Consider the following 144179-nt stretch of genomic DNA (forward strand, 5'->3'; position numbering starts at 1 on the left):
TAAATAATTAATTAATTAATTAATAAATAAAAGGTGATTTTAAATACTTAGCTGCTACACAACTAAAAGTAAACTAAACTTATCTTTTACGTGGGTTATTATCAAATCTTCTACTCTCAATGCTTAATTGCACTAAATGGAGCACGGTTAGTTTCCACCCTAGTTCCCTAGCATGGATTGTTTTCTAAGTCTAACTAGTCGCTCTTAAGTCAATGAGAGCTTTCTGAAATATTATACTACGATACTTAATTAAGATGATTACTAGAAATTAACTACAAATGCTATGGAAATACTATTGTTTGACTCTAGATAAGGAATTAGAGGGGGAATTGAATCCACCTCGAATCTAACTTAATGACCTAGCATAGATTGTGGTATCTCGATTCCCCACGTTTTTCACGGCAAGAATTTCGAAGTCTAATCCCTAGTTTTCATGGCATTTCTACCAAGTAATTAACTAGCATGTGAGGTTAGCCCACCCATTCTCATGGCTTAAACACTCGACCTTCTAGAGTGGAATAGATTCTACAACGTTTCTATACTAAACAGCTAAGTTTTCATCAAGGCTTCATCAACCCTCTAATGGAGGTTTAGCCTTGAGTCATCAATCTAACATTTTACCATTGAATCTAAACTAAACATAATGTGAGAAATTGAGAATTACTTAATTTAGCAATAATGAATCTAATTTAATGGCTGGAATGAAACAAGAACAAGAATTGAAATTAGATCTAGAATGGAAATGACAAATTCGAAATTGACAAACTAACTATTTTATTTATCTAATCAATCAAGAACAATGATTCAGAGATTTAATCTAAAACAAGAATTTAAATGGAACTAAAACTTAATTTAATTAAATAAACTAGATCTATAATTCTATATCTTAATTTAGGTCTAACTAGCTACCATTAACAAAGAGCTAAGCTTTTGTTTTATACATCCAGATCCAAAATTCGTGCATGGGCTTGGAGCCATGGGTTGGGAGGAGAATCAGGCCCAAAACCCAATTCTTTCAAATCCAAAAGGCCTCTTCAGCTGCAGTTGGCTTCCACAGACTTTTCGTCCACTTCTGCTCCTCTGATTGGGTCAAGGCTTGGACCATTGGAAAGCTCTTCCCTGAGCCGGTCGTTTTGACATAAGGTAGGTCTCAATCCGATGTCTGAGTCCAAAGATATGGCATTGGAAGTTTCTCATGACTTTGCTCCTTATCTCGCTAATGTGGCACATTTTTGCACATAATGGACTTTGAAGCTGAAATGCATAAAAACACGTAATCAAGATTAACTCTTACTTATTATTCACATAATTGGTCTAACAAGATGATTATTAAGGGGTTAAAACTACAGTTTTGGGCTCTTATCAAACCACCCCCAAAGCAAAGATTTTGCTTGTCCTCAAGCAAATATGAGAAATTAGGAATAAGTGACCAAAATGGAGTTCTAACTACTCGTTTCTGAGAAGGCGATTGCATTGACCATATGCAACAAGGCCTTAAACCACTAGGAATTCCCTAGTGGACGAGTTATAGCCTCTCGGAGAGTTTTTTCCATGAAGGTACTCTCACAAACTTTATCTATACTACAACGACTAAGAAATAAAACTATTGTTTTCCCTTCATGCTCAACTATTCATACATCTCTATAGCAATTACATAAGAATAACAGTAAAACCTAAGTTAATATATGCATAATAATCAATCATCTACAATAAACATATAACAATGAGTAATACTATGAAATGTTTAGCGTGTTGTTTTTGAGAACTTCGAATAAGCGTCCTAAGTAGTCCTCACATAAATGTCAAGACAAAACCTCTCTGATTTTTCCACTCCAAGTTTAGCTACTCCGATGTCACAAGGGCACACTTTACCTTACAATCTCAATGACATCAAGGAAGCGGGGGTCGATCAAAACACATCGCCCACTTACTATCACACTAACCTATTCCTAATTGAGCTAGAGGGTCTTTATTAGGTGTCAGGGGATTAGGAGATGGTTTAAGAAGGAAGGAAATGGATATTCAAAAGGACAAGTCCGAAAGATAATAGAGTCTTCATATTATGTAACTTGGAGAAAACCTTGTTAATTACTTTGCTTCTACACTTTGTTTCCATCCTTAGCCATTATTTTTTTTTTTTTTTTTTTTTTTTTTTTTTCTTTGGCCTTTGACTCCCTTTTATTCTATTTTTTTGGAGTTTTTATTTATTTCTATATATATATTTTTTTTTTTTTTTTTTTTTTTTTTTTCTTTTTGGATGGAAACTTTTTTCTTTATTTTTCTCAAGCAACTAACTAATTTTTGTTTATAATGTGTTTTTCTCTTCTTTCTTCCTCATTCTATTTCGGACTTATTCTAAATCGGGTAGGTTGATTTTTTTTTTTTATTTTGTTTTGTTTTGTAACAGTGGTAAAGGAATTGTGGTTTATGGAAGGCTAAAGAAAGGGCTCGAGTGGCTACTAGCGGAAAATAATTCATAGGTTTGAATTTCACGGCTATATCGATCCAAAGAATGCCTAAATTCTCGCTTAGGATATGGTTTTAGTGATCAAGCAAGTGGATCGTGTGATTTCTCTATCCGGATTTAACTTCTCCTTTGTGTCATTTCTCACATGTTTCGGCTTCATATAAGACTTTTAGGCTATATTCTCACGTGATTTGTAGAATAAGTACTCTAGCCTAGATTTCAGAAACTTATCGCTAACAATCATAGATACTCATGTAATAAATTTATAGATAGATGCAAAGATTATTACCTACATATTAACCTAAGTTTCTAACAATTATTCTCGATGCAAAGCCTCACGCGAGACTTCTAGATTGTTAAGAGCATGGAGAAAGAAAACAATACCAATATTCCTAAGTGTATAGCATATATATATATTTTTTTTTTATTTATTTATATTTTTGAATTTTCGAAATTTTAACTAGAAAACAAGTGCACATTATACATATCTCTATCCTAACAGATGTCTTAATTACACGTGTTTCTATGCCCCCCCCAAACAAAAAGCATGCTTTGTCCTCAAAGCGTTTAAATAAAGAGGGTAGGAAAAAATACCATTGAAACGCGGGAAATTCAGAAACATCTGCAAAACAATGTTAGAACGTACTAATATAGGAAATAAAACCGACGTATGAAACACTATAAGAGTTCCACCCATTATGGGGTTAACAGAATTAAATTGCTTGGGACATAAGCGGGACACTAACTTAACTAAAAACTTACCCGCGACCCCAGCATTTACCGCCATCCTCCTCTTCTATATGAGGTTCTTTCAGATCCCCGCCATGCCATAACAACTTGCCACGCCCACGTCATGTATCATCAACTATTGCTAACCTCTCTAGTGTTATTTGGTCTGATGGGGTGTAAGGAGCAACCAAATGTGGTCAAGACCGCCATCCCGCCAGGTCATGGCTCGAATGATCTTACCACACCATTGGTAGGTCTCATGATTTCAACCTTTTCCAACTGTGGTAATCGCGGTACGTTGCAGAATACGGGTAGGCAAGCCGCAAGATAAGGCAAACCAAGACAGGCATAAGAAGGTACTTATGCCTCAAGGTATGGGCTCGCCTTCGAGTAGCAACTAAAACTTCGGGAATGTCATACCCACGACGCCCCCGCCTAAAGCAAGGAAAACGCCACCACCGGTATATTATTGGCGTATAAACCGCCGTTCCCCTAGAATGTTCATCATGATGAACAACATGGTTGTGCCTACATTCAGTGATAGGCTACCCGTACATGTTATATTGGTCTTGGTCCATGATAATTAAATACCCCCCCCCATAATACTCATGGAAATAGGCATATTCATATAGGTATGAGTTATCCGGTCATATATCCCCACGTGGTGCATGGGGTCGTAATGGCAACCCCAAACCAAAGCTATCAAGTGTTTATTGAATTCCATAGTCGCATATCATCAATAGTAAGGGAAAATTTTTGTTCTCCTTCTTGGGTACAAAAAAGGTAATATTATTATAGAAGAATTCAGTTAGCTTAGGTGAAAAGAATCATCATCACTCACCGTAAGATGCCGCCATCCTAATTGCACGACCGGCCAGCTTGAACGATGTCCATAGGTATAGGTTCCCATCAAGTCTTCAAAAGACCTGCTCGGGAATCACTATAGGTGGTGTCATCTCAACACTACTTGTAGAATAGCCGCGAAAACTGGAAGAACCCTCGGAAAATCGAAAATTTTGCGGATTATCGAGAGGCGGCTGGCCAGATAGAGCGAAGTCGCATCTTTGGTTTTTGAAATTTGATGTTTTATTTTGGTCGGTCGCGAAGCGCGAGGCGCTGGGGCCGCTGATTTTTGATTTTCGGTGTTTGAGCGCTGGTCGCGCTCTATGCTGGCGCCTTCTAGTGAATTTTCGATTTCTGAAAAAAGGCGAAGTCGCTTTCTGCTTTGGCGCTGGGCGCTTCTAGTGAATTTTCGATTTACAAGAAGTAGGGCGAAGTCGCGTCAGCTTTGGGATGCCAGAGGTGCGTAAAGTGAGTTTCTAAGAAAAACAAGAAAAACTAGAAAAAGGGCTGGAGTGAAAAGTGAAAGATGATTGTGGGGTGTAGTGTGGGTTATGAGTGTAGTATGATGGAAGTTTAAATAGGTTCGGTTTCCAAAACGAATCGGCAAGTTACCAATTTGTTTTAAGGCAATTTCCGAAATAGAAAACTGCTAAACCCAAACCGAAACTAACCATAGTTTTGATTTCCTAACAACCCCGGTATCTAAACTCTCCTACATATCCCGCTACCACTATTTTCAACTTTTTACCCAAGACAACCTTTATTTAAAGATGATCAAAATAAATTATATTAAAATACTATGAAATCCAAGCAATCTAAAACAAACAACTTACTACTCAAATCTACCTACTAAAATAAAATTCCACTAACTAAACAATAAAACGATAAGATAACAGACACGACCGATGGTGAACACCTAGGCGCAGGAAGAAGATGGTCCCCGAGATGGAGATCGGTTCGTGGTGAAGAATGGTTGAGCCATCTGGCCTCAAGGGCGACGACGCCATGCCTCTCGGACTCACCGAGACAGACTCATCCACGAGTGGCATACGTCAGAGCATCTCTATCCCGAACAAGCTACTGCGGCTTCCATCTCAGCCTTGAGTATCGATACCGGGCTTGGTGATTCTTGTGGATAACCTCCAAGTTAAACAATATATCTTGTCGACCCTTCGAAAGCATTTCAACTCTCGCCCGAAAGTTCGCTTTGCTTATTTCGAATTACAATTTGTCTATGTCTAATGTCTTCACAGATACGATAACCAAGATCGCGAAACCGGTTTTAAAGATTATCATTCGCTTCTAAATTAGAAGTATGACTATCAAAATTATCCTCAACCAACCATATCATATCTTCCCCTACATTATCCGACTCAACTTCCTTCTCTCGCAGATTAACGCCAAGTCTTTTGAATGCATTCCTTATAAATACTTGGATTAGAAGGCAATTTGATCTTAATAGGAGCAGATCTAGCGGCGGCTCTAAATGAGAGCATAATCTTAGTGATCAATACGGGAAGAGGCTTCGTGCTCTTTCCCACTCCTCTAATCACATTCAAAAATTAAATCAAGGATGCAGAAATTATACTCCTTCGCTTGCAAATTCCAGAGAACGCGCGCATTAATCGAAGTCCGATGTCGCCGACTTTGTCTTTCCCGAGGGACGTTCTTACCAATCCACCGAAATTTAACAGTTTGATTGGTTCTCGTGGTCGTCCCGGCTTAACGAATGAGATATCGTATTGTATTCACCCTCTATGACCAGATTTTCATCAAAACAGAACTGCAAAGATATGGGATTCCCGCTTTGGTCGATCTAGGTTGGTTCTGTGGGTGATTCCTAATAGTTCACCAACAACCGGCCTCAGAACTTCCCTCCGTTCGCTATCCTAATGAAAAATCCTATTTTCCACTTCTCGTTTCTTATAAAACTGTTCTACCAAATCAAAGTGATAGAAATCCTCTGGTCGTCGAATACCACAGTCCGCTCCAATTTCTCTTAAACATCTCCGCTTCATAAAATGGCTGAACTGTCGGGCGAAACGCGTTTTCCGCAGAATTCTACGCCGCCATTGAAGTTTGAACCGATTTGGGGTTTGTAGATGGTGGTGGATCGAAGTTTGATGAACTCTAACTAAACCAACAGTGGTGGTTATGGTAGGTACGACGGTGGGTATGAAAACTTGAATTGGTGGATGGTTTAATGGTGGAAACGGTTGGATTGTGTGGAAGATTGGTGTTTCACAATGGGCGGGTGTGTCGATTATTGGATGTATTCTATTTTTATTATATATATATATATATTTTTTTTATTTTGGTTGATAGGGTTTGGATTAAAATTTGTGTAAAGCGCTGGAGAAGAAGAAGATCGCGATTTGGTTTTTGGAAAGTATGGGCTACCGGTAGTGAGCTGAAGTCGCCCAAGCCCAATTGATTGTTTCGACTTTCGTCACGATTTTAAGCATAATTTCAAACTAGATTTCCCGCCGTTATCGGTCCGGATTCTTTTTTAATGAGATATGGAAATGATCAGGAGAGAATTTCCAATCCAATGATCCATAAAACACTCGATTCCAACCGGGGTGACGAATAAGATAGTGGAAAACGCCTCAGAGTGCGTGCATGACGTAAGTTATGCTTAACTAATGAACACTAAATTAGATGACGCCAACCCCAATGAACTATACTAATGGACCTAAACAACCCAACTAGAAGGTTCGAACAATCCGATGGAAAGATCGACTTCCTTGACCCCAAACAAATTTTAAACACAAAATTTGTTTACAACGGGTCGATTTAAAAGTCGATTCCCCTGCACTTGTTGGATTGCTATGTCTATGATTTTTAAGAATCTTAATTTATTTTATTTGTTTATTATAAGGAAGACGAAAAACAATAAATACATAATTCACTTCATAGAGGAACATGACTCAAAAAACGAAAACAACGCGAAAAGTGGAAAACGGAATTATGTGAACTGTGGACTTAGGATCCGTACTTACAGCCACACACTCCATAGGGAGGGCCGGTTACATCTGAATGGTGTACTTATCGCGATATGGAAATGAAAGTAAGTACACCAATGACAAGGTCGATCCTCATAGACGTGGTCCCAAAAAGGACTTCCTCCACATCGGGGGACAAAAAGTTCGTGGAAAATGTTTTAACCGTTGACCATTAACTTGAAAGGTAATTGTTGTCTTGGGGATTTACCAAGGTAATTGCCCCGTAGTGGGTGACTTCAAGAACAGAAAAGGACCGCATCAACGGGTTTTAGTTTCCCGGGAAAATATGTAGACGGAGTTGTAAAAGCAAAACCTTTTGTCCCGACCACAAACTCTTTACGCAAGATATGCTTATCATGAACACGTTTTTATGTTGGTTTTATAATCCTTCGCGAGATCGTAAGAATCGCCACGGATTTCTTCAAGCTCATTTAATTGTAACTTTCATTTTTGACGCCTCATCAATATTGAAGTTAAGGCTTTTTATAGCCCACTGAGCACGGTGCTCTAATTCAACGGGCAAATGACATGGTTTCTCGGAATACAAGTCTAAAGGGAGACATACCTATAGGAGTTTTGAAAGCAGTTCTATATGCCCATAAGGCATCCGATAGACGCCGACCGATCTTTCCTATCGGGTTTCTCGTTGTTTCTAAAATCTTTTTGATTTCCCTATTAGAAACTTCTACTTGTCCGCTAGTTTGTGGATGATAAGGAGTTGCTATTTTGGTGTAACTCCCGCATTTTTAACTAGGGATGCAATAACTCATTTGCAAAAATGTGTTCCACCATCACTAATGATGGCTTTAGGAATGCCAAACCGACAAAAATGTATTCTTTAATAAAAAAATACAACGGTCTTATGGTCATTGCTATGCGCAAGCTAGGGCCTCTATCCATTTAGACACATAGTCCACGCAACTAGAATATAAATATAACCGTGGGAAAAGGGGAAAGGGCCCATGAAATCAATACCCCAAACATCAAAAATTTCTACTATTAAGATTGGATTTAATGGCATCATATTACGCTGCGGATTAAGCCAAGTTGTTGGCAACTAATACACATCTTGCAATGCACTTCGGGCATCCTTAAAAAGGGTAGGCCAATAAAATCCACATTGAAGAACTTTAGCGGCTGTTTTCATTCCACTAAAGTGGCCACCACACTCTTTGTCATGGCGAACGATAGAACTTCATTATATTCCCGGGGAATGCAAACAATTTAATAATCTGATCCGCGACAATACTTAAAAGGTAGGGCTCATCCCAATAGTATAACTTGACTCGCCAAGAACTTCTTACGTTCATTTCTTGACCAATTATAAGGCATAACATCAGCCGCTAAATAATTTACGATGTCCGCATACCATGGTGATGAAAAATAGCATACGATGCTCAGGAAAAAGAGTCCGTATGGACTCGTAATCACTACTATCGCCATTTGTAAGTCTAGATAAGTGGTCGGCAAACCACGTTTTTCCTTTATTTCTAATGTGAACTCTTGCAGGAGAAGAATCCATCGGATTAATCTCGCTTAGCATCCTTCTTTGCAAGAAGGTACCTAATGGGCTGCATGGTCCGTGTAAACTAAAGTTTTAGAACCAACCAAATAAGGATTTAAACTTATCTAAAGCATAAATGACAGCTAAGAATTCTTTTTTCAGTAGTTGTGTAATTCCGTTGAGCGTCGTTTAATGTTTTACTAGCATAATAAATAACAGTGGACTTATTATCTATTTTCTGTCCCAAGACAAAGACCAACCGCATAGTCACTAGCATCACACATGAGTTCGAAGGTTTTGACCAATCGAGGTCAGTATAATAGGTGCGATGGTTAGCGGCTTTTAAGGTGTCAAAAGCCTGTTTACGTTAAAATTAAAATCAAAGATTGCATCCTTCAAAAGCAAGTTAGTTAAAGGCCTAGCTATTTTCGAAAAATCTTTAATGAACCTATATAAAACCGCGATGGCCTAGAAAGGCTCTAATCTCACGGGACTGATCCGTGGTTTAGGTAGAGGTCGCTATCTTCTCTAGTTTGGCTTTATCTACTTCGATGCCATCACTAGATACAATATGACCTAATACTATGCCCTTTTGACCATGAAATGACACTTTTCCCAATTTAAAACGAGGCTTTTTCTTCACACCGTGTCAAAACCTTAGACAAGTTAGACAAACAATCTGTGAAGGAGTCTCCATAGATAGAAAAATCATCCATGAAAACTTCCATAAAGCTCTACCATGTCACTAAATATATGAAGCATACACCATGGAAGGTACGGGGGAGCATTACAAAGGCCAAAGGGCATTCGTTTATAGGCATATGTTCGAAGGGACATGTGAATGTTGTCTTTTCTTGGTCATCAATATCAATAATAATCTGAAAATAGCCGAGTAGCCATCCAGAAACAATAAAAGGCATGACCAGACTAGACGTTCTAGCATCCGATCTATAAATGGTAAGGGAAAGTGATCCTTTCGTGTCATAGCATTTAAACGTCGTAATCAATACTGATTCTCCATTTCATAGGACCTTAAGTGACAACATAGTCACCCTTCCCGTTACGCATACCATGGTAATTCCCGACTTCTTAGGAACTACATGAATGGGACTTACCCATTCGCTATCGGAGATTGGGTATATAATACCCAAGATCCGAATCGCAAGACTTCTTCCCTAACCACCTCTTTCATGGCGAGGGTTCAAGCCGCGGCCGAGGTTAGCGAGAAGTCTTAGCGTTATCCTCCAAATGTATACGATGAGTGCAGACATTAGGGTCAATGCCCTTAATGTCGGCTAAGGACCAACCAATCGCAGACCGATGTTCCCTAATCACCCTTATTAACGATGTCTCTTCATCTTTAGTTAACAGAGAAGATATAATTATCGGGTGACTACCATCCGGATCAAGTTGAATATATTTTAACTCCGGGGGAAGAGGTTTAAGCACGTGTGGGCGGAATGTCCGGTGATGTTTCATACGTGTCCTTATCTTGCGTAATGAATACTTGCTCCGGTAGCAAGTCTTCGTACTCAGTATATGGAGCAACCGACGGGTCTACAATTGGTGTGGATTCCAGGATAGTGTTGACCTCTAAGTAGGAGTCATTCACAAAATCAGAAGTTCCAAAAGAAAGGAATTTGTACATATTGTTTTCAGGAAACGTGTTGTTAAAATAATCTTGAGCTAAACTCTCGATCATGCTAACCTCCCCATCTATAGCCGAATCTGGTAACTGTTTTATCATTTTAAAACATTTACCTCGACGTAAAGATGGCCAAAAGATAAGGACATCTTTCCATCGCGACAATTTATAAAGCGCATTGGCGGTTGCCAAGAAGGGGCCCTAAGATGATCGGTACGGAGTCATTAGCGACTTCAGATCGAGGATAACAAAATCAGCCAGAGGATAGTAGAAACCGAACCTTAACAAGCACGTTTTCCACTACACCTTTAGGATACTTAATTGACCGGTCCGGTCCGCTAATTGCAACGTTATTTTTGTAGGTTGCATTTCTCGTAGACCTATTTGTTTATACAAGTAATACGGGAGTAAGTTAACACCGCCCCGTGTCTAATAAAGCGGTCGTCGTGTAGGAATCTCCTAAGGTGCATTTTCTGATGGGATCGACCGGTGGTCCTTGTACTTAACAATTCCATTATTTTCGGATAAAGTTGGGAACCGTTCGGTTAAAAAGCGCCTTTGGGTATGTTCGTCTTCGCCTAGTAGTGCACAACTCTTTAAGAAACTTAGCGTGGTTAGAAGCTTTTAATAGCTTCGAGAAAAGGGAGGTTTATCGTTAGATTCTTGAAAACGTTCCTAATTTCCTCAAAGTTTGTATCCCTAGTTAGCATGGCTAATTTTTTGGGGAACGGTGGTTTCGCTCTATATTTTTCGCGATATGGCTCTACTTGTTGTGTAACCTTGGCTTTCTGTTTCTTTGGTTGTGATTTAACCGGGTACCTCTACCGTGGTAGGCTCCTCGATTTCTATTTCGTATCTAGTTCGATATCCGGTGTAGGAATCGATGGGGTAACTATAGGTATGATTACTTTGTTATCAACCACTCTTCCGTAAGCGGAGAGTGGTGATGGCATTTAGGTCACCTACGATTGTAGTTTCGTACTAGAATTACCGTTGACCTCAAAAGTGTGCGGTTTGCCGTTTTAGGGTTTGGTATAGCTTGACCGGAAACACGCCTTTTTTGGTTGGGCTTTCTCTTGGGCTAACCGTTGTATGCCCCGATTTATTGATTGTAAGATCTGTTCGTTTGATTTAGTCATTGATTGGAAAAGTTGTTGGGTAACTCCGTATAAAGGCGTCGATCACGATCGGTTGTGTAGGTGTAGTAGTCACGGTGGTGCGACTAGAACTATCTCGTTGATTATTTATGGGTGGGTTGTGATAGTTAGTATTATTAACCGAACGATACCTCTATTGGTATTATAATTATTATAATTATTCTGACCTTGTGCTTGACCTTGCCTAGGGTGGCGCTTTGGTTGTTATAATTATTATAATTCCCTTGACTTTGTCCTTGTCCTTGCCTAAGTGGAGCTTGGTTATAATTGTTTGCTTGCCTAACGTTTTGATTATTGTACCACGGAGGTGTTACTTGTTGATTATTTCTCCAACCTGAAGTTGGGATGTTGTCTCAAGGGGGTTAGGAATAGGATAGTTATTAATAGAGTAAACATTATCTTGCTCGTGGTTGTTGTTCAGTAAGCTAGAGGACAATAATTGTCGTGGTGCTCTGGACTCAAACAGAAATTACATGGGTTGGAGTTTACATTCATGACGGGATAGGCTTTTGTTGAACAGAAATAGCCTCTACTTTTTAGTTAGAGATTCGAGTAAATTTTAAGTTCTGGATCGGTTTTATTCTCAAACATACCGGGCGCCTTTACCGTTGAAGAAGAACTAGCGGATGGGGATATCATCACTCCCCAATTATTATTCCGTTTAGTTTGGTCTTCTAAAAATTTGTAAGCCTCGAGGCTCCTTTACTTAGGAAACTACCCCCATTCATTATGTCAAGGACTTCTTTATGGTGATGTTGAAGTCCTTTGAAAAAGGCAACGAACTAAGCGTGTCTTTTGCTAGGTTATGGTGTGGACACTCTATAAGGAGATCGGTGAAAGCGATTCCATGCCTCGAGAAAATGATTCATGAGGGGGTTCGGTCGGAAGAAATGAATCTTGGAAAGCATTTCATCCGTCTTTAGGGGTGGGTAAAATGTTCCATAAACATTTGAACAAGTTTAGCCCACGAGTCCACAGAATTAGGCTTTGGGCGGTTAACCAAGGCGCCGCCTTTATCGGGCTAATGTGAAAGGAAATACCCTTAGTTTAATCATTTTCCGCACCAACCGTAGGGTGGTGGAATGTTGTAAGGACTTGTTCAATCCCTACGATGTGCTGATAGGTTTTTCATGGTCTAACCCATGAAAAGCGGGTAACAATTAAATATATTTGGGGGATTCAAAATCCCCGTTGGTCTACTAGAAGCGATGCAAGACTTAGGGCTATCGCTCAAAGCTTTGTAGAAGTCGGAGAGAGGAGTCTCTCTTTCTTCACCCATTATGTCAGGTATGGTGTGTGTGATATTAGCTAGAGGTGTCGTGGGTGGTGTACTAGATAGACTTGTTTGTTGCCGTGTAATTACGTTTTGTTGTTTTGTTCGACCGGACCTTAATCTCATGCAAGACTAAGTTAAGCTTTTAACTAAACATGCAACACTCCAAACAATTCTGATATACTAGTAGAAAACCTCTAACTGGAAAATGCGAGGTATGGAAGAAAGGAATACCTGATAGCGTCCTTGCTTCGCTTATGAATAGCGTCTTGTGTACGCGTGTTCAGTGTATATAAGAGATTAGAACACTGAAAAGCTTGACAACTCGAAGTTCGAATCAAACCGTGGAAATCCCGAAATTTCAGAGTGAAGTAGGCTGGCCAAGATTGCGGTATTCTAGGCAAAGTCGACCTCCGATAAGATACGCTGGTCGCTCTCGCGCTCTTTTGTCTTGGCCTTTCGGTTATGTCGAATTCCAAGAAGATCGCTGGTCGCTCTCTTTGAATGTCGCGCATTTGTTAATCGAGAATTTCGAAGAAGATCGCTGGTCGCTCTCTTTGAGGCTGAGCTTCGGTGTATTTTCTCAGCGGAATTTTTCCAAAACTAAAGCGGCAACCACAAGTATGAATCAAACAAGGGTGGGTGGGTTTAATGGGACTTAAAAATAACTACTTCTACAAAGAAAACAATGCTAAAGTGCAACTAAGATATAAAATGGCCATTTGATAACTGTAAAATTGAATAGTCTACCTACGAAATGAAACGATGAATCCAAACGTAAGTAAACTAAACTTATCTTTTACGTGGTTATTATCAAATCTTCTACTCTCAATGCGAATTGCACTAAATGGAGTACGAAGTTCGTTCCACTCCTAGTTCCCTAGCATGGATTGTTTTCTAAGTCTAACTAGTCGCTCTTAAGTCAATGAGAGCTTTACGAAATATTATACTACGATACTTAATTAAGATGATTACTAGAAATTAACTACAAATGCTATGGAAATACTATTGTTTGACTCTAGATAAGGAATTAGAGGGAATTGAATCCACCTCGAATCTAACTTAATGACCTAGCATAGATTGTGGTATCTCGATTCTTACGTTTTCACGGCAAGAATTTCGAGTCTAATCCCTAGTTTTCATGGCATTTCTACCAAGTACTAACTAGCATGTGAGGTCGCCCACCCATTCTCATGGCGAAACACGACCTTCTAGAGTGGAATAGATTCTACAACGTTTCTATACTAAACAGCTAAGTTTTCATCAAGGCTTCATCAACCCCTCTAATGGAGGTTTAGCCTTGAGTCATCAATCTAACATTTACCATTGAATCTAAACTAAACATAATGTGAGAAATTCAGAATTACTTAATTTAGCAATAATGAATCTAATTTAATGGCTGGAATGAAACAAGAACAAGAATTGAAATTAGATCTAGAATGGAAATGACAAATTCGAAATTGACAAACTAACTATTTTATTTATCTAATCAATCAAGAACAATGATTCAGAGATTTAATCTAAAACAAGAATTTAAATGGAACTAAAACTTAATTTAATTAAATAAACTAGATCTATAATTCTATATCTTAATTTAGGTCTAACTAGCTACTATTAACAAAGAGCTAAGCTTTTGTTTTTATACATCCAGATCCAAAATTCGTGCATGGGCTTGGAGCCATGGGTTGGGCCAGAGAATCAGGCCCAAAACCCAATTCTTTCAGTCCAAAAAGGCCTCTTCAGCTGCAGTTGGCTTCCACAGACTTTTCGTCCACTTCTGCTCCTCTGATTGGGTCAAGGCTTGGACCATTGGAAAGCTCTTTCCGAGCCGGTCGTTTTGACATAAGGTAGGCCTCAATCCGATGTCTGAGTCCAAAGATATGGCATTCGGAAGTTCTGCTGACTTTTGCTCCTTATCTCGCTAATGTGGCACATTTCTGCACATAATGGACTTTGAAGCCTGAAATGCATAAAAACACGTAATCAGTATTAACTCTTACTTATTATTCACATAATTGGTCTAACAGTATGATTATTAAGGGGTTAAAACTACAGTTTTGGGCTCTTATCAGTCAAGTAAGAGATCATTCATACCTTATGACTAGGCAAGGTTCACAACTGGATTTATTACCTTAAAGGATTAGTGAGTAAGATTTTAGTTTGTTGCGTAATTAAAACTTGGAATGCCAGTATCGTAAAATTACGACGATTGATTTCTAAATAAAGAGAGAGATACAGGAAAGGTTAATCATAATCATGCAAGGTCAATTTCAAAAGTTAGAGTACCATATCACTATAGCTCTAAGTGAGATGCACTAGACAAAGCCAAAACGGTATCGAGTATCGATCCCTAATGAGATGCACTCAGCTCTGAGTTCATTTCACTAGCATGAGGAGTTGAATTAACATTCCATCTCTGGAATATCTTTTCAGCTCCTGGTTTTATTTTATATCAGCTAGACAAACCAGAAGGCTGACGGCCACCATAGAGTCTCACACGAGACTGGACCTACTATTAATTGGGTCTCGCATGAGACTGGTCTGGAGCACCAGCACTCCAAATTTGGTTAGACTCAATCATTTCGGGACTGGATGTATAATCTAAACCTATTTCCTAAGTAGTGAATCTGGAACACTAAATTGCAGCCTGATCCTCACATGAGCATCATTAACCCTCCCCTTGGGAGGATTTTTGCTCATGGTCCTTGGATGGATTGATTGTTCTTGACATATGCAATGAATAAGTAAAAAGAAGTGAATGAAGAACAGGAATTTAACTTGAAGAAAATAGATTTTATTGAAGTGAATACTTCCTGTACAAACCTAATACAAGCTTCAAAAGAAAGGAAACTACTACTGTATGAAAGTGTAAAACAACGAAAAGAAAATGCAAGAATGAAGTATTCCCTTTCTCTAGCCTCCCAACAAATATATATGCCCTATTGGAATCTCACGTGAAGACTTAACATTTAAAAGTTTTGTATTTTCCTTATTTGTAAAAATCCAAACTTATTATTAACAAAGTTTGTCTTTTTCTTGTTTCACCAATCTAGTCATGTATTTATGGTTTTGTCTCACTTGTCACTTGTATATGTATGATGATTCATCATTTCTTGTGGGCCCACAGAGTGGGTCCACATGTCGCGGTCCGATGGCGGCCGGATTTTGGCATTTTTACAACTTTCTATCTTTGCATAGAGCTCGTCGCCCTGGTCATTCTGGCAGTTCACTTGCCAAAATTGGCATCCAGGTTTGAAAGATGTGAGCTTCGGACATTTACTGCACCATTACACGTGGACCCATTCTACACTGGTTTTGTCCCTTTGGAATCTTCGGCTCTAGTCAGGCTTTGTTGGGCTTCACTGGGGCTGAGTGGGAAGACTTCAAGTATACTTAGTATTCCCATACTTTGATGCAAGTTTTATCATTATATTCACGTTAACTGCGAAAACCTGCAAAACTACGAAAATATAATTATTTCATGATTATTAAATACATAATTAACCAAAATGCTATGTCTCTATGGGGTTTAGTATTATAGTTTTGGGTGTTTATCATTGGAATAAGCCTTTAATAAAGGCACGAACTAGTGTGTCTTTACCCAGATTATGATGTGGACATTCTACTAGAAGATCAGTGAAATGATTCCAAGCCTTAGAAAAGGATTCTTGAAGCTTTTGGTGAAAGAAATGAATATTTTGTAGCATCTCATCAGTTTTCTATGGCAGGTAAAATTGTTCCATAAATAATTCTACTTGTTTTCCTTTGTGTCGACAGAGTTCGGTTTTTGTGCTGTTAGCCAAGCAGCCGCTTTGTCAGCTAAGGTGAAAGGAAACACCCTGAGCTTTATTTGTTCAGGTCTTATGTAAGGATGATGAAATGTAGTAAGAACTTGTTGTATCCTACATAAGTGTTAATAAGGTTTCTCATGGTCTAAGCTATGGAAAACTGGTAGCATATTAAATATATTGGAGGGATTCAAAAATCTCCCGTAATATCTGCAAGAATTATGGAGGACTCAGGTCCATCGTTTTAAGCCTTATAGAAATCAGAGAGGGGTCTCTCTGCTATTTATTCACCCATTGCTACAAATGTAGTGTTGGTGGGTGTAAATGATGTGTGTGTGGTGATTGGTGAATTTCTAGATAGGCGATTATTTCTGCATCTACGATAAACAAATATAGCAGGTTTATGCGTACTAGATCTTAATCTCATGCAAGTTTTAAATCTAATAGGCAAGTCCAAACGAGCATGCAAAAATAGCCTAATTATTATTTGAAATATAATCCTCTTACAGGAGATTCGAGGATGTATAGAGGTGTTACCTAGAGCATCCTTGCTACGTGTATAAATAGCGTCTTCAACAGCCTTAAAGCACATCTACGCTACTTGAACAATTATACGAGTACTGGTCCTGGTACACGGTGTGAATTGTGAAATCCTGTAAAAGGATTTACCTTATTAATTTTTAAAGTTTTAAGTATTAGGAAAGGCTTTTTATTATTGGCTTCGTGGTGGGCCGGATGTCAGGCCTATGAAAATGGGCTTTTGGTAGTGGGTGGGATTTCTAATTGATATTTAATTAATTAATTAATTTTTTTGTATTTTTAATCAAACCAATGGCCAGGTCACTTACGAATTTGAGGGAGGTTGTCCGCGCGTGAACGTTCCTTAATTAGATAACACCAAATTATTTTAGTTTGCTAGACACCGTTTAGAATGAAGAAAAATAATTTTTAAAATTTAGTAATTTTTAGCATACGAGTATTGTACTGTACTCTTGAGATAAGATTGCAATTAATATTAAAAAATTTATTTAAGCTAATTAACCTAGGGCGCGTGAGCGCTTAGAATCTAGTTATACTGGGCACGTGTCGCACTAGATATGTCAAAGGCGGGTCGCGCTCAGTGAAAGCAATTTTAGGGTGCGCGTGCTCATGAGTGAAAACTTATGTTTCAAATTTTTAGGGTCACCGCAGGGCAAGGAGTTGACTGAGCAACTCATATGCTCTTTTACAGTAGCAGAAAATTTCGAAGAAACTACGAACAGTGTTTTAGTGTGTATTTTGTGAATAGTGAAAATAATGTTTTGTAATATAAACACGTGTAATGTAAACAAACTAGATGGCAAGCGGCACCATTGATAATAAATAATTATCAATTGAATGATGAACAGTAGATATATGATGTCGTGAATAGTAAATTATGGTGGAAAAACAATAGATAAATCATGTGATAAAGAGGAGAGTAGTCGTATTTGCCAAACTCTAATTCGTTCACTACCTGGATGCGAATCTAGATTGCAAATATGCTTACTAATAAGAGTCAAAACAGTTGATAGGAGGTGAAAACAGTAGATTTAATTGATGAATAAAGGAATTAGAAGGGGTTTAATCTACCACGTGATTCGATTAACTATTAGTTAGTATCGAATCGCTTGTATTGATCCCTAGTGAAGACCAAGTCCTCTCGGATCGAGGTTTCACTAGCAAGAGAGTATAGCTCCACCACAAATCTCTTTGGTGGTGGCTATATACTCTAGTTTTCTGTTATGAACTCTATCTCTAGTTACTCATAATGAAGAACTTGAAGTTTTTATTTGCAAATAATAAATCCTAAAGATTAATCATCCTAATATGGCTTCATAAACCTCCTCTAATGGAAGTTTAGCCTAGTGTCATAGGAATCATTACATAAAGGCAATAATAATAAGATATAATGTAAGGAGAATTGAATTGAATATTAAATAACTAAGTTTTTTATTGATAGGTTCTAATGGAGGCTACAATGCTAACCTTAATAAAAGTAAACTAATTAAAACTAAACTAAACTAATTATTAAGAGGCTAAGCTAGAAGAGGTAAAGAAGGGGTGTTGTAGTGTTTAGCCTTAACTCTCTTTATATAGGAGAGGGTTAGGAATATTTTTTTTCATGCATGGGCGAAAAAGGGGACTTTGGGCCTCTAAAGTGAGCCCAAAATCTATTAGGTTAAGTCTAAAAGGGCCACAGTTGCTGAAAATTACTTCTATACTTTTTTTGTCCACTTTTATAGGTTTTATTAGGGCAAGGCTGGGTCTATTGGAAAGCTAATTCTGAGCCGGTCGTTTTGACATAAAGTAGGCCCAATTCAAGCCAGGAGTCTAAAGATATGGCCTGTTGAAGTTCTATTGACTTTTCTCGTCCTTTTTCTATCTGGATTGACTTTGACTTCCCAGCTTTTGATTTGGGCTTGAAAAAGGCTTTTCTCCATGATTCTTGGGCTTTAAATGTAGAACTTTCTTGGCAATCATCTTGACTTATTTTCCATGCAAAAGTGGTTCTTTTACTCACCTAATCAACTTCAAGTTTTGAAATGCACAAAAACACGTAAACATTAATAACTTTTATTTATTATAAACATAATTGGCCTAAATAGAGTACTATTAAGGAAACTACACTTTTTGGTGCTTATCAGTGGGCTTAGAAAAAGTTCTAGTGTTAATTTCTTCAAGAAATCGAACCAGAGATGGCGCCAACATAAATGGTAAAAACTTTCCTTCTACCATTACACCAAGAAAATATATTTGAATAGAAGTGATAGTTGTACTCCGTTCGATTGGAGCTGCCTACATATTGAGTTCTTTTTCTGACTAGAACTTGAATCAAACCATACATAGTTCACATTCATGGAGATGCATTTTTGAGATCGAATGGAAGATGGAGAAGATGGAGCAGATGGCTCCGTTCCTCCCCTTTGTTTCGTAACCACCTTCTCCTTTATTGATTCTTTTAGTGCTCATATTAATAACTACATTAAGTGCTATTAATTGGTAAATTGATGAGGTGACTTTTGGTGCTCCATACGTAACCGCTAGTATAAATCTTATCTCTTGGGTTGCTTGGTTGACCAGGAACTAAGTGTAACATAACAATTTAATCAGTTATGGCTCTGGTAGATCATTTTAGCATCTTTGGAGATTGTGACTCTAGTTCGTTTTAGTAGTTAGTACGAGCTAATCGTCATGGTGATGGACACATGTCTGATATTCATTGGACATGAATATTAGAAGTATTTACAAATGCCTTCTGCATAAAATAAGGTTGCACATTGGTTTTCAATTGTGATGGAATTGTGTTGGAATCTATCCATATTTTGTAAACATGCAACTTGTACCAAATATGTGAAAAAAATGTGTAAAAAGGGAGTACTTGCTAAACAAACTTGTTTATTGGGTGTTCATCAAATTAGTTGAAATCATTTGTTAAATGAAGTGTATAGTGTTTGTATTACTTTCTAGGAGTATGAGAGACTTAGTATATCATTCAATTCACACAATTATCATATGGAACATTAGAAATTGGAAATAATATATGTAAAGTGATATTTATTGAGAGCATATAGTTGAAAGCATAATAATGGAGTGACTGTTACATTTTTAAAATATCATTAAAACCAAAGAAAATTGTCAAACATCGAGTTGTTAATTAGCAAGCTCTTATGGGTTAGATTGAATGTCATATATTTTTCTCACTTCAGGGTATAACATGTGCCTTTCTTTGCTAAGGCGCTTTTTTCAAATCTTTGTTCTATTCCAAAAGTTTATGGTATTCATCTTGAAGAGCAAGATGTTCTTCACGTAGTTTGTGAAAGGTGTCTTCAATTCGTCGGTAACATAAGATAATTTTTTATTCTCCTCATAGTTGAAGTCTTCTATTTCACAATCGTTTTCTTCTTGTAAAAATGTTATTGCCTTTCTGGCAGCATCTTATTCTACGTCTTTTAAAGCTTATGTTAGCTTTCCCAACAAAAGCTTTATCTTTTTTATTGTAGATATATGAAGTTCTAGCTAGTGATGCCTCGTATAGATCTTCAATTTGTTTCCATCCATATTTTGTAGGTCGTATATTAAAATGTATGAGCATATTATGGAGCATGGTTTTGAAAGAAACTGTATAACGCAATGCAGACATCTCCGTTTGTTGTGAGACATGTCAAAAAAGTATAAGAAGTTTGGCTATATAGGTTAACTTAAATTAGGCACAAATTACATCACAATATATATAAATTAGGTACAAAACAAATGATAGTGTACAAATTAGATTACAGAAAATGAAGAGGAAGTGGATAGAGTACCTATTGATGTTGTTTTGGTTGGATGAGTCTGGCTTCTATGGCTAGGAATGGGAAAAATGTTACTGAGTTTTGTTTGTCGGAGGGAAATGATGTTCAATATTTATAGGGGATGTAATTAATCTAGTAAGCTAGAGAACTGATGCAGTTTAGGGTTACATATATAGTCGTGGTACGCACATGGGTGTTGATGTGGGTATTGGTTGGAACATTTTTTGTTGGCAATGGTTGGTTGTTGCAATGTTAGAATAATAACAGTTGGTCCTATACTCACGTGGGTGCTCATATGGGTATTGTTTGGGAATTTATTTTTTGTTTGTATGTATTGGTATTAAACAGGAAAAGTGTTGAAGTGATTCTCTCATGCTTCTTATCTCACTAAAATTGAGGTTTTGGTTGTGAAGTAGGTGTTAGATGAAGCTCAAGTAATTACACATGAATATGACACTAATAGGATGACACCTTCTCCCATTACATTATAACTCCATGAAGTTGGAAAACTTGATTATATACGAAGAGCTATAAAAGAAAATGGATTATGGCCCACATTAGCTTTTTAGTCATATAAACTTTGTATGTTAAGTTCTAACTTTTTCTTTGTTTTTTTGGGTGGGAAAACATGCAGGGTCCACTTTGTTCTAAATCTCTACAACAAAAAAGAATGTTAAGATTGCACGTGTGCTTCATTCCATCGGCAATAAGCTACCTGATAAACATAAAAATAGTTAAACACTAATATTAATGCTAAATAACACTAACACATAATGTTACCATTCTTATGTTATCAATTATATTTCCTTACTCTCAATATATCATCATATAATATACTATAAGTAACAAGTTCATTCCACTCTTAACTATCAAGAAAAAATATGACTTCAACTAGATTAAATCTAAGGGAAGAACATTGAGAGTAATGATTATAATGTGAAATCTACTAATATGATTATTCTATGAATTTAATCTTAATACTAAATTAACTAACAATATAATTATGTGAATCAAATATGATGAAAATTAGCTAGAGAGAGTAATAAAATCCACTTTATGATTCCTTAATATTGAAAGCATATATGTTGAGAAACCTTAATCTTTATATTCTCACTAAAAGCTTAAATATAAATCTTAGACTTTTATGATTCCTAATTCAATTATACCATCTCTAGTCATAATCAAATTAGCATGAGAGGAAGGTTTGTTTTCCATTCTCATGACAAAACTCACAATCATCTAGTTTAGATTTTTCTCTTCTTATCTCTAAATCAAGAAAAATCCAAACTTTAAACGCTAATCAACAAATCTATGCTAAACAAATCAAGTCCTCTTAAAGCTTCATTAACCTCCCTCTAATGGGAGTTTAGCTTTGATTCATTAGACTATCATAAGTTATATCTAAAGAAAAAGACATAATAATAAAGAGCTTAAATTGAATTGAAAAACTAAGCTTTTATTGAAAGGTTCTAATGGAGGCTACAAACCCTAACCCTAAAACTATACTACACTAAAGAAAAGGGAAAGAGGGACCTAATTAAAACTAAACTAATGCGGGAGTAGCCAAGTTAGGTTTAGCTTTAATCCTTTTTATATAGGAGAGGATTAGGGTTATATTTTCGTGCATAGGCCTGGAGGCTAGACTTTGGGCCTCTAATGTGAGCCCAAAGTCCATTAGGTTAAGTCTAAAAGGGCTAATTCTGCTGGAAATTACTTCAGTGGCCATTTCGTCCACTTTTACAGTTTTGATTGGGGCAAGGTCTAATCTATTGGAAAGCGTATTCCAAGCCGGTCGTTTTGACATAAAGTAGGCCCAAGTACGAGGTCCGAGTCCAAAAATACACCCTTTTGAAGTTCTGATGGCTTTTTATCCTTTTTCTACCCAAATTGACTTTGACTTTCCAGCTTTGACTAGGCTTGAAAAGGCTTTTTCCTCTTGATTCTTGAGCTTTAAACATAGAACTCTTCTAGAAATCATCTTAACTCATTTTCCATACAAAATTGCATTTTTAAGCATATAAACAGCTTCAAAACCTGAAATACACAAAAACACGTAAGCAATACTAACTCTTATTTATTATAAACATAATTGGCCTAAATGTAATACTATTAAGGAGTTTAAACTACACTTTTGGGTATTTATTACTACTTGCAGCCTAAATAAGACCACTAATTTTGATTAAAGATAAGGGTTGAATTGATACTTTCATATCATTTCGTATCATTGCTTGAAGAAAAAAATTTAGTCTACTAAGAAGTTGACAGAGCTTTTTCTTTATCGGTCTTCCAAAAAAAATCGATGACTCCTTGAGAAAAACAATGTTATTCAAGTTATTTTTGCCAATGAAGTGAAAAAAGAGGTCTCGAAAACAAAAAAAAATTGATGATTGATTGACTAAAATCTCTCACTATAATGTGTTATTCTGAAATTATTCGATTATGCAATACTTATTGAATAAAAAGTAATGGGAGATTTCAATGCTTAAGGATTTTAGAGGAAATTAAGTGAATTATTCCGGATACAAAGTATGGAAAGGTGTTTAATATAGTTGCGTGAGAAATGTATGCTATGTGGCAATTGATTACAATTTGTACTTGGATTATTTTTGTATAAGCCGAATGCAGTATTCCTAGCGAGAGTTTGTGAGAGATATAAGGTTGATGTTTTGCTTATTGTGGGCTATGGTGTAGAATATGATTTCACTAGGAAGTCGAGAACAAATCATGGTTGGGATATGTTAAGATATATTGTTTTTCTTGGTAATGGTTGTGTGTGTGTACCTGGGAGTTGGTGAAGGAATAGGGTAAGTTGGAAATGAAGATTGTGGAAAGTCAGTGTGACTGTAGGTTTTTATTGTTGCATCCCTCCGCTTGTTTTTGTTCATTCTTTTTCGTCTTCCCCATTTTTTATTTTTTATTTTTTAAACAAGAGGAAATTTTATTGATAATGAGTTTTACAAATAATTAAGACAAGCGTGCAACAAGCTGCACCAAAAGTCCTCTCTGAATGGCAAATCATATCCTCTTAAATACAAACTCGTTAGAACGTAGTTTTTTTTTACTTAAACCCTACGTGACGAAAGAGGAAAAAAGACAATACTTCTACTTCATAATATATTTTTCTTTCTCATTGTTTGTAAATTACACGTGGCGTTAGGAGGGGCACTTTAAAATATTAAAATACCAAACATGTCCCCAAATATCGTCCTCAGGCATACCCCAACTTTAAAAAGTTAAAATACCAAGAATTGCAATTTTTGTCTTTTTACTCCCAAGTAACTTTCCTTAAACCCACACTCTTCTCATTCCTCTCATTTTCCAATCCATTAAACTCAACCCACACTTCTCTTCTTTCTCTACACATATTCATCTTCTTTTTCAAAGTCTTTTGTTCTATTTTATTTCTATTTACAACCCGAAAACCCCAATGTTAATTTTCTTTTTTTTTTTTTTTTTTTTTTTTTTTTTTTTTTCTAGTAAAATGGAATGGGCATATGATGCTTTCAATGTGTAAAATAAATTTTTAACGAAGAGAATTCACAATCAAGCGATCAAGACGAGGTTAACCCATACCCAACTATTGTTCGTAATGATTGTTCATAATAATTCCAATATCAATCATTATGAAGATGACTTTTATAAAATGTGATTATAAAGTATTTCTGCAAATTCAATCTGTGAGGGCGACCTATTCCGTTTATGGTTGATTTTAATGGTGAGTGTTGGGAAATGGGAATAACCTTATGTCCTAGACGTCCCAGGCCAACTAACTTCTTGACCCTGCTTAGAACATTAGACAGTCTAATCTGGCTGTCGCTTAATTACTTTGATATGCATTTTTCTTGTGACAAACTTTTTGCTAACATCATAATTCATTGTACATGTTGTAGGATCCTATATACAGTCATGATGAGGTACCAATTGATCCATTTCAGACTTCACAAAACTCAAATGCATTTTTGGAGGGGGCACTACGTAGATCAAACTGAACATTTTAACACCAACATGGTATGTGTGGACGAATATATGCTTTGAAACTTACTTATTTGATTTAATATCTTCTTAACTATGTCTTAATGAATACTTAAATTGATTTATAGGTATTTGATAGTCGTCAAGATTTGGTTTATTGGGCACAATATAAAGGAAAGGAAGTCGGAGCTATTATTGTCATTGAAAAATCTCAAAATGCAATTGGTGGGAATCCTCCTAGACTGATTTTAATATGTGAGTGTGGTGGTGCATTTCAATCTCATAAAAAGGTATAAGCAAATGAGAAGGCAACGAGAAAGACCGAAACAAGAAAGATAGATTGTCCTTCTAAATAAAAAGTGTGCTTTATTTGAACGTGGTAGCTTGGATAGATGGATACTAAGAGTTGATTGTGGCCGTCACAATCATAGGTTAATTGGCAAATACTATGGAGGGTCACTCTTATATATATTTGAGGACAAAGCATATTTTTGTTTGGGGGTGGTATAGTAATATTTTGCAAAAACTAGGCATTTCATATATTAGGTATATTAATATATTTTGTTCTTTCTTAAAAAAAAATTTGAAAAGACCAAAAAGATTTTTCTGTTTAGTACTAAAAGTCTTGTTTCCTTTTTCTATGATGAATAAATAGTCTAGAAGTCTCATTATAGCAATAGAGTAACAGTGAGTTTCTTTTTTCTGTTTAGATTAATATACGTACAATAGTTTCTGCATCTTTTCATGAATGTCATGCATAAACATCATTGATTGTATATAGCAGTGAGTTTCCGAGACTAGGGTTAGAATAATTAAGTTCCATATCTCGTAAGAATCTAGCCAAATGCCTCATTTGAATGATTATTGAGTGATGACACAAATGATGTCCAGATAGAAAGACCACACGTCCACTTGCTTGATCAACACGCAAAAAAATAGTAAAAAGAGAATTTAGGCCTTTTTTGGATCGATATAGCCAAATAAACGTTAAAAACCCAAAAAAATATTTTTCCTCTAGTTACCCCTTTTTTAGCCTTCAAAAAATTCTACAAGCCATTTTATTTTTCAAAATTAATCCCTCACCTTTTACAACACACATTAAAAAGCTTACCCAGCTGACGAGTTGAGAATTGGATGAATAGTAAAAAGAGAAGAGAAGACCTTGTACAAAAACAGATCAGTTAGTGCTTCGAAAAGAAAGAAAAGAAAAGAAAGACCCTTCAAAAACCAAAAAGGTTTTTTGGACTTTAGTCCTACGCATAGTTGGTTTATTAGACTTTGGTCCAGAAATGCTTGAATATTAGACTTTAGTCCTAGTTATGTTTGTTCACCGTTAGTCAACTCAGTTGACTAACAATCAACGTGGTCAATCTGAGTTGACTAACGGTGAACAACCATAACTAGGACTAAAGTCTAATATTCAAGCTTTTCTAGACCAAAGTCTAATAAACCAACTATGCATAGGACCAAAGTCTAAAAAGCCCAAACCAAAACTCCAAAAAAATCAAATGAGTCAAAAATCAAATCTCCCAAAAGTTCAAAATCAACAGGAATCGATATCAATAGAAACAAAAGCGAAAAGAAACAAAAGCAAAGTTAGAATTTCCAAAAGTCAAAATCATATGGAGCCACAAAGCCAAAGGGCTAAATAATGAATCACAATTCGGTAGCAAAGAACAAAACGAGGTTTTTCTCTAGTTACAAGTATCTTAAAGACCCAATTTCTCAACTTATTAGATTTTGTTTTCCCTTCCATTTTCTTCCTAAACCATCACCCTGGCCCCGTAATTCCTAATAAAAGACCTCTAACTCGATTAGCAATAGGATGGTGTGATAGTAAGTGACAATTGTGATCAATCAACCCCGGTTTTCTTTAGACGTCATTCGAGTATGTGAGGAATATAAATGCCCACTGCATTTGAGAGAACGAAACTTGAGTGAATCTTTTAGATAGTTTGTGTTTCCACACATCCCTGTGAGAACCCAACTTAAGGACGCTCTCCAAAAGTTTCGGAAATGACTCTACTTTTGCATTTCATTGCTCATGTTTGCGCATTTATCTTTAAATACTTTAATTACTGTACATATGTTACCCTAAGTTCAAAAAAGCTTGTCATTATTCCCTGCTAATGAGATGTATAGACTTCTGAGAATAAATAAGAAGACAAGACCGTTTGTCCTATATAGAGGAAGTTTGTGAGTACCTTCTCTGAAAAACTCTTACTAGGCTTAAGCTTGTCCACTAGGGAATTCCTAGTGGTTTAAGGCCTTGTTGCATATGGTAAATGTAATCATACTCCGCAAAATGAGATTTGGATAATAAATCACACATTTGTGATCTTAGTTTTTCTCTCTCATCTTTGCTTGGGGACTAGCAAAATGCTATTTGGGGGTTGTTCATCAGACCCCAAATGTGCATATTTATCTCTTTACATTACTGTATTACATCCTTTCTTAAGCATAATAAACAGACAACTCATAGCTTTTACTGCCATTTGCAGGTTACAGATCATTACAGACTACTTATCGTAAAAGAAGCACTTTAGCGCCAAAAAGTGTTTTCTTAACACTTGTTATAAAGACTCGAGCTTATATGAGAAAGTGCTGAAAAGTCAAAGTCAAAGTCAACGATCAATGACTCAAACCCAAAAGACTGAAGATTATGTCCTTGGCTCAAAAGACTGGAGATGATGGCCTTGTCTTAAAAGTAGCCTTGTTTAAGCCTAGCTTGCTCAAGAAGAAAGAAAAAAGCAAAAAACATAAAACATAAAACAAAAAGGAAAAGTTAAAAGCAAATATGTGAGGTGTCTTAAATATAGAGGAAGAGGGCAAATCTGTAATTGTAAAAGTAGGAGTATATAAGAAAAAAGTGTAGAGAGAAAGCATTATCCAATTTTTTGCTTGACAAACCAAGAATTGAGATCATTTTATCATGCTTTCTTAGATAGATTTATTTTATTGTAATTTATTTTCTTGTCTTGTTATTTTCTTTTATTCAAACTTATTGTTTTCCATTATTTTCAAGTCTTTTATTGCATTCAATACTTGTTTTCAATCTTGTCATTTATCAAACTTATTGCTAAACTTTCCTTGTCATTTAAATCAAAAGAAAACAAGTTACACTCATTTGATCCATTAGTTGTTTCTAAATTTCCTAAAGACGCTAGTAGAATATGAAAAAGGGGAAAGCTTGTGTAGAAATGAAAACTCTAGAATGCAAATTACCATATATGATCAAATTTAATTTAAGATAAAAGCGTGAATGAAGTATACCTGGGGTGCAAAAATGGGGTGTCTACAATACATATTCTCTTGAATTTCTCTCTCATTTATTCTCTCTATTTCCAATCTCGTAGTTCAGTTAATTAGTTTAACTCCCAATCTCTCAAATAATAGTTTTTAATCCTTTGACAACCATTTCCCTCTCATCCTTCACAAGTGATACAAGTCATAAGCGGATTGATACTTTATTCATCATTTACTCCTTGAGGGATAATAGGTTCTGATCTGTATATATTTTGTTCAACGACACACATCCATCATCTATTCTCACTCATCCTATCTCATCATCCATCACTCTTTCAACACAACTGAATACAACTATTTCACTGTGATGGCTAAACTAGGCTTCTTTGAAAAATGGACTAGACTTATCAACTTATGTATCACCATAGTGAAATATAATATCCTTTTGAATGGCTCTCCTCTCAGAACCATTACACACAAAAGAAGATTAAGACAAGGAGACCTAATGTCCCCTTACGCTTTCACCATTATCACTGAAACCTTATCAAGGCTTATAACACAGGCTGCCATGGAAAATAAGATTACTAGGTTCAAGATTGCTAGGAATGCTCCAACCATTATTGAAACAAATGGCTGAAATGATGGAAATGGTGGAGATGGTCAAGATATAATAGTGGAAACGGTTGAGATGATGAAAATGGTGAAGATGGTACGTGGTGAAAATAGTGGAGGTGGCCAAGATAATGGTGGAGATAGCATGGACATTGACACAACAAGGTTAAAAACACGACAAATTGCAATGAGGCAGAAGTGAAAGAAATGATGGTGTTAATGGAACATGTACTAGCTTTTTAGGCAACTCTACGGGGGTATGTTTTCTAATTTGCATTGTTATTTGCACAACATGATTTAGTATGAGAATTGTTTGGGGTATTTGTTCATGCATGTTGTCTTGATTTTTGTGCTCATGTAGGTTATAACTAAAGCTAAAAACGTTAGCCCAGTGGAACATCATGTCATTTTAGGTTAGTTCATTTAAGTCGTTCTTAATGCAGGACTAACACAATCTCATATCTATGTAAGACGGTCCAGTCGAACCATCTACACCAAAAAATGATAGCGTAATCAGAATGTCTTTACTTTTTAAGTTAGTTCATTTATGTCGTTCTTATTGCAGGAGAAACACAATCTTTTGGAATTATATTGGCCAATCATCTTCTAAATCTAGCTCAATGTAATGGTTACTATTAACAAAAAATCGCAAGCACACCAACATTGTTTAGATCCACTGGGGATCTCATAGGGAGAAATATATATTAATAGTCGTTTAAGAGCATATATATATATATGCTCGGCTCTTAAACAGACGTCCGTTTACAGACTTCTTATATAGTGTCTTGCGCAGCTTATATAATGTCTTGCTCAGCTTATATAGTGTCATATATAAGCATAAATTAAAAAGTTAATAAGTGTAAATTAAAAAAGTTGTTCAAGACACTATATAAGTTGTTCACGACACTATATAAGCTGTTCAAAACACAAGTCCGTAAACGGTTCTCACAATATATATATTCTAAGACAATTAATATGCAAATGAAACTCTAATTATAAATTTCTAGATAGGCGTGTGTGTTGACGTTGACGATTGATTACGTTAGACGTTTTTCTTCGACCTGACCTTAATCTCATGCAAGGCTAAGACCAATCTTAACTAAACATGACAACACTCAAAACAATCCTGATATGCTAGTATAAACCTCTAACAGGAGATGCGAGGAGTGGAAGAAAGAAGTACCTGAATGCGTCCTTGCTTTGCTTATGAATAGTGTCTTGTATACGCGAGCTCAGTGTGTGTAACAAGTTAGAAACAATGAATAACTTTAAGTAATGGAAGTTTGTACTAACCAGTGAAAATTGGCTTTTTCATAAGAGGGCATGTGTCACACCTTGAATTTCGACAGAATTTGGAAAAACATTATTTTATTCCCGACTCTTCGATCTCTGAGGTGTGACGCACTCTCAACTTCCAAAACCCATAAACAGTTCAAATATGCGGATAAATAAAAACCAATAAAAATTTTAAACTGAAAAAAAAGTCATCTTCATTACAAAAATTTACAAAATGAAAATGCAAATAACCTTATCTCAACTGAAAATTTATATCACCTCAAAGGAAAACAAAGCCTATCTTGAAATGCAACGCTTAACGCAAACCACAAGCAGCAACCAATCTTCTTCAACACTAAACATGTCAAGACTTATCAACTGTGTTCATTTAATGAACACACCCGATAAGCAAACATGCAAATCGGATCAGCATTATAAAAATGCTGGTGTGAGTAGCTCTAAAATACAACATATTCTTATACAAATATATACACAATCTATAAGGCACTTAGTTCCTCCACCGAGGTGCCTTAACTTTCAACGACTAATACAACATCCTTAAGTACACTAATTAAGGCAGGTAGTTCCTCCACTGAGGCGCCTTAACTTCCCACTAACCACACAACAAACTATACGCATAATAAAAAGGCATTTAGTTCCTCCACGAGGCGCCCGAAAGCCATTCAGATTCACTGAAACGCCAGAAGGGCCAATCAAATTACACACGCCCACACAGGGCAAATCACATGAGTTGTGGTAGCTAGGTTCTAGGATTTTCGTTACGTAATTTATTCAGGTGTCATACATCTATGACTCATAATAATTCCACTATATCACGTGCATGTCAAATACATTATTGCACTAGGCCACAATATTTAGAAATATCTCAAGTATATCTCATAACCACTTTCATTCTTTCACGTGCCAATATATTATTGCACTAAGACATAATCCCGTGGGAAAATATCTACACCTACTATACTACCTCATAGATAAAATAATAGAGTGTCTATACATTTATTTCTCCAAAACTATTGCCTTTAATATATATATCCCAACATATTATATAATGTCATAATATCAACGTCAAATCTTAATTAGATAATGACAACCAAATTCATACAAGCTTCCACAAATTTTTTAGCATTTGATTTGTCTATACAATTTACAACATAAATGTAGCACAATTAAAATCCCATATCCCACAATCAAAGCCCAATTATATATATGCTTTTACACACTACTCACGTCAAATCTTAATTAGATAATGACAAACAACGTTATATAATGTTCGACAACATTTTATTACTACATTTGTCCATATTCTTAAATATGTGAAAAACTGGAAAAAGTCAACATTTCACAGTCAACGGTCAAAGGTCAAAGTCAAAGTCAATGGTCAAAGTCAAACTATCGTTTCCATGTTCAACAGGTTCAGAGTCATAGCCATGGTCATGGCTAAGGTCAATGTGCATGGCTCAAGGGCTCATGACTAAGGAAATGGTTCGGACCCAACTGGCCAAGCCCAAACCTTAGAACCCGAAAGTCTAAAACCAACTCATTTATTCTACCTGAACCAATTGGGGACATAAGGACCAGCCCACATAAAATTAGAAACCGGCCCAAAGAAAACTAATTAGTTTTGGCCCAAAACTGAAATAGAACTCGGCCCACAACTAACACTAAAACTGGTCCCAAAACTTAATGAAATCGGGCCCAAACAAAACAATCTAATTGGAAAAGGCCCAACCAAACTAACACATTTCGGCCCAACTAACAAACCTAAACCCAAGAGAAACCGACCCAGGCCCAAGCCCAACCGGTCATCTTCTCCAATAGCCACCACCAAAACCGGCCACCACCAATTCCGATCGCCCACCCATTTCAACCAACCGATTTTGATCCCCATAACAACCCCTACAACTTTAACAAAGTCAAAAATCTCAAATCCTTAAATTAAAATCCTCAACCAAAACTGGATCTGGACTCTTCATGCCGCCATTAACGATTTCTCCAAGCTCCAGCAGCACCTCCGTCCAGCCCACAACCACCACCAAACAATCCCTTCAAGCCGACACATTAAAAACAAAACATCAAGAATTCAACCAACATCCTAACAGGCGACGCCATTGATGAACACTGCAAGCTTTACAGCTACACCCGATATCCATCCCGACATTTTAACCACCGATTTCAAACAACCCATCCCAATCACAGTTTAACAGTTTCAACCGCATATACCCAACACAACACATACTAGTTCATAATAAACATGCAGGACTGATTTCTAATGGGGCTCGCCTCCATTAACGACTTCTCCGAGTCTTCCAATAGCCCCGACACCAATCAACACATAACACAACACCAAAGTTCAAAAAAAAAAAAAACCACACCACCAGAGTATCACAGTTCGACCGGATAAAGAGACTATTTCTCTGTTCCTTGTGCCACCATTACCGAACTCTTCCGAGTTCCAACAGTCTAAGACTATAACCGGTTTTTCCCAATACAAAGCAGAAGAATCCCGGACGAGGAAAAGCAGGGAAAATAACAGAAACATTGTACCCCCGTAAAACTGTTATCTCAGTATAGACTATATATGCTATACACGTGAAATGGAAAAAGAAAACTAAACTACTCACCTTAACTAACAGCTCGACGAATTCCTCCTAGTTCGAACCGTCGCGCTCCACCATCCAACAATCCAACTTTTATCTCTGCCTCCATTTTTATTATTTTTTTATTCTCCAAGAACCCTATTCTCTAGAACAATGTGATTATATACTTGGGTTTGAAACCCAAGCCCAACACAGACTTGGGCCCAAAAAATCAGGCCCGCGTATCCCAAATCCAATCCAACCGATTTTTAAATAAATAATTAATTAATTAATTAATAAATAGAAAAATAAGTATTTTAAATACGAGCGTTACACAACTAGCCGAGCCCAAACCCCAAACCTTAGAACCCAAAAGTCTACATATTGAAAGACCCATTTGGATCTCTATTAAGTCCTATGGACTGGCCCCGAACAATATTAGAAACTGGCCCCAAAACAGTTAAGTGGTCCGGTCCAAAACAACTTAAACTAAAAGAGCCCAAACAAAACAAATAAAAGGTTGGCCCAAACAACTTAAAACAAACCGGGCCCAAAAACCAACTAAGGCCCAAGACCAAATAATAGAACTTTGGCCCAACCCAACTAACACATTTCGGCCCAACTAACAAACCTAAACCCAAGAGAAACCGACCCAGGCCCAAGCCCAGCCAGTCATCTTCTCCAACAGCCACCACCAAAACCGGCCACCACAAGCCTCCTCCTCCTCCAACTTCATCACATCGGTTTTACTCATAAACAAAAACCCTATAACTTTAATTAAGGCATAAACCTCAATTCCTTAAATCCAACTTCACCAAAACTAGATCTGGAAATCCATCGACCTCCATTAATGGCTTGCTTCAAGCTTTAACAGCTGCCCCCTCACTCTACTACACTACCCCACTTCAACCCATTATCAATCACCCAACAAAACCAACCAAAACAGTTCGAATAGTTTACTGGAGGATGGGCGTGCCGCCATTAACAACGGTTCTAGCTTTCTCCAAGCTCCAACAGCCCACCCAACTCTCCAAATCATCCATCAATCCTCATAGCCCATCCAGAACAACACTATAACCCACCAAATACAAACAACAACAATTTAAAGCAGTACCAACTCGAGCTGGCACCTCCATTACCGCCTATCGACGTTTCAAGCTTCCAACAGTACCCAAATATCAATCCCGACGTCCAACCAACACCCCACGTACAAAACAAAATAAAAGTTCAAACAGTATACCGAGACAACTTCTCTGTCTCGCGCCGCCATTGGCGACTTCTTCAGAGTTCCAACAGTTCGGACAGTTCAAATACAATTTCCGATATTTCACTATAGTTTTAACAAACATACGAACACGACGCCGAATGAAACAAGATAATGAGCAGTATATATAAAAAAACATAAACCTATACACCGATGCACGAAAACTATAAATTCGGTGAAATAGTAAAAATAGCTACTCACCTTAATCCCAAGCTCCACGAATCCTCCTAGTTCGAATCGTCGCGTTCCAACGCTCTAGAAATCCAGCTTCTATCTCTGCCTCCATTTTTATTATTTTTTTATTCTCTAAAACCCTATTTTCTATAACAATGTGATTATATACTTGGGTCTGAAACCCAAGCCCAAAACAGACTTGGGCCCAAAAAATCAGGCCCACGTATCCCAAATCCAATCCAGCCGATTTTTAAATAAATAATTTAATTAATTAATAAATAGAAAAAAAACGTATTTTAAATACGAGCGTTACAGCGTGGGTCGAGCTCAAAATTAGCGTAGGTAGGGCGCGGGTCGCGCTCAAGTCCATCTCGAGTTCCAGGCATGTAAGCGCAGGGGGAGCTCCAAATTTGTCTTGATAGGGCAAGGGTTGCGCTCAGGTGCAACTCGAGTTCCTAGCATGTAAGCACAGGGGGCGCTCGAAATTTGCCTTGATAGGGGGCTGGTAGCCATGTACTCGAGGTCCAGCGCTTTCGAGAGATAGTTTTATATATGGCTGGTCGCTCAAGATTTTTCTTTGAAATTTTTTTAGTTTCTGAACCAGACAATTACTTTTAGAATCAAACAAGGGAAGGTGGGTTTAATGGGACTTTTGGAAGACTAACAATACTAACGAAAACAATACTAAAGGGAACTAAGATGGCAGCAACGCCATTTGATAAGCGTAAAATGAATAGTTTTACTCACGAATAAATGATGAAACTCAAACGTAAGTAAAACTAAAACTATTTTCATGTGTTTTTATCAAAGTTTTCTACTCTCGATTCTATCGAAATAAAGTTGGAGTAAAATATTCGTTCCACTCCTAGTCATTTAGTAACAATTGGGTGTAACGATAGAAATTATACTACGAAGGAAAAACTACTAATCAAGATACGATAATTAAAATACGGAAATACTAAAGTGATAATATGATAATGAATTAGAGGAATTTGATTCCACCTTGATTCGACTTAATAAGCTAATGAAGAAATGTCGTAATCCGAATTAAAATGCTCGCGCATAACAATTGGGTGTTTCTAATCCCTAATTGTTCATGGTAATCTCTGCCAACTAACAACTAGCATGTGAAGTAATCAAACCCATTCTCATGGTGAACTAATTACTTTCTAGAATAGAATAGAATATTACGAACTATTCTACGTTAACAACAATCAAGTTTCATCAAGGCTTCTTCAAACCCCTCTAATGGAATTTTTAGCCTTTAATCATCATACTATCATTTCTAAACCAAGAACAGTAAAAACAAGTCATTATTGAATAACTAATTAAACTTTCTTAATCTAAATTAACAATAATCTAAGATTCAAAAATGGATTACAATTAAAATTTAAACTAATTTAGAACTAAGATTATGAATACTAATTATCAATTTAAAACAACTAAATCTATGAATGCAATATTGAATTTGAAATTAAAGATTGAAATATAACCTAAGTATTTTACTCTAAGATTCAAAACTTGTTCTAACAACTAATAAAATTAACAACTAACTAGATTAATCTATAAAAACTAATTTAATGAATTAAAACTAATTCTATATTACAAAACTAAATTTTTATGAACTAGAACTAAGTTTAGATCTAGATAGCTTAAGAGCTAAGCTTTTGTATCTTGATATAGAAGAGCTAGATCCCCAAATTCGTGCATGGGCTGAGGAGTCATGTTTTGGGCCGAAAAATCGAGCCCAAAACCCAATTTGTTGAATCCAAGACTTCCCATTCTAGTCGTGTTACTGTAGTGCGAGTTTTCACCAACTTATATTGCTCTGATCGAGTCAAAGTCTTGACCATTGGAAAGAGCTTTCTGAGCCGGTCATTTTGATATAAAATGGGCCCAAATCCAAGGTCTGAGTCCAAAGATATGGCTTTTTGAAGTTCTGTTGACTTTTCTTCAGCTTTATAATCTGGTTTGACTTTCACTTAAGAACTTTGACTTGGGCTTTTTAAAGGCTTTTTCTCCATGAAGCTTGGGTTTTCTTCATAGAACTTTCATAGCAATCCCTTTAGCTCCTTTTAGCGCCTAATTAGTAACGAATTTACATTTATTCAACTCCAAAGCCTGAAATACTCAAAAGCACGTAATTAGTGATAAACTTATATTATTAATCACATAATTAGTCTAACAGCAATATTGTTAAAGGGTTAAAACTACAATTTTGGACACTTATCAAACCACCCCCAAACAGCATTTTGCTTGTCCTCAAGCAAATATGAGAAATTAGAATAAGTGACCAAAAATGGAGTTCTAACTAATCTCGTTTCACCGAGTGCGATTGCATTGACCATATGCAACAAGGCCTTAAACCACTAGGAATTCCCTAGTGGACGAGTTATAGCCTCGTAAGAGTTTTACAGTGAAGATACTCACAAACTTCATCTATACTACGACGACTAAGAAATAAAACTATTGTTTCCTTATTTATGTTTCAATTATCTATACATCTCACTAGCAATGGATACAGAATAATCAAGTCAAAACCTAAGCTAATATATACATAATAATCAATCATCTACGAATAAACATATATACAATGAGTAATACTATGAAATGCACTAGTAGGTCCATTTCTGAAAACTCGGAATAGCATCCTTAAGTAGGTCCTCACATAAATGTCAAGACAAAAACCACTCTGATTTTTCCGCTCAAGTTTTTGCTACTCCAGTGTACAGTGGGCACACTTTACCTTACAATCTCAATGACATACAAGGAAGCCGGAGTCGATCAAACACATCTGCCACTTACTATCACACTAACATATTCCTAATTGAGCTAAAGGTTTTTATTAGGTGTTGCGGGGATTAGGAGATGGTTTAAGAAAGAAGGAAATGGATATTCAAAAAGGACAAGTCTGAGATAATAGAGTCTCCATGAAACTTGGGCTTTCTTCATATAACTTTCATAGCAATCCCTTTAGCTCCTTTTAGCGCCTAATTAGTAACGAATTTACATTTATTCAACTCCAAAGCCTGAAATACTCAAAAACACGTAATTAGTGATAAATCTATATTATTAATCACATAATTGGTCTAACAACAATATTGTTAAAGGGTTAAAACTACAGTTTTGAGCTCTTATCACTTCTATTGAGGTGTAAAGTTTTAAGATAGGCAAATGAAGAAAGCTTGAAATTTTATTACCATGTTGGATGATCTTCACTAAATTATTTAAAGACTAATAACTATATGCTATAATAAAAGTAGAAAAATAACCCTAATATTCAATGTTAAATGAAATAAAAGAAAAAAAAAAAAGATGTCATCTTGTTTAGAATGTTGTCTCATACTTGATTGATAATTGATGATTGATTGATGATTTTGATTGATTGTTGATGAATGATGATAATGAACTTAATCTTGAATTGACAACCTTGGATTTTGGATTAAAACAGGTGATTTGGGAGAAAAAACAACTTTTGGTGAAAAGAAACTTCTACTCAAGATCGGAAGAGAAGAAAAAGATATTAAAGATGAAGAACACGAAGAACTTGATTAGAAAAACCTTGAAGTCGAAATTTTACCTTCAACTCAAGATTAAACTAAAGAAATTCTACCATAAAATGATGAACTAGAAAAGAAATATGAAGAACACTCAAGAAAAGAAGACTTACTAGGTTATTAGCTCTAAATAACTAGCTGAAGATTATTAGCTCTAAATAACTAGTTGAAGATGTTTTTTTTTTTGTAAGTGAATGAGACCCCTATTTATAGTGTTTAGGCACGGATTTTAATATGGTAATGGAAAAGATCTAATGGTTGAGTATTGATTAAGAAAAATTCAATTGCTTGATATCTTTCTGGATTCACCTTTTCAAATAAAGCAAATTTGGCCCTTGATACAAGAGGTGGGATAAGGGTGCGATCTTGGCCCTTGATTTTCAGGTTTTTTTTATGTATTAGAGTAAAAAATCAAACCCTAAACATCCATAATATTCCCACAATCTAGGGTTTCCAAACATGGCTCCAAAATGGCATATTCTCTATAATATTCTTGATTTTAGGGATCAAATCAAAATCAAACAATTAAAGAAGGTTATCTAGGGTTTTGGAGGCTTGAGAATAGTCTAAAAACCCTAATGAAAAGGTCTAACACAAGCTGGATCCACAGCCCACGAGCACGGGTCCAAAATTTAAAAAAAAGACCCATTTTAACCATTTTCTTAACACTGCAAATTCCCTTTGACCGGGTCAAAAGTAGGCAAACCCTTCTTCAAAAAAGTTGTTCATTAATCCATTAGGAAGGCCCATGAACTCTTACAAATACCCTTGGGTCGAAATCTTACTCCAAAAATATATTGCACTGAACAGCGCACACAACGGACTAAAACAAGATAGAGCAAGATTAGGGTTTCTGAAATCCAAAGGAACCTAGGCAAGCTTGTACTCATTTCGAAAGATTTTTTTATGGAAATTTAAATATGAAATAATATCATCCAAAGAAAGAGTGGAAATTTTGAAATTTGGGCTCCAAAGGGTCATGGGGACATTTTGATCATTTTCAGCTGAAATTCGGAAAGCAATGAAACTTCAGCCATAGCTATAACATGATGAGGAGAGTCTAAAGACACGAATAGAAGATGAAAAAGAAGAAGTTTGATATAGATATGAAGACTCGAGAATAAAAATCACCTATTATGATCAAATTTAATTCAAAGTAAAATCGTGAATGAATTATACCTGGGGTGTAAAAATAGGGTGTATATACATTGATTATAAAGTAATGAAACAACCAATGAAAATCTAAGATGTGGGCACTATATATACCTTGCTAAAAAAATGATGCTCTTAAGGAGAGGGCGTGGGCGAGGAGCAAGTAAAGAGAACCAAAATCGATTGTTCAACTTGTGTCAGACTATTTTTGAACGAAAACATATGGAATGACCAGTGGATTGTGGTGCCATAGCCCATAGCTGCTCTAACACTAATATTTATAGTGGGTTTCCATGCCTATGCCCATGATAGAACTAGTCAACTACTAAGTAGTGGGGCGTGAGGGAAGTGAGAAAACGAAAGTTATAATTTAGTGTTTTTTCATGTGAATTTAAGTGGATCGAGAAGATGACGATTGTAGATGAAGAAGATGAATTTCCTTGAATTGTATTGTATGTAGAAAAAATAGAGATGGGAGAGAAATTGTGAGGCGAGTATTGTGTAAGGGAATCTCCAATGGAGAGTGTAAAAATCTACCTACACATAGGCGCCATTAGGATTATACACTCTAACTCCCAAAAACATAAAGTGTATATTTACTACTTGTGGCTCTTCCAATGGTAGGTGCAAGCAAATGTGTAAAAAGAGATAACAACGGATTTAAACAGTCACAGCCCATTCAAAATAATGAAAAATGACGGACTTGGCCCATCGCAAAGGCTTAAAACAAATAGTGGTCCATTTTCATACGTTATTCAAAACAACGTCCGTACTTTGCAATAATTATAAATCACTAAGCGACGGACTTAGACCATCGCAAACAAAAAAATAAAGCTTCAAATGTGAGTTGAAGTGACGTCCGAGCTTTTAAGTTAAATAGGCATGATTATAAGTGGCGTCCGGGCTTTTTTATTAACTAATAGCCGGATGGGGAATTCCTCACCCCATCTATTGACTAATAACCTATTACCTACTATATACAACCCCCATTGGAAGGAGTTTTTTGGCACTTGGAGTGTAAACTTTACACTTTATACTGTTTACAGCCCTTTTCGGAGATTCCCTAAGGGCATCTCCAATGGAGAGTGTATATGTATACCTCCACATAAGTGCCACATAGGTGTCACTAGGATTTTGTGACTCCTCTTACACACTAATAGTTTCTACACCCAAAATAGTATCCAAAGCAACAAAGCTTAAGAGTTTGTAGAATTAAAAAATTGAGAAAAACGACGGTCAAAGTCCGTCGCAAGTGGTTTAACTAAAAAAGAAATAAAACGCACGTCACTTTGAGTAACATCCATGGTTTACTTAAAACTTGTCCAACCAATAAATGACGGTCTTTGCCCGTCGCAAACATTACAATTCTCAAAAAAAAATAAAACAGACGTGAGTTTAAGTGTTGTCCGAATTTCTTTTTAGTTAGGACGTTACTTCAAGTGACACCCGAGATGTTTATTAAGTAATAGTCGGATAGGGAATTCCCCACTCCCTCTATTAACTATTAGCTTATCACCTTGGATTTACCCCCTCTTGGAAACAAGATTTTGACACATTTAGAGTGTAAATTTTACACTTTAAATAATTTACATCTTCCATTGGAGAAATTGAAGAAGAAGGGTCCCCCCAAAAGAAACTACCATAAGCCCGCTTCAGTCATGGATTAAACCCAACCCCCAACAGCACGACTTTGTATTGTGTTAATTTTCAAACTCATAAGTATGGGTTGTTGATAAATGACGAGAAAATCTACCTAAAGTTTTAGTCTCTAAGAAGCGTTGTGTATGGGGCTGTATGTATAGTCATCATAATTAGTGGACAGTAGATAAACCATTGGTACCTAAATCTAATAACTTGACCCAACAAGACGAAATGTGAAAGCAGCACATGTTGGCACATCAAAATAAACTAAGTTTTAGTTTTATTTGGTGAAAGAAGGGGATTTCGTGAAGAAACAAAATGCGTGTTAGAGGAGAAAATTACGAGATGTAGTTGGTCACCCTTCACCACCATCGTCCAACAAAAAAACACAAGTCAAGATTTAAGCACGACACACCACACGCCATACTCAATTACTCAAATAACTAACGTTCTTCTCCTTTATATATTCTATTAGAAATTTCGGTTTGATGTTCAAAGTTAAAAGCATCATCCCTTTCCATTTTATATAATAGTAGCTAGCCTATAGGTAAGGTTGGTTACTGCTACTTGATTGATTACCGTAAGTAACAAAGGTATATATATATATATATAAAGTAATGAGTGTGAAGTTAACAATCAAGGCAGTACAAACAACTTAAAAGTCTTGCTGTTACTTTCCTCCTAATTTTCTATAAAGCCAGACAGCCAGATTTCAGACTCCAATAAGTTCCTTGGGAGAGAATTCAATCCCTAATAAACACTATATATCTTCCTTCCTTTGATGGAAGGCGATATATCTTTTCATCATAGGAAACAACAAACAATGGAGCACCGAAAGTCGACTGCCTATGTGCCGTCCCCAACGCTTGGAGAGCTTTTGAAGCGCGTAGACGACGCCCGTTGTAACAATCCCAAAGAGGAAGCAGAAGCAACAAAAGAACACCATGTTGTCCAAGTGAGGACCGATGCGAGTTTGGACAAGAGCTCTCTTCCTTTTGTTCTCTCTTTCAGGAATCTGACATACAGTGTCAAGACAAGCCGGAAAATGAAATATCTACCATGTTCTGGGCCAAAGAGCGCGCCAAACACGAAAACATTACTGAACGATATCTCTGGTGAAGCAAGAGATGGAGAGATCTTGGCTGTCCTCGGCGCAAGTGGATCAGGGAAGTCCACTTTGATCGATGCTCTAGCTAACCGAATTGCCAAAGGTAGCTTGAAAGGTTCGTTGGCTTTAAATGGAGAAGCTTTGGAGAATCGTCTGCTCAAAGTCATATCTGCCTATGTGATGCAAGATGATCTTCTCTTTCCCATGTTAACAGTGGAAGAGACTCTCATGTTCTCCGCTGAGTTCAGGTTACCTCGCTCCTTATCCAAATCGAAAAAGAAAGCGAGAGTTCAAGCCTTGATTGATCAACTAGGCTTGCGAAATGCCGCTAAGACTGTTATTGGTGACGAAGGTCATAGAGGCGTATCTGGGGGTGAGCGCCGCCGAGTGTCCATTGGAATTGACATTATTCACGATCCTATAATACTATTTTTGGACGAGCCTACTTCAGGGCTAGACTCAACCAGTGCTTTCATGGTTGTAAAGGTCCTGCAAAGGATAGCTCAAAGTGGAAGCATTGTTGTAATGTCTGTCCACCAACCCAGTTACAGAATCCTCAGCCTCTTGGATCGTTTGATATTTCTGTCACGCGGACACACTGTGTTCAGTGGCTCACCGGCAAGCTTAGCGCCTTTCTTTGCTGAGTTTGGTCGTCCGATTCCAGAAAATGAGAACCGGACTGAGTTTGCTCTTGATTTCATTCGGGAACTTGAAGGGTCACCTGCTGGCACTAAAGACTTGGTGGAATTCAACAAAACCTGGCAAAGCAAGAAGAATCCCCGCGATTTGAGTTCCCATCCTTTAGGGCTGTCTCTGAAGGACGCAATCAGTGCTAGTATATCAAGAGGGAAATTAGTTTCAGGAGCAAGAAACAATGATTCTAGTCCAACGTCCACAGTATCAACGTTTGCCAATCCGTTTTGGATAGAAATCATGGTAATATCTAGACGGTCCGTGTTAAACAGTATGCGAATGCCAGAGCTATTCGGGATACGACTGGGGGCAGTTCTTGTTACTGGTTTCATCTTGGCTACCATGTTCTACAAGCTCGACAACTCACCAAGAGGTGTACAAGAACGGTTAGGTTTTTTCGCTTTTGCCATGTCCACTACCTTCTACACCTGTGCTGAAGCACTTCCAGTTTTCTCCAAGAGCGTTATATATTCATGCGTGAAACAGCTTACAATGCTTATCGTCGATCTTCATACGTGCTAGCGAATGCTATTATTTCTGTTCCCTCTTTAATTTTTCTCGCAGTTGCATTTGCAGCCACGACATTCTGGGCAGTAGGTCTTGCTGGTGGTTCTTCTGGGTTTCTTTTCTTTTTCCTCACAATTCTAGCTTCATTCTGGGCTGGTAGTTCTTTTGTGACTTTTCTATCTGGAGTAATTCCTCATGTTATGTTGGGCTACACCGTTGTAGTCGCTATACTGGCCTATTTCCTTCTCTTCAGTGGGTTCTTCATCAATAGGGATCGCATTCCGCCGTATTGGATTTGGTTCCATTACATGTCATTAGTGAAGTACCCATTTGAAGGAGTGTTGCAGAATGAATTTGATGATCCGATCAAATGTTTCGTGAGGGGAATTCAGATCTTCGACAACACCCCACTAGGAGCCGTTGCTCCTGCATTGAAAGTCAATCTCTTGAAAGCTTTGAGTAAAACATTGGGGATGAACATTACCAGCACTACATGTGTAACAACAGGGTCAGATATATTAAAACAACAAGGTATAACTGACTTGAGTAAGTGGGGGTGCCTATGGATTACTGTGGCTTGGGGGTTCTTCTTTAGGATTCTATTTTATTTCTCCCTACTGTTGGGAAGCAAGAACAAGAGGAGATAGATTTCTTGATATATACAGAATCTGAAAGCCAGAAACATAACCATTTATCTGGGAAAAATACAGTATTCTTTAAGTTGTTGATGTTCTTTTCCTTTCTTCGTATATTGTTTTTAAATTGGGATTTCATTATTGGAAGGTGAAGGGAGATGAGATTGGTTTTAGGTTGGGTGCAAGTTACAGTACATGACATGTTTTTTTTTTTTCCCTTCCATAAATGTTCAAATTCTGCTACGATTTGATATTTAACTAATTTAACTTTTTCATGTATAACAGTTCATGTGACATGCGAAATTATTTTCTTCAGAGATCTCTTTTCTTCATATTAAAATTGGTTGACTGGTATATGAGACACCTCACTTTGGAGATGGAAGGATTTGCTGCCCCAAAATTTATTGTTAAGCGCTTAAGCTATTCCATAAAAAATCAACAGCTACTCTGCTAGTGTCAATGTAGTTGTCAAGTGTGTTTGTGTGAACGAACAGGCTAGTATATGAAGATTGAGAAATGATTTGATATGAAATGAGTCAGGTTTTATTAATCTCTAATGGACAGTTACAACTTTTTCTAGTTTCGCTCTTTCTCTCTCCAGTTTACAATGATTTTTGTGGGGAGAAGATAATGGATTTTTTTTTTCTGAATTAGTCTTTATATAGTGTTTCCAACTAGCTTTGACCCAATCAGATCATGACGCGTGTCCATCCTCTTCTTCCCGTTCAAACCTGCAACATATGAAATTAACCGAAATATCTCGAGTTAGTTATGGTATTATGGGCTGAAATATCGGCCTGACGATATTTGCCCACGGCATCTCCCCGTCTCGAAACTTTCAAATTTCAAAACTCGAAAATTTGAATGTTTCGAGAATCAACCGCAGAATAACAAAATTCGAATTTTGAAAATCAAAAACTTAAGCGGTTACTGTTGGTAATGAAAAGTCAGGCCCAAATGGCAAGTATAAAAACTCGCTGTCCCTTTCTTTCTCTTAAATTATTTTGCAAACCAAACATACAAACCCCACCGCCATTAAAGTATACTGAAAAAGCTTCGCTTTAGATTATCTTGTTGATACCTTTCATCAGATCCGAAACTATCAACCTTTTCTGCATACTCAACAGGTTAGTAAAAACCAAAACTTTATAATATGCATGTCAGTACTGATAAATCCATTTTAAATTATCGCGTTTGCTATTCTTCTACAAATTAAAACTAGGGTTAGGGTTTGAACTCGAATGTTTTATATTTACAACCACTATATACTAATTAGATTTTTGAATTATATATTTTGATCTGTTTCAGTATGGTTAGGAGAAAAACTTGTGTTAATTTTAGGCGAACTGTCTCGAAACGATCCTAGCTTCGACGTCAAGAACGTATACTTTCAAGACAAAATCCATCACCTCAAACCCCGTCACCACGAAATCTCGATACGTGTGAAATAAATAATATAATATATAATTGTACTGAGTATAGTGATAGCAGTATTGATGAGGGATATAATTCTAATAAAAAATTTATTGTTTCTAGTGATACCGATATGTCAAGCGACAGTACTGAGTCTGAAGATAGAGTCAAGTCCTCCTCCTCCGTCTCATCGTCACAAAGTATAAGTACAGATGAACCAGCCTGGCAACCGACTTACCTCGTTGATGGCCTACCATGCCACCCTTTTGAGACCGTGGCCTCAGAATCGGAACGTGAAATTACAGAAGATAAAAGTATATGGAGTTGAGGTATGAATCCCCACTTTCCAAAAAGACCCAACCTAGATTTGGTTAGAGCCGCATACCAGATACCAGATAATCTTACTCTTAAACATTATGCTGGAGCTAGGAAAGGGACCAAATGCTAAAGTGATGATGCCCAGTCAATCATCATTACTGTTGGGCAACTAGCCGCTGGTTTACGACTCCCCTTGACTGACCTCGATCGAGAGGTATTAAACCACTTGAACATCTCTCCAGGCCAAAGTATGGGCAATTTTTGGAGATTGATGTATATTTGAAACTTCTATATATAATGTCCATCTTGATCCCGACACGCGGAGATCCCAAAAAATTGGACTTATCGATATTCAAAACCATTACACTTTTGTGGAACGTACTGAGAAACCCAAGAAAGGTCCACCAGAGCCTAGTGGCTATTTTTACTCCAAGAAGTGGAGCAATCGCCAAGGTATCATAAGAGTGAACCGAGATAGCGACTGTAGATGGCCTCTCTACCCTTTCATCATTTCTGGTCAATGGGAATCATCCAGATCTATCGTCATTCCTACTTTGGTGCATCGTATATTTAATCTTGAAGGTACGTTACCTATTATAACCCTTTTGACCAAACCACAAACACATTTTCCCACATCCCATTTCGAACATTTTTCTGATTGGCATATATTTGTGCCATTATTTCAATACTAAGACCTGCCACTTCGAGAAGTCGTGGGGATTCTCCTAGAGTATTAGAGCTTTCTAAAAGGCACTGATGACGAAATAAAAGCCAGAACTGGTGCTGATAAATATGGAAATCCTACGCCAACTGTCACCCTTCATGATATTGACAACTATCTTCCTCCTCTCTATACTTTAAAAAGCGGCGTGTTCAAAACAGATAAAACTCGAGGTCAACGTCGAGGTCAATCTCGAGGTCAAAATATTTTCCCTTCCCAAACTGTCCAAGGTTCATTACGGCCTTGTTCTTCTAAAAAAATATTTAGAAAAACTTTTGATTCCTCTGAATTACCTGATAACACTCCTCGATGCTATTTTGATTATATACTTAGTGGCTTTATTATGGCTGAAGATCTTTTTCCCAAAATCAAATAAGAAGTTCCAAACTTCTATACTTATCCACTTTTGCAAGATGTGTTTGATCACCACTGATATTATTGTACACAGATATGGCATCTCGCATCCCTCGTAGAAAAAACAATTTGACCAGCAACTTTTTGGCCTCGAAAAAATCAACTAGAGGTAGCTCCTCCCACTCCTTCCAAAGAAAAGCATACCAATACTCCCAGCATCAAAAGAAAAGAAAACAACCTTTTACCACTGAAGTGTTACATACTGCCGAGGTGTCCAAGACTAAGAAGATTTCAACATCTGCTGCACCTGCTTTTGTGTCATTTAAATCTTTAGTTGCTCCAGCCACTATTCATGCCACTGCTCCATCAACTGTGTAGGAACCGTTATTTCAGAATGAATATTTCTACAAACCGCAAAAACCCACGCACAGTGGAATTAATGGGGTTCACGGTTTTGGATAGGAAAACATACCTGTAGATCCGGCTAATTTAACTCTGAGAATCCAATAGCTATGAATCTGAATCAACAATCAACCCCTTGATCTTCTGTTGTATTCCTTTCAATAGATTGGACGTTGTGTAGGCAACGATCTACTAACCCCCTTCTTTCTCACAAAGCTAGATCCAATTTTGGATCTATCTTTTCTTGCCTCTCTTTTCAATCCAGAGTGAATAGTCATTTCGGCCAGGAGAGAAGGGATTCTATTTATAGGCTACAACAGGGACCATGAGGAGAAATTAGGGTTGGGCCTCATGACGGGCTTGGGCATCCCATGTTCACCAGAACACACGGCCCAAGTCCATCAACAAATGACTTATTCCACTAAAGGCCATTGTTGCACTACCGCCCTAATCCCAAATTACGTGTCAGCGTTTATGGGCTCCATATTATATGCTTGTTGATCTCCCCGTATTTAAGATATCGAATGCCCGTTGATTATGTCAAGTTACTGACAACAACATCAATCAACTTCTTATGTCCTTGAGTAGTACCACTCAACCTCATTGTCATGTTAGAATAAATCCACCTGCAGGGTTTACATGACAATCTTTTTGAGCTTCTCAAGGGGACATCATCAACCCGACTTCCTACGGGTCACGGATTCCTTCTATAATCAACAGCACACCTTATATACAATGTCATTACCTTACATACATCGAGTTTGTTGATTCACAAATGAATCTCACTCATTGATGATTTAAAGCAATGTACAATGCACGTAAGTGCCCGTTATTATATCCGGATTAAGAGGACAAGCATCCATAATAACAGAGGTGTTTGTTCTCTTATATAGTCAATATAAAGAGAAACAACCTCACTTGGTCCTATTCAATACACGCAAAGTGTACTAGTGTAATCCTATAGCCAAGATAAACTAATACCAGATTATATTACAACCATACCAATGGTTTGTCCAAATCCATCTAGGTTGTGAACGATTACTTATACTTTATAAGGTACTGATGATATGATCTTCTGTGTGTCCACACCATATCATCTACAACATAAAATATTAGACAGATGCATATAACTAATAACATATATAATATGCATAACATTTGCCCATATGATTCTCATTCAAAATATAAAGAATTAGAGTTAATACAAAAGTAATGCTTTTAGTATATAACCCTATCAAACTGTGCATGCTCTTTCCTCTTCATCTGAAATTTTTGTGCTACATCGTGTCATCCGCAATAATAAGAGGGTTCTAAAATCTTCTTCTTTATTTGCTGAGCCTTTGATACCTAGCCTCGGGGAGGCTCTTGTGCTGAACACAATTCTTCCTCGAGATCGATCAGTGATGGCTGAAATATCGACTAGTGCACGATTCAAAATCATGTGTACTTCGCTTGAAAAAGTACGTATATACTTTTTGCCTTGCCCTTATAACTGTTTGACCATTATTTATAATGCACCCATCTCTTGTATTCTTGATTGCAGTTTAAAGTTGCTGCTGTCAGTCAATTCGAGACTGATATGGCTGCCTTCCGCCATTACAGGGAAGAAAATGAAAAACTAAAGAAGGATATTGAATGCCTCCAACAATCTTTTGAGGAGGAAAAGAAAAACATGCTCTCACCATCACAAAACTTAGCTCTTCAGAAACAGCTAAGAAGGATGTTATTGATAATTTGAAAAAATTTCTTGATGAGAATACCAAGTTAGTGAATCAACTGAGAAGTTCATATGAAGAGAGGGAAGTGAAACATGAGAAAGAAAAAACTGGACTTGAGAAGAAAAAAATTGAGCTCGTAGCCCAACTAGCCTAGGCGAATGCCGATCTGGTTGAAGCTGATGAAAACATGAATTATTATGTCACCACCATGAAGAGTTTCAGGCCCTATCTTCCTCAACATCTTATTGATCAGTATAACCTTTATGCTGATGATGAGAATGTTATTCCTTCTAAATCTACCATTAAAGCTGACAAGAAAGTGGTCGAGGCTGATACCGAGGCTAATGAGACTGATAAGGAAACAAGTGATGATGATGTTGAAACAATTAATCCCACTGAGATCGTGGCTACCCCACCTCTCAATCCTGACACATTGCTTCTTGATCCCACCTTTCTAGAGGGAATCGATATGCTTGTTGATGTTGATTTAAGTCTCGAAGCCAAATGTAATGATCCATACCAAACCAAAGACTTCACCCAAAACTAATTGTTTCTTCATGATTTGTTCTAGTTTGTAATATTGATATAGTGACTTGTCTGTTTTGCCACATTCCCTTAAACTTCCTTTGAATTATGAAATAGATCTCTTTTGCTCCTTTTGGTTTGTTTATATTTACAATATATTTGTTAGTAGCTTTTGATACTTAAAAATATTTGAAAAGAAATTTGGAATTTTGATACTACTCCACACAAAAGTAGTATCAGTTGATACTTGGAAATGTTTGAAAATAAATTTACAATTTCGATACTACTCCACTTAAAAGTAGTATCAATTGATACTTGGCAATATTTCAAAAGAAATTTAGAATTTAGATACTACTCTACTTAAAAGTAGTATCAATTGATACTTAGCAATATTTTGAAAAGAAATTTATTAGAATTTTGATACTACTCCACTTTAAAATAGTATCAATTGATACTTAGCAATATTTTGAAAAAGAAATTTAGAATTTCGATACTACTCCACTTAAAAGTAGTATCAATTGATACTAAGCAATATTTTGAAAAGAAATTTAGAATTTTGATACTACTCCACTTAAAAGTACTATCAATTGATACTAAGTAATATTTGAAAAGAAATTTAGAATTTAGATACTACTCTACTTAAAAGTAGTATCAATTGATACTTAGCAATATTTTGAAAAGAAATTTATTAGAATTTCGATACTACTACACTTAAAAGTAGTATCAATTGATACTTATCAATATTTTGAAAATAAATTTAGAATTTCGATACTACTCCACTTAAAAGTGGTATCAATTGATAATAAACAATATTTTGAAAATAAATTTAGAATTTCGATACTACTCCACTTAAAAGTACTATCAATTGATACTAAGTAATATTTGAAAAGAAATTTAGAATTTCAATACTACTCCACTTAAAAGTAGTATCAATTGATACTAAGTAATATTTGAAAAGAAATTTAGAATTTCAATACTACTCCACTTAAAAGTAGTATCAATTGATACTAAATAATATTTGAAAAGAAATTAGAATTTCGATACTACTCCACTTAAAAGTAGTATCAATTGATACTAAGCAATATTTTGAAAAGAAATTTAGAATTTCGATACTACTCCACTTAAAAGTAGTATCAATTGATACTAAGCAATATTTTGAAAAGAAATTTAGAATTTCGATACTACTCAACTTAAAAGTAGTATCAATTGATACTAAGTAATATTTGAAAGGCTTAAATACAAAAATATGCAACATACTTAGGTCCTATTAACACTTGTATCAACATAGATTTTTTTTTCATAAACGTATCAATGTACTATGCCCGATTTCAAAAAATTAGCAATCTGTTAGCATCCGTCAGTTAAGTGATGATGTGTCCATTTTTTTTTCAATTTCATTTTTTTGCATTTTCCACTCGGCATGCCACATCAACGGGGCCCGAAACTGACTCATATAACCCGTTTTCATCATCTCTTTCACCCATTTTCGAACCCATTTCCTTCTATTTATCTCAAATTAGGGTTCAAAATCAAATTTGTACAAATAAAACCAAAAATAAGCTTTGGTTATCTTTGATAGTTGGAATTGAATTTTAGCTCGGTTTTTTATATGGTGTTTTGAAATGTTCACTTGGATAAAATTAGAAGCTAGCTAATTTGAAATGTTTGGCTCCTTTTCTCTTTTCGTACACAATTTCTTGGCACAGAGTGCGGCTGAATCATTATCATTTATATACTCTCAGTATTTGAAGCATGCAATTATACTATTATAGATTTATCAATACTCTAGACATATACTGATGCTAAATTTGGTGATTACAGTAGTACACATTTCTGTTCAACTCATATTCATTTACCCAACCCATTTATATCATTTTATCTTGGTACGTACATACAGGTTTGTTTAGATTTGTTTACTGTATTAAGATTATTTACTTGTGCACCCATGTCTGGTTGTCGTCCTAACTCCAGACAGTTCATATTGCTAGCACGAAAGACAATTAGTGCTGCCAATTTCACAAGTGTCGGGTGGTCAAAATGGGAATGACACTTGGTACATAACAGAGCTTGGAGGATTAGGTGGACTGATAGAGTATCAAAATTCTAAACCATGTGAAACAGTTCATTCATAAATTAAAAAATGGGTGAAAAAAATGATGAAAACGGGTTATATGGGTCAGTTTTGGGCCCTGCTGAGGTGGTAGAAATGCTGAGCTAGTATGCCAAGTGGAAAATGCAAAAAAATGAAATTGAAAAAAAAATGGACACATCATCACTTAACTGACGGATCTTAATGGATTGCTATTTTTGTTAAATCATGCATAGTACATTGATACATTTGTTAAAAAAAAATTGTATGTTGATACAAGTGTTAAATGGACCTAAGTACGTTGCATATTTCTGTATTTAAGCCTATTTGAAAAGAAATTTAGAATTTTGATACTACTCCACTTAAAAGTAGTATCAATTGATACTAAGTAATATTTGAAAAGAAATTTAGAATTTCGATACTACTCCACTTAAAGTAGTATCAATTGATACTTAGTAATATTTTGAAAAGAAATTTAAAATTTCGATACTACTCCACTTAAAAGTAGTATCAATTGCAACATAGAATTATTTGAAAAGAAATTGGAAATTTTGATACTATATTACTTAAAAGTAGTATCTATTGGTAACATACCTTGGGTATCGAGATAGCTTTACAGACACCGTTGTCTTTGAACTTTCTTTGACCTGGTATCGAGTCAAGGGCACTACATATACTAGGATTTGAAGTAGCTTTGCTCTTGATGACAATTTTGGTAATGAAACACGTAATATTTATCCACTGACTTGAATATTTACTCAACTTAAAGACTCACATTACCAACAATAAATGAATTAAAAAAAATGACTCAAAAACCAACATGCATTGAATTAACTGTCCATTAAATTTTAATGAATTATTATTCAATGAATTAACACTTCTTAAACCGTCCCGCATACAGATAACCAAGAATTAATTTTTCAACTAATTCCATTAAGCTTCCTCGTTTTCTTGTTAATCAACATTAAATTTTCATGTTTTCTTACTAATCACTATTAAATTTACTCGTTTTCATAATTTTTTACTTTTTTAAAATGACCCTCAAACTACATGAGTCACCATAAAAAAAAATGTCTCATCTTTCATACTTCCTTATTGCTTTTGTTGTTTTCATGGTTCTCCTTGAGTGGTCTCATTGGTATGATTGTCCTACCAGTGAGTACTCAGACGATGAAGAAGAAAAAAAAAAAAAAAAAGAAAAAATAGATGAAAAAATAACAGAAAAAGACGAAGAAGATGAATGGCTTCGAGACCCTTATTGCTATGAAGAAAAAGGTTATGATGGGGATTCAACTGATGGGGATGATGGTGATGAGTATAAAGATGATGAGGCAGATGACGAGGATGAAGATGAAGATGAGGATGATGACTGATGTTTTCTTTATGTTATTTACTTTTTAATGTTCTGTTTACTTTTTAAGAAAAGAAGAATAAACCAGTTCTTTTTAATATGAATTATTATCGTACTACCTGTGCTTAAAATATTCAATTTTTTCACATTGCAATAACCAAAAACAAAAAATTCTGATGCTACCCCATTTCCAAATATTATCAAATGACACTTGTAGTACGTAACTTGGAAATCAAATTACAATTTCGATACTACTCCCCTCAAAGTAGGACCGATTTGTACTAAGACATATTTGAATCAAAAATTCAAAATTCGATACTACTCCACTCAAAAATAGTATCACTTGTGTTACATACATTATGTGTATTGTTTGCCTCTTTGTGATTTGACCGAGCATATGGCACTACAGATACTATGAATTTCTTTGAGCTTATTTGATAATGTCTTAGGATGATTCTTGACCTGATTTTGGTATCATCACGATCTTGACCTGATATCGACATTTCTGCCAATACCAAGATTTTTTACCCAAACTTGACATTGCTGCCAAGAACTGGATTTTTTTATCCGAACTCGATATTGCTGCCAAGCACTAGATTTTTTTACCCAAACTCGACATTGCTGCCAAGAACTGAATTTTTTACCCGAACTCGATATTGCTGCCAAGAACTAGATTTTTTTACCCGAACTCGACATTGCTGCCAAGAACTGGATTTTTTTACCCAAACTCAACATTGCTGCCAAGAACTTGATTTTTTTACTCGAACTCGACATTGCTGCCAATAACTGGATTTTTTGACCTGGTATCGAGATGAGAATCTACATATCACTAGGATTTTTTCTTTGACCTGGTGTCAAGATGAGAATCTAGAGATCACCAGGATTTTTTATTTGACCTGTTATCAACATATAATTCTACAAATACCAGGATTTACGATATTTGTATAGATATTGCCTTTGGAAATACCAATCTCTTTATTGAATGCATAACTCGAAAAATACATCATGACATTTAGAATATTCTTTATTGATAAAATACTTTCAAATTGTTATATTTTGAGGTTTTGCTAAGACTTCACCTTGTGCATCTTTCAAGTAATAAGCCTCATTAATCCCTACCTTACGAATGATGTAAGGCCATTCCTAGCTTGCTGCTAGTTTGCCTGCCCGTTTCTCTTTAGTTGCTTGAGTGACCATTTTCAAGATCAAATCACCTTCCTGAAAATGTCTTTCTCTTACTTTCTTGTTGAAAGTTTTTCTAAGCTGCCGATGGTATGTGTCGAGCCTTAATCTTGCTTGATCTCTTATTTCTTCGAGATTTAGGACTTCTGCTGCCATTATTTCATCATTTTGGCCATTCATTAAGACTTTGGTTCTGGATGTCGATACCACCATTTTAGATGGAGTTACTGCTTCCATGCCATAAGCTAATGTGAATGGCGATTCACCAGTGGCAGTTCGAGGTGTCATTCTATAAGCCCATAGAACGTTGTTTAATTCATTCACCCGGAGACCTTTCTTGTCTTCCAACTTTTTCTTAATATTATCCATAATGGTTTTGTTTGTTGCCTCAGCTTGCCCGTTACCTTGAGCATAATATGGTGCAGATGTGAAGTGTTTTACCTTATATGATTCCAAGAAAGCTTTTACTTTTCCTCTCTCGAATTGTGGCCTGTTATCCGATATGATAGCATACGGCAACCCATATCAACATATTACCCTTTCGAAGAGAAAATTTATCACATCCTGCTCTTTTATGTGTTGTAGAGCTATGGCTTCTACCCATTTGGTAAAATAGTTTGTGATAGCGAGCATAAATCGCCTTTTACCTCTTCCCGGTGCTAGAGAACTGACAATATCCATGCCGCATATGAGATGAAATAGAGTCCTAACTCAGCTTAGAGAAGTATATTAAAGTTCTCTTTCTGGAACTTTGTGGCTGTCAATATTAAAATTCAGGGCCCTGAAAGCCAGTTGTCGGGTTTCTTGATTCAGGTTAGGTTCTTGAGTGAGAAACTAGTAAAGAGGTCAAAAGGTTTTTGTCTGACATTTTGATTTTTGATTATCATTCTTGGATCCTAGCTTGGCATTTCTTTGATATGGGTTTGCACCAACTAGCCAAAGAGTATAATTATAATGATAGATTAGGAATCCGCCTGTTTGTAAGATAAAACTGGATGATAATATCCCAGCACGCATCCCAATTGGTATCGAAATACTTCCGTCACCTCTTTGTCTCAGCCCAGATAAAGCAATAGATTGACAACAACCATAACCCTGGTATGCTACGCAGAGATTACAAAAGAGAAAAAGCAACTAACTTCTAATCTCAAATATAAATGGCCAAATATAGTCAAAGCAGGATAAAAAAAAAAATCTCAATGAACCTTTTTTATCTCTAACTATTAGACACCATCATCAAAGTTATGTTTGCGGAGTTTATTATGGAAAATATTGTATATGTTTTTTAAATAGACCACCAACCATGTCAATTCATAAACCAAGAAAAATATTAGAGGACTATTTCATTTAATGGAGGTACTTTTGACATGATGTATCCATGTTTTCTCAAAGAAAAATTGCATGGATACAAAGGGTATTCTTATAGACGAACTATATGACCTGTGTGATATTTTAAGTTGACATGCTGTATCATATTCAAGACCATTTTTAGTTGCATGAATATAATATTTCAAATTCTACTATATTGCTATATTGCTGATGTATCATAAATTAACACTATATTTCTTTTTCAAATTCAACAGGATAAAGATATGAGTTCAACAAGTTCTACCTCAACCGATACGAGTGACAGAATGGGAAGTTGCCGAATTGATTGCAATGGAGGCTATTATTAAGTATACTAACTATATCAATAAGCAACCATATCACAATGATTTATTGTCAGGAAAGCAGTACGTATGTGATCAATTGGCTTGAAGGAAATGAAAATAGGTCCATAGATAATATGTTTCGGATGAAAGCAAACGTCTTATATGACCTGTGTCATATTTAAGAGTCAGGGGTTTAGTTAGGGACACACGGTATGTTACTGTGGAAGAACAAATGTGTATATTCTTGTATACTATTGGTCATAACCAATCCAATAGAACTGTTGCCGATTGGTTCCAACATTCTGGAGAAACTGTATCTCGACACTTCAAAACAGTGTTGAAAGTTGTTTGTAAGTTTTTAAAAGAAGTTATATCCCCTTCCCCCTCCGACATGACTACTACACACTCGTATCTAAGGAGCAAAGACGATAAGTGGATATTCGTGGTTCAAGGTAACAATTTTCACATGTTAGAGGCTTTTGTCATTTAAAATGTATATGTTTTATATGGAGTAGGTTTTATATTAGTGATATCATATTAAAAGCTTAGTATGTTTTGTTTTTTAGAATTGTATTGGGGCAATTGATGGGACACACATTCCAATAGCTATGCCATCTGGTAAAGTACAAATACCGTATCGAGGGAGGAAGGGCATACCAACTCAAAAAGTCCTGTGTGCATGCGACTTTGATATGTGTTTTACTTTTGTTCTTCTTGGTTAGGAAGGTTCAGCAAATGATTCAAGAATTCTACAAGAAACCATTGAAGATCCGCAGTTGAATTTTCCCCGACCTCCCGATCTCCACATGGTAATTGCAGCTAACCTAAGTTCATTACCATTTTAATTTTTTTTTTAGGTTAATTAGTACTACCCTGACTAGATGGGGAAATTAGGGTCTCCCCCCCCCCCAAGTACACATAAAAAAAAAAGCTAACTTGGATTGATCGTGCTTATTTTGTGTGTATTTGGGGCGGAGACCCTAATTTCCCATCTAGTGGGGGGAGGGAATCCTAATTGGCTCATCTATTGGTGGTGGTGGGGGTAATACTCGTTAACCCTTTTTTCCACTTTAACTAAGTTGCTTTTTGTATATGTATAGGTTTCTACCTATAACCTGATGTTGAGGTTGATTGGGAATGGCTGCACTATTTCTTGGGATAAGAGTTGCCTACGTATCATGTTTCTTGGGTTAACTTAAATCCAGCCTTACGTAGTTCATCTCTCTCTACTTATAAGTGTTTGGTCTGACTTTCCTTATTTGCTTCAGGCCGTTGTGAAGTGTAGATCCCTATTTTGTGCTCTCTTGATAATTTGCCATTACTTTTGCTGTTACAAAGTAAATGCCTCCTTCATTGGTGCATTGACTGAGCTTCAGGACCACGGTAGATCATTTGTTTCCATGTATGGCTGTATTTGATATTTGGGACAACCTGAGTTTGGGTCGTGGTTACGTCCTGGTGGCGTAGTACGACCTTGTGATATACGAGCTGTGTAGATACTACCTGGTGTGTGGACACTTGTGTTGTAGTGATTGGTTTGAGAAAGAATGGTACTTACACAACCCCCTTTATTTTATTTATTTTTTTGGATAGGCGTTGGTGTGAAAAGAAAATATAAAGTAAAGATCTTTCTGACAATTGTCCTACAGCTGGTTTATTTGAAAGAAGTGAACGGTTTTGGAAATTGTGTTGGAAATTGGTTGGATTTGATCCATAGGCCCAAATCGCGGCAGGTTTGTGGGCGAGGTAAGTTGGTTATGATTGTGTTTTGTGGGAAAGATAAACGTTTTGGTTGCTTCAAGATTTGTGCGGCTAAAGGGTTGTTTTTTGTCTGAAGGTCATTTGCCTTCTCATTCTATCAAAACAAAGGAAGAAGAAGAAAGAAAAGAAAAAAAAAATCAACCTTTCGTCTCCAGGTGCGTTATCTTTGATAAAAATTAGATCTTTTTGTTTCCCTTTTCGCTTTTGTGTTTGTCATGTTGATTACTAGTGGTAGTATGAGTGGGGAAGTGTCATTGAACCAGTTGAGGGAGACAACTGTGAGTGGTGGAAATGGTGGTGTTAGGGTGCGTAGTGGAGATGAGACATCAAGGTGAAGAGACTGGTAATTCTGATGTTCTGGATAGGACGGTCACCTATTATGACCCTGTGAGTGGGCTGACGCGGCTGGTGAAAAATAAGGACTGTATTTTCAAGTCTTCTCTGGTTGCTAATGGATTGATGGAAAGTATTGTTATGGATGGGGATAGGAATGCGTTGGAGACTGGGAAGGATTTGGAGGTGAATTTGAAAGACATGGATCGCTCAATCTGTTTTGTAAGTATCCTTCCAATCTGAGCTTTATGTTGTGATAAGCACCCAAAATTGTATTATAAACCCTGTAGAGACATAACATTTTGGTTAATTATGTACTTAATAATCATGAAATAATCGTATTTTCGTACTTTTGCAAGTTTGCGCAACCAACGTAAAAATGATGATAAAACCAATATTTAAGCATGGAATAATGGGCCTACGTAAACCTTTTGATTTAGCTCATGCAAAGCTCAACAAAATCAGCCTAAAGCCCAAGAACTCTAACAGGACGATTCCAAGTCATAAAGGGATTATGTGCATAGAAACATCAAACTTCAAAAGCTCATATCTCTTGAATCGAGACACCGATTTTGGCGAGTGAGCTGCTTAGACGATCAGTGCGATGAACTCTATGCAAATGTGGGAAGTTGTAAAAATGCCAGAAGCCCAACTCGCCACCGTATGCAGTACGTGGACTGTCACACCCCGAATTTCGACAGAATTCGAAAAAACAATATTTGTTCCCGACTCTTCGATTTCTGAGGTGTGACGCACTCTCCACTTCCCAAAAACCCATAAACAGTTTAAATATGCAGATAGTTAAAAACCAATAAAAATTTTAACTTAAACAAAAATCCTCTTCATTACAAAAATTTACAAATGAAAATGCAAATAACCTTATCTCAACTGAAAATCTATATCACCTCAAAGAAAAACAAAGCCTATCTTGAAATGCAACACTAACGCAAACCACAAGCAGCAACCAATCTTCTTCAACACTAAACCTGTCAAGACTTATCAACTATGTTCATTTAATGAACACACCCGATAAGCAAACATGCAAATCGGGTCAGCATTATAAAAATGCTAGTGTGAGTAGCTCTAAAATACAACATATAATTATACATATATATACACAATCCATACGGCAGTTAGTTCCTCCATCGAGGCGCCTTAACTCCCAACAACTAATACGACATCCTTAAGTTCAATAACTAAGGCAGGTAGTTCCTCCACTGAGGCGTCTTAACTTTCCACTAACCACACAACAAACTATACTCATAATAAATAAGGCATGTAGTTCCTCCATCGAGGTTTTAGGTTCTAACTAAACAAATAACCAACCATGCATATTATATCCGCATCGCATTTCATGCTCAATAACAATAGTGGGTGGGTCGCTCTCCAAGTAATTAGTTTGACCCACCCTTATGCCAAACCATATACAATCATCTGTCTAAAGATATATCATTAACCAACATATTACCATAATTATATTAATTAAGGCTTTCTTTGTGTGTCCCTAAAATCACGTCGTATCTATGTCTTACCTAGTTTCTCTGGCTACCACAATCGCTTCCCAACGCCAAACATGTACATCCACATGCCTCCCCTTACATAATGAACCACTCCGTGCGTAACTACCCTGAGCGGGATGCCGCACACCAGGTAACCCTCACACGAAAGCCATTATGTAAGTACTGCCACTATTCGTCATAAAATATCGCGCGTCTCGTTCTATTTTGCGAACGAAATAATCAAGCCACTATTCGGCTATGCCAGAAGGGCCATTCAGCTTTACTGAAATGCCAGAAGGGCCAATCACATTACTTACGCCCGAAGGCCATTCAGATTCACTGAAACGCCAGAAGGGCCAATCAAATTACTTACGCCCGAAGGCCATTCAGATTCACTGAAACGCCAGAAGGGCCAATCAAATTGCACACGCCCACACAGGGCAAATTACATGAGTTGTGGTAGCTAGGTTCTAGGATTTTCGTTACGTAATTTATTCAAGTGTCATACATTAATGACTCATAATAATTCCACTATATCACATGCAGGTCAAATACCTTATTGCACTAAGCCACAATATTTAGAAATATCTCAATTATATCTCATAACCACTTTCATTCTGTCACGTGCCAATACATTATTGCACTAAGTCATAATCCCGTGGGAAAATATCCACACATACTATACTACCTCATAGTAGCATCTCACATATAAAATAATGGAGCGTTTATACATTTATGTCTCCAAAACTATTGCATTTAATATATACATCCCAACATATTATATAAGATCACAATATCAACGTCAAATCTTAATTAGATAATGACAACCAAATTTATACAAGCTTCTACAGCATTTTAGCATTTGATTTGTCCATACAATTTACAACATAAAATGTAGCACAATTAAACAGTCCACAGTCCACAATCAAAGTCCATGAATCTAAGTCCGTATATAATTTAATACTCATAAAAACATATATATCAAATTCTTATTATCAGAATTCCCCTCTAGTTACGTGCCAATTATATATTGTACTACTCACGTCAAAACTTAATTAGATAATGACAAACAAGGTTATACAGTTTCCGACAATATTTTATTACTACATTTGTCCATATACTTAAACATGCGAAAAAAACTGGAAAAAGTCAACATTCCACGGTCAACGGTCAAAGTCAAAGTCAAAGTCAACACATTATGGTCGAAGTCAAACTGTCATTGTCAAAGTCAAACTGTCGTTTCCATGTTCGACAGGTTCAGGGTCATAGCCATGGTTCATGGCTAAGGGCAAAGGTCAATGTGCATGGCTCATGGTCTCCTGACTAAGTTAATGGTTCGGACCCAACTGGCCAAGCCCAAACCTTAGAACCCGGAAGTCTGAACATTTAAAGACCCAATTAGATCCATTTTAAGTTATATGGACCGGCCCTAAAACTAACTTGAAACTGGTCCAAAGAAAAGCAATTAGTTTTAGCCCAAACAACTTAACCTAAACTGGGCCCAAACTAAACCAAAACTGGTCCACCACTTAATCTGGAACTGGCCCAACACACTACTAGATTTCGGCCCAAAACAAAACAAAGAGAACTGGCCTAAAACTTAACTTGGTTAGGTCCCAAAGAAAACCAATTAGAAAAGGCCCAAACAAAATAAGGTTTTTGGCCCAACCAATTTAATCCAAAACTGGGCCCAAGGCCCAAGCCGACCAACAGGTCTTCTTCCTCACTAGCTACCACCACCAGCAGCCCAAATTTTGGCCACCACCATCTCCCATTTCAACCAACCGAAATCACTCCTAAACACAAACCATACAACTTTACTAAAAGCCAAAAACTCAATTCTTAAATTTAAAATCCTCAACCAAAACTGGATCTGGAATCTTCATGCCGCCATTAACGGCTTTCTCCAAGCTCCCAACACCCCCATTTGCATCCCTTACACACTACATTAGTCACCCAACATCGTCCAACCCAACACCACCACAGTTCATTTAATCAAATCCCCTGGGTGATTCTCTGGCCGCCATTAACAACGGTTCAAGCTTCCAACAGCCCAGTAAACCAACAAGCCCAAGTCGATATTCCAACCTCAATTAATCCTCATGATCCAACTAGAACAATAGCCGCATGATAAACGTAAAAAGAATAATTTTACTAATGAATAAAGCGATGAAACTCTAAACGTAAGTAAAACTAAACGATAGTTTACGTGCCTAATTTATCAAAGATTCTACTCTCAATCCTATGAGATATAGTGGAGTAGAGTGATTCGTTCCACTCCTAGTCCTTCCGCATGTTGTTTTTTCTAGTCTAATTACTCTACTCTAAGTCTAATGAGAGATTTTACTTAAGTGACAACTAGACTACGATGCAACTACCCACAAGATGCAACTAGTCGGTTATCAAAATAACTATGGGAATGCTACGTTGATTCGATGATAAGGAGTTAGAGGGGATTGATTCCACCATAACTTCGACTTAATCCTATTAACGATTTAATCGTCAGTAATCCGAATTGAATCGCCCTTCGCAGAACAATTGGTTCTTCCTAATCCCTAATTACACATGGCATTCCTACCAATTCATAACTAGCATGTGAACGATCAAACCCATTCTCATGGTAAACTAATCGTTTCTAGAGTGGAAGGAAATTACGACGACTTCTACGATAATCGGAATCAAGCTTTCATCAAGGCTTCTCAACCCCCTCTAATGGAGGTTTAGCCGAGAATCATTACGTAATCATTTCCGATTAAATTAAAACTACACATGATATAAAGAATTGAAATTTACTAATCTAAATTAAACAATAATTAAAATCGAATTAATAACTAAGAATTGAATACCAAGTAATAAATGAAATCAAATCTAACAAAATGTAAATGACAAGAATAGAAATTGACAAAATAACTATTTTAGTTATCTAATCAATCAAGAACAATGATTCAAAGACTTAATCTAAAACAAGAATTGAAAATGGAACTAAAACTTAATTAATCTACTGAAAACTAGATCTAGAATTATCTATATTGTTTTAGGTCTAACTAGCTACCATTAACAAAGAGCTAAGCTTTGGTTTTTATACTTTTAGATCCAAAAATCGTGCATGGGCTTGGAGCCATGTTTTGGGCCAGAGAATCAGGCCCAAAACCCAATTCTTTCAGTCCAAAAAGGCCTCTTCAGCTGCAGTTGGCTTCAATAGACTTTTTGTCCACTTTTGCTGTTCTGATTGGGTCAAGGCTTAGACCATTGGAAATCTCTTTCCGAGCCGGTCGTTTTGACATAAGGTAGGCCCCATTCTGAGGTCTGAGTCCAAAGATACGGCCTTTGGAAGTTTTGCTAACTTGTGTGTTGTTTCTGCCCGTGTCGACTTTTCAGCATTTGACCGGGCTTTAGGAAGGCTTTGTCTTCTTGAATCTTGGCCTTTAATCACGGAACTACTTAGTAACCGACCCTTGCTCCTTTATCTCGCTAAAGTGGCACATTTCTGCACATAATGGACTTTGAAACCTGAAATGCATAAAAACACGTAATCAGTGTTAACTCTTAATTATTACTCACATAATTGGTCTAAAAGTATGACTATTCTAGGGGGTTAAACTACAGTTTTGGGCTCTTATCAAACCACCCCAAACAGCATTTTGCTTGTCCTCAAGCAAAGATGAGAAATTAGAATAAGTGACCAAAAATGGAGTTCTATCTACTCGTTTATTTCGCCAATGCGATTGCATTGACCATATGCAACAAGGCCTTAAACCACTAGGAATTCCCTAGTGGACAAGTTATAGCCTCGTGAGAGTTTTTCCAGTGAAGGTACTCACAAACTTCATCTATACTACAACGACTAAGAAATAAAACTATTGTCTTCAGATTCATGCTCTAAATTAACTATACCTCTCACTAGCAATGCATATAGAGTAATCAAGTCGAAAACCTAAGCTAATATATGCATAATAATCAATCATCTACAATAAATATATATACAATGAGTAATACTATGAAATGCCTAGCAGGTTTAAGTTTGAAACTTGAAATAGCATCTTTAAGTAGGTTCTCACAATAATAGTCAAGATACAACACTCGATTTTTCCACTCAAGTTCCCTACTCCGATTAATGCGGTGGGCACACTTTACCTTACAATCTCAATGACAACAAGGAAGCCGGAGTCGATCAAACACATCTGCCACTTACTATTACACTAACATATTCCTAATTGAGCTAGAGGTCTTTATTAGGTGTTGCGGGGATTAGGAGATGGTTTAAGAATGAAGGAAATGGATATTCAAAAAGGACAAGTCTGAGATAATAGAGTCTTTAGATTATGTAACTAGAGAAAACCTTGTTATTTACTTTTGCTTCTACACTTTGTTTCCATCCTTAACCATGTTTTTTTTCTTTTTCTTTTCTTTGGCTTTTGACTCCTTTTTATTTTATTTTTGGAGTTTTTATTTTATTTCTATTTTTATTTTTATTTTCTTTGGATGGAAACTTCTTTTCTTTATTTTCTGAAGCCATTAACTAACTTTTGTTTACACAAGTTTTTTTCTTCTTCTTTCTTCCTCATTCTATTTTCAGACTTATCTAAATTGGGTAGGTTGAATTTTTTAGTTTGTTTTGTTTTGTAACATGGTAAAGGATTTGTGGTTTATGAAAGGCTAAAGAAAGGCTCGAGGGCTTAATTACTAGTGGAAAATAATTCATAGGTTTGAATTTCTGGCTATATCGATCCAAAGAGGGCCTAAATTCTCGCTTAGGATATGGTATAGTGATCAAGCAAGTGGACGTGTGATTTTCTATCCGGATTTTACTTCTCCCTTGTGTCATTTCTCAAATGTTTTAGTTTCATATAAGGCTTTAGGCTATATTCTCACAGGATTTGTAGAATAAGTACTCTAGCCTAGATTTCAGAAACTTCATCGCTAACAATCATAGATACTCATGTAATATATTTATAGATAGATGCAAAGATTATTACCTACATATTAACCTAAGTTCCTAACAATTATTTTCTCCGATGCAAAAGCTCATTGAGACTTTTAGATTGTTAAGAGCATAGAGAAGGAAAACAATACCAATATTCCTAAGTGTATAGCATGAACTTATTTATTTATATTTTTGAAATTTTGAAATTTTAACTAGAAGACAAATGCATAATATACATATCTATATCCTAACAGATGCCTTAATTACACGTGTTTCTATGCCCCCAAACAAGAAGCATGCTTTGTCCTCAAACTATTGTAAATAAAAAGGGTAGGAAAAATACCATTGAAGCGTGTGAAATTCGGGAACATCGCAAAACAAAGTTAGAACGCATACTAATATAGGAAATAAAACTCGACGCGAACTCTATAATGAAGTTCTACCCATTATGGGGTTAACAAGAATGAAATTGCTTGGGACATAAGCAAACACTAACTAGAATGAAAACTTACCTTATCTCCCGCATTACTCATCATCTTCCTCATCCTCTTCTTCCATAAAGAAGTGAGGTTCCTTTAGGATCTGCCATGCCATGATAATTTGCCGGGCTTCCCACCATTTATCATCTATTATTGCTAACCTATTAAGAGCCACTTTGACGGATGGGTAGGGTGCAACCTGATGAGGTTGTATCCTCCACCCTTGCCAAGTCATTGCACGGAAGGACCGAATAATACTATTGGTGGGTCGTACAGTGTAGACCGTAATCCAATCCGTGAAACGTGTACAAAAAACAGGAAAGAAACATAGCATAATACGGGAAACTAGAACAGGCATAAGAAGGAACTTATGCCTCATGCTATGGGATCGAGCTAAACTAGACATCAAGGTTCGGGGAAGGTCATGACAAATACGTCCCGTGGCTAAAGCAAGGAAAACGCTGCAAGTGGCATCATTCACGTAAGAAAACGCCATTCCCTAAAATGTTTAGCATGATCCAAAACATAACAGTTCCTATGTTCATGGACAGACTACCAAAAGCGACGTTATAGTCCCCTTGGTCCTCGATACGGAAAATGCCCACCCCATACGACTCATGCAAAAACTCATAAGTGTAGACATACATATTATCTACCCAATAACACCATGGGTCTTGTATTTCAGCGGGCATAGCAAGTCCAAGAACAAATGCTAGCAAGAACCTAGTAATTTCCATTGGTTCATTATCAATGTTAATGGAGAACACTTGTTCTCCATCTGGTCTTTCAAAGAAAATGCATTTATCGTAAAAATAAGATGCTAGTGTTGGAGAATAAAGTGCATCAGGTCTTACCATAAGCAGCTCCCAACCAACATATGTGATCGCTTCGCGAAACCAAGCACCATAAGTAGTGCTTTGGAACAAATCTTCGAAAGACTGTTCCGGTATCAATGTTGGAGATGTCATCTCAAAATTACACTCTGGAATAGCTGCGAATGATCCGGAATCTACCCGCAGAAAACTGGAATTTTTCAGGTCCATGGAAGTCAGGGCGCGAGTGCACTCTCTTAGGGCGCGAGTGCGCTCTGAAGAATTGGAATTCCAGTGTTTGAACGCGGGTCGCTCACCACCTTGCGGCGCGAAAAGGCCTCGACAAAAACTGAAAAAATTGCGAGAGAGCGAGTCGCTTCTCAGAGGCAGCGAAGTGCTTCGGAGTTCTTTGAAACTTCGGAAAATGAGACGAAACGTGGGATTCGTGGGAGTGAACGGTGAGTTATGGAGGTTAGGTGTATTGTGAGTTGTGAGTGTAGAATGTATGAAGTTTATATAGGTTTTAAGTTGCTAAAACGGATCGGGAAGTTGCCAAAAGGTTTTTACGGCGGTTTTCGAAAATACCAAAATTTCCAAACCCGAAAACGGAAACAACTCATTTTCTTGATTCTAAAACAAACCTAGTATCTTTTAGGTTGAATTAATGATAGAATCTACCTATTTAATCGATATTTCATCCTACCATGATACTTATTCATAGATATGCCTAAACGGCCATATTTTCACCTTGACTCCACAATAAATTCTAAGACGAGGGTCATATAAAAATCATGCTGGAATAGATAAAACCACCCCCAAACAATTTGGGAAGGTGGGATCAATATTAAACAACCACGCATAATGAAAATAACCACATTATATTAAATTTTCATTCGAAGCACATTTCACTACAAAATTCAAATTACGGAAATAAAACTTACATGAAAATAAATGACAATAATGAAACTACAAATAAAAATAGAGCATCAAACTATACTATCCCTAATCACTCCTGTACTGGTAGCGGAGGGCACACGCTCAGGAGATGGCTCCTGAGCTCCCGATGGGCCAGCACCATCCGTCCTTCGGCGACGACGCTCGTGCCTCGATGGTGTGTCCTCAGACGGAGAATCCCCGTGAGGTGGGAATCGTGTAAGCATCTCGGCCGAACTGGCGCTGAGCTTCTAGCTCGGCCCTCATCTGTTCCCACCTCTCATCCTCTCTCTGTGTACGGATCTCAAAGTTATGATGCATCGTTGCCTGTTGAGTCCGGAGGTCTTCGCAGATAGTAGTGTTTTAACGCGATGCCACGATGAATCACAGCCATACGCTCGCCTCGACCAAAGACCTCTCCAAGGCATCCGCATCAAAACACGTCAAGTCCTCCTCATCCTCCGAGGCATTCTCATTTCCCCCATCATACTCCTCAACATTCTCGTTTCCCCCATCCTCCTCGTCTTCTTCTCTATCATCAGCCAACCTCCAAACTCGTTGGACACACTCCTTATAGATGCGAGGGTTTCAGTGTAGGGTGATGTATGTCCTATCAGATGCCTGAGCTGCTCTCAACTTCAGCATGATCTTGGTTATCAACACAGGGAGAGGTGCAACAAACTTCCCTACTCCCCTAATCATGCTAAATAAAAACTCTAAGATCTGAACGGTACTTACGCTCCCCGAGTATCCATAAGATGTGGAGGCAGTTTCGGGCCGATGTCGCTGACCTTCTCCTTCCCGGATGTTCCGGACCAATCCATCGAAGCTGCGGCCGGTGGGTTGGTCCTAAGGGATGCTCGGTGAACACACAATGCGATCTCGCATTGTAGTTTCCTTTCAGTCAGAATCGGGCCACGTTCATCAATGGCTCTACCCCATTATATTGGGACTCCTGCAACGTGACATCCAGATGGATTCTAGGCGGAATGCCTAGAATCTCAACCAACAACCCCGTCGTCACTTCCTTCCTCCTCTTCGCCACCACAACAAAAATCCTAGTCCCTTCCAACTCCCTCGTATTGTAGAACCGTCGGACTAAGTCCTCGTGGTAATAGGCTTCAATCGAGTACCACAAGCTATTCCAGTCTCTACTGATCATTTCGTCACCGTAAAACGGCGCGAAGTGGTCGCCAGTAAAAGCTTGCACCGGCAAAATTCGACGTTGTTGAGCCATTTTAGTGTTTGGAATGTAGTGGGGGTTTAAATGGGATGTGGTGGTGGAATTTGTATCGACCGACTGAAGCAAACAGTGGTGGTGGCGCGACGGTGGCGCGACAGCACCAAAATTTTTAATTTAATTTGATTTTCCGGTGGTTTTTGTTGATGTAAATCGGTGTAGGGTGTGGGGCGGTGCGGTTGGAGTCGATTTGGGTTGGGTCTTGATTGTGGGCGTGGGTAAATTTAGTTTTCTTTTTAATTTTATTTTGTTTTAGGTTTTTGGAGCTTTGGTGGCGTTAATGGCGGTTTGGAGAAGATGAACGCGACTGTTGAAGGTAAGGGCGCGGGTTGCGCTATCGATGGGCGCTGGTTGGCGCGGGTTGGGCCCAAGCCCAATTCGAAATTTGTGAATTTTTTGATTTTTTCGCGAAACTTCAAATCAAAATTGCCGCTTCGTTACCGGTCCGATTTTTGCGAATGAGATATGAAAATGATCAGGAGAGAATTTCCAATTCAATGATCCATAAAACACTCTATTCCGACCGTAGATGACATATAAGATAGTGGAAAACACCTCGAAGTGCGTGCATGACGTACGTTATGCGAACGACTGAACTCTAAATTCATAGATTATGTCAACCCGAATCGGAATACAATTAAACGGCCTAAGCAAATCTAATGGGACATAAAACATTTTAGGACGGAAACACGAACACCCCACCCCCAAACAAATTTTTTACAACGAAGCTTAGAAAATTTGTTTTTAGCAGTGGGTCTTTTAAAGTCAGATTCCCGAGACTTCCTAGAATACTATGTTTATTATTTAATATTTTTTTCTTTTATAAGGAAAAACAATGAGCAAGAAAGACATAATTCACCCCGTAGAGAAACATGACTTAAAAATCCGAGAAAAACATGCAAGAGTGGAAAACGTGAATTATGTTAATCGTGGACTTAGGATTCGGTACTTACAGCCGCACACTCCGTAGGGAGGGCCCGGTTACCTTAATGGTGCACTCACCAATATATGGAAATGAAAGGAAATGCACCAAACACAAAAGTTGAGTCGTTTATAGTCAGATACTCGAGACTTTATCTAAACATATGTATGAACATGCAGTTTATCATATATCAACAACCGAAATAGTTGTGGATCATTCCATAAATAAATATCACAGAAAACATATCCAAACACAATCAAGTACCAAGATTTCCTATGACGCAACCTAGTAAAATGAAAGCGAAGTCGGATAACCCTATTACTTAACCTAGCATGCACCTTCTTTTTCATTTTTGAACGAGAGGGTGTCCTAGTGAATAAGTGTGGAAGAGTGAATGGTTGTGTAGAATATGGTGGATATGGGTAAGTTGTAGAAGGAAAGCATGGAAAAAATGAGGATGTGGGTTTAGCACAAAAACTCATTCATAGTGTAGGAGGGGCCTCAAGTCTGAAAATGAATGTGTCAAACGCTTTTTCTTACTCAAGTATTTTTTTTCTAGGTGAATTTAAAAATTATGAAGCCTAATGAAAGAAACAACCGGATCGAGTGCAAAACTCGAGATTCCTTTGAAAAGGGTGGAAGGAGGGAAGTCGAGTTGGATGTTGTGGAAAGTAGTTCTTGATAGGGTGAATCATGACTGCTCTAAGAAACTCATCGAATTGCTCATCTAGATTGGTCATATCCTCGTTACTATGATAGTCCTCTAAATCTTTGAGAATGTCATCTATCTCATCCTCATCCGTAATATGTGTATCGACTAGTGTAGGGATGGAAATGTTGGAGTCTGAACTTCCAAAGGAAAGAAATTTGGGCATATGATTATCGGGAATGTGTTGTTGAAATAATCTCGAGCAAAGCTCTCGATCATGCTAACCTCTCCATCCATGTAATTTAATCGGGTAATCGCGTGTCTTTGTTTAAAAACATTGATTTCAACAAACAAGATGGCCAAAAGACATGGACATTGAACCATCGCGGCAATTAATGAGCGCGATTGGCGGTTGCCAGGAAAGGACGCCCTAAGATGATCGGGACAGAGTCGTTAACAACTTTTGTATCGAGGATGACAAAATCAGCCGGATAGTAAAAATCCTGAATTTTTACCAGAACATTTTCGACGACACCCTTAGGATACTTAATAGACCGATCGACTAATTACAACGTCATTTTAGTGGGTTGCATCTCGTCTAGACCTATTTGTCTATACAAATAAAAGCGGGGAGTAAGTTAACACTAGCCCCCAAGTCTAATAACGCCGTCGTCGATAAGAAAGAATCTCCTAAGGTGCATTGTCTGATGGGATCGACCGGGGTCCTTGTACTTAACAATTCCATTATGTAAAGATAAAGTTGGGAATTGTTACGTTAAAAAGGCGTCTTTTGGTATATTTGTCTTACGCCTAGTAGTACACTGATTCCTTAAGAAACTTAGCATGGTGTGGTAGCTTTTTAATAGCCGAGGAAGGGAAGGTTTATAGTTAGATTCTTGAAAACATCCCTAATCTCCTCATAATTTGTATCCCTAGTTAACACGGCTAATTTTTGTGGAAACGGTGGTTTCGCTTCTATATTTAGCAATAGTATCACACCGGATGTTTAACCATGGCTTTTCTGTTTCTTAGGTTGTGTTGTAACCGGTACCTCTACGGTGGTAGGGTCTTGAGTTTCTATTTCGATATCTAGTAAAATAGCAGGTGTAGGGGCTCTTGGTGGGGTAACTATAGGCATAGTTACTTTGTTATCAACCACTCTGCCGAGAGAGTGGTGATGTGATGGCCTTTAGCTCACCTACATTTTCATATTCATTACTAGTATTATTATCGGTTACCTCAAAGGCTGTATTTGTTGTTTTAGGATTAGGTATTCCGTGGACTGAAACACACCTTTGGGTTGAGCTTTATCTTGAGCCAACTGTTGGGTTAAATTATTAACGGATTGTAGAAAATTTTGTTGGTTAGATTGAGCCATGGTTTGGAAAAGTTTTTGGCTCACTTGTATGAAGGTGTCAAGACGATCGGTTGTGTAGGTGTAGTAGTCACGGGTGGTGTATTGGAACTATTTCACGTGAATTATTTATGGGTGGATTTTGATAGTTATTATTTACCGGAACGATACCTCTATTAACATTATAATTATTATAACTACCTTGACCTTGTGCTTGACCTTGTCGAGGTTGCACTTGGTTGTTATAATTATTAAAATTACCGACCCTGTCCTTGTCATGGTGGAGCTTGGTTAAAACTTTGTGTTGGCCTAACATATTGATTATTGTACCCTGGAGGTGTGACGTGTTGGTTATTTCTCCAACCGAAGTTGGGATTTTGTCTCCAAGGGGCATTAAGTTCACTATTAATGAAACATGCATGTTCATAGGCAATAGGACAGTGGGAGTCGGGATGCTCAGGGCTCCAACAGAAAGTACATGGATTTGAATTTACGTTCATGACGGGGATAGGCTTTTGTTGAACAGAAATGGCCTCTACCTTTTTAGTGAGTGATTCGATTAGAGTTTTAAGCTCGGGATCGTGTTTAATTTCAAACATACCGGCGGCCTTAATGTATTAGAAGAACTATTATAGAGTGGATATCATTTTGCTTAGTTGTTATTTCGCTTAGTTTGATCCCTAAAAATTTATAAGCCTCCGAGGCTCCTTTGCTTAAGAAACTACCCCCATTCATTATGTCTAGGACTTCTTTATGGTGGTGTAGAAGTCCTTTGAAAAGGCACTAACTAACGTGTCTTTCGCTAAGATATGATGTGGACACTCTATAAGGAGATCGGTGAACGATTCCAAGCCTCTGAAAATGATTCATGAGGATTTTGTCGAAAAGAAATGAATCTTGAAAAGCATCTCATCCGTCTTTAGGGGTGGGTAAAAATGTTCCATAAACAATTTGAACAAGTTTAGCCCACGAGTTCTGAGAATTAGGCGTTTGGGCGTTAACCAAGACGCCGCCTTTATCGGCTAAGGTGAAAGGGAATACCACGAGTTTAATTTGTTCCTCACCAACCGTAGGATGGTGGAATGTTGTTAGGACTTGTTCAATCCTACGCGATGTGCCGATGAGGTTTTTCATGGTCTAATCCATGAAAAGCGGGTAACAAATTAAAATATTTGGGGGATTCGAAATCCCCCCAATCGGTCCGCTAGAACGATGCAAGATTTGGGGCTATCATTTCAAGGCTTTGTAGAAGTCGAGAGAGGAGTCTCTTCTTCGTCGGGCATTGTGTCGGGTGATGTATGTGAAATAGTAGCTAGAGGTGTAGTGGGTGGTATACTAGATAGACTTGTTTGTTGGCGTTGTTGTGTAATTACGTTTAGGTGTTTTGTTCGGCTAGACCTTAATCTCATACAAGGCTAAAACCAAACTTAGCTAAACACATCAACACTCCAAACAATTACGATATATTAGTATAAACCTCTAACAGGAGATGTGAGGTGTGGAAGAAAGGAATACCTGATTGCGTCCTTGCCCTTTATGAATAGCGTCTTGTTTACGCGTATTCATTGTATATAACAAGTTAGAACACTGAAAAACTTGAAAAATCAAAGTTCGAGTCAAAACTGTTGAATTTCGGAAAAATTAGCAAGGGCTGGTGGTCTCTCATAGAAGCGCGGTCGGTCGCTCCGTGTAATTTTCAAATTTACAGTGTTTTTTTCGCTCCACATGGGGAAGTGGTCGTGTTTCGTGTTCGGCTATAGAGAGGCGGTGCACTCCTTATAGGCACGGTCGCTTCGGTGTATTTTTGTCCGGAACTTTTCAACGATAAATCGGAAAACCACAGTATGAATCAAACCAGGGTGGGTGGGTGAAAATGGGACTTTAAGAAAAGTACTTACACTACGAAAACAATGCGAAAGTGAAACTAAGATGGCAGCGGCGCCATTTGATAAACGTAAAAAGAATAATTTTACTAATGAATAAAGCGATGAAACTCTAAACGTAAGTAAAACTAAACGATAGTTTACGTGCCTAATTTATCAAAGACACTACGAAAACAATGCGAAAGTGAAACGAAGATGGCAGCGGCGCCATTTGATAAACGTAAAAAGAATAATTTTACTAATGAATAAAGCGATGAAACTCTAAACGTAAGTAAAACTAAATGATAGTTTACGTGCCTAATTTATCAAAGATTCTACTCTCAATCCTATGAGATATAGTGGAGTAGAGTGATTCATTCCACTCCTAGTCCTTCCGCATGTTGTGTTTTCTAGTCTAATTACTCTACTCTAAGTCTAATGAGAGATTTACGAAGTGGCAACTAGACTACGATGCAACTACCCATAAGATGCAACTAGTCGGTTATCAAAATAACTATGGGAATGCTACGTTGATTCGATGATAAGGAGTTAGGGGGATTGATTCCACCATAACTTCGACTTAATCCTATTAACGACAAATCGGCGTAATCCGAATTGAATGCGCCCAGAGAACAATTGGTTCTTCCTAATCCCTAATTACACATGGCATTCCTACCAATTCATAACTAGCATGTGAGCGATCAAACCCATTCTCATGGTGAACTAATCGTTTCTAGAGTGGAAGGGAAATTACGACGACTTCTACGATAATCGAATCAAGCTTTCATCAAGGCTTCTCAACCCCCTCTAATGGAGGTTTAGCCGAGAATCATTACGCAATCATTTCCGATTAAATTAAAACTAAACATGATATAAAGAATTGAAATTTACTAATCTAAATTAAACAATAATTAAAATCGAATTAATAACTAAGAATTGAATACCAAATAATAAATGAAATCAAATCTAACAAAATGTAAATGACAAGAAATGAAATTGACAAAATAACTATTTTAGTTATCTAATCAATCAAGAACAATGATTCAAAGACTTAATCTAAAACAAGAATTGAAAATGGAACTAAAACTTAATTAATCTACTGAAAACTAGATCTAGAATTATCTATATTGTTTTAGGTCTAACTAGCTACCAATTAACAAAGAGCTAAGCTTTGGTTTTATACTTTCAGATCCAAAAATCGTGCATGGGCTTGGAGCCATGTTTTGGGCCAGAGAATCAGGCCCAAAACCCAATTCTTTCAGTCCAAAAAGGCTTCTTCAGCTGCAGTTGGCTTTAACAGACTTTTCGTCCACTTTTGCTCCTTTGATTGGGTCAAGGCTTGGACCATTAGAAAGATCTTTCCGAGCCGGTCATTTTGACATAAGGTAGGCCCCATTCCGAGGTCTGAGTCCAAAAATACGGCCTTCAGAAGTTTTGCTGACTTGTGTGCTGTTTCTGCCCGTGTCGACTTTTCAGCTTTTGATCGGGCTTTAGGAATGCTTTGTCTTCTTGAATCTTGGCCTTTAATCACGGAACTACTTAGTAACCGACCCTTGCTCCTTTATCTCACTAAAGTGGCACATTTCTGCACATAATGGACTTTGAAACCTGAAATGCATAAAAACGCGTGTCGGTGTTAACTCTTAATTATTACTCACATAATTGGTCTAAAAGTATGATCATTTACGTGGTTAAAACTACAGTTTTGGGCTCTTATCACCGCGATAACCCACCAAACAAACAACAAAATGTAGGCAAAGATAAATTGAGCTCATACTGTTCAAAGCTTGAACAGAGCTTCAACAGCCCACTAACAATCGATTCTAAACTCACTTAATAACCCAACCCCACAACACAGTAAATATAATCATAAATGTTCAAATAAAAATACTAGATGATTCCTTGCTGTTGGACTCACGACGCCGCCATTGACGACTTCTTCCGAGTTCCAACAGTTCGAACAGTTTCAATATCAAATATTCAGAGTTTTCGAGTTTTAACAACACGACAGAAAAATCGACAGTAACAAGGATTTTATAAAATAAAAATCCATACAACATCTACTCACCTGTATTAAAAGCTCCACGAATCCTCCTAGTCCGAATCATCGCGCTCCACCTTCCAGCAAACGAGTTTCTATCTCTACCTCCATTTTTACTATTTTATTTTTCTTAGAACCCTATTCTCCAGAACAATGTGATTATATACTTGGGTTTGAAACCCAAGCCCAAAACAGACTCGGACCCAAAAATCAGGCCCGAGTATCCCAAATCCAATCCAGCCAATTTTTAAATAAATAATTACGTATTTTAAATACGGGCGTTACATAGACCCACTATGTGGGCACACATAATTAGATGAGTCATCAAGCAAGTCCAGATAAAATGTGCAAATTATTGGCACAAATTGACACCTTGCATGACATTAATTAAGTTGACTAGATTTAGGTGCTAATAGTGTCAAATTGTGCAAGGTATCAATTTGTTTGGATTAGAAGATAAGATAGGAGTAAATGTGGAAGGTGGTTTCACATGGGATGAATGAGAGAATGCTCTCATATGTATTGAATTGGAAGATGGAGCATTCATTCTCACATTCATGCATATTTTATTTTCTAGCTTTTAGTAAAGTTCTTGTAATAGTGTTAATGGAGTAGCTTTTTTTCCTCTCAATAAAATCCTTTGTTCTTCAAGTAAAATCAGGTCTTTAATTTCTCTTCTTTTATTATTTTCTTAACTTAGCATAGTTTCAATTTGCACAATCATTTCAATCCCATGAACATGTGTTAAACCCCTCCCAAGGGGAGGGTTAATGATGCTCATGTGTGGATAACTACGTATTTTTGGAGCCCAGAATAACTACCTAGGAACTTATGAATCATTTGACATCCTACCCCAAAATGGTAGAGTCCGGCCAAGTTCAGACCTTTAAATTTGACTGGTTGATGTAGAATGAAACCAGGAGTTGAAAGGATATTTCAAAGATGAAATATTAGTTCAACTCCTTATACTAGTAAGATGGACTCAGAGATGAGTACTTCTTGCTAGGAATTTGAGATGGTAGTGATCTGTTTCTAAAAGACTTGTAGCTAGACTTTGCATGAGTAGGATTAATCCTCTTCTTTTCTCTCTCTCTAGTTTTCTTGTTTAAACAGCTAAAATCTATTTTTTTACCTTGTCTTGCATTTTAAGTTATCATAGGAAGTAAAAAATAAAAGTTCAAAACAAAAATTTTTCTCACTAGTTCCCTTGAAAATATTCTAGTTGTAACAGCAACCCAGTATTTAGGTTGGAACGAAACCCTTACTCTAACCATACAAATGAAGAAATTTGAGTAAGGAAATCTTGAAAATTGGTACGTAAATGGTTGTTATTGTTTCATACATTTAAAACCATCAAAGTGTTAACATCAAGTTGTGCTTTGTGTTGTTGATTTTTGACTTATTTCGTTGGTTGGTCAGGTTTTGGCTATGTATAGAAAATTGAGAGAGATGGCAATTATTTCTAATATGTATAAGAAGAAGTTGGAGGCTGCCAAGGAAGTTTATAACAAACTGGTGGCTGTACAAGAAGTTAAACGAGCTAAAGTGGCGGGGCTAAGGGCTCAGGTCGATGACTTGGCTGGGAAGCTGGCTTTAATGCAGCCATCTCTTGATTCTTCAAGGGTGGAGGTAGCACATTGGATTACTGAGAGTAAGCAATCGCAGGCCATTGCTGAACAAGTTCAAAATAAATACAACAACTTGATCGACCTGGTAGAGAGTGGTGATTGATAAAACATAAAATGAATAGTTTTACCTACAAAATGAAGCGATGAAACTTACAAACGCAAGTAAAACTAAAACTAGCTTATGATGCCTAAATGCTTATCAAAGAGTAGAGAAGATTTCTACTCTCAATCCTATAGTGGAGTAGAGTGATTCGTTCCACTCCTAGTCCTTCCGCATGTTGTATTTTCTAAGTATAAGTATTCTACTCTAAGTCTAATGAGATATTTACGAAGTGGCTACTAGACTACGATGCAACTACCCACAAGATGCACTAGTCAACTATTAGAACAACTATGGGAATGCTACGTTGATTCGATGATAAGGAGTTAGAGGGGGATTGATTCCACCTTAACTTCGACTTAATCTATTAACGATTTAATAAATTAAGTAATCGAATGAAGCGCCCATGAGAACAATTGGTTCTTCCTAATCCCTAATTACACATGGCATTCCTACCAATCCATAACTAGCATGTGAGCGATTAAACCCATTCTCATGGTGAACTAATCGTTTCTAGAGTGGAAAGGAAATTACGATGACTCTACGAGTCGGAATCAAGCTTTCATCAAGGCTTCTCAACCCCCTCTAATGGAGGTTTAGCGAGAATCATTACTATAATCATTCCGATTAAATTTAAACTAAACATGATATAAAGAATTGAAATTTACTAATCTAAATTAAACAATAATTAAAATCTAATTAATAACTAAGAATTGAATAACAAGTAATAAATGAATCAGATCTAACACAAATGTAAATGACAAGAATCGAAATTTAACAACTAGCTATTTTATTAATCAAACTAATTAAGAGTAATGATTCTAATAGTTTAATCTAAAACAAGAATTGGATTTGAAATTAAACTTAATTAAAATAATTAAATCTAGATCTAGAAGCTATTAATGGCTACTTTCTATTCTAAGCTCCTTTATTTTCTAACCTAAAATCTACTATTCTCTACTAAAAAATCTACCATTAACAAAGAGCTAAGCTTTTGTTTTTATACTTTCAGATCCAAAAATCGTGCATGGGCTTGGAGCCATGTTTTGGGTCAAAGAATCAGGCCCAAAACCCAATTATTTTAGTCCAAAAAGGCCTCTTCAGCTGTAGTTATCTTCAACAGACTTTTCGTCCACTTCTGCTCCTCTGATTGGATCACGGCTTAGACCATTGGAAAGCTCTTTCCGAGCCGGTCGTTTTGACATAAGGTAGGCCCCATTCAAGGTCTGAGTCCAAAGATATGGCCTTCGGAAGTTTACGACTTTGTGTCTTTGTTTACGCCAGCGTCGACTTTTCAGCTTTTGGCCGGGCTTTAGAAAGGCTTTGTCTTCTTGAATCTTGGCCTTTAATCACGGAACTCCTTAGTAACCGACCTTTGCTCCTTTATCTCTCGCTAAAAGTGGCACATTTACGCACATAATAGACTTTGAAGCCTGAAATGCATAAAACACGTAATCAGTGTTAACTCTTAATTATTACTCACATAATTGGTCTAAAAGTATGTCTGTTACAGGGTTAAAACTACAGTTTTGGGCCCTTATCAGTGATGTATATGTTCTAGTGGATGATTATATGGAGCTAGAACGTAAGTACAAAATCTTGAAAATGTCTATTAAAAGTGGGGTTGCAACAAAAACTACAGAAAGTACTACGACAGATGCTAATAGACCACCTGATCTACCCACCGATGTGACTGCTGCTCTAGCTGCCGAACCAATTGAGGGTGTTGCTGCTGATATGCCTGTTGTAAGTGGTGATCCGGTTGGTGGCTCTGTTGGTGAAGAGGGTTGCAATATGGACCCCTTGAATGTGGAGAATCTGTCTCATGTGAACTAATTGGCTCTTCTTGTCATATTTTGGTGGTGGGTGAAGTATTTGAACTGCTTTCATTTTTGATACTGATGACTAAATTTATTTGATGGGGATGCTGAGGTTATTTACCTAGGAGAACCTGGGGGCCTCTAGTGTCTAACCGACTTTGTAGTAAGTAAAGTAGTTAATTTACTTACTTGTTTTGAATTAAGAATCTCTGTGAGTTTGGTATGACTGTGATTGCTTCCCTTGCTTTTTGTTTTATTATTCGACGACCTATCTTGCATAGTAGTAAATTCGACGAACTGTCGTATATTGGTAGATCATATGATGCTTGTAGGTCGTACGTACTTGTGCACGACCTGATAGAAACACCTAGTTAACACCTAGGTTACTTCATGCCCTTATGTGTGTGTGGGTTGATTGAGTGGTTCCTTTTAGGGGAACCTATGATTGATTTTTAACTAATAAAATGCATTTGAGTGGTAACTATAGTTTAGTCAAACTTAACCCTTTCAGAGGCCGTAAGTCGACTTGTGGTCCTTTTGGAGGTACCTTGGATTAGATTTAACTGATAATTAGCTTTTGCGTGGCAATTATAGTTGAATCGTGCTTAACCCTGGCGTTGGTGTTAAGTTAATTTGTGGTCCTTTTGGGGGACCGTAGATTGGATTTGACTGATAATTAGCCTTTGAGTGGCAATTATAGTTGAATCGTGCTTAACCCTGGCATTAATGTTAGGTCGATTACTTTGTTGTACCAGATCGGGCAACGAGTGTAAGAGGTGTGTTATTCATGTAATGCAAGGAGAACACTTAAACGCAAAATGCTGATGAAATTTTATTCATATTGATTGATACATTTGGAGAAAAATTATTGGTAAAAGCGCTTGAGTAGAGTTATATTCTAAGGTCGGGGAAGCACATCACCGAGCTAAGTTTTATTCCAGTAAGCTCCACTTCCAACGACTCTATGAACTATATATGGGCCTTCCTAAGTTGGGTTAAGCTTGGCTGGTGCTAGAGTTCTTTTGAGGACTAGGTCACTAGCCTGGAAAGATCTTGGGACGACCTTCTTGTTATAAAATCGTTGGATGGTTTGGTGGTATCGAGCTAGGGATATTGCAGTAGTCTCCCTGTATTTTTCTAGGAGGTCAATTTCTTTGGGTAAGATGCTGTCGTTTTCTCCTGATTCGACAATGTCAGAATGTGTGGTTGTGATTGTAAGTTCTGATGGTATTACTGCTTCAGTTCATAAGCAAAGGGTGAAAGGAGATTCGTTAGTACTGGATCAGGCTGTTGTCCTGTACACCCATAAAATGTTCTCAAGTTATTCTGGCTATTGGCTTTTCTTGGTCTCTAACTTCTTTTGGAGATTCTCATTGATGGATTTGTTTGTGGCCTCTGTTTTGTGTATATCTAGGTGTGGAAAATGCTTGAGTGATCCGCCACTTTTATAGGAATGCCTTGACTTGTGTGCTGGCAAATTGGATTCCATTATCCATGATGAGGATGTGGGGTAGACCAAATCTTGTGATGATGTTGGTCCATATGAAGTTGATGATGTGGACTTCTTTAACTTGAGCAAGTAGGCTCGCCTTAACCCATTTGGTGAAGTAATCTGTTGCGGCCAGGATGTATTTGAGTCTAGTCTTCTTTTGTGGGATAAATGGTCCCATTATGTCTAGCCCCCACATATGAAAAGGCCATGGGCTGGCTATATTGATAAACTCCCGTGCTGGACTTAGGTGGTTGTGACCAAATGTTTAACATTAGTAGATGAAGTTTGCAACAACAACGGTAGTGAACTAGGGGCTTTGTTAATTTCACCAGAAGGAACTTAGCTACAAAAGTCTATAAAAATCAATTTCGTAACATCTAACAACGAAGCAGAATATGAAGCGTTAATCACAAACCTCTGCATAGCACATTAATTACAAGTATGGAAGCTCAAAGCTTACAGTGACTCACAATTAATCGTCAAACAGATCACCAAAGAGTATGTGACAAATGGAGCAAATTTATCCAAGTACGTTTAGGTCATCAGCGATATAATCAACTTGTTCATAACATTCTCCTTGGAACATATTCCCCGAGAAGATAACAGACATGCAGATAGCCTGACTTTCTTAGCCTCAAAGACCCAAGATGCATGTCCGATAACAGTTTACATTGACATCCTAGAGAGGCCCGCCTACCAACATGAATGTATTAACAACCTCACGGTCTTCCAACCTTCATCCGAGGAAGAGATCACCCAATCTTGGATCAGCCTATTTCTGAAATTTATCTTACATGGCGAGCTCCCAGTGGAGGCAAGGAACGCTCGTTCTATACAATTTTGCACTCCCAGATACACCATCATCAATGGACGATTGTTTTGTAAATCTACAGGAGGACCACACCTGAAGTGCATAACTCCATGCGAAGGCCATCTCATCTTCGATGAAACTCACAAAGGCGAATGTGGCAACCATGCAGGAGCAAGATCTCTTGCTCACAAAGCAATCGCCCAAGGGTATTATTGGCCAGGCATGTACATCGAAGCAACCACCTAAGTCCACTTGCTTGATTACCACGTCATATCTTTTGAGAAAATTTAGGCCATTTTTGGATCGATATAGCCAAATAAACGTTAAAAACCCAAAAATATAGTTTTCCTCTAGTTACCCCTCTTGAGCCTTCACCCTTTCTAAAAGCCTTTTTATTCTTCACCAATTATTCTTAACCCATCACAACACACAATAAAAAGCTTACCCAGCTAATGAGTTGAGAACTAGATGGTTATCAGAAAAAGAGAAGAGAAAACCTTGTACAAAATCAGAACAGTTATTTTCTTCAAAAAGAAAATAAAAGAAAGACCTATCAAAAAACCAAAACTCTAAAAATTCAAAGGAGTCAAAAATCGAATCTCCCAAAAGTTCAAAATCAAAGAAGACGATATCTAAAGCAAAAAGAAACCAAAGCAAAGTTAGAACTCCCAAAATTTAAAATTATATGGAGTCACAAAGCCAAAGGGCTAAAAAATGTATCACAATTTGGAAGCAAAAGAACAAAATGAGGTTCTTCTCTGGTTACAAGTATCTTGAAGACCCAGTTTCTTATCTTATCAAATTTTGTTTTTCCTTCCTTTTTCTTTCTAAACCATCACCCTAGCCCCGTAACTCCTAATAAAAGACCTCTAGCTCGATTAGGAATAGGATGGTGTGATAATAAGTGGCAAGCGTGATCAATTAACCCTAGTTCCTTTGAACGTCATTTGAGTATGCGTGGAATATAAGTGCCCACTGCACTTGAGAGAATGAACCTTGAGTGAATCTATCAGAGAGTTGTGATTGCAACACACCCCTCTGAGAACCCACATTAAGGAAGCTCTCCAAAAGCCTCGAAAACGACTTGACTTTTGCATTTCATTGCTCATGTTTTGTACAATTATCTTTAGATGCTTAAATTACTATACATATGTTATTATGAGTTCAAAGGAGCTTGTCCTTATTCACCGCTAATAAGATGTATGAACTTCTGAGAATAAATAAGAAAACAATACCCTTTGTACTAAATAGAAGAAGTTTGTGAGCACCTTCACTGGAAAACTCTCATGAGGCTTAAAGCTCGTCCACTGACCTAGTGGTTTAAGGCCTAGTTACATATGGTAAATGCAATCGAACTCTGCGAAATGAGATTAGTATAACGTATAATAAATCACTTATTTGTGATCTTAGTTTTTTCTCTCATCCTTACTTGAGGACAAGAAAGATGTTATTTGGGGGTGGTGATCAACTCCTAAATGTGCATTTTATTACCCATATATTGCTGCATTACAATCCCTCTTACACTTAACGAAATGACAACTCATAGCTTTTACTACATTTTTTCAGGTTAAGGAGTATTTCAGACCACTTATCATAAAAGATGTGTCTTAGCACCAAAAGGAGCCTTAATCACGCTTATTATGAAGATCAGTAGCTGCTATGGAAAAGTGCTGAAAAAGTCAAAGTCAACTAGTCAAAGTCAACTGTCAAAGGACTCAAATCAAAAGACCAAAGATGGAGGCCCTTATCTCAAATTATGAAGACTTATCCCTAAGCCTATCTTGATTAAGAAGGCACCCATAAAGCAAAAGTGAAAGGGGTGAGGTGTCTAGTTTAGAATGGATGAGGGCAAATCTGTAAATGGCAAAAGTAAAGGTATATAATAAAAAAGCAAAGGAGAGAGAACTCATCCATTGTCTTAGGATCCAAATCATTTGGTTTGTTTATTTTCTTGTCTTATTTTTCAATTCATGTTTTTAATTTCATGTTATTTCATTTCTTTTATTTCAGTCAACTTGTTATTTTATTTCCTTTATTTCAATCAATTTGTTATTTGTTATTTGTTTCAATCTTCATCTTGTTTGTTTGTTTCATTTCAATATTTTAATCAATCTTTTTTTCATGTTTTCAAGTCATTTTAATCAACAATCAAAGCTTTCAAGTTCATTATCTTAGAACCATTCTAATATTCAAGAGTCTGCCTTTCTTATTCTATCTCCCTCACTCAAACTCTAAACAATTTAGAATGATTCTTAACTATTAATCTAAACTCTTTTGAAATATACTCACTACAATATTAAAGTTTCAAAGGCCTGGCTCTATTGATAGCAATTCCTTCTTGAAACATCCGAAGAAAGTCGTGTGCTTGCTTCAACTAGAACAACAAGTCTAGGTCGGCTTGCTTCTTCCTATTATGGATGAATTCTATTGTGAATGTCTCGGCCAGCTTGTCGAAGTTGTGGATTGAATCAGGCGCTAGTGTATAGAACCAGTCTAATGCTCCGTCTTTCAAGCTAGCTAGAAAGAGTTTGTATTTCAGGTAGTCAAACTCTGGAGCGTTGTAGAGCACCAGGATTTGGCTGAAATGAGCTACGTGCTGGCCTGGACATGAGCTGCCATCGTATATCGAGAACTTTGGTTGGATGAAAATAGTGGGAGGCTGTTTGTCCCTGACTTCAATGGTGAATGGTGACACTTTGCATGACTTGAGCATATTCTGGACAATCTGGGCTGCATTGGCTTTTTCGCTCGACTTCTCCAACTGCTGGCCGAAGTCCTCAAGACGTTGATTGGTAGTTGTAGTGAGGGTTGTGACTGTGTTGTTTTTTATGGCATCTAGAGCTAGGTTGTTGGTGTTGGAAGTTGTTTGTTCGCAAAGAGTTTGATTCTCTTGTTGAAGGGCTCTATAAAAGGATCTTAGAGAGTCTTCATTTGATCGGCTAAAGCTTTGAGCTGTCCTTTCATGATGGTTTTACCAAGTTTCGTGGGCTTGAGAAAATGGTTTGAATGTTCTTTCTCAAGAAGATGAACTGGTAGACGGCGCCAATATAGATGTATAGGTTTCTACCTATAACCTGATGTTAAGGTTGATTGGGAATGGCTGCACTCTTTCTTAAGATAAGAGTTGCTTATGTATCAAGTTTTTTGGGTTAACTTGAATCCAGCCTTACGTAGTTCATCTCTCTATACTTATAGGTGTTTGATTTGACTTTCCTTATTTGCTTCAGGCTTTGTGAATAGTAGATTCATATTTTATGCTCTCTTGATGATTCGCCATTACTTCTGCTATTACAAAGTAAATGCCTCCTTTATTGGTGCGTTAACTGAGCTTCAGGACCACAGTAGATCATTTGTTTCCATGTATGGCCTGTATTTGATATTTGGGACGACCTGAGTTTGGGTCGTGGTTACGTCTTGGTGGCGTAGTACGACATTGTGATATACGAGCTGTGCAGATACGACCTGGTGTGTGGACACGTGTGCTATAGTGATTCATTTGAGAACAGAGGGTACTTACACTTTTTTACAGGAAAATATTATGTGGTTGACTCTAGATATGCTAATGCCCCTGGGTTTCTAGCACTGTACAGAGGACAAAGATACCATTTAAATGAGTATAGCGGACATGGAAGATTACCAAAAACCGCAAAGGAGCAATTCAATTTTGTTCATGCGTCACTCTGTAACATAATTAAGCAATGTTTTGGTGTGTTGAAATGCCGGTTTCAAGTGTTGGAATTAATGCCATCTTATAATTTTCGCAAGCAATGAAATATAGTGATTACTTCATGTGCTCTTCATAATTTTATAAGGAAGCATGCTCTTAAAGACTATTTTTTTGAGACGTTTGAAAAAGAAGATGTTGTTGTGCAAGGTGTGGGTAGTAGTCATGAAGTGGGACAAAGTTCGACAAGTGCAAGTGAAGTACAAAGAAACATGAGGATAGCGAGAGATGGTATTTGTAGGGGGATGAGTATGTTTTATAGATTACCACTGTAACTTTTTGATGGGTATTATAATATTTCCCAATTATGAAGCATTTTTACTGTTTATGCCAAACAAACTATTAACTTTTTGGCTTTTAAATTTCGCCTTTTTGCTTTAGAAATAATGTTTTTGACAAACGTACTTATACTTCACATTAAGGTTGTGCTTGGTTCAAGGGAAATGGAGGAAAAGAAAGTATTTTCTTGGAAAGTAGAATCCCTTGGTTGTTTGGTTCACTTGAGAAAACAGAAAAATGGAAAACACATTCTTCATCTTGGTCAAAATGAGTGAATTCAACTTCATTTTTTAAAAAAAGGAAGTTGCTTTCCTTATTGAGGCAGAGAGAGAGAGCGCCAGTCCATGAAAAGAGGAAGAAGACATGCCTACGAGAGATTGGGGTTTCGATGGGTATTATTGGGGGTGCTTCTCGGGGTTTGATCCTGTGCTTTGGGTGTATGAGCTATGGGTTTGACTCAATCCAAAATTACCTTTCCACAAATGAACCAAGCACCCAAAAAGAACATTATTGACAAATGAATTTGGGCATTTCATTTTCTAATGAATTTTATTTCTTGATGAAACCATATTCAGTGAACCAAACATAGCCTAAGGCTGTGTTTGTTTAGTGGCAAATGGGGGTGCTATAAGATAAATAACTTAGGTTACATGACACTATGACCATGACAACTAGGGAAAGAGAGCTGCTTTCCTTGGAAGAGAAGAGTGGGTGATTAGAATCATGTGGAGTGCATTAATGGCAAAGAGTGTGTAAGAACAAGACTTAGGGTTCTACAACTAAATTTCATTTTCAATCTCCCTCAAAATTGTTTCATTTTTTTAATATTGCTTAGACCTTGGTTTGATGTCGGATCTCATTAAGTGTTCTCATTAATGACTTGGTCCTTGTTGTCTTAGAGGAGTACTTTTTAAATCTGATGGGTATAGCTTGAACATTGTTTTTCTTACATTTCTTTTGTTACGTAAGATGCTATGCTGATTTGAGATTTGTTAAAAGATTCATTTGATCAGAAGCAACATGGTCATGGTCCAAATATTAATTATCTTTAGCTCTTGACTAGGCCATGTAAAACTGGCTAAGCTAAAATGTACTAAATTACTAACTAATTGAAAAACAATGTATAGTATAGTCGCATATATCGGCCATATATACCTGGTTTCATTTTAAAAGGGTTGGGAAACATATAGGTGGTGCTGCTGCGTGCGTGTGTCTGTGTGTTGGACTGGTGGAGTGGGTGTGTTGAGTATGTTGGACTAGTGTTGAGTGTGTTGTGTGTGTGTTGGACTGGTGGTGTGTGTATTGAGTGTGCTAGACTAGTGGTGTGGTGGTGACTGCCTGCTGTTGTTGCTCGGTATTGTTGGGTGATGCTGCCTGGCTGTTGCTGCTAAGCTGATGCTGATGCTGATGCTGCTGTTGTGCTGATGCTGATGCTGCTGCTACGCTGATGCTAATGCTGTGCTGATGCTGAGTGCTAGGTGGTGTTATGTGGTAGTACGCTGGTCAGTGGGTGTTTGTGTGCATGTTGGTTTAGGTGGTTGGGTGAGTGTTGTTGCTGCTGCAAGGTGCTAGGTGTTACTGCGTGCTGGGGTGTTACTGGAAGGTGCTGGGTGTCGTTGCTGCTGCTGCAAGGTGCTGGGGTGCTGCTACGTTTTGGGTGTTGCTGCGTGCTGGGATGTTATTTTGTGCTGGCTGCTGCTGTTACTGGTTGATGTGAGCTGGGTGCTGCTGCTGCTGCAAGGTGCTGGGTGGTGCTGCTGTTGTGTGCTGTTGGTGCTAGGTGTTGCTGTTGTTGGGTGCTACGTGCTCGTGCTGTTGCTGTTGCAGTTTGGTGTTGCTGCAAGGCGTTGGGTGTTGCGTGCTGCTGCAAGGAGCTCTTTTCAGTTTGGTATTCCATGTTTTGCATATGTGAGTAGAGGTTTCAAGCATTTAATTTAATGGGATGTGTTTGGTTTTTAAAATTCTTATGTTGGACTAGGTTTTGAATTGTCCAATTTACTTGTTTAATTTTGTAGTTCCATCTTTGCAATAGTTGACGATCTTTGGTGATGTATCAAGATAACGAGTTAATTAAATGGTGTTGTAGAAATGTTGTAGTATGTTAGTGGTGTGATGATGCTTATTGAGTAGTCGGGATATTGGAATTTGAGTTTGTTTTTCCAATGGAGGTGTTTGTTCACCCGCCATACTTGGGAAGTTCACGTAGTTGGAATTCAATGTTCTTTATATTTTTATACTTTATTGAGTTTGGAAACCAAAAAAATAATATTTCCAAAAAGTTAAAAAATCATTTGCCATGGAAAAAAAACTATGTAAACAAACGTTGGCAAAACTGGCAAATCTCATATTTTCCCATTATGAATTTTTGCAAACAAACACTGGCAAATTGAAATTTTCCTACTATAAATTAGCCTGGCAAAACTCTAGTGAAAAAATGCTAGCAAATCTAATATTTTTCCAGTAGAAGTTTACCAAGTGAAAAATGAGTTGAGGACTTTTGAGCGCTGTTTTGTTAGTTGCCAAACGCCCCATTAGTTTTGAACATATTTGCTGCGCTTTCCAGAAACATGTATATGCCGACACAGATTGCGAAATTCCGCCAATAGCACATAGGCTTTTTGTCCTATATTTCAATAGATCCTGAGAATAATAAGGCAGTAGAGTTAGGAGTGTTCGTTGTTGTTAATTGTTTCCACAGTCTCTCTTCTAATAAAGTCTCAACATTCACCAAATGTCCAAATGCATTAGGTTTTGGGTCTAGCTCGAAATTAATAATAAAAAATGAGCCAACCGTCAGTGATCCTCGCGACAGCGGGCTATGATCACACTATTAGGTTTTGGGAGGCTAAAAGTGGGCGATGCTATCGTACTCTTCAATACCCCGATTCTGTAAGTTCATTTTAACATTCTTTTATTATTAGTTTTAGTTAATATTAAAAGTCTACTTGTGTTGCAGCAAGTTAACCGGTTAGAAATAACCCCAGATAAGCAATACCTGGCAGCAGCTGGAAATCCTCATATTCGGTTATTTGAAGTTAACTCAAATAGCCCTCAACCTGTACGCCTTTCCTCAACTTGTTCTTTTATATATATTTTACTTCCCTTGCTAAAGAATGTTATTCTTTATTATATTGTAGGTGATGAGCTATGATTCACATACTAGTAATGTAACGGCAGTCGGGTTCCAGTGTGATGGAAATTGGATGTATTCCGGTTCTGAAGATGGCACTGTGAAGATATGGGATTTGAGGTAAAGTAACTAAAATGGAGCTATTTGTTTTTTAGTCAAGTCTCTTTACACTTTTGACCCAACTCTTATTTTAAATTTCGAAATCTTTGATTTATGCTTTTCTTAATTGGGTGCAAAGTTGGGGTTTCTGACTATGTTATTGTTCCTTATCGATTTGGCACTGAGTTAGTCTTTTGTAGGATTGTCTTTGCCTATACTTTGCTGTAGGAATGTAATCGTTGCTTCTTTTTCATTTCTCTTATTTATAATTTGTTATTTCTCTGCTCATCTTAACCGCTCTCAGGGCTCCAGGTTGTCAAAGGGAATATGAAAGCCGTGCTGCCGTTAACACTGTTGTGCTGCATCCCAATCAGGTCAGATGTCATAATTGTCTCTACTGTAAATGATTTTTGCATTTCCAAACAAAAGAAAAATACCTTCAGCTTGCAAATACTGAAATTTCTTTGATCAGCATACATGATCTTCATCCTGTTGTAGATATATTTTATCCAGTGTTTAAAAAGGCGCATCTAATCTGTGAGGCTTGAGGTGAGCCTCAGACGTGCTTGAGGCTTAAGCCTTGATATAAAAAATAAAAAAAGAGGAGGAAAATGAGGTTCTATGATGGAAGTTTGTAAATTTGATTTCTAATAGAATGAGGTGTTTTGATACACTAAACATAACCTAATAGGGAGTTTGTAGTCTTTAAAGAAGTTATGATTGATGAGGTCATCAAAAAAATTAAAAGTAATGGGAAATAGCTTCAGTACGTTATTTAAAACCTTGACTTTATCATAGTGATTTGATGGCCTAGCTTATAAAACATAACTATTTACTGCACAAATGCTTGTTGGCTTGAACATTGTTTGCAAGGTTTACTGCTCATTGAATTTTATGTCGCTTGGTTAAAAGTTAAAACTAAAATGACATTAATAATTGGGAACATTTCATCTAGCTTTACAAGTAGTTCTACTGAAGTTTTGTTACCTTTGAATATCAACAAGAGGTCATTATATATTCCCAGAAAGAAATAAAATAAGATCAGAGTGCCTATGCTAATGAACACGGCTGGAACACAAATCAAACATGGCATGGACATGTCATTTTCAGTTTGACTTTTACTGACACCAGTAGTCCAGTACATCTTTTTTGAAGTATTAATGCAGCAAAGCATGGTACTCCTTTTTTTATCCCTGTTAATGCGTTGCCTGCAAGTTTCCTTAGAAGCTCTAGAGGCATTAGACACAGAGATCCCCTTTCCCCATCCCTGTTTCTTCTGGTTTTGGAAATGTTAGGTATGATGAGTAGTAGAGTTAACATGCTTGGAGTGAGGGGGGTTGGTCAGGAGCGGTCTTAGTTTCCCATTTGGAGTATGCCGATGACATTGTGGTTTTTTTGGTTAGAGATCTTACTCAACTTAGTTGTGGTTTTCTTGGTTAGTGATGTTACTCAACTTAGACTTCTGTGTGGCATCCTTTAGTCCTTTGAGGCTGTCTCTGGACTCAAAATTAACAGGGCAAACAGTAAATATTTTGGGGTAGTGTACTAGATAGATTTGCAGGGACTGCTGGTTGTGGGCCACCTTACCATCATTTACCTTGGTCTCCCCCTTGAGGCGGAGAATAATTCAGTAGCTATTTGGGCCCTGGTCATTGAGAATTTCTGTAGGAGATTGGAAGGATGTCAAGGGTGCTACTTGTCTAAAGGGGTTCATGTTATTTTGATTAAAAGCAGTCTTTTCGAGCTTACTCGTTTATTACGTCCTTGCTCTGGTTGCCACTACCTGTGGCATTTAGGATTGAGAGACCTTTCTCAGAATTTCTGTGGGATTACTCTGAGGAGATCATAGATATCACTTGGTAAATTGGAAGAGTGTGTACGTCTAAGAAGGATTTAGGGGGCCTTGGGTGGAGACATATGCATGATTTCAATGTGGTGTTGCTTTTCCTAGTCGATCTCTCTCCTTTTCTTTTCTTGAACAGACGACATGGTACTATTGTTGTATAATAGTTCTATCCCCGAAGCCTTTCACTTAGCAGTAGTTTGAGCTTCGACTTATCTGCGTACGTGAAATCCATATTTGTAGGTGATCTCTCTCTTCCAAGCATTTCTAGAGAGGAGAGTGCGGACATAGAAAGAGAGTTTGAGGAGGAGGAGGTTTGGAGGGTGATTGTCGACCTAGGGAACGATAAGTCTCTGGGATGGTTTCAATACTGAGTTTTTTCAGAAGTTTGGGGATACAGTGAGAGATGACATCATGGAGACCATTCGGGAGTTTTGAGAGTCATATTTTCTTTCGAATAGCATGAATAACACCTTTATTAAGTTAATCCCTAAAAAGAGAGGAGCCGAGGACATTAGTGATTTGCGCCCTATCAGCTTGGTTAGTAGTTTATATAAGATCATATCCAAGATGCTTCGATGAGATTGAAAGGGGTGATTTCTAACCTCATTGCGGAGGAACAAGGATCCTTTGTGAGTGGGCGCCAAATCCTGGATGCGGTGTTAGTCGCTAATGAGGCAATTGAGGATAGAAATGTTAGTGGGATACCATGTCTAGTTTGTAAAATTGATCTGACTAAAACTTATGACCATGTGAGTTGGGAGTTTTTGGACTATGTGATGAGACGTATGGGGTTTGATGGGAAGTGGCGGAAATGGATTAGGAGATGCATCTCATCGTGTTCTTTCTCGATCTCCATTAATGGGCCGCATGCTGGTTTCTTTAGGAGTTCTAGAGGCAGTAGATAGGGTGACCCCCTGTCTCCACCTCTTTTTCTGTTAGTAGTGGAGGTTTTAGGTAGAATGATTAGTAGAGCTAATGAGCTCGGTTTTATTGAGGGTTTTAGGGTAGGGACAGGACCGAATTCTCGTCTCTCATCTGCAATATGCAAATGACATTGTGGTGTTCTTGCGTAGGGACCTCTCACAGCTTAGATTCCTTCGTGGGATTCTTTGTTGCTTTGAGGTGATCTCAGGGATTAGGGTGAATATGGCAAAGAGCAAAGTGTGTAGGGTGGTTGACACGAGCGATGTTGATAGGATGGCTGGAGCCATCGGGTGCTCTGCCAGATCTCTGGCCTCAAGGTATCTTGGGCTTCCTCTTGGTGCTCGATACAGGTCTGCTACTATGTGGGAACCTGTAGAGCAGAACCTCCGTCAAAAACTTGAAAGGTGGCATAGGCGGTACTTTTCGAGAGGTGCGAGAGTGATTTTGATTAAGAGTTTTCTTTCGAGCCTTTCGGTTTATGTTATGTCCCTTTTTAGGATGCCACAAAGCGTTGTCAAAAGAGTTGAAAGGATTATTAGGATTTTTTTTTGGGATGACAAGGAGGAGAATCATAGGTATCATCTTGTTAACTGGAAAATTGTTTGTATGTCGAAGAAAAACGGGAGTTTGGGTTTGCGGAGGATTCGTGAGTTTAATTCTGCCCTTATGGGCAGATGGCTTTGGAGATTTGGGGAAGAAAGTGAGAAGCTTTGGAGGTGTGGTCAAATCCAGATTTGGTGAGACCAATCTAGGTTGGTGTGGGAATTCAGGACTTTACGGGTGTGGGGCTCGGAAGAGTATTCGAAGAGGTCTCGTGGAGTTTCAGAGAGAAATCATGCACGTCTTAGGTGACGGGGGTAGAATTAGATTTTGGGAGGATAGATGGGTAGCAGGAAAACCGTTATTCTTTACTTTCCCAAGACTTTATGCCATCTCAGTTTTTAAAAATGCCCCAGTTGTGTTTTATGCGTTTAAATAATGGTAATCTTGGGTGGGATTTGGGTATTCATGTTCACTTGACTGATCGGGATATTGCGAGCATTGCCACCTTCTCGCTTATGCTAGAGGCGATTCCTGCTGCGAGACCGGATAGGGATCGTCGGCACTGGACTATAGAAAAGAATCGAAAATTCTTAGCTAAGTCTTTCTACTTTTTTTTGTGTTCTCATCTACCAGCTAACACCCGAGGGGTCATGATTCCAAACTTTCCTAGCTCATTTATTTGGTCAGCAAAAATCCTTTGTTTCGTTTCTTTTTTCGTTTGGTGTGCAACTCATAATAAGATTTTGACCATAGACAATCTCATTAGGAGAAAGAAAATAATCATTAACTTTTGTCACTTATGTATGGCTGATGGGGAATAGTGAGTCATACTCTCATTCATTGTCTTTTTTCTTGGGAGATATGGAGTTACTATGTGGGCCACTTTGGGGTTTATTGGGTTATTCCTTGGTTAGTGAAAATTTTGTTGAGCTCTTGGGTGCTTGGTGTCCATTCCCCAAAGGGATGCAGAATGTGGAGCATCTTACCTTTTGCTATCATGTGGGATTTGTGGCTGGAAAGGAACAGGAGACACTTTGATGGATGTGCGATGACCATGGCACAGATGATTGTGGCAGTCAAGGGATTCGTTTTTCTCTGGTCGAAGTTTTGGAAGGAGTGGACAGATACATCTTTTGGGGATATTATGTTCAGATGGGGTTCCTTGCTTGGCCATGCATGATTGCATCCCTTTGCTTTAGGTATCTCTAGTAGTTGTAGTTTTTTTTTTTTTTTCTAGTATCGATATTGTATCTGTCTTTCCCTTTGTTGTAACTGAGTGGGATATCTCATCCGACAAAGTTGACTTATGATTATATATATACACATCACATTTTACGGATCTAAAAAAAAAAAAAATCCATATTTCTCTACCTCAGTTCAATCTCAATTCTTGACTTCGTACTAGTATAAGAAGGATTGGCCTAGGCAAAAGTAGCATGTGATACATTAGCATTGCGCCTAACCTAATAGGCTCTCTGCTTCTACTTCTCTTGATTCTGCTGTTAGTGGCATGAATAGATCTTGGTTGTTAAACCGGGATCATCCACTTCTCAGATGGCGAAATAGGGCCTGAAAAGGCCTTTGGACCATGTCTCGTGGCAAGGGGTGTGAAACCGCTGTTAAAACGCGCTGTAGTGGCCTTGTTTTTTTTTATGATTGTGCCGGTAAGCACGCTTGGTTTGAAGAGCGTCCGGCTGGTGCTTGTTGATTGTAGATCTTCTGGGCTGGAGTTGGCCAAGTCAGTTGAGGGAGCCTTCTATAGAGAGACAAGTTGTTCCATTGCTTTTGGTCTGCTCGGTGCGTTTGGCTCTCTCTCATGTCCGTTTGGGTGGTAGGTAGGTGTCGATAGGCATTAGTAGGCTTGCTTTGAGCTTTCGCAGCATGTGCGTGTGATAGGTAGGGCGGGGCTAATCAGGTCTTATTGGCACCTGATTTGCCACCCCTGTTTCCAATTAAAAGACAGAATAAAATGAACAGCGCGTTGCATGAATCAAGACAGGCGGGAAGTCACCCATAAAGGGTTCATGTTTTGGGTTGCGAGCGGAAGGAAGAAGTAGAAGCTGTGCATTTGTGGAAGTCGGATGGCATGGGACCAGGTGGGGATGGTACCGTCAAGCAGTGAATGTAGCCCACTACTAGCCTTTTCCTAGGATTAACCTTAACCAGTTGACCCCCTTTGTACCCCATTTCGAGTAGAGAGCTAAGAGTCTTTTAAGAGAAAACAGTTTAAGCTGCCCCGAGCAATAAAAGAAGGCCCGACCTTCCCCGGTCCTATAGACCGAACTAGCAATAGAAACAGAAGTGGGGGCTGGACATCTGAGTCAACAACTTCTTTATTCATAGATAGGTTTTTAACAGAATGGGTGTAGCTTCTGAAGTGAGGACACCGTCCTTCTTCTCTGGATCTGGCATTCCAGGCTAAGTATGATAAGACTCCTTCGGACCATCCTCTTGTTTAGCAACCTTGCTTGGAGCAAGGGAAACCCTAGCCTGCTCTTATTCCTATGCGTGTAGCTTCTACAGTGAGCTTTGTACAGGGGTCTGAACGTTCTCAAGCAAAGAAAAGGAACTCCGCTAATGGTCACTGTCTGGCTAAGATCTGTTCCTGCATGTGAAGTGAGACAGACCCTTTCGCTAAGCTTTTTTCAGGGGAGGATCAGTTTCGATATGCAATTAGAAGATATTGAAGTCTGACACAGTCTGGAAGAGTAGCTTCTTCACGTAGGATCATCCTACTTCCCCCTTCTGGTCGAGCTAGTTGTGGAAGAGAATTCCTTAGTGGTCCTAGCCAGCCCTGGCCTAAGAAACGAAATGTTGGAAGTGGTTGAAAGGGTCTTGAAAGGCCCAGGGGTATGAGAAAAAGTGGGAAGTAGAGCTGCTAGCCGGGAGTTGGATGGAGCTGCTGTGAATAACTGAACTATCATGACTGGAATCAGATGTACCGCAGAGGTAGGTCGGAATCCAAAAGCGTCAAAAGGGGAGGCATCTAACCAAGATGATATAATACTACGTAAGGGGTCACCTAGGTAGGACTATTAGGCCAAAAGAAAGGGAGAGGTACAGAGCAATGGGTGGAGCCATTTGTCACAGCGAGTACGTGGAAGGCCGGGAAAACTAACCTCGGGGTAGGCCGCTACCTAGTCAGAGAAGTATCAACCAGCAGTAGCGCTGGATAGAGGACTTTCTTTTTTAGGGTACTTTATTTGATTTAGGGTCCTAAGCTTTACTTTACAGACCATAAGAGCGATAAAGATCAAAGAGAAAGCAAAAGAAGGGCTAAGAGAAAAGATGGAGCCAGATGAGCAAATCAATTCCAATCTTGTTGAAATAGAGAGTACTGAAAAGTAACATAGTGGCATCTAATAAATAAAATAAGCAGGAATAATCAATTAGTCGCAGAAGTAGGACTGAAAGCCTGAGGTTAGGGTCAGGTGGACAGACTCAGGGTCTAGCTTTCATTTTAGATCTTCATTTTCATATTTGATGTTCCACTCGTGTACCAAACAAATCATAATTGAAAGACGAAGCGATCGATCAGTTGAGATAGAGAAGAGAAGACAGGGCACTTGATTGATGACGCAACCTAATTCCACTACTTATTGATCAATCCCAGGGGCTGGTTCAAGTCAAGTGAAACGAAAACCCTCTTCTCTGTCTGCTTCTTCTTTCCGTTAGTCTGATCGACTTAATGATCCCAGTCCAGCTTGAAGCCTTCTGGCACAAGTGGTAGCCATAAAGCCTAGAGGAAGTTTCTTTTCCAGTAATGGGAGAGGAAGCCCATCAACATAGGTAAGGTAAGCGCTCTAATGTCTCGCGATGCCTACCCTTCTCATCTTTGGGAAAGGGAGATTGGATTGTCATTATGTTCCCTCTTCTGAGGATCACTTGACTTCCCTTCCTTTGGTTCACCTCTTATAGATATTGGATATTGAATTGTCAATAGGTAGTTACACTTATGATTCTCATGATTCCCGGTCTTAATAAATAGCCGGTGAAATTCAGAAGGAATTGATTAGAGCTAGGCTATCTGAATGAGATTTCCAAACATAGATGGAAGGTTTAGTATAGTAGTTTGATTGGAATTCCATTTACAGTCTTAGGAAAGGAAATTCAACAGTCTTCAAACTAACTTGAAGGAAGTAAGGCGACAGTGACGCCATGAAGGAAGGGTAAGTAAGGGATGAAAAGTCAAGTAAGGGAAGGTAAACTGTTAGGTGAGCTGTAGTATAAGTGAAAGGGATCTTCTTAATTCATATAATACAAGAGGATGAGACAACTGCTGAATTAAGTTATGTCAAAGAAGAGTCCGGTATAACCTTCAAAAGAGAAACTACAGGACAAGGCCACAAGGGGAAAGAGCCTGATGATAATAGACAAGGAGAATCCTATAGATAGGGGAAAGAAAAGCACTAAGATGAGAATATAACTAGATTCTATCCTCCTGTTGAAACTAAAAGAAGATAAGAAGGGACTTGAAGCTTACAGTCCTTATTCAACTACAAGTACATAGAGAGCAGCTGCCACCTATTTTACTATGCATTGAGCAGATGTTAGATTGCAGTTGGCATTAGGAGATAGAGAGCAAAAGGAATGAATTTAGTGTACTTAGTAAAGGCAATCACAAACAAGAAAACCAGAAAGAGAAAGAGAGACTCGTATAAAGAGAAAGGAAAGGGGACTTCTACTGTAAATCTTATGAGCCCCTACACTCGGTAGCTAAAAGCTTGTGAATGCGCCTGCTGGTTCCTCCTTGTAGGATGAGGACTTGCCTGATTTGGAGGTGATGAGATATTTCCTTTTGTTGCTGTGTGCTCAGTTAGCTATTTTAGAGGTTGCGGAGATGGCTCTGGAGATTTGGTAAGCAGAGTGATAAATTATGGAGAAAAATAAAAAGATGTTAAGTCTACATTTTGATAGATCAACTTTCGGTGGGATAGTGGTTTGGCCAGTGGGGCTTTTCAGCTGTGGGGTTTGGAAAGGTATGCACAAAGGCTTTGATACTTTCAGAGAGAGACGACTTTCATAGTAGGGGATAGCCATACAGGACTAGGATTAGATTTTGGGAGGATTGGTGGCTCATGCGGTTAAATAATGGACATCTTGGGTGGGGTGTAGATATTCATAATGCATTGCCCGATAGGGATGTTGTGGGTCTTGCTACCCTCCTGGAGAGTCTACACTCTGTTCTTCCTGTGAGAGCGAGTAGAGATAAATGTATTTTGGCTATTGACAAGGGTCAGAGATTTTCCTTCAAGTCTCCATTTTGCCCTTTGCTCTCACCTTCCAATAGCACGTGGAGGCAGTCCTATCCCAAATTTTCCTAGCATTTACATTCGGAAGTCCAAAGTTCCAGCCCAAGTCTCTTTCTTCCTGTGGTGTGCTGCTCAAAATAGAGTCGTTATCATATCATCTTATTATCTTATTCGGAGAAGTAAATTGATCCTTAACTTTTGACTTCTTTGCATGTCAAACAGGGAATCAGTCAGCCATACTCTCATTCAATGTCAATATTCTTTTATATGTGTGTGGGTGGGGGTGGTTGGTGGGGTGTGGAAGAGAGGTGTCACTTTGTCCATTGTAGGGGGTAGTGTGGGTAGTGGGTGCTGGAGTTGTTAGCTTCTGGGCCCAGAGAGCTTTTTCTTCTGAGAGATGTAAATTGTGTAGAAGGACTTAGTGTGTTCCAGAGTTGTACTTTTTCAGATTTTTTTAAAAAAAAATTCTCTTGTTCTTGTTGTGTAGGATATCCTTGATTAATATGACATCCGTTTTATATACAGTATCTCTCCAATTTTACCCATAAAAATATTTCTTGTAAATGTTAGTGAGGTATTCCAATACAGCAATACTTCTCATGACATATGCTATGCGGGCTAAATGGCTAATACTGTGGTTCATATATCTATATTTGAAACTGAGTAATATGATATCCGTTTAATATTTATGTCTGACCTTTTAGTTTGATTTACTTCTCTGGAATATTGATTGTCTTGTCACATTTACATAATCCTTAATGCCGAATGGTTTATTTACCAGTTGTCTGTGGTTTGCAGACTGAACTAATATCGGGCGACAAAAACGGAACTAATATCGTTCCCTCCAAGTCTTTCAATTTCTCCCTTTGCTCTCACCTTCCAACATCACATGGAGGCAATCCTATCCCAAACTTTCCTAGCATTTACATTTGGAAGTCCAATGTTCCTGCCCAAGCCTCTTTCTTCTTGTGGTGTGCTGCTGAAAATAGAGTCGTTATCATAGATAGTCTTACTAGGAGAACTTATTGATCGTTAACTTTTGTCAAACAGGGAATCAGTCAGCCACACTCTCATTCAATGTCAATATTCTTTTATGTGTGTGTGTTGGGGTGGGGTGTGTCAGTGTGTGTGGAAGAGAGGTGTCACTTTGTCCATTGTAGGGGCTAGTGAGTGCAGGAGTTGTTAGCTATTTAGGCTAGAGAGCTAATTCTTCTGAGAGGTGTAAATTGTGGAGCACTGCCTAGTGTGTTCCAGAGTTGTACTTTTTCAGATTTAAAGTTCTGTTGTTCTTGTAGTGTAGGATATCCCTACACACTTTTCATTTCCTTCCCTTGTAGTATACTTGATTAATTTCTTGATTATATACAGTATCTCTCAACTTTTACCCGTAAAAGAATTTCTTGTAAATGTTAGTGATGCATCTAAGGCTTGTTTTGGTTCCATATTGGTTCATATATTATTAGGACTATTTCTAATTATGTTTAGGTGTTGTTTTGATGTTTTTAGCATATGTAATTTTTGGGATTATGAAAATTAGGATTATTAGTTTCTAAATTTGAATTAGAAGGCTAACTTCTAAAGGGTTAGCAGTACCCCTAGATGAGCCAATTAGGGTATCCCGCCCAAATACACACCAAAAAAACACGGTCAACTTTGTTTGTGTGTATTTGGAGGGGAGACCCTAATTTCCCATCTAGGGGGGGGGGAAGGGGAGAATCCTAATTGGCTCATCTAGTGGGGGGTAATACTAGTTAACCCGCTTCTAAATTCATAGTCTCTTTAGCTATAAATTGAGTTGTAGGCCATTGGCCATAGTGAGAGTTGATGAATAATAAAGTTTGAGTGTTAGAGAAAGGTTTTCTCAATTGAATTCTTGTGAGAGAGTTCGTGTTTTTCGCAAGGAACAAGGTTGTCGAACCCTAAAATCGACATAGATCTTGGAATTAGGTTCCAAAATCATCTAGGTCATACGTGACCATCAAATTGGTATTCTGAGCAAGGTTTTCAAGGCTTCTACGCATTGAAAATCCTGATTTTGAGTTCACTTTATCGCTTCCGCAACTTGTCATCATCACCACCGTTGGGTAGAACCAACAAAAAAGAAAAAAGCAGTTGGGAGAAATAGAGAAGATGAAAAGAAATCAGATACAATAACCGTTGTTCCATCAAATTTTGTTGGTAAGTACGACTCCTGTTCCATCAATTTTGTTTTTTCTTTCTTTTCCTTCGTGTCCTTGTTTTGTTTTGGTCTGCCTATATCCTTGCCTTATATTACCAGTCTGTGTTTCTAATCCATTCTATGTTATATATTAAGCCCAGTCCAATAGCCTTTATTAAAACAGTCCACTTCCGTTTCTACACAAGCCCAGTCCACCAATCTAATCTGTTGAGCCCAGTTCAAATATATTGTAAGCCCCCAGCCCACCCCACCAGTCCAAACTCAGGCCCAGTTCGAGTCTAGCCCAGAAACAGTCCAGCCCATATCCTTGTCAGTCTGTCCATCCAGTCCAAAAAAAAATAAAAATCCATGGCTAATACTAAACCAAAAACTATAGAGGATCTTAATGTTAAGTATGAAGAGATGGAGCTTAGTTTGGGTGGTTTAACTGCCGAAGTTTCCAGTTTGAATGAGAAGTTCACTAAAATGGAATTGGATATTAGTGAAATCCGCAAGTTATTGGAAAAAAGAGATGAACCTCGCCGTCCGATTTTACCACCGGCACAATGCATACTAGTTAGAGATGATGTGCCACAAACGTGTTGGGAACAAAATTTCAAAGTTGAGGTTATTCCTTAATTTCATGGTACGACAAATGCCAATGATTATTTGGATTGGGAGGGCATTGTTGATGATGTGTTTAGTGCAAAAGATGTACCAGATAACAAGTAGGTTCCCAATATTGCAACAAGGTTTAGGGACAGAGCTTGAGCATGGTGGCAAACACAAAAACAATTAATGGATGAAGGCGTTGTTTTGCAATATCGGGATTGGGAGGATTTGAAACGTGATGTGTAAAGAATACCTTCCATACTATGATGCACGGATATGGCACTTTTGTCATTATACCGGTTGGACACCTGTACGATACGGGTACGGGTGTGGGATACACTACCGATACGGCGATTCAAGTCGAGTTGAAGTTCAATAGATCTAAATAGCAGGTTTGAATCGGAGGGTAGTAAAATCATTGGAAAATTGTGATTCGAACCAGCAAAATCGTTAAAATCGCACGATTCAACAATCCGATTCAGTGAAAAAGGGAAAAAAAAAAGAAAGAAGGAAGAGAAGTTGCGTTTTTAAACTTTACTTCCTGTCTTCTTTGGTTCTTCTTCTTCTACCAGAATCAATTCTTACCTTTGAGAGAGATGAGAGATGAGAGAGAGACAGTTGTGGCGCCTTTTGTTTTGGTTTGGAGAATAGGTTTAGTTAAAGAAGGCACGTGACTACTTTATAAAAATGGGTGGTTTAAGAACTGGGCCAGTTGTAATAAGTTAACTGATTTGGGTTCATTCATTTGGGCCTTGTTTTAAATTTTCTAATAGGAATGGGCCATCTTTAAAACCAACTAATTTCTAATAGGAATGGGCCATCTTTAAAACTAACTAATTGCTAATAGGGCTGGACTAAAGGCAGGCCCATCTGCTTATTCCAAGCCCAATTTTCTTTCTGTATATTACAACTATAGACTTACAACTATGGACGTACTAGTATCCTAGATTTTCAAAAATCCTGTATCGTACCCCGTATTAGTGTTGCCGTATCGGTTCCCATACCCGTATCGGTTCAAGAGCGTGCAACACCAAACTCTTATGAGTTCCCACCAAGGTAATAAATCTGTTGATGACTATTATGATGAGTTTACTTCTGCATATGCTCGTTGTGGTTTTTGTGAGGATGAATGTGTTCGGGTTTCTCGTTTTATTAATGGTTTGAAATCTCATCTGAAGAAGGGTACTATGATGTTTAATCCACACACTTTAGCTGATGCTCAATACAAAGCTAAATATTTGGAGCAATGGGTTAGTGGTATGACATTTATTGGTTCTTCATATGTTGAGAAGTCATCTGAGGTTACTAAGCTTAATATTGATTCTGCAGAAGGAAAACAAAGATTACATTTGAGGGTACATGTCACAATTGTGGTTGTATGGTCATCGTGCTTTTGAATGCAAGAAGCCTTCTAAAAAAACACTGGTAGTTGATAGTGAAATGAACTTACTAAATGAAGCTTTTATGCAAGAAGTTAAGACAAAGGGCATTCTAACTCCTACTGATTGTGGTGCTCCAATGCTTTTGGTAGAAAAATCTGATATGACTCTTGTTGTGAAGCCGGTTGATTCTCAGAGAAATAACATCTTTCGAACCAGTTGTCAAATTGGTGATCATCAAGGCTGTTTAGTGATTGATCCAGGTAGTTGTGAAAATTTGGTCTCATCTAAGGTTGTGAAAAGGCTTGGGTTGCCGACTGTTTGTTACACATGTTGAGCCCTATGACTTCTCTTGGATGCATGATTCTACAAAGACTACAGTTACTCAGGGATGCTCTGTTGCCTTTACAGTTGGAGGATATTCAGGCAAAGTTTGGTGTGATGTAGTTGATATGAATGTGGGTGATCTTCTCTTGGGTCGTCCTTGGCAATTTGATCGGCATGTGATGTTTGATGGGCGTCGTAATTCATACACATTCTTTTGGCGCAAAAAGAAGATAAAGCTCTTGCCTTCTCCTACTGTCATGCTCGAATTGTTGGCGTCAATTTGAAAGCTGAAAACTTGAAGAAGCAGCGTGTTTGAGGTCAAACTTTTTCGAACCGGGGGAGAGTTGATGCATCTAAGGGTTCCAAACCCTTGTTTTAGTTCCATATTGGTTCATATATTATTAGGATTATTTCTAATTATGTTTAGGTGTTGTTTTGATGTTTTTAGCATATATTATTTTTGGGATTATATTTAATTCCGAAAATTAGGATTATTAGTTTCTAAATTTGAATTAGAAGGCTAGCTTCTAAATTCATAGTCTCTTTAGCTATAAATTGAGTTGTAGGCCATTGGCCATAGTGAGAGTTGATGAATAATAAAGTTGTTAGAGAAAGGTTTTCTCAATTGAATTCTTGTGAGAGTTCGTGTTCTTCGCAAGGAACAAGGTTGTTGAAACCCTAAAATCGGCATGGATCTTGGAATTAGGTTCCAAAATCATATCTAGATCATATGTGACCATCAGTTAGTGTTGTATTCCGATACTTCTCATGACATATAGTATGTGGTGTAATACTTTGGTTCATATTCTATTTTTGAGACTTCGAGTAATATGATATCCATTTAATATTCATGTCTGGCCTTTTAGTTTGATTTTCCTTCTCTGGAATATTGATTGTCATGTCACATTTACATAATCCTTAATGCCGAATGATTTATTCACCAGTTGTCTGTGGTTTGCAGACTGAACTAATATCGGGTGACCAAAATGGAAATATACGGGTCTGGGACTTGACAGCAAATTCTTGCAGTTGTGAGTTGGTATGTTGGATATTTTCATATACTTTGTTCTCATATCACTTTTTGTCTTCCCCCAGCCTTTAGTTATATTTTCTTGGCTTGTTGAACGGAAATTAGAGAAGCACTGTAGACAAAGATTTCTTGAATATTAAAACATTATTTACCGTTTCATTCAGACAGTTGATTGGTCAATGATTTTGGAGCTCTCTTATATATACTAGTGGGTGCCCTGGGCATCCAGCCCAGCCCAATGTAGCTTGGCCTTTTAAGGCTTATGCTACTTTTCTTGACTTAATGGCAGAAAGCTAAACATTGAGAGAGATGAGAGGAGGGAATATATCCACAGCTTGGATGCCGAAATTCCTTTTTCATTTTTTGGTTCATCTGCTTTTACCCTATTATGGGTAGTTCTCTGTTTAGGAAGATGAGAGGAGGGAATACCTGAAATATGAAAGTGATGGTTGAAAGAGAGATAGGACCTACTACCGTTTTAATTAGGTCTGGACATGTATAACTCTAAGTATTAAATTCTCAACTCTCGTGTAACATTCTTCATTATATTAATAATATATCCCTACTTGTGTGCAATAAAAAAACAGAAAGGTGACGGGAAAAATAAGAGGGCCTAAACTTTCTGATTTGCTTTAACCTTCCACCTCGTTCCAACTTAGCGGTATTTATAATTATTGTATTTAACAAATTTTAGGGTCAAGGAGATCACAGTCTTCGTCCAAATTTTAAATGATTGAGAATTCAGGTGCCGGAGGTGGATACAGCTGTACGGTCTTTGACAGTTATGTGGGACGGGAGCTTGGTTGTTGCTGCCAACAATCGTGGAACATGTTATGTTTGGCGCCTGTTACGTGGGACCCAAGTATGTACTCTCATGTGCATCTTTTATGTTGCTAATATGCATCAGTAAATTCTCTCTATGGTTTTACTTTAAGTTAACCTGGACATCTGGTCTAATCTTGAGCAGTATCTGATTCACCTCATCACTTAATTTGACTGTGGCAGACTATGACGAACTTTGAGCCACTTCATAAACTACCAGCACACGATGGTTACATTCTAAAGTGTCTGCTGTCACCCGAGTTCTGTGAACCCCACAGGTTTGTTTTCTTCCTGATAAATCTCTCGCTCAATTGCATCAATGGAGTTGTGAAGAATGTATTGTTGTCTGGTGAGATCTTACGGCAATTTGTTTTTTTTGTTTTCCCTGTATTGGTCTCTAGGTATCTGGCCACTGCATCGTCAGACCATACTGTCAAGATATGGAATGTTGATGGTTTCACCTTAGAGAAGACATTAATTGGTGATTCTTTAAGCATCCATTTTTAAAATAACTAATTCTTTGTACCGGTGTTACCAACCAGTTAAAGTTCATAACTATATTTTACTCGATCGATTTTGGTGTTTATTCTATCTCGTTGTCATATACGTCTGCAGGTCACCAGCGTTGGGTATGGGATTGTGTATTTTCTGTAGACGGTGCCTATTTAATCACAGGTAGTGGATGTGAAGCTCATTATTTGAGTTATTCAGTTAGCACATCCTATGGGTTTTTTGTGATAAACGTATAACATATACCACGTTGTTATGGCAGCTTCTTCCGATTCAACCGCTAGACTCTGGACAATGGCAACTGGGGAAACAATCAGAGTGTACCAAGGGCATCATAAAGCAACTGTCTGCTGTGCACTCCATGATGGAGCGGAGTCTTCTCCGTCCTGAACCCATAGAGGGGTACGTCCAATTGACTTCTTGTACAGAATGTTTATTTGATTGCAGTGGACTTCAATCCTTCCTTCAGTTATATTGTGATAGCTAGTGAAGCAGAGGTTTGAAGTTGCGTTTGGATTTGGATATGGATTTGAGCATCTATACTGCTGCTTGTGGTTATTTTGTAAGTCCTTGGCCTGGTTATTGCTCGAAATGAAAGGGTTGTGCTTTCAGTCAATCTTTGTCTTCGTCTATTAGCCCTGTTTGATATTACTGATCACGAATTTACATGAAGTGGTGATTGTTGTTAGTTACTTCATTTAATTGAAGAAAATAGTGAGAGACATTGGTTTTCACGTGGTTCGGCATAGCCCTCTCATCTCCTGAGGTGGGAGTGGCCATTTTTCAAGATGTTGGAACTCTGTCCATGAGATCTTCCAGTATTTTAGATGTGGCACGTCTCCATTGTGAGTTGGGGTCTTATATTTGGAGTTGTAAGGGAGAATCAGGATCCCTTGATTCCATAACTAGATAATTGGTTGATTTGCTGATCTGTGCCATCAACTTATAGGTTGAAGCCTTCATAGCTGTAATGATTCTTCATAAGGATGGAGACTTGTGATTCTTGAGCCTCTGCTTGATGGTTTTGGTGGTCCTACTTACGACTTATATTTTACACTAGGGTCCACTTGGCACTCCCTTTTGTTGTTTGGATGATACTCGAGGCAAAGAAGAAAAATCTGCCCGGAGAGTATGCTCGGCGAGTAGGGCAGGAGCTTTGCCGAGCTGAAACTTTTTTGCCCACTGTTTGTGTGAGATCTCTTGCGAAGCTTTCAGAAAGGCAATTAATGTAACACATTTTTTTTCGCGGTAAACTTGAGTCGGAGCCACATCGATATTGAGTAGCATCAAGAGTACAAAATAACAAGGTTCGCTCTGGGTCACGGCAAACTGCATGGTGTAGTTTGCGGTCCCAGCCTGGTTTTGTACTAGTCTGAGAAGGTGCGGACAAGGCCAAACCCTTGTGGGCCTTGGCTGTTTGTCAAGATCCTACTTGAGCACAGCCTTCTACGAGCAGGTAGGCGAATGAAGGTATTTCCAGTTATGTAGTACATAAGCTTCGGATGTGTAGAGATACTAGCTTGGAAGTGCTTTCCTAAACCCAGTAGGCGGCAGTTGGTTTCTCTCGTGATGCCCCAGGTTGGCTGACCCCAGTGATGGGAGTTTTAGTGTGACCAAATTAGTTGTAGGTTTGGTCTGCTAACAGTTTAGTACTGGTCTGGTGATCTGAACCCTTGAGTGTATGGTGCCAGCTAATTCTGGTTAACTTAGCTGTGTGCCTGTGTTTTTGGTTAGTTACATGTCAGGTGATCTCTGACATGGCGTATTAAAATTGAACCATCTACAAAGGGTTCGATGAAGGTTTCACTAAAAGCAGAGAGATGTGTGTTTGGGTTGCCCTAACGTTGGGCTGACTAAGCTATAAATATGATCGGCCCATATTTAGTTGAATGGGCCAGAATTGGTCTGTGGCTTGATTGGGTCCGCATTGAGCCCACTGCCGATCAGTGTATCAAATTGAAGCTCCCGGAGCATCAGAACGGTCAATGGATCTACTGAAAATCCACTCCCCTTAAACCCTCCAGTCGTGACAAGAACGATATGACTAACTTTCAAAGTTAGAAGGCCTAAACAAAATATGCGCTCTTACCGAGGTGGCACATATATGTACGCAGCTCACATTCTCACAATCATGTTGCCTACTAGCATTTCCCCCCAATTGATCTTAGCATGCACGTGCATTGTGGTAAAGTAGAATTCGATATCATAAAAGAATCGATATATAATATACAGACATACAGTCAGACACTTAGACTAGCCGTTATACATGCATTGTTGCCCTAAGCAACAAAATAATATATATAAATAATGGAAAGATAATTTTATTAAGATCAGTAATGAACAGACGACTGCCACTAACAAACTGACATGTCTATAATAAAATGAATATCTCACCATCCACCACCTCTCATGTTTCTCCTACCACTTTCAACTTATGTACGCGTGCTTCTCTGAATCTTTAAACATTTTCGATTTATTTGTATTGACAAGTACCATAACCTGCAAAGAAACAATAAGCAAATTCAGCTTCAAATAAACTATAGAACTTTGAATGGTTAGGGAAGTTAACATATATTAATATTTTTTTTTATTCAATTCGACTTACTGGGATTTTTGGTGCTGACTACACCAGTTTGTTTGAAGTCGCAATTGAAACCTTGGCGACCGTTGGCTGAATAGAAAGCATTCATGGCGTATGCTGCGTGCGACCTGACTGAGTTAGGATTAAAGCAAGCTCCACCAGCTTGAATTGGCTTGCAATCTACTGTACCCAGGCTACAGACGTAATCAATGTTTCCTTGCAGTAGTGCATCAGTGGCTCCAGGAGTCGGTACGCACCAATTCTTTTGCTGACCAGAGGGTGTTGGTGTTGGTGTTGCACCGCCCCGTCCATTTGGTACTTGCTGCGCAAAGTCGAAAAAAATGAGTTACTGCGTAGATTCAATAGAAGGTTGAATTTACTGTGCTACGCGAAAAGATAATAGCAAATACATGAAAGATATGGGATGCATCAGACACGATGTTGAATTATGAGATTCATTCCCCAAGTGAATCCCGTGACTTTGCATGGGATGTCTCTGACTTAAGTTAAATCAGCGGTATTAGGCCGGGAGGCTTAATATGGAGTCTGAATAGGATTAGCGATCCACACTCTGCCTTTGCTTTATGGAAATTCAAATTTTTCAGAAATGAAACGAATCCAAGAGTCAAAACTTTATTTAAGCTAGAGCTCAAAAACAACAATTTCATATTTGCTGAGTATGATGGATTTACTACTATAAGCAGTAATTTGAAACAATTAATCAAGTCACCTGTCCCTTCATAATCCCAGCATTGTAAACTGGCGTAAAATCGGGCTGGAACAGACCGAAATTTCGCTCAGCGGTCGGACCTGGTTTAACGTTCTCGTTAAACAGGGCGAATATATACGTCTCGAATTTCCGTCCAGGCATCAACGGAGTTCCTTTGCCAGAGTTAACGTGCCCCACGAGATTTCTGTTAAAAGTAGCAGCAATATTCATACTAACACCCTGCTGTCCTGGTTCACCAACTGATGGCCAACCCGTTTCACCCACTACAATATTCACATCGCCATAGCCTAATTTCTTCATGGCCGAGTAAACTGCGTCGAGTTGTGCATCGAACATGTTGGTGTAGTTGATCTTTGTATACCTATCGAACCTTCCACGGTTGCGTTTGAATATCGCGTAGTTTTGAAGTCTAGGTGAGTAGCCAAAATACGGGTAAGGGTTAACCATGAATGGCGATTTGGTTTCTCGAAGAAATGCGAGCATTGGAGCAAGCACGCCAACGTCCCAACCAGGTCGAAATTTTCCAGTACTTGGTGGCTGTGATTTTAAAAGAAAACCAAGTGAATGAGGGGTTGTAACTTGTACATCTGTTATTCCAGCTTGTAAGAGAGCAGTATGAATTGTTCTCATAGCTGGGACTAGATTAGAAATGAGATTATTATCCAAAGAATGCAAAACTTCAGTACCAACAAGGATTCTATTGATTTTGGTTTGTGGATGAAATGGAGCAATGTGATTAGCAATCCAACTACTAGCATAGCCAATTTGGGTTAGCTGTGGGAGCTCTCCGTTAGCTATGGTAACGGTAACCGCGATTCCGGTATTGGCGAAAGCTCTAAGGATATCAGGATTTGCGTCGAAGATCTTGACCTTATCAATGATGGTTTTGTCTTTAAGGAATGCAGCAACTTGTGCTGGAGGTGGTAGGTTGTTTCCAAGAGTACCATAATTAACACCAATGCTGTATTGAGCACTAGAAGTATGTAGAATGAGGAGAAGGAAGAATGGGATAGAAAATAAGTTACTGTGGTTCTTCGCCATGATTGAGAAAGGTGAAGAAACACACAGAAAATAAGATATGTTTGGATATATTTATGGTGAAAATGAGATACAACAGAAGAAATGAAGAATGGAGGAGAGAAATTTGTGGGCAAAATGGTTGATAAAAACAATAGATTGGATATGAAACTAAAAAGTAGGCAAAATGAAGATGTTAAAGATAGTGCTGAAATATGGACCCGACAACTAGTAACTTTCACAGGTTTAATAGATTAGATTGTCCGCGTAAAATTAGTGGGTATCTTTTGACTATTGAGTAGTTCCATGCATGGACCCAAATATCGCCGATATATCCGATATATCGTCGATATATATCGGTCGACAATATGACATATATCCGAATATAGAATTCTTTTTTTCCGATATATATCGGAATTTCCGATATAAACTTTATATCACGATATAATCGATATTTCGATATAATCGATATATATCGGTTGACTTTTGACCATTTTAAAATATAAAATTAGATATTTCCAATATATTTCCGATATATATCCGATATTTCCGATATTATATTTCCGATATATCTGATATTTCCGATATTTTAAATAGTTTGGACTGGTTACCAAAAAAAATGGATATATCCGAAATATCCGAAATATCCGATATATATCGGTTTTTGAGTACACCGATATATTGATCGATATCGATATTTTGGGCCTTCCATGTGCAAACCGTGTTGAACACCGAAGTCGACAAATGAATTCGATAGTCGATACACGCACAATGAAACACCTGTGCAACGTAGACAAATTTAGTATTCCAGAAGGGACCGCATTCTTTTTCACATGGTGGGGTTTAATAGAGAGGCTTTAAATCTGTTATAGATTTTCAAATGAATTGCGTGATTCGCCCTTAGACTTTACACCTGTTGGGTTGTTGCTTTGAAAACAAAAGCAAGTGGAATAGCAAAAGCTGAGATCAGAGACGTTGAGTGATATTCTTCTTCCCTATTGCTTTTTCTATTTTTAATAGCTAAAATCAAAGTTATCAACAAATTAAATACTCTATAGAACCGAGCTGATCATTTGTCTATTAAGAATATTAACTCTCTCTTCTCCCCACAAAGGAGCAGGAGGGGAGAACCACAAAGGAGGAGCAGGAGTTTCTCCCGTTACCATAATTCACTAGGAGAAAGTTGCAATTGGAATTTGATTGGTTGATGGCAAAAATACCCGAGGGTCTATTTGGCAATTTGCAATTCCTATGTTTTGTTGCATGATTGCATCTGCCTAAGGTTAAAAACCATGACGTGAGTGATTACATCTTACTAACACTTTTTTTCTAGAACGATCCAGCACTCCAGCCTATCTTGATTCCTTTCCACGTCCCATACATTGATTGAAAACAAATCAACGCACGCCAAAAAAGACACAAGTCAACGTTCACAATATCCCCAACACTGGTGCGTGGAAGGCAAGTTTGCATCTATATATATATCAAGACTTCTCTCACTACACAGTACACACTCTCCGAACATCTCCTCGATCACTCCTTAATTTCAACCATCTCATTTCTATTACTCTTGCAAAGAAGCCAAGTCCTTCAAGCATGGGGTCTGAAGCTCGGCAACTACACATTTTCTTTTTCCCATTCATGGCTCAACGCCATATGATTCCAACCATAGACATTGCTAGACTCTTCGCCGCTCGTGGTACAAAGTCTACCATAATCACCACTCCCCTTAATGCGCTACATTTCACGCAGAGTATAGAACGAGATAAACAATCTGGACTTGATATTGGAATTGTTGTTATACCATTCCCTTCTGTAGAAGCCGGATTATCCAAAGGATGTGAAGACCAAAGTGCTATTAGTTCAAAAGAAATGGACATGAATTTTTTTAAGGCTGTGGCTATGCTCGAAAAACCATTCGAGCAGCTATTAGAACAACATCGTCCTGATTGTCTTGTCGCGATATGTTCTTACCTTGGACAACCGATGTTGCTAAGAAATATGGAATTCCACGGCTCGTCTTTCATGGAAAATGCTATTTCCCTTTATGTGTTTCTGAAAACCTTAAGCTACACGCTCCTCATGAAAAGGTTACATCGGATTCAGAAATATTCGTCGTGCCTGGACTACCAGACAAAATAGAGATGACCAAATCTCAATTGCCAAAGCAAGATAACACCAATGGAAAGAACCCGTTTCGAGAGATGCAAGATAAAGTTCGGGAATCCGAGGGGAAGAGCTATGGCGTCTTGGTGAACAGTTTCTATGAAATGGAACCAGCTTATGCTGACTACTACAAGAAGAACATGGGAATTAGATCATGGAACATTGGTCCAGTTTCGCTATGCAATAGAAACAACATCGATAAGGCTCAGAGGGGGAAGAAGGCCTCTATTGATGACCACTACTGTCTCAGTTGGCTCGACGCTAAGGAACCAAATTCAGTTCTTTATGTATCTTTTGGGAGTATATCTCGCTTGGGTGCTGCTCAACTGCTTGAAATCGCAATGGGACTCGAAGCGTCAAATGTTCCATTCATTTGGGTGGTGAGAATGTCCAAAAACAGTGACAACGAACAATTCTTACCGGAAGGGTTCGAAGAGAGAATGGAGGGGAAGGGATTGATAATTAGAGATTGGGCACCACAAGCACTCATACTAGACCATCCCGCAGTTGGAGGGTTCATGACTCACTGTGGGTGGAACTCCACATTTGAAGGCATTACCGCAGGCCTACCTTTGATCACATGGCCTATGTTTGCCGAGCAATTCAACAATGAACAGCTTGTCACTCAAGTCCTTAAAATTGGAATTAGATCAGGTAATGATGTCTGGAATTCATGGATGGAAGGAGACACTGTCTGTGACAAAGGAAATGTTAGAGAAAGCTGTGACTCAACTGATGAGTAAAGGAACTGAAGCAGACGTTATGAGAAGGCGAGCTAGAGAGCTAGGAGAAATGGCAAAGAAGGCTGTGGAGAAAGGTGGATCATCTTACAACAACTTGAATAGTTTAATTGAGGAATTGAAAGTGAACTCAGCGCAATCCAAATAAACCGAACATGACGAATAGCGCGCATGCACTTGCAATCACAAATGAATGGATTTTCGCGGGGTTGTCTACTAGCATAGATGTGGGACAACATAGTGTTGCTGAAAACCATGTATCACCACGGAAGATGCATGGGGTCCATTCATTTAATTTAATGAATGGATTAACTATCGATTCATCACGAAGTTGGCAAAATATTCCCCTTTACCCCCCTACGCATTTTTTAGAGGCGAATTAAACATACTACTTGCAAGAAATTCCACTTTGCCTATGCCTATGGATTTCACGCACTGCTTAGGTGGCTCATTAGTTTCACACGTGTTTTTTTATAATATTAAAATAAATAAATAAATGAGTGTAAAATAAACCACATCAGTTGATCATGTGGATACTCTTTCTTCCACTCCCAGGGGCGGATCTAGAGGGACTCACCCAAGCATTTTGCCCAAAGAAAAAAGTAGTCGGGTTACAAAATAGAAACTAAAGGCAACAAACTTAGCCTAACCCAATGAGATAAAGTTCGTGAGTTAGTTCACTTAGTAGAGCCTAGCCCAGTCACTTAGACACTTAACTGCCTTGGAATACTAAACGAACATAAACTCGAATATAGGTAGGTGTGTTCACAGGTCGGTTCGGGTCCAAACCGACCACTGAACTGACAAAAGCGGTTTAGAAATGTTAGACCCGATATTTTGTGGGAAATGATACTGATCCGATATTCGGTTTGGTTTCGTAGGTTTTAACAAAATCAATCTAAGAAAAATTATTAGTGAGGAATAGAGGTAGTCAGGTAGATAGATCATCCTATTATATATACACTAGCCATGCAGCCCGACTTGTGGTCGAGCCTGTTATTTCAAAACCTATTATGTCTAGCATGTTAATTTTCAGAGTTTTAATTTTAGTTGATGTGCTTAATGCATAAGCCCATTTGTATAATGAACACGTGGTAACATTTTCAGAATAGCAAATCTTATCACCCTTTTGGACATCGTGTGTTCATTAGGTCGGTTCGGTCCAAAGCCATCCATATGCAAGCATAATTTTCAATGAAAATAACAATAATAACAAAATTCAAAGAAAACAATGTAATAACACTTCACCACTAATGATATGGTAAGTATAGTACTCTTAGACTCTAGATCATTACATATTAATTAGTAGGCCAAACATGTCATTCGGACACTAAATAATTAAATTACAAACAATGAGTCATAATTATTCCATCATTCAGTTCAGATGATTTCAGTTATGGATGTGTATGAAAAGTAATCCTAGGAAACGACCAAGCTATACCCTTCCAATCCCCTCCCACATTGCAATTGACAAATGAATAGCTTGAGTTCTCATTGCTGGATGCACTATGTTCATTCTGATACTGGACTTGCCAACTGCACATTGAACTCAACTCCACAATGACAATAATTCCGTGCATACATATTTGACAGATAAAAAAGTTATAAATATAGTGAACAAAACTAGAACTCTTGTATACATGATCATAAAAACCAACAATGTATAAAAACAAACAGATGAGAATGCCAAACAAAATCACTAACTTTGAGGAAGTGCATAAATAAACCAAATACATTGAGTAGACATGATGGTTACTCTTCTACAAACAGGCAGATTCGAGGAGTATTTATTATTTCAGTTATCACACATTCAACCACTCTAAAAATGAAAGAGAGAGTTTACATGGTTGAAGAGGAAATATAGAAATAGTGGCATTCGTGTTTCAATCTTGTATTTTCAAGCTGAAAAGAAGTAGCAGTAATGAAAAAAAGAAATTAAAAAAACAACGAACATTCAATTGAATTATGATGATAAGACTTTATACGTGTCATTAATAATGCGACTGTAATACATCACTCGAAATAATGTGTAAAAAATGAAGAAATAGATGAACTGAAAGGAATGGAAAGAAACATACCTGACCTCTGTTGATCTTTTTCTTGTGAAGACGACTTCTGTGTGCCTTCTCTTGAAAACGGTACATGAATGCATACTAGAGTAATACCGATCACTATTATGTCATTGACATGACGACAAAGGAACATTTTCATAAGTACATGCATTCTAGTTTATCTGTTTTTGATGATTCAATTAGAAGTGATGGAGAAAAGGTTTTTGCCTGCTGCTGCTAGCTATGAGAGAGGGAGATTGGTAGGGATAGTAGTGCTATGAAGGGAGTGTGCAACATCAAAGAGCATGTCCAAGAAGCAAGACACAAATTTCCTCGGTAAAACTAATAATATAACACTGAACCAAGTAATGTATAAAGTTTCAAAAGTAGATATCATAATTAATACCTTTCCAAAGGCATAGTGCAACATCACTTCAAAAGCCCATATCCAAGCAACTTAGAACCTCTAGGTCATTAAAGTTCCAAAAAGCAATATAACTGAATTGGCTATAGATAGGTAGTTTAGATTATAATTACACTACAAGTGCCCAGAAAATGTCACTTGTGTCATCTGGAAGTTGTAAATAAAAAGGGAGGGTAAGTCAAGTCCTACTCCTTACCCTGCCCATATGAGCAAGACCTACTGCGCAATTAAAGGCCAACCGTTATCGTTTTGAATTCATGGTCTTCATCTAAAAACCGTTGGACCATTTAGAAAATTCATCCAGATGAACTTAACCGTGTAAATATAAAAATTCCTCAATAAGAACTTAACACCAAATTCCATCAAGGTTATATATATCTATAAAATAAAACCCCATGTATTCAACACAAAACGTGTTTTAAAACCATGACTTAAATCCCATCATTTAGAAATATGTACCATTAAAGTTTACTTAGCATAAGGAAAGCAATAAATATACACTCAGCATGAAGATGAACTTACAGGAGTTCCGATTCCGTCAACCATATTCTCTTTCCAGCGTGCAACCCATGATGCTTGTGCACCTCCTAAGTGCATGAAGAAAGCTAGTTCCAACAGTGACTGGACTGTATGAGCACTTAAAAATTATCGTGAGGCCATATACAAAGTCTCTTCCACCCTTTATGCAACTACCAACTCCCCACACTTCCCATCTAATTCAAGAATAAGCCATTATAGACATTATATTAGTGCTAGAAGTCTTGATTGAATCCTAACCCTTCCGATATTATCCGATATACTAAAACCCTCTTTGTAATAAGAGATATGGAAAGAGCACTCACACATACCTTGCTGATATTTGATGTGGTCGATCTGTTGGCAACCAAAACAATTGATAGTGGATAATCACTACAACATGGATGGAGTTGGGAGATGACATGAACAAAATATGAAGTCATGCCTTGCTTAAACAATAGTGTAGATTATGTCATGCTCTTGTGGATTACGGACCAGTTCTTGTGTCAACATTTCCTGTCAATTTGTATCTTCACATTAGGATTCAAATCCATAAGATTTCACAATTAAAACGAAGTTAAGAAAAACCTGATTTATATAAATGTCATTGATATCACTAAAATGAAATTCAGTAGTAAAAAATACCTATTTGTTCAAGTCGATATCGACTTTCTCAGTAAGGAGTAATAATACATACTGTAGGACATTTCAACCTAGAATAAAAATGAAATATAACCCCATACCCCTTGATACACAAACAAAAAGTTAAGGAACCAACCCCATACCCCTTGCTTAAGGCGAAAGTGACAATCTAATGTATTAGCTCAACCCTTCTTATATGAAAAAAAAAATTAACCACACATGTTTATAACCACACGTGCTCATATAGGATGACTCTAGTTATGATACACTGAATGTTAGCAGTGTAAAGAAGCAACATTATTATAAATATTTATAGTTTCCTTGAGTGTATTATTAGCAATCCTCGAGTGTCATTCACTACATATAAAAATGTGGCCTCACATATAAACAATAGTAAAGCAACCAACTCATTAGTTCAAAGCTCATCCCAGCTTCAGTCAAGATATGGGATTTGAAGAAACTTCATCTTAGACTCAAAAGCAGATAGCTATTCAGAAAGATTCTTGGCTGTATTTTTATTAACCGGCACCGCAATCTCAGAATTGGTCTTCGTTTCTTACTTGGGTTAGCATTATGTTCATTACTTTCTATAACAGTTGAGAGCACGCGGATGTTATTTCGAGTCTCGTGTTTCCGGTTTCCCATCCAAATTGAACAACGAGAGAGTTGCTCCTTCAAGTAAAACACAACGTGTTTCTATCAGCAGGGGTAGAACAAACCGATATAAGAAATTCAAAACACTAAGCAGAAGTTCAAATGAATGGAAAACTAAGCGTAATAGTTTGCAAACATCAAATTTCAGTAAACAAACAAACACCGAAAAAGAAAGAAAGAAACCAAACGAAGATGCAACAACAACATGGTAATCATAAACCAATCAGAAATCTAAGGAGTGAAGGAAATATTCTTGAATGATGCAACATATGTTGGTAAGCTTACTCTTAAGCATACCTTTTATATTACCTGCAGGTGGCCTTCTTTCGAGTTTTATTCTTATCTCTCAGATATTTTCTTCTACTTATTTCTTCTTTCATGCTTTCAGGGATGAAACAAATAAGAGAAGGTTCCTACGAAGCAAGGATGTTGAAGTTGAGAAGCCATTCCACCTACCTATCCAGGATAAAGGTTAAACTTGCAATAAGTTCCTTTCTCTAAAGGTTGTTTTGGTTATTATTATATTTGGGACTTTCATAACATTGCTCCGCTTTCCTACTGCATATCACAGTGAGCAGCTATTACATGCTACATCTAGGTATATATGTTCTATTTCCCACTTACCTAGCTTTGCTACCTTTCTTTTTTGATGCGTGCTGAAAGGTTTTATATTCAGTAAACAAACAAACACCGAAAAAGAAAGAAAAAAACCAAACGAAGATGCAACAGCAGCATGGTAATCATAAACCAATCAGAAATCTAAGTTTAAAATTAAAAATCCTTACTTGTTCGATCCAAAAACTTTTTCAATGTTGTAATCGATTGTTATCAAACTCGTTTGCACGCGGAAATGAATCTCCAATTTCAGTTCAATCCTCCAAATTTCAACAATTACACATTCTCAAATCAATCATTGTTGATGCAGGATATACAATCCCAGTAGGATGGGCAGTTATGGTCTGTCCTCCAGCTATACACTTGAATCCTGCCAAATATGAAGATCCACTTGTGTTCAATCCATGGAGATGGAAGGTTGATCATTGAACTCGATACATTTTCCTTTTTCTCCTTTTTTCTTCGCTGTGTAATATCGCAATTACATTGCTGCTAAAAGATATTTGCAGTTTGATAAACGTAAAAAGAAAAGTTTTACTAATGAATAAAGCGATGAAACTCTAAACGTAAGTAAAACTAAACGATAGTTTACGTGCCTAATTTATCAAAGAATTCTACTCTCAATCCTATGAGATATAGTGGAGTAGAGTGATTCGTTCCACTCCTAGTCCTTCCGCATGTTAATGTTCTCTAAGTATAAGTACTCTAACTCTAAAGTCTAATGAGAGATTTACGAAAAGGCAACTAGACTACGATGCAACTACCCACAAGATGCACTAGTCAACTATTAGGACAACTAAGGGAATGCTACGTTGATTCGATTATAAGGAGTTAGAGGGGGATTGATTCCACCTTAACTCGACTTAATCCTATTAACGGCCGAATTAATAATCGAACTGAATTGAATCGCGGAGAAGAAAATTGGTTCTTCCTAATCCCTAATTACACATGACATTTCTACCAATTAATAACTAGCATGTGAACGATTAAACCCATTCTCATGGTGAACTAATCATTTCTAGAGTGAAAAGGAAATTACGACAAATCTATGATAATCGGAATCAAACTTTCATCAAGGCTTCTCAACCCCCTCTAATGGAGGTTTAGCCGAGAATCATTACGCAATCATTTTCGATTAAATTTAAACTAAACATGATATAAAGAATTGAAATTTACTTAATTAAACAATAATGAAATCTAATTTAATGACTAAATTGAAATAAGGACAGGAATTGAAATTAGATCTAGAAATGGAAATGACAAAAATCGAAGTTAACAAACTAACTATTTTATTTATCAATACTAATGAAGAACAAGATTCTAAGAGTTTAATCTAAAACAAGAGTTGGATTTGAAACTAACTTAATTAAATACAATTAAATAAAAATTAGATCTAGAAGCTATTTTAATGGCTACTTTTTACTTAAACCTTCTACCATTAACTATCTACCATCTTCTCCTTTTAACAAAGATTTAAGCTTTTGTTTTTATACTTCCAGATCCAAAAATCGTGCATGGGCTTGGAGCCATGTTTTGGGCCAGAGAATCAGGCCCAAAACCCAATTCTTTTAGTCCAAAAAGGCCTCTTCAGCTGCAGTTGGCTTCAACAGACTTTTTGTCCACTTCTGCTCCTCTGATTGGATCAAGGCTTAGACCATTGGAACACTACACCAGAACATCCATTTTGTAACAGAGCCCATTTTACATTAGTAACAGTTATTACCGTAACTAATGAAGTAACAGATATATTCGTTACATATGGCAATAACCGTTAGCAAATATTCGAAATAATAATTAGATAATTTGGTGAAATAATTAGATAATTGGGTCATGGTTATATTGCCCCTTTCTTACGTTTCTATCCGTCAGAAATGAGTAAATTAAAACAAAAACCATAAAGGCAAAGAAAAATAAAATTGTAAAACCATTGAAACTTTGAATCATGCGTTTGCATCCTCCCCCTTTATGTTTTTGGCTAACACTTATTTCGAATTTCTAATTTTGGTTTCCCCTCATCTCGCTAAACCCTAAATGAAAGCTAGGTCAATTGATTAAGGAAAGCTTGAAGAAGTAGATGAGGAAGACAAACTAGGCAGACTCGCTCAACTGATTTCTCTCCCTCGTGAACATATTACTTCCCCTCACGAATTGATTTCTCTCTTCATGGAAGAAGAGAGCACAAGCTTTGTTTAATTGTTTTTTTTTTGGGTTATAAAAGTTGGGCATTACAGATTCTTAAAACCCTAGTAACACAACCCTCTCCTTTATCTCTGCAGCTTCTGAAACCTAGTTTACAAGGTCTCATTTTTGTTTCCAAGGAAGAAGAAAGGAAGGGAATCAAATCATCATGGAGGAACCAGAGGTTGAGGTAGGAGGAGCAACACCAAAGAGGAGAACAATTAAGAAGTTTGCATTCCGAGGAGTGGATCTGGACCAGCTTTTGGATATGGGTACTGATGAATTGGTTTGCTTTTCTTTTCGCGACGCGTGCTTTCGTCAGATGTTTCAAATAAGTGGTTTGAAGAGGAAACCCATGGCTCTTATCAAGAAGGTTCGCATGGCTGTAAGTTTTCTTATTCTTATTATTATTATTATTATACTTATTACTTGGATAATAAGTATGGTTTTATGTTTTTATCATGGTTTTACTTGGATATAATGATAAATGCAATATTAGTTTCTTGATAATAACTAACATAATTCAGTATGCAGTGATGGTCATCACCCTTATCTGCCATTATAGTGCATTGTTGATCTCAATCTAATGTCAAACACAAACCATTAGGCTTTTTTCGTCTCCTTTTGCCTACTACAGAGATTTCTCTGCTGGGTTAACTAGTATTAGGGTCTCCCAAACACTGAACCCAAGTTGACTGCGTTTGGGGGGAAACACTAATTTCCCATTTAGTGGGAACCTTCTCTGTTTTCTGTTCTAATCTCTGCCCTCTTCTTCTCCCTCTTTACATGTTAAAATCTATTTTATTAGCATATCAAGATGCATATCTTTTTCACTTCTCTCTCACACCTTTGCATGATTATTAGCTAGTTGTACACAGTACACATAAAATGCATATTAGATCATGTGGCGCTAAATATTTGCTTTAATTCGCTTTATGGATAATTATCAAGAATCGACTATTTTAGAGAGGGTCGGAGACATTTTTGTTTCATGGTAAAAATATTTAGCGCCCCCCCCCCCCTTTCAGACAGATACAATCAAGATAGTTTGACCGTTTTTGAATTCTCAAACACAAACTATTTAGTTCGAAGTATGTTTCCAACTACATTGAGCAATAGTATGTTGTATACACTGCAAATCGTTGATAATTTATAATCTTTTATAGGTTGCCTATGTATGGTGAGTTGAAGCTGTGCTTTATTGTTTACTTGTGGTCACCTAAGACTAAGGTAATTGATTTCCAATTTTAATTTGGCAACGCCTCAATATTTGCACGTCTATGTTAAGCATCCTCATGCTATGTCTTTTGACCGAGTATAGTGAACTAGCTATGTGTATGAGACCTTCTTACGCCCATACATTTTGAGGTATGAGACAGACATAGATCGAAACTTGATGGAGTATAAGGCAATAGCCTTGGATTGGGCTATGTTCTCTTGGCATTATTGTGTTGCTAATGGGCAATCCACATTTTACCCGAATAATTGGAATACTTAGTCGCTCAATCTTCAAGGAATGGAAAAACCCAACACAGGTAGGTTCTAAAATCTGTCTTTTAACTATGCTACTTGTGAAGTGGATATAACTTTATGTTATTGAGTACTTGAGTTTTTTAACAAATGCTTGCAACCATTCTATGGTTTTAAATCCAAATGATTTACATACAAATGACTTTGACTTGTTTTCCATTTTTAAAGTAGTGGGCAGTAGTGTATCTTATTTATTTGTCTTGTGTCTTAGGCCAACATTACAACAATGTGGACAATACGCTGGACTTGCGTTCGTTTTAATTGCATCACTTGCACTTCAGTAAGAATAATCAGCTCATGCATGTATTAAACATGTGCCCCTTGGCCAGCAAGCTTGACATGTTGATATCGTTAATGGCATCATCTCGCATTTGGTCATTGTTGTAGGCTCTATCTTAAGAAGCTAGTTTATTCCTCGTGTTCTATGTTATTCAGGTATGCCCACCCTTTAAATTTTGAACCCCAACATACTTGACCAAGGCAACAATATTATTTTTGAAGGATATGCAAAGAATGACCCTGTTTTTGGTCGGTTTACAAGTACTGTGTTTTTTGGTTGCTTTCTCTTCAATTTCAAAGTGAAGATTATATAATCTACTGTTAGCATGTGTTGGTTTAAGAAGAGCATACTTGATGTTGATGTTAGCATGTTATATATTATACTGCTTAAGAGTTTGATCTATGCATGGGTTATTTGTTGTTGATTGATTGTTTGTTTGTATGTTACAATGTGGAATGATTGTTCTTAGTCATGTTCTTTGGTACTGATTTTGGAATTTGAATGTAAATGAGTTTTTGATTTGTTTGGTCTATTGTTTTATAACACTCACTTCAGTGCATGTAATCAAGTTTCTGAAAGTTAAGTTTGCTATAAGTGAGGTTGAAGAATCAGTTTGGTATTCTTTTTAAGTGTATGGTTGTCTTATCATGCCCTAGTCTGAGCACCGAACGATGTTGAAATTTTATCATTCCAAAGGCACCGGGTGGAAGGTAGGCGATCTAATATGTGAGATTGTCGTTTGAAATCTTCTTTCCCTGATCATCTTTAAATTGTGTCCACCTGCGCTTTCTTATCATGATATAATATAGGATTGGTGTGGATGAGTGGTTGCGGGTACCTTCTGTGGGTACATTTCGAAAGGGTACATTTCTCCTCCCTTCACTCTCCTCCTTTCAAACAATGAAGTCTAGGGTTCTAGATCTATCAGTCAAAAGAGGAAGGTGGCCGGTTAAATTTGAAATTTTCTCTTTTCGTTATGGTTTAGGGACAACTAATCGCATTTAACCCGATCGAGGAGGATAGCTTGAAGGAGGAAGACGAATCAGGTATAACCCCCTTTTCAGTCTGATTTCTCTCTCCTCTAATTTGTTTGTGCACAAAATTCTAATTATTTTTCTTTTTGGCTTTTTCAATTTGGGGCAGGTAAGTTAAACTGCCCCTTATGGGAACGTGTTCTAAATTATATATGGCTTCTAAATTTTAATCCTTTTTCTGTTGTTGGCGAAGGAATTTTTAGAAGTGATATTCAAGTGTTGGTAGTTGGTACTTAGCTTGGGTTATGGTTAAAATTCACTCTTTATGAGTAACACTACCTGATTTTGATGTTCTGATAGGAAATCGCTCGACTGAGTCACTTGAGGCATCAGAATATAGTGCAATACCATACGGAGTGGTTTTCGAATGTTTTCGCGGAGACGACTTTGGTATGAGTTAAGTGCAAAAGATGCTTTCAAAAAATAAGTGTTAAGCAAATTGGACTCGTTTTATGTCGACAATGTTGGATGATTTAGTGCGAGAGGTTATTTCAACATTATTTCGGCTACTCGAGTGTCAACTTGTCATGGGTTTGAATCTGAAGTTGTAGCAAAGTTTATCAAGGGTCCGAGTAAAAGAACAAGGAGTAAGAGTATCGCTACATCGTAAGCCGCTACTCCACCTTGTAAAGTTAATTTGCAATATCCTATTGAGGAAGACCACTGTATTGGCTTCTTTAGAAACTAGCTTAAAATGTAGAGAGGATTCAAGCATTTTATGTTATAAAAGAAAGAAAACCACGAGGTCTTCCGAGGTTAAATTGGGAGGCCAAGTAGATGAGGGTTTGAGGTTTTACAAAGAATTATGATCCCAACTGTTTTGCACTTTCTAATGTGGAGGATTTGGACCTTTCAGAGGACATTCTTGTGAAGAATTGTGATTTTGACCCAAATTCTGTTAACTTGATGGATTTTGGTGATGACCCCATTTGTGCTTCTGCATGTTTTGGACCTAGCCCTTTTGCTCAATTCAGCTCTTCTATTGCTGTAGACAAAGAGGACGTAGAAGATGGCATGGAAGGAATCAAATATAATCAAGAAGGAACATTATTTCACGATTCTAAAAAATGGAGTTGGGTTAGAGGTAAGCCGACGAGATTTACGCCCATAAGCGAGGGTTGCCTTTCAATTTTGGACAGAGATACCTGGATAATGAAACTATTTGGAGCTGAAGATTATCTTGATGCAGTAGTGGATTACCTACGTATAAGACAGGAAAAGTCTTGTTCAGGAAAACGATTTGAACTGCGGGACACAGGAGATAGAGTTCGGATCCATCTTTGCCATTTGGGTTGGACAGTTAAGCGCATTCGAGATCCAGCTGTCTCGTTTAGAGCTCATTATATATCTCCCAAAGGGAGGACCTTCCATTCTCTCGCTCAGCGCGGTTCCGTGATTTGACAAATCCGACCAAAGAAAGCGCATTGGAACATACCGAAAAAGAAAGGAGCACTTGCGGATGCTCATTCGCCACTTGCGGATGCTCCTTCGCTTATGGTAGTTGAGCATGGATATAATCCAGAGGCAGTGATGGAGTTGTCTTGTGGGGGTGAGCTAAGTGCATCAGATTTGAAGGTTTGGGGTCCAAAAGCGGTGACATCTCTCATAGCTATGGGATGGAAGTATTGTTGCAAAGATTGAGCAAGGAGAGATTTACACCTCACCACATGGCAAAAGAGTTTAGGTCTCTGCAAAAGCTTGCAAGGAATTGTGTATGGAAGGACTCTCTAGGCTTACCAAGCCAACTCACAGAAATGTTTGGGTGAGAAATCCAAGGGCCTATTGATTCCTGGTAATTACGCTTTGGCAACAGTATGTACTGAGGTTGAGGAAGATGTACTACTGCTTCCAAATAGGCTGTCCACAAAGAATTGCACAGAAATATCTGGTCTTTCACAGTCTAGAGAATGTGAGTTTGATTATATGGAGCTCAAAGGAGTTCGGGCAACCAGAAAGAGTAGAAAGGACAGTTCATGTCCTTCTACATCAAGCTCGCTTCTAAGTAATAGAATCCAAACATTGAATTGGGTTTGGATTCCAACAATTTCCTTAAGAGTGTTGATTTAGACTTTGTGCTTTTGTTTTAATAATTAGAGATGTATTAGGAATTTCCATAATCCCATCCCATCTCCTAGTTTTTTATTACTTAATGTCGATTTTCTTGATTTTATTGAACCAGTAATGTAAGTATTTAATCTAGTCAAGTATGAATAAAATCCTGCAATAACTTTGTCAGTTTTCACTTCAGTTATATAAACTCAAAATCCATTTGATATCTGCAAGTGGTTTGGTGAGAGTATCTGGCCATGGTTAATTATTCTTGTTTGATGCCTTACTTTCTTATTGTTTTATTCTTGAAGGAGAAAATGGATATTTAGTCCAAACTTGCAGGTGCTTTTGATAGTGGGATGTTTGAATGGACACAAAGACAATGCTCTCCTGAACTTTGTTCTACACTTGTAAAAAACAAGGTATTTTATTCAAATTGCTGATACTTTTTCCTCCATTATTAAATTATTGTTCATCTGCTAAAGAACTGAGTGGTTTGCTTCCATAGTATTAAAACTGATACATGATTGAAATGCAGGTTTCATCTCGAAATGAGTTCGAAAATGTTTAGGAGAATAATGAGGTCGGTTCACAGTATTTTACTCCTAGCAAAGAGAAGCCTCTTTCAGACGACACAAAAAGTATAAATCACAAGCAAGGTAACGAGAGCAATGAGATGGATTCTTTTGCAAGTAGTTTATTTTGTGGATGAATAAAATACACTAGAAGTATTATTTGAAGTTCATCGTTGAGGTTGTAGACTTGTAGTATACATATTTGTTAAATTATTTGAATGGTAGAGTTGGTGTAATTTGTGGATTAATATAAGTGGTTTTATATTGTTATTACTTGGTTGATTTTTATTTATTTTTTATAAAAATTGTTTGTTTCGTAAGATTTGGTAGAGACCCAAAGTCTACTAACTGTGGAGTACTGATTGTTTCTTGTAGGGGGTGCAAGTATCCCCAAAATTAAAACTGTTTTTTTAAAAAAATATATCGACCATTACTAACGGATATATCCGTTACAAACAATAGTTAAGTAAATAGCACGTCCATTACTAACGGATATATCCGTTAGAAATGACAAATTTAATCAACCACTGTGAGTTAGCTATCTGTTACAAAGAATTTTAGTAAAGGATATAACCGTTACTAATATTATTATTAGTAACGGTTATATCCGTTACTAAATTTGGCCTAAGTGAGAGTGACGCCCCAGAGCTAACGGATATAACCGTTAGTAAAAATATAAGTAACGGATATAACCGTTAGTAAACGCCTTTTCTGGTGTAGTGGAAAGCTCTTTCCGAGGCGGTCGTTTTGACATAAGGTAGGTCCCATTCCGAGGTCGGAGTCCAAAGATACGGCTTTCGGAAGTTCTGCTGACTTTGCGTGCTGTTTCTGCCCGCGTCGACTTTTCAGCTTTTGACTGGGCTTTAGAAAGGCTTTGTTTTCTTGAATCTTGACCTTTAATCACGAAACTCCTTAGTAACCGACCTTTGCTCCTTTATCTCACTAAAGTGGCACATTTCTGCACATAATGGACTTTGAAGCCTGAAATGCATAAAGACACGTAATCAGTGCTAACTCTTAATTATTACTCACATAATTGGTCTAAAAGTATGACTGTTAAAGGGTTAAAACTACAGTTTTGGGCTCTTATCATAGTTACATTTACTTTTTTCCTCTTATTGTATACTGGGTTCTCATTTTGCATACAATCATATGTTTTATGCAGGGAATGAAAGTGAATGGTGGTGCTTCTAAACATTTTATGGCTTTTGGAGGCTGTCTGAGATTCTGTGTTGGAACAGACTTTACCAAGGTTCAAATGGCCGTCTTTCTCTATTGCTTGCTTATTGAGTATAGGTATGAAACAAACATATAACATTATAACAGTGTCAGATGTTCATGTAGCTATAGATACACATATTGATTGATTAGTAAATGACATAATAAAATAGAAGATTGATTTTTACCACAATTGGATTTACCAGGTGGACAGCAGTAAAGGGAGGAGATATTGTCCGAACTCCTAGTTTATCGTTTCCAAATGGGTTTCACGTTCAGATCTTGAAGAAGAACATATGTTCAGTATGACATAGGACAGACGACATATTGGCAATTTAGACCAACGGAAGGGAAAAAGTAACTTCTAAATAGCACATCCAATTTACTGTGCATTTTGACAAACAGGGATGAGTCGGAAAAATTGTCTATGGTATTTTCGAACAATGTAAAGAAGAGGAGGAGTTGCTTCCTTGTTTTCGAATTGCTTCAATTATTAAGTTATAAAGAAAAGGAGTGAGATCAAATTTCACAGCAATCTCAAGGATAATCAAAATGGGGATTAACAAAATGATTAATATCAAGTTTCTTTTGATGATTGACAATCTGGTACTGAGTAGAAGATCAAGATTGAGCGATCGAGAGATTCAAGAACGATGGCTTTTGTTCTTCACTTTGTTGAAACCTTGGAGAAGGTTAATGAGATGGGGAGAGAGAAGACATTGTGGGTAATTAAAGTATGGGGGTTTAGGAGGCTTATTTCCCGGACGAGTTTATTTCCCTCTCCTGATTTCTCGTGAGTAATTTTGGGAGACTTTTTTTTTTTTTTTTTTTGAAGTCACGAAGAGGGTTTTGTTTTTGTCAAGAATAAAAATAAGAAGAAGAAGAATGCGGGTTAGGTTACGGTTTATGAAGAGTTGGTTTTTATATATATATATTTGATAATTACTAAAATAGCCCGGCCGAATTGAAATAACGGGCGTAGAATTGAAATAACGGACGTAGTTTTATTTTATTTTTGTTCAACACACATGAAAAGACAATTTTGACTTATATTAAATTAGAGAAGACACCAAATTCAGGGTTATTTTGGTAAGAAAGCAAATAATTATTTTTCAAGTAGGGACCATTTTAAATTTTTTGCTGACGTGGCTCACTATGAGCAGCTTGGAAGAACTGATATTAATGTAGGTAGGATAATAATAATCCTTCTAACCATTCAACAATAACATATATTCACCAAGTTCACCATTGAATATATATTTAACTTAACCAAAAACCATTAGAGAGTGAGTGAGAAAAAAGAAAGAAAATATATCATTGTAGTGGTTGAGAGGGAGAGAGATATAGTTGTAGAAAAGAGACATTGGTCGATTGAGAGAAATAGGGAAATGGTGTAGAAACCAAAAGATAGTTGCTTGAAACTTAAAAGAGAGACGGGGAGGGAGGCTGATAAGTTTGAGATCGAGGAAGAGATGAAACTATGTTTTTAGATTAAGCTTCTTCGTTTTCTCAACTTCCAACAGTTGGATCTTGATCAACAACTATCAATATAAGTTTGACTATGACTAAAGTCGGTTCCATTTGGTTCAAACTTTGGAAAACTGAGGACTGTGAGCTTTTTCTATCCGAACCGAATCGTTAGTATATGAAAAACCGACCGAATGTCTGAAACTACTTGGTTTGGTTTTCTCATTTCCATGGGTTTTATGCATACACCCCTACTCTTGGTTCTTTTTCATTGCTCTTGGCTTTTTGGGATTCTTTACTTCTTGCCTTCTTTAGTTCTTTACTTATTCGGCTCTTGTATACTCTTATTAATTATTCTCATGAGGTAAATTCTTAACTTCAATTATGTTAGAAAAATGGATTTGCACAAATCCATTAAGATATGAATGAGTAATTTCTCTCCAAGTTACCCCATTTGAGATGAAATGGGTTTCTCTTAAAATAGTACCCCACTTGAGATGAAATGGGTTTATCTTAAAACAGTAGGTAAAGTGAGAAAAACATTTTCGAAAGGTGCACTGATTCAAAACAGTGCATTATGCCGAAAAGGTGTGACTTTTCAAAATGTACACTGGTTCGAAACAGTGCATCATGCCAAAAAGGTATGACCTTTCGAAATAGGCACTAGTTCGAAACAGTGCTTTATGCCGAAATTGTGTGTCCTTTCGAAACATATGACTTTTCAAAAAGTTGCTTACTTTTTTCCAAGAGTTAATGTGTTGTTTTGAAGAGGCACCACTCACCTATAAATAGTAGATGAATTTGGAGAGAAAGACACACCAGATCACACAGAGTTTCGATATTTCTCTTCTCCCTCTGTTCTTAGTCAAATACTATGTTGTGTTCACTAATTCTATAGAATTGAAATGCTAGCTTTTTATAGAAGGAAATCCGTTCTATCTTGGGAGATAGTTTCCTATCAACCTTCAAGCACCATGAGGGGGAAAATATGTCTTAAGGACATAGTGTATCTACACTAGGCTCGGATTTAACTAAGAAGAACAAGACACTTACAAGACAAAAAGTTTGTATAGTTTGGTAATTGGTAAAGAGTAAGTACAATTAAGTTGTATATTCCTAACAAATTATTCTCAATTCTCATATAGTCTTAATATGATACTTGTTTAAAGGTTTGTTCTTTAGTTTAGTTAAGACACATTTACTGAAATTATTTATAAGAATTTTGTTTATTTGTCTAGGGATTTGTTAAGACACCAGTAGAACTGTTGTACTTTTTTTTATGCATTAGAATTTTTGGATTTTGTGGATAATATGGTAACGCTTAATGAATCTAAATAACCGATAATAATATATTTATCTATGTATTGTATATTGATAATGATTTACTATCTTAATTAGGTTATAATGTTGCGTCATCAAGCATCCAAAACACCAATATAACTCTTTTATAGTTCTATAAATGAAAAAGATTTATTTAAAAAAAAAATATAAGCTAGGGTTTGGTAGACCCTCATCTGCATCATCATAATTTATAACTCGTTATACAATTTTCTAGATGCATCTTCCTCCACTATTACATTAAGTTGATAACTAGTGGAGAATACCAAAACCAAGAAAAATTACAATTCAACTGACACAGACTTGCTAAGTAGTTCGCGACGCTATTACATTCCCTATAAACATGTTTAAAAAAATATAATCAAAAGATCTCCCCAAGGATTTGGATAACCATCACCATATCCTCACAAAACCAAGGAGGCTTTTCAAGTTTATTGATTGCTTGAATAGCCCTTTTGGAATCAGACTCCACTTGAACATGTTGAAGCTGCAAACTAGAGCAATGCAATAAACCGACTTCAATAGCCTTATGATAAGCACATAATTTTTACATTTATGCCCATATTTATCTTAAGTTGTCCTATTAATTGATATATGTTCCTTTTATTAGTCTGTTTCATTGGTTTTATAGAAATCAACACGAGCGCAACGAAACGAGCTGAGACTTGAGGTTTTAAAAGGATTGTAAAATCCTCATGGTTTGATTATAGGAAGAATGCCCGATACGAGTCTGGAAGTAACATGATAAGGACTTCTTGAAGCACTACATATAGTTTGGATTCCTGCAGTCAAAGTTAGAGGGTGCACGCCCTATATTTTGCCTATTCTCGAGGGCACATTACTAAAAATTAGCTTTATCTCTGTTCAAGTGATAAGCGAGATAATATGCCCCATAAACGAGATAATATGTCCCATAACTTAGTTACTAGCTTTGAGTATTAATTTGTTATCTCAGATGATACTTAACCGAGATAATACATATGGATTTTACCATGGGCGGTATGGAGCTGATATAATAGGAAATTTCATTTATCTCACCATTGTTGAACTTGTAGGAACTATTATGGTTTCACCGAATGATCTGCGAACCGCGAACACCCATGCATTGCGGAATAAGGGGTGTCCATGATTTTGGTTAGAAATTTACCTTTAGATCAGCTGTGATAACTCTGAGAATCCAAGCTTTACGATTCTGCAACCTCTTGATCTTCTGTTGTATTCCTATCCTTAGATTAGACGTTGTGTGGGCAACGATCTACCAACCCTTTCTTTCTCTCTTTCCTTGCTTATCTTTTTCAATCAATGAATAATGAAATTCGGCCAGGAGAGAAGGGTTTCTATTTATAGGCGACAACAGGGACCATGAGGAGAAATTAGGGTTGGGCCTCCTGATGGGCTTGGGCTTCCCATGTTCGCCCAGAACACATGACCCAAGTCCGTCAACAAATGGCTTATTCCACTAAAGGCCATTGTTGCACTACCGCCCTAATCCCAAATTACGTGTTACGTTTATGGGCTCCATATTATATGCTTGTTGATCTCCCCGTGTTTAAGATATCGAATGCCCATTGATTAAGTCAAGTTACTGACAACTACATCAATCAACTTCTTATGTCCTTGAGTAGTACCATTCAACCTCTTTGTCATGTAAGAATAAATCCACCTGCAGGGTTTATATGACAATTCTTATGAGCTCCTCAAGGGGACATCATCAACCCGACTTCCTGCGGGTCACGGATTTCTTCTATAATCAACAACACACCTTACATACAATGTCATTACCCAATCCATCGAGTTTGTTGATTCACAAATGAATCTCACTCATTGATAATTTAAAGCAATGTACAATGCACGTAAGTGCCCGTTATTATATCCGGATTAAGAGGACAAATATCCATAATAACAAAGGTGTTTGTTATCTTATATAGTCAGTATAAAGAGAAATAATCTCACTTGGTCCTGTTCAATACACACAAAGTGTACTAGTGTAATCCTATAGTCAAGATAGACTAATACCATATTATACTACAACCTTACCAATGGTTTGTCCAAATCCATCTAGGTTGTGAACGCTTAGTTATACTTTATAAGGTATTGATGATATGATCTTTTGTATGTCACCACACACCATATCATCTACAAAATAAAGGATTAGACACATGCATATAACTAATAACATATATAATATGCATAATATTTGCCCATATGATTCTCATTCAAAATATAAATAATTAAAGTTAATACAAAAATAATGTTTTTAGTATATAATCCTATCAAAACTGATATGATATAAGAGGATGCCTAAGGTACCTCGGGTTCACCCAAATTTCACATGCGCATGATTTTCAGCCACATATTTTGAAGGGTAAAACCGGAATAACCGGGTGAAGAAGTTTCAATTGGGTCACTAAGCTACCCATTAAACCACTAGTTGCAGCATACTTTAGTTAAACTACTACATATAGCATATACGTTAGTATCGAACAATAAATGACATATTGAATCTAGTAAACGAGATTAGGCACAGTTGGAAGAGGAGATAGTGTTGATGGAAAATTTGGTGGGACAATTGGAGCTTCAGGAAGCACCTGTGACCTATTAGCTCGAGACATAGTCGCATGTGGCTTTTTGAAGGGTGCAGTAAAGTGTTCGGGTTTATACCCATACCAATCGATTTCCCCATTACACATGTATTTGAACATAATTCAACTCCAGACAAATTTCTAAATATCAACTACAACCTATGCTAACATGCCCAACTCGCTAAATAACTATTAACAACAGATAATAATGTAAAGCAGAATTAAATACATACCACAACACAAAGATATACCGTGGTTCGGCCAATGATGTCTACTTCCACAAGAGCTAGTCCTTTTATAAACTAGGAAGGAATATTATAATCTCTCATTTCAGTTTCTCACCTTACTAGATCACTCTTATCTTTTTATAGGGTTATCTCTCTGTAAAAGTTATCTCTCAATCTTGATAGCTTTCAAGATTGGATTTTCTATGACTTTTGTGCTGTCTCTCGTGTGTTTGGTTTTGCCAAAAACCCAAGCTTATGATGCAAAACTCGTGGTTCCGCAAAAATAGAATCTTGCCAAAATAGGCATGGGCACGTGGCGCGCTCAGAATTGTACTACAACGGCGCAGGGTGCGCTCTTGCCTTAGACGATGTCCAGGTGCTTGAGTGCTAGGTGCGCTCTAGATTTGCCTATGCAGGGCGTTGGGTCATGCCTTGGATGATGTCCAGGCTCTTGAGCGTAGGGTGAGCTTCAGAATGGCTTGTGGAGGGCACGGGGCGCGCTCTGTCTTCTCCACACAAGCTGAAAATGAATTTCTCTCCTCTCCTCATGTGAGGGATAACTCTAACATGAAGCAATGTGTTGACTATTGTAGAGAGTCCATGCTCGTTGTCCTTCTATAGCTCGTTGTCTTTCCTCTATAGAAGCAAAACTTTCGTGCAAAGTATTAGGAAACCCCGTTACTTGCTTATGGCACTCAAACCATGTCCTATATTAACCCAAGATTAGGTACTTCAGTAATATGATACTTTTACTCACATAGTCAATAATATGGTACTCAAAGTTACATTTACTTCAATAGTATGATACTATAAATTACATATTCCATAATATGATACTATTCATTACATATATTTCAAGAATATGGTACTGTAAAGCCCATAATACTTCAATAATATGATACTCTTAGTCACAAATTCAATACTATGATACTCTAAGTTACATATACTTCAATAGTATGATACTATTAATCCCATATTCAATACTATGATACTAGTAGTTTCATATATTTCAGGAATATGATACTATCAATCGCATAATACTTCAATAATATGCTACACTTAGTTACATTTTGCATAATATGATACTCCAACTTACATATAATTCAATAGTATGATACTCTGAGTTTGATATACATTTAAGTGCTACAAAACTGGTGTTGAGATTGCGTTTAATCATATGATAAAAGTTTGTGTTTAATCATATGATAAAACCATTGTATCTCAAACTATTTTTCATAAAAAGTCGGCATACTACCTGAGATTGCGTCTAGTTAGTGCAACTTTGTTTTGTATGTCATTACATTATGAATTCCAAATAGTAAAGAAGATTTATGTTAAAAAGAGAGTTATGGAGTTCTGACAGGTTATTTTCATACTTGTCATGTGTTCACAGTGCAAACGTGTTACATCAGATTGTATTTTAATTGCTAGCATGGCTAAACAGACATAACAAAATGGACTATTACCAAAAAAGTTACAGCAAAATGAGGAAAAAGACACAGATAAGTGCTTAAGTTTAAAAAAGTTGTCAAGCGCTTGTCGAGTGCTTCAGATACATACATCGTGAGCATTATAGAGTTGCAATCATAAAAATGTCAGGTTACATCTTACCATGTTAAAACTTGCAATCAGAAAAAGAGAGAAAAAGTTAGAATACATCTTACAAAGAGCCATCTTACGAAGCTATAACTGAGCAGAAGTTCAAAGTTAAACTTTGCATTACACATTACATTTTTCAATTTATTTTTAGGTTTGAGAATTCAGACAGAGCCATTTTCAGTGTAACAATGGGTTTCGAAGTCAAAATGGTTATTTTCTTTCTTGATGCCAACTTCACTGCATCACGAAGCCATTGAAATCCTTGGCAGCTCTTGCATTTCAAATACCTTTCTCCAACATTTAATCCATACTTGGTAGTCTTAACAGTCCTCCCCCCTTTACAGTCTTTTGTATTGCATTCACAGTTTACCCAAGGGCACTCGTTCATCCAATGGCCTGGCTGACCACACTTAAAGCATTCGTTTGTTGATGAGCTTGATCCAGAAAGTTGATCAGAAATAACTTCATCTAACCATTGCAAATAACTTCGACATGAATCATGCTGGCACTTCAAGTACTTCCTTCCTGGATTACTTGTTGTTTGCGATTTGCCCAACAATCGGATCCCATCACATGTAGCTTCTTTATAGCGAGAGTACATAAATTGGCACTCAATAGCGGAGTGTCCAAGTTGATCACATACCTGACATTCAACCTGTGGTGAACGAAACATGTACTTCTCAATTTGAAACTCATGAAGATAGCGACAATGAACAAATGTCTCGATTAGCAACTAATGCAGAAATTAAACTTCTTAATAGACTACTTCAGACCAATAGCTCAACCAAGTTCAATTATTCAAAAATTAGTAATCCATAAAGGAAGGAAAACCTTCACACAACCAACAAATTTTTTCATGCTCTTTATACTTGATAAATTAAAATTTATCTCTCTTAACATTTCAAAGATCAAATTCTTCGTGCTCTTTATACTTGATAAAATTCTAAGTGAAGAATGACATTCAATAACTTAAAATTTTCTCTTATTTACCCATAAAACTTAAACTTAATCAAACTCATGAATTTAAAGGGAAATTACCTTCATTTTTGCAAAATTAATGTGCTCTTATGCTTGCTTCGTGCTTTTTATGCTTGATTGGATCTTATGCAGTAGCAATAACTGAGAATTTTTTTTTAAAAAAAAGGTAAAAACCCTAAACCCTAACCCTAGATGTTTATATAAGAGAAAGGTAAAAGGAGGGACGGGTTATACTGTTGGAGCATACGGAGGGAACAAATGCATTGACTAACTTAAATTAAAATAGTAGATGTAGCATACTCCAATTAAGCCACTAGATGTAGCATACTACTATTAAATTACAATTTGTAGCATACTCCTATTAAACTACTGTCTGTAGCATACTCCCATTAAATCACTATATTGGATTTAATAAGTATTGCGAGCGAAGGCAAAGTGGTAGAGCTATATTGGAATAAGAGTCTTTTCCAATGCGTACATCATAATGACATATGCATGTCGACGATAATTTGAACGCGAAAACATAGCCGTAATTTGAATGTGAACACTCAAGTACCACACATACCTGTAATTTGCATGTGAACACTGAAGTACCAAATATATTCATAATTTCATTTAAAAACATAGCCGTGATTCAAAAACCAAACCACATTGTTTAGGCATTGAAACACAAACTTAAACACTTAAGTGCAACCCAAGAGTGAAACACCAAACTACATTACAACCAGTCAACCACAATTCTCATATGCTATTTATTGTATCATAGACACATGCTATAATGACTGAAAGAAGATGAGGGCTTCTCACATTGTGTTTTTCTACATTTTGATTTACATTTATTTTAATAATTACTTGTCCTACTTTCTACTATATGAGGCCCTAGTATATATGCTATTATTTGATACTAGGACTACCAAATGGCATTGCATGTAGTAGCCTAATTACAATTTAGTAGAAAGTCCATTCTCTTTTCTCTTATTTTATGGCTGTCTCCATCAAATGAAGTCCAAATGTATGTTAATTACCAATAGGAAAAGAAAACAATACAAGTTTACAATTTGATATTATGAAGGTCAGCTATACAATACATAATATTTATGTTCTACCTAATCTAACATGAGCAGAATACTTATGCTGTCATTTTCTTTTCATGTGTAGAGTACTTATGTTGTACCTAATCTAACTTGAGCAGCCATCTAACTTCTCTAAAAAACTAAAGTAAATCAAAATAAAAAACAAAGGCTCCATCAATAAACACGCTCCAAATCTGAAACAATTATATACCTAAGATACGTGACATTTCTAAAAAAATTTCGGCAGAGTCTCCTCTGTCATTTTCAACATTTTCATAAAAGACTTGTCATAACCTGAAAATTAAAACAATTTACTTCTCAGTCATTAACCCAGCTACTTAACCGTCTCGACGAATGCCAGAGCAGTTAAATAACCGGTTGACAAAAATGAGATCACTACAATAGAAAAACTTAGTATGCCAAAGAACTTAAATGTCTCGACTAATTACAGATCATCCAAGCACCTCGTACAAAGCCATTACCGAAAACACAAATTAAATATATACTTCTGTGTCCGATAGCTATCAAAAGGTTTACATCATTAACAAATGGTACTTACTATACTTCTGAGTTCTGATGGTACTTACATCAGAATCCTCCAATTGGTTTGTATAACACACATGTTCTGGATACTAAAAAGCATACTCCATCTAAGAACTAAGACACGATATCCAACTTGCGACATTACAATTGATATGTCGAAAGTAATCTCTAACAAAAAGAAAAAGTTTCTTGTTTTTACCTAGAACACACTCCATCTAAGAACTAATACACGATATCCAACTTGCGACATTACAATTGATATGTCGAAAGTAATCTCTAACAAAAAGAAAAAGTTTCTTGTTTTTACCTAGAACTCTACCCTACATTACCTACAATGGTACCACATCAACTATCCAACATTGCACCTCCATTACACAACTTACACAGATATGGACATAAGTTATAAAGTTGTATCATCCAAAAACAAGTTTTATTCCCAAGCTTAGCAACCTAGCTCTCATTTCTGTAATAATTGCCTCTTTTACCTAGTTACTATGACAGGTGCTTGTTCCTTTACATCCCACAGACTGCATCGCTTCCTCCTGGCCAGACTTGATATCTGGTTCACGGGATCCCAAAGATCGCTACTATGTCGAGGAGACTAATGGAAGCGTAGCACCTAAGGGAGCAAAACATGGAGGCATAGTCAGAGACCTAATGTGAACTAGTATAATGTGCTATACAGCTGAAGCTAGGTCGTATAAGAACAATCTTACATAAGGAATTACAAGCTATTCTTAATGGCTTGAAATTGTGCATACTACCAGGTAGGTTATAAGAAGATAAAGATTGGAACTGACTCGAGATTCTTAACAAGAAAGAAACCATGCCATGGTCTGTTAAAAATGAGGCGATAGAGATTTGGGAGTTAATGCAACAGCCTAGCCAACTGAAGGTTGTTAATTTTTTTAAAAAAAAGAGTAATAGAGCAGTTGACTTTTCAGCCTCCCTAAGGGGTCCAGAAGGGAAAGATAGATATTACATGTAGTAATACTATTTATGTAGGAAATAGAAATAGGTTGTTATTAGCAAGAAAACATAAAATATTCATTAAGTGTTAGTAGAGTTTCACCAAGTTTTGTCGGTAATGCATTTGTCTCCTTCGAAGTCTTCTTTTTCTACGGGTATTTTCTTTGATACTTTCGGTATTCCATGGTGACGTTGTAATCAGGTTGGAGGAGCTCTGAAAATATTTTGAATTCATGTCATTACCACTTGCAATAATAAGATGCTTCTGAGTAGTGTGGCTTATAAAAGCCCCACATCGTGACGATAACAATCTCATTAGGAAATTTAAAATTAATATTGGTTAGACAAACTACCTGGAGTGACATCAAGTGAAGAATGTTCGGGTCGTCGGCGCAGGCAAGTTTTATTTAGGAGGCCAGTTTTATTTATCTGGCTTCTTCTTCACTGGACCAACTAGATAGGGAAATAATAAACATTTTAGATGATAAGTCCTCAAGTCCTTATACCTTATAAAAATTTCTGGAAAAATTTAACTTTCATGATACACAAATAGATAAGGATGATAAGACACTATCGACTTACCATCCATTCCACAATCCCCGGTGCTTTCCACAGTAGTCACAACAGGAGGTGGACTTTGTGGATGACAACCTGTTGAACCTGCTGCCTCATCGACTGAGATTGGAGCTACTTGCTCAATCGTCTCGGACCTCTTTTTCACCAAAACATCTATATACGCCACAAAATGATATATATTAAAAAGGCAGATGAAATGGGCGTATATAAAACATCTTCTATTTAAAGAAATTCACACTCTATAAAGCAACAACCTCTATTTTAACATTCTCTACACAATCTTAGAACATCACTTAATTAACTCCCCATAATTGGTCCATGTAAAGACAAGAGCAGGAGTACTTATGTTTTTTAATTTATCAAGGCAAATTCAAACTTTAAAGATGGTAATAAAAACACATTAAAGTTGCTACGATGAACAGACTTCCTTCTCCTCTCTCTAGCGCGCCTTCCGTGTCCATAGAAGTAGGGAGTGCCTCTGTGCTGCAAAAGGCAAACACGGACATGGCCCAGGAGTGAAGAGTGACGACACCCTACTTCATTGGAAAACCCTATTTGTCACACCCTCCCATGATTTTGAACACATAACCCCTGAACTCCTCGCCAAGAGCATCTCCATTAACCTCTAGTGAAATTGTCTTTTCATAATTATAATTGTAATTGTTTATTGATTTTAATTATTATACACATACATTACTTTATAATATAATAAAACGTGGGAAACACGTTGCTCAATACTTGTTCTCGGTCACTTTTAGTGGATTCTTAGCTTTGCATAGCATCAACCTTGGATAACATGTAAAAGCCTCAAAGGTGTTCCTATGTCACGAGAAACCGCATCCAACATGCCCTGTGCTATTTTTCAAAACTCATTTTCAATGGAGTTATTATGCACACAACCAAGTTTCAAATTTTTAATAGAGCCCAAATTAGGTGATCATGAGACTGTAGAAACTACATAATCCTTTACAAAACATGCACATCACATGTAATGAAAATGAAAATATCGAAGACTTGTTTGGTGAAGAAACTACGTATACATTCCAGTCCAAACATTATTTTTTGGGTGCCCATAAAACCTTATTGATGAACCATTTAAATTTTGATCTTTTGGAAGTCTAGTCTACCTACTAATGCAAACTTGCAAAAGTCAGGACCTTTATCCACTTCTTTAATTAAGTTAAGTTAATACAAGTTGGGGTGTACTAAACCTTATAATTTTTTTTTAAAAAAAAAACTGCATAATTAATAAATGAGGTTGAAAACAAGTTTACCTTCACGCATGTCTTGCATATCACATTCTGCATGCACTGAGGTGATAATGTTGTCAACCTGACTCGAAGAATTACCTGCATAACCAATTGTCGTAAATTCCAGCCCGTAAGCATCAATGATAATTATTACTTTGGGAATTCAATTCTTTGATGCCTATATGTATTTAAACAATTCCAGGTTACCATTACGTATTTCTGGCTCGACTTGGGGACGACCACTAGCAATGCCTCCTTCAACATTCTCTACACATCAGTTCAAATATGTGTTTATTCATTTACACTAAAGAGTACGTCATTAATTCGATAATACTGTACATCACAACCTAAACTTACCACCACGAGAAGCAAGTAGTGTTGTAGTCAGCGACATATTTTCATCTAGCAACCGCACATTGACTGGTTCGTTTACTACATTGATCCGCTCACCTTGTTCATTAACTTCTATGTCATCAACGCTGTCTTCACTTTCATAAGTTGGTGCCAAAAAAGGATCAGACTCACTACTCATGTCATTGGAGCCTTCCTGAACACCACTCGCACTCTCATCACAATGCATATCTTCACTTACATCAGCATCACTCCCGGCTTCACTAGCTCTTACTATTTTTGAATGCATGGTGAGCAAATCTTCTGGGATTACTTGCTCAGTGATACTCTTAAAGAAAGGCACAAGCAATTGAGCAAGGGAAAAAGAGCTTCCTCTGCACCAAAACACAAAAACAAATGTAGTTTTAGCTTCACAAGATATACATGGACAACTATCCACATAACAAAGGTTGAAGTTACTAGCAAGAGGAAGTTTTAAGGGAAATCTCATCATATCATAATCAAGCTACTTTCTAAAAGCATGCATTCTAAACAAATGTCGTTAAGAACATGCATTCTAAGCAAACGTCATTCTAAACAAAAACATGGTAAACACACGGAATGAATTCATAACATATTAACCTCTTCAGTCAACTTTTCCCTCAGCAATGCCTGGTGAGGGTGCAAGGGTCAAATCTGCGTGACACTGTGGCTCTTATACCACTCCAAGTAAGCTGCATGACTTGCCTCGGTGAACTCTACTTGTTCCTCCCCAGTACAGTCAGACGTATACCAGATTTCCTAGTCTGCACATATTTCGTTGGATGGCTTCTGGGATTTAGGATCATCTCTCCACCTAGTAGGTGGATCCGGTATGTGTTGCTTCCGCCCAAACTGCCTCATGCATCTTTCTGGAATATACCTATCTACAATGTTGAAGTGTATAAGCCATTTCGATATGGGCTTCGTATATGAAGCGTTCAAAGGAAACTGAGGAGCATTCACCCAGGCATCCCATGGCTGCCATATTATCTAAAATAGCAAACATCATACCAAGATTAGCATATACACTTATTTGGCATTCACATTCATACATAAATAAGTAGTGATCAGCTCCAAACAACCTAATTGCACTGGTTTTTTACGACGTGGCTAATTTGTTTATGCATGACAGATATCAAGTATAAATGCATATTGCTAATACCTAAATATCTACTTAAGACAACCATTACACGACTAACCTTATCCGCACGTAGCGTGTCCATCTTTGCACTTAGATGCTCATACGTGAGCTTTGAAGGTCTATATTTGACGTGTTTCCACCGGCAAGTAGCTGGAAATTTAACAAAAGCAGGACACCTTGGCTGACACATACGAATCCTTTCGTAAAACCATTCCTAGAAGCAAACATCCACAATTACAATCCAATACATAATTAATTAATAAAGAACAGTCCATAAAAGAATTTGAACCTACAGTGTTACAACATTTACCAACAGTACAGTTGAAGAGCCACAGACGTTCAAAACAAAATTACAGTCACTTTTGCGGCCTTTGTTATTTTCTTTATGACGTAGTGATGCCCGCATGAGTGACCTGAATAGGAACGCAAGCACAGTAGTACCCCAAGCATACGAGGCACAATTCTCTGTATCGGCCAGAAATGGTAGATACTTCGTATGCACATGATAACCTCCTGGCTCTGAAAAAACTGTGCTTCCAATGAGGGATAACACAAACGCAATCACGCGTTGTGCTTCGCTCACACCTGCTCGTCAGCGTACGAAGGTAGTTTGTAGCCATCACAATTTCACTGATTTCCTTCTTACCTCTTACTCTGGAGGACTTAGGCCCAAATATTTCTTACATGCTTCATGAGCGTCCAATTTTGAGTTGCCCACAATTGGTTTCCCAATTACATTTAAGCCTAGAATATAGGCAACATCCTCTAGTGTAATTGTTGCTTCAAAAGTTGGAAAGTGGAATGAATTAGTCTCTAGTCGCCAACGGTCAACCAAAGCAGATATCAAGTCCCGGTCCCCATGGAACTGGTCTATTTTTCTCAAGTGCTTGAAGCCCAAACCCGCGACCATTTTCTTTTGGGCTTTAGATAATATCTAGTCATTTACCTTTTGATTGTGCTCATGTGTACGGACCACTGGTCGAACCTATTACTCATTTAGACAATTTATTGAATGTTAATTAATAGAAGCAAACTGAAAACTTATAATTAATAAATAGTTGAAGATAGCTAGTTACCTCTCCGTCCATGAGCAAAGATGATATATGATCATCTTATAAGTATAAATGCTGCATAATTTGTAGTCTGTTGTCCATGCTGCAGGGTGTAGTAAGAAGTACATTAGTAGAAAAAAATTAAGAGCGAAATAATTAAACTAGAACAGTTCATACAAGAGATAAGAGATTAAACAAATTGCATGTTACATGGATTGAATATCTTATGATAAGGTAGTTAAAATTAATGAAGGGAAAGTAATGGCCAAATCATATATCAAAATCACATATCGAAAACAATCTTAGGCAAAGGAGTTGAATGTTCTTATTAATTGAACATTTAATAGTTGCAACATAACTTAATAGAGTTTGCGCAGATGACTTCTATAGTTGATCAGCAAAGCGCAGCCCCAATTTGAAAATGAATAAAGACATCACAGAACACAAGCAACGAGAGCATGGCAACTTCTCAAATACTTCTTAGTAAGTTTCACATTAAATTGAATAGAATATAGGTGTTAGTTGATGCATTTTGCATGTTGTATAGGGAGAGAGTAAAAGTAATCTACATAGTTAAAAGGTTACGTAGCTCACAGTTTAGGATAGTTCTTCTTGTACTCCAAATACTCAGAATATACCCACGCTACAAATATTGGGATAATCCCAATGAAGAATGAGACCTGCAATAAATACATATTTCCAAAACCATATCGATTCTGACTAACATATAATAAGAAAAAAAATGTGACAATTGACAAAGAAAGGTATTGATAGAGGACTAAACGCATACACACACCCACAAAGATAGAGCATTAAAAATAATTATCATACTTATTATGTGAGAAAAGATATGTTGCAATATCAAAATGTACACGATCTGAGAGTTATTAATGGTCTCATAATTCTTACATTAAGTAAACTGCCGATGAGAGAGAAGGCAAATGGTCATCTTCGACTATTCTTTTTATTATTTACATGATCAAGACGTCCATAACTTCATGGGAGTTGGGGTTACTTTGGATGTATTTTAGATCCATAATTTGGATTTCTTACTTCCCTCAATCTAGAGTACTCTCCTAATCTCTAGTCTGAACAATGATGCAAGAGTAGACCAATGGGAAGAAAACGTTACTGTAAGTCCTTTTTACTCAATTTTTCTATATTTCGGTTTGATTAAAGGAGTAGTAGCTACTCTATATATCAATGAGGATGAGATATCGTACAGTACAAAACAGACACACGAAACACAAAAGTAAAACATCGCCAAGACAGACCATACAAACAACAAAATACGCCCAGAAGGTACAATACTTCAAGCTATATATCAAAGATATCCAACTGGGAAAAAAAATAGTAAAAACGGATATCTCTCTCAAACTGTGTTGCATAAGTACGGCGTGGACACAACATATCTACCCTCAAAATGCATTGACAACTCTCTAATTGTCTTCTCATATGACTTAGCCGTTCCCTCAAAATGCAATGACAGAGCTCTAATAGTCTTCTCATATGACTTAGCCGTTCCCTCAAAATGCAATGACAGAGCTCTAATCGTTTTCTCATATGACATTGCCCTTCCCTCAAAATGACCTGACAGAGCTCTAATAGTCTTCTCATATGACATTGCCCTTCCCTCAAAATGCAATGAGAGCTCTAATTGTCTTCTCGACACAAAATATCAGACTGACGGTACTCATAAAACAGACTAAATGGGGGGCAATTAGTAATGATTTCCAAAATGGGGCGTTATCGCAAAAGGGGGGTACATTCGTGGGGGGTTAAGTAAAAAAACCCCTTAAATATATTGCCCCAACTAAATCATCAACTAATTGGCCGAGTCAAAATCGACTTGACGAGTAGGGAAAATAATTTGTTTTAGTAATTGAAACAATGAAACAAAACAAGCTTATAATGAGCATATAATTTTTTTTATAACAAGCTTATTTGTGATACGTACCATTTAATAATATCTTTCACTCCACACTTCTTTGTATATTGAGGACACTATAAATTACCCACACGAGTTAGTAGTACAAGTACAAAATAGGATTTAGAATCCACATACAGCTTCTACACAAGAAACAACAGTACAAACCCGTCGACCTCAAAGCTTTGATGCATTTTTCAAAAGATTGTTAACCAAGACAATATGAGTTTCTTATATATATATATATATATATATATATATATATATATATATATATATATCAGCCCTGCTCTTAGATGGACGTCTGTTTCTGGACTTTACTTAAAAACCAAAATTTCGAAATACTAAATATACTCTCACGAAGGGTTTTCTCATGACTCGCTCCTTTTCTCTCCGAAGTCCAAACTTACATTACAATTTCCCTCCTTCCTGGTACTCTCTTTCTCTCTCTCATGGGGCTCTTCTTCTCTCAAATTCAAGGCCTTGACCCCTGACCACTTTGTTTGTACCATGTATTTGAGTGTTTGGCTGCTTGGAAATAACCGACTTATCCATGTCTAGTAGGCTCTTTAGGCTCCTATTGGTATCCGTCCAAACAAACTGTGCCATTGCTTACACTGTGTAAATTTTTATGTGCAAATCTTGGCAAGCTTGTTGTTTCGGTGGGAGTTGATCTATTTATGTAAATTTGATACTAGAAAAAATAATCTTGGCATGTTGTCGGGGTTGACGACAATTGGAATAAGGGAATTAGAGAGAGGAGGACGGCCAGAATGAGAGACTCTTCTTTGTGTTTGACGTGGTTTGCTTTGGTTTTGCAGGAACCAAGTCTGACATTTTTGTATCTGTCTGCACAAGAGACAGCACACAGCACTACATCAGTGACCTTTTCATTTTTTTTTTCCACAATCCAGCTGGTGCTCTTTCAAGGCACTGCTCAGAACAACATGTATATTTCAAATCGTTCCACATCAAATCTATAAGTACATTAAAACACTTTAATAACCGTCTCACATTTAACAATATAAATTCATCGTTAGTAAATCCACAAATGCTGCTCTAACATTTTATCTGGGTTGGTAACTTGATCTAAATCAGAACTAAAGTGAAGTACCAATCTGTGAACTAGTATGAATTACAAAATAGATTGGGTAGATTGGAATGAAGCAGCAAGTTAAAGATGCATTTTGTTTGTTCTTGGGCAGAGTTTTGTTCTCATCTATGATCTAATTTCCATGTTACGCAAAGGGAACCATTTAGCTACTAGAATTTAGATCCTTTAAATCGCAATACATATAGGTGGAATCAAGAACCCAAGTTAAACTAATTACCCATGCTTCCAAGAGACATTCTCTGAGGTTTAAGTAGTTGAGGATGAAGTCCACTCCTCCACTAGCAACGAGTTAATTCTGTCTTAAAACCTATGAGCTCTGAGCTACCTTCAAAAAAGCACATTGTTGTCACAAGCACCAAAAATAAGAGGAAATAAAGAAGGGTGAAGAAACTCAAAAACCTGGGAATTGCCAACTCAGTTGAAATGATGTTAATATATCATGTTCACTGAGACTAATATTTGCTAATTTTTCTTGGATGAGAAGTGACGAGGATTGGTCAGATCTCGCTATTACATTCCACATGAGAGATATTTTGCCTGGTCCAACAGAAACATGAAACCTTGGGCCTTGCATGAAGAGCAGAAGTGAGCTAGATAGTAGATTTTTGGAATCTACTGCTACACGAAGCACTATATTAGGATTCACGAAGTTGAGGAATAGCAAGGAGATATTACTAGCTTCTTTCATTAAGAACAAGAATAGACATACAGTCCTCGTATAATTGCTCTGGATTCCACCTAGCAATCATTAGTTCTTCAACAGAGTAATGCTCAAACAAGAACATGAGATTGAATCAAAAGCACTATTCCTGATGTGAAGAACCAACACTATTCCCCATGAGAGAGAGAAAGAGAGTACCAGGAGGAAGGGAAATAGTCACGTAAGTTTGGATTTCGGAGATAGAAGGAGCGAGTCATGAGAAAACCCTTCGTGAGAGTATATTTAGTATTTTGAAATTCCGGCTACTCTCAGATGTAAGTAAGAGATATTAGTATGATTAAGGAAAAAGGTGCGAGGGTTACTCTTTAGGACTACTTGATAAAGGTTCAGTTTTCCGACCACAAGAATGTCCGCCTGGATCCTAAAATACTGTTGACTCTTCCTTTCCAGTATTATGAATAGTATCTTATTAGAGATGAAGTTAGGATCACTTAATTTCATTCTTATTGATATAAGACTATTTGCATAAGCAATAGGTCATTATTGTTTCTTTGCGTTTATATTGGTAACTCTGGGACGTCACCCAAGTCGCATAGGGATTATGCAGTGTCGTTTAGCAGGATATGCATTTTAGGCCGTTTGCACCCATAAGGCGTTGACAGACATGGTTTTACTTAATATAAACATTAAAGACTTGATTTTGATTGTATTGTTTATAATATTTGGAGAAGAAGACGATGTATCAACAATTGCATCATGAATAGTTTTAATACTGTTTGGTATAGTTATAATTCATTATACTCTACCTGTTTTGCACTAACACCAACACCTGATAAATCATAAAATTGATAGTCTTACCTATGAATTAAAGCGATGAAACTCTAAACGTAAGTAAAACTAAAACTAGATTATGCGTCTATATTTATCAAAGTTCCTACTCTCAATTCTATCGAGATAGAGTGGAGTAACAAATTCGTTCCACTCCTAGTGCTCTAGCATGGAATTGTTTTCTAATCTAATTAATCAGTCTTAAGTCAATGAGAGCTTTACGAAGGTGTGTTATACTACGATACCTATATGAAATTGATTATTTGAATTTAAACTACGAATACTATGGCAATATGATTGTTTTGAATCTAGATAAAAGATTAGAGGGGAATTGAATCCACCTCGAATCCAACTTCATAGCCTAGCATATATTCTTGTATCTCGATTCTTACGTTCTTACGGCAAGAAATTCGAGTTCTAATCCCTAGTGTTCATGGCATTTCTACCGAGTACTAACTAGCATATGAGGTCGTCCACCCATTCTCATGGCGAATCACGACCTTCTAGATTGGAATAGACTCTACAATGCTTCTATACTATACCACTAAGTTTTCATCAAGGCTTCATCAACCCCTCTAATGGAGGTTTTAGCCTTGAATCATTCCGCAATCATTCCCATATGAATCTAAACTAAACATATTATCAAGATTCGAAATTTACTAATCTAATTAAACAATGATTAAATTTTAATTAACAACTAATAAATGGTAACCAACAATAATTAAAACTAGATCTAATAGATTGAAATAACACAATTCGAAATTGATAAAATAACTATTTTATTTATCTAATCAATCAAGAACAATGATTTAAAGACTTAATCTAAAACAAGAATTGAAAATGGAACTAAACTTAATTAATCTACCTGAAAAACTAGATCTAGAATTTATTAATGGAGGCTACTAATCTAATCTGTTTCTAGGTCTAACTATCTACCATTAACCAAGAGCTAAGCTTTGGTTTTTATACTTTTAGATTCAAAAATCGTGCATGGGCTTGGAGCCATATTTTGGGCTAGAGAATCAGGCCCAAAACCCAATATTTTCAGTCCAAAAAGGCCTCTTCAGCTGCAGTTGGCTTCAACAGACTTTTCGTCTACTTCTGCTCCTCTGATTGGGTCAAGGTTTAAACCATTGGAAAGCTCTTTCCGAGCCGGTCGTTTTGACATAAGGTAGGCCCAATTCCGAGGTCTGAGTCCAAAGATAAAGCTTTTGGAAGTTCTACTGACTTGTGTGCTGTTTCAGCCCGCGTCGACTTTTCAGCTTTTGACCGGGCTTTAGAAAGGCTTTGTCTTCTTGAATCTTG

At 37.3% G+C, this 144179-nt stretch overlaps 4 protein-coding genes and 2 pseudogenes across 4 annotated transcripts; 4 read left to right on the plus strand and 2 right to left on the minus strand.

The window, feature by feature from the left end:
* Positions 1–40861: 40861 nt before the first annotated feature.
* LOC147481662 (ABC transporter G family member 20-like) lies at positions 40862–43474 on the plus strand. Its single transcript, XM_086580101.1, is given in 2 exon segments — positions 40862–42463; positions 42466–43474. Coding segments are annotated over 2 exon segments (2172 nt in total). The 5' UTR covers positions 40862–40995; the 3' UTR covers positions 43170–43474.
* Positions 43475–53191: 9717 nt separating this feature from the next.
* Positions 53192–53599, minus strand: LOC147481663 (uncharacterized). The gene has a single exon (XM_086579004.1). It carries the CDS (start codon positions 53597–53599, stop codon positions 53192–53194), a length of 408 nt encoding a protein of 135 aa, XP_086435130.1.
* Positions 53600–55490: 1891 nt separating this feature from the next.
* LOC147481664 (uncharacterized) lies at positions 55491–85594 on the plus strand (annotated as a pseudogene).
* Positions 85595–86084: 490 nt separating this feature from the next.
* Positions 86085–102793, plus strand: LOC147481665 (target of rapamycin complex subunit LST8). The gene is made up of 10 exons (XM_086576770.1): positions 86085–86434; positions 86502–86603; positions 86683–86795; positions 87079–87148; positions 100777–100854; positions 101591–101707; positions 101851–101945; positions 102069–102148; positions 102283–102342; positions 102440–102793. The coding sequence occupies exons 1-10, from the start codon at positions 86327–86329 to the stop codon at positions 102565–102567; spliced, it is 951 nt and encodes a 316-aa protein (XP_086432896.1). The 5' UTR covers positions 86085–86326; the 3' UTR covers positions 102568–102793.
* A 1689-nt stretch (positions 102794–104482) lies between these two features.
* LOC147481666 (glucan endo-1,3-beta-glucosidase-like) lies at positions 104483–106747 on the minus strand. The gene is made up of 3 exons (XM_086576769.1): positions 105489–106747; positions 104783–105080; positions 104483–104676 (listed from the first exon to the last, which is right to left on the minus strand). Exons 1-3 carry the CDS (start codon positions 106527–106529, stop codon positions 104651–104653), a joined length of 1365 nt encoding a protein of 454 aa, XP_086432895.1. The 5' UTR covers positions 106530–106747; the 3' UTR covers positions 104483–104650.
* Positions 106748–107945: 1198 nt separating this feature from the next.
* LOC147481667 (scopoletin glucosyltransferase-like) lies at positions 107946–109939 on the plus strand (annotated as a pseudogene).
* Positions 109940–144179: the final 34240 nt, after the last annotated feature.

The sequence above is a fragment of the Coptis chinensis genome, chromosome 8 (assembly GCF_015680905.1).
Source record: "Coptis chinensis isolate HL-2020 chromosome 8, ASM1568090v1, whole genome shotgun sequence".
NCBI classification, from domain to species: domain Eukaryota; kingdom Viridiplantae; phylum Streptophyta; class Magnoliopsida; order Ranunculales; family Ranunculaceae; genus Coptis; species Coptis chinensis.

What these genes read in the sequence shown, in the direction of transcription:
- LOC147481665 (XM_086576770.1), top strand. Translation starts at nt 86,327, where the DNA reads ATGAGCCAACCGTCAGTGATCCTCGCGACAGCGGGCTATGATCACACT. An exon ending in CTCTTCAATACCCCGATTCT is followed by an intron (nt 86,435 to 86,501) that starts GTAAGTTCATTT and finishes CTTGTGTTGCAG; the next exon opens with CAAGTTAACCGGTTAGAAAT. An exon ending in CGGTGCCTATTTAATCACAG is followed by an intron (nt 102,343 to 102,439) that starts GTAGTGGATGTG and finishes TTGTTATGGCAG; the next exon opens with CTTCTTCCGATTCAACCGCT.
- LOC147481663 (XM_086579004.1), bottom strand. Translation starts at nt 53,599, where the DNA reads ATGGATAATATTAAGAAAAAGTTGGAAGACAAGAAAGGTCTCCGGGTG.
- LOC147481666 (XM_086576769.1), bottom strand. Translation starts at nt 106,529, where the DNA reads ATGGCGAAGAACCACAGTAACTTATTTTCTATCCCATTCTTCCTTCTC. An exon ending in CTGGGATTATGAAGGGACAG is followed by an intron (nt 105,081 to 105,488) that starts GTGACTTGATTA and finishes GACTTTGCGCAG; the next exon opens with CAAGTACCAAATGGACGGGG. An exon ending in AGTCAGCACCAAAAATCCCA is followed by an intron (nt 104,677 to 104,782) that starts GTAAGTCGAATT and finishes GTTTCTTTGCAG; the next exon opens with GTTATGGTACTTGTCAATAC.